Source organism: Apus apus, chromosome 3, assembly GCF_020740795.1.
Source record: "Apus apus isolate bApuApu2 chromosome 3, bApuApu2.pri.cur, whole genome shotgun sequence".
NCBI classification, from domain to species: Eukaryota; Metazoa; Chordata; class Aves; order Apodiformes; family Apodidae; genus Apus; species Apus apus.
This window is the reverse complement of record NC_067284.1, coordinates 91555216-91699394: the sequence shown is the minus strand read 5'-3', so window position 1 is coordinate 91699394 and position 144179 is coordinate 91555216. Positions and strand designations below refer to the sequence as shown.

The window sequence follows — 144179 nt, the reverse complement described above, 5'->3', positions numbered from 1 at the left end:
CTTGAGGGACATCCACCTAGCAGTGCAGGGAATGTGCCTAGGGTTTCTTTATATGCAGGGGAAGCTCATCCAGTATAATACACAATCTGTGACATCTTTTGGGTTGCTAAGTTGGATCTAGGGAGTGTAGATGTAATCCACTTGCTCCTGATTGCCATGTGGAACACCACTTACCCACAGGCGAGTGAGAAAGGAGGTTGTCATGAACTTCTTTCAACATGAAGACTTTTACAATTGTTTTCCGTGGTCTCTCAAAACAGTAGTCATCTTGTTCCCTCTTTTCTCAGAGACATAGGGACCACTGGACTCTGCCTCTTAATCATAAGTGTGGCATTTAATGGGATGCCTTGTCTTTTCATTGATGGAGAACCCATCAACCAAAGTGCCTATGGCACTAGATACACATAGCCTTGCCTAAGATGTGCTTGACAAGATGTTAATGTGGCACCAGCACCCACCTGATTTTCTTCAGTTTCTCTGCTACTGCAGGTCAAATTATCTGGCTTAAAGCCTTTACTGGTTCTTGGGCTCAGATCTATCCTGCAAATGTTAAATATGGTCTGATTAGTAAATTTTGCCCTGCTTCTGATTTAGTGTGCCTTTGTTAGGCAAACCTCCTGGTGACACTGAATGACTCCTTAAGTGAGGAAAAATGGATTTTAGAGGACAAATTTTTTGAAATGTTTATTGGGAAGCTAGTTTGAAAAGAATCATGAAGGGAAACCATATTGTGTGGAATACTTTAAATCCTGCTACATCCCTGTATATAGCAATTTTCCTTGAAGGCTTAATATATATTTATATATATGCTCTCTCTATATATATTCCTCTTGCAGGCAACACTTGAGAATTTCATGCTTTTGAAACAGTTTTCTCTGTCAGAGCACAAGTCCATAAGTTGTGATTTTTGGATCACTACTTCTCTCCTGAGCTAGTCTAACTGAGGAAGGTGGCAAAGGTTTTAAACCAGCAGAGGTATGCCTGAGGCAAGCTTCAGGCACATTGGCAGCACAGCTGCCTTGCTGCTTTGCCAACAAAAATGGTACCATACAGACTGATTGGAGAAACATGGATAAGGGAATGTGTAGAGGACTCCAGATAAAATAAACAAATTAAACCTTCAGGAAGAAGCAATTTTTTTTCCAGATGTTTGATTACTCTTTTTCCTCGAAAGGTTTTTTACTGCTGTATTTCAAGAGTTTGCCATCAAGTGGTAGGGTAGTTTAATCTGAAATCCTGAGTTAGCAAGTTTTAAGCAGGACTACTCCTGGTTTACTCTCATGTGAATGAGATGACTTGCACATGAAATCAAAGACCTTCCTTGTGGAAACCATGGTTTTATATCAGGTTCTTAATTACACAACAAGCCAGGTGGGAATGCATTTTGTACCTGGTTCTGGATGACACGTTGCAGCACAAGGCATTTGTGAAATTTATATCCAAATTATTATTTATAAAATTTTATGATCTTTCAGATGTCATACTCTTTGATTAGGATCTGCTAAACATTACACATTGACGTGCGGGGCTTCATATATGTGAACATACCTTTTACTTTTCGTTTTCCAGTAACCACTAGGAGGTTAACAACAAGATGGAGCTGAGTTCCTCACAGTGTTGCATACAGGGTGAATAAGGGAAAATAGCCATTAGATGAAATTAGAGGTTCAGATGGCCTATAGTCAAGCAATGGAGCAGGTTGTCTAGAAAGGCTATGCAGTCTCCATCCTTGAAGGTTTTCAAAACCCAGTTAGAGAAAGCCTTGAGCATCTTGGTCTGATCTCATAGTTGACCCTACTTTGAGCAGGAGGTTGGACCAGAGGCCTTCCAGGGTCCCTTCCAAGCTGAGTTATGCTAGGATTTTATGATTATTAGTTGGTGGTTTGTCCAGTCTAAATCCAAAACTTATTATGAGCAATGTCAAATGAAGATGGAAGTCTACAAGTATGGAAAAGCAGCTGAGATGCTGTCATTCCTTGGCTGAACTCCCTCTGCCACTGGTTGAAACGTGATTTCTACATATTTTTTAATCCGGCTCTTTGTTCAGCTTGGTCATGGCCCAGGAAGGATACTGGTGGTTCAGCTCCATTCCTCTTCATTTCCTGGTCTCACCAGGGCAGCAGTACAGAGATTAATCAATTAGGAACAGTTTAATTGTATTTACATGTTAGTAAAAGTGAGGACAAACCAGGTAAGCCAGGGTTTCCACTGAAGAACTCTCTGCTCTGTTACAGTTATTCCCCTGGGACTTTTACTTTGAAATTTTACAACTTTTTGAATAAACTTCTTGCCTGTTTTTGACTCCTTGCTGCCTGTGAAAAGGACATTCAAATCCCCTTCTCAAGGTTTTCTTTCCCATTTCATTTCTGCCAGTCGAGGTATGAATTCAACCTCTCTTAGCAGCCCCCTCCAGATCTTCTCCTCCTCCTTTCTCTGGCTCTGCAGGCAATGCTAATGAACCATTTGCTGGGAACAGGATTTGCCTGTCCCAGATGATATCTTCAGGGAGCTCTCTGGGAAACACACCACTTCACTTCTCCAGGTTTTCTTGTTTAATCAAAAATCCCTGTCCTGAATTCCCATCCAGGACCCTCGTGCTTATCATTTTATCCAAAGGGCAAGTTAATTCCAGCTCTTACCCCACAGATTTAAGTGGATTTACCGCTGGAACATGAATATTGTCTTTTACTTCTGAGTACCACTAGTACTAAGATAACTGCAGTTTTATGACCTCTGTGTTTAGAGACTGCCATTAAAAAGACAGTGCTTTAGTGCCCTCTGCTACTTGAGCTTTACTGTGGTATTTGTAGTATCTTCCATAGCTAGAACAAAAAGCACTGCAGTAAAGAAAAAAATTGAGGTGCTGTAAACAGTAAATTTATTTTAAACAACCTACTGCAGACTGAGAAGAAAGATATACTTAACACTTTAATCTATAAATATAAAAAAATTGATCCAAGACTATGTCCCAGAAAAGTGTGAGAGAAGTAGCATTTTTCTCTCAGAGAAGTTGCTTCTTGTGTGAATGAGTTTGGTTATTACATGATCAGTGACCATCGGTGGTGGCAGGATCACAGCTTTTTTCTACTGGCCCAGCCTGCTGCTAGGGAAAGAGCACCTTTGTGAGGATCTGACCCTGGCACATGAAGGGGAGTATACTCCTTTAAGCTATGATAGCTCCAAGTCTGATGGAAAAGTAAGTTGTCTGAGGCTTTCAATTCAAAGCTCTGAGCAACTGTAACTTCTGCTGATTTAATTCTGAAGTATAAATAGACTAGCTTCAGATGTTTAAAGCTGGCTACCAACAGAGAGAGTCTAGGGAAAATTCCCAAGGCTTTTGCAAATTGCAAGGAATTTTGCAAATGTTCTTCATTAGAGGATTTTTGCATTAACTTATTATTATTATTAAGACAAACCAGTTGGATTAATAATGAAAATTATATCCTATTTAGGAGGAAATTGCCTACTTACAGCCAAAGTCCTCCCTTTCTTGATGCAAGAGTATGGCTGCTTTGGTCACAAACACTAGAAGAGTTATGGGTTTTTTTTCTACCCATAGTGAATATGTGTGTAAGAAAGAAGGGAGCTGGTAGTCCTCTAGCCCTTCTTCCCTTTGTTGCCAGTGCCCTTGGGTGCCACAAATGCCACTGTACTCTGAAATGCAGCTGTGAGTGCAACTCTGCGTGTCCCCATTTAGATCCTTATCTTCTGCTTCAGCTTTGTATCTCATTGATAACCACCTGGACATGTTGGCTTCTGAAGATTCACGTACTGTCTTGTATCCACATCCTCAGCTCCAGTCCATGCCAAGATCAGCATCCAGAGAGCCAGAACAGTGTGTCAGCAGCTGGGCAAGTTTAGCAGTGTGTAGTGAACCCTGTTATACACGTCTGGGTTCCTCCTGTGGCCTAGGAGTTTATCACCTCTGTTTTTACCCTGTGCTAAAGCATTATGAGACAGGGTCTGCATGGAGGTGCAAAAATGCTGCTGCCGTGACTCACTGCTTCATGAATTGAGTCATGTCATTAGCAGTCCCCTGGTGCTAAGAGGTTCTCTGAAAAGCAAACTAAAATAGAATTTGTTTCTAGAGGAACATTTTATAAATGGAGCACTGATTTCCACTTAGCTGTATTTGTAGGAGGGGGGCCAAATAAAAAGATCTCTCATGGCCTGAGCTGGCAAGGTGGCTTATTTTGTGTTGGTTTTTAATCCAAGGTTATGATAAGTGACTAGAAAATGTTGGTGCTTCAATGAAAACATTTTAGAGATGTCTAATTTTCAGAACCAAGGTACAGAACATGTTTTGTAAACTGAACAGTTACAGACATCTCAGAGGATGCTTTGTGAATCTGCCAACTTTTCATAAAACACTAGACCATAAACCTTTGAGGATAGGTATCTGTTTTTCCTTTGTTTATGTGCAAAGCTGGTTGGTCTAATTGACCACACAATTTCTCTAGGATCCTTTTGTAAGGACTGGAGACACCATTTATTCCAAAATCAGTGCAAGTGAATGATGAAGAGCATACTTGGAGACTAGAGAGTGTAGCCAGCTGCCACAAATGGCTGAGATAGGTGGGTGGGCAATACAAACAGGTCTTTAGGTATGTGAATCTTTGATAGCAGCATTGTTGCTTTTTATAATTATTTGCATAGTTATATGTAAAACTATTTAAATATAATTATGTGCCCTAAAATTAGGAAACACAGTAAATGGAGATAATATCAGAATCGTCTACCAGTTCCTGCCTTTGAACGTTACAGTGTGCTTAGTCATCCTCAATAATTAAGGAACTTCTCTGTGGTTGTTGTGTTTGTGGGCATGTGTGCACATTTAGCCCTTTCCAGAACCCATCTGGTTGACTCTGTTGCTTCTTCAAAGAGTATAGTGTGTCTTTTAAATCTGTTATTCCACATTTATTTTATTTCCTTTTTAAAAAGGAAACATTCTTCTTTTAATCTTAAACCTGCCTAATTTTTAAAATTGCCTTTCCATAAAACTCAAGGTTCATTTGTCATGTTTAAAAAATCCAAAACAACTGCAGCAACAAAAGCAAACCCAGCAATTTTCTCCAAATTGGAATAGAGAGAAAAATCTTTCCATTGCAGGCATAAATCTCAGCTGTATCATGTTTCCAGCTCTGTTCTTTTCTTCTCCCATTGGATGCCAGAGGAAAGAAAGGTGCTTGCAACACGAAGGAGTTAAAAACTAGTCTAAGTTCATATCAAATAAATGTGAGAGGAGAAGCAGGGAGTGATTTCTGAAGTCTGAAATGCTTTACTGGAAAGGCCTATGACTTCTTTGTCACCAGCAAGTAGTAAACATTTTAGCCTGATACTTCTTCTGACCAAATGCTGCTGTATCAAGGCAATGGTTTGAACCTCTTTATATTTTAATGGAAGGAATTTATAGTTTGAGTACCAATTCCATCTGGCTATTCTGTCAAAGCCTTCCCACGTTCTTGTGTTTAGAGGCCAGAAAGGCCTATGGTGACCTCCTGAATAAAGCAAGTAATGGAATTCAATCCACTGCATGAATTCCATAGCTTCTATTTGAACATAGGCTTTAGTAGACATCCAGTTTTGTTTTAAACACATCAGATAATGAGAAATCTACTATATCCCACAGGAAGTCGTTCAAATAGTTATCTCTTCTCTCTCAAAAGAATAAATTTCATGTTATGTTTGAACATTTCTGATTTCAGCTCCCTGGTGCTTTGTATCTCATTATCCAAAGATTTTAACAAGCATTCAACATCAGACTTGGACAAGATTACTGGAGAAACTGTTACCTGAGATGCTCACCCACCCCCTTCCCAGAAGTTGCTGCCCACCAGAGCAAGGATGGCTAAGTGTCTTCTGCAATGACACAGTTTACAATGCTAAACTGATTGTGGGCAGCAGCTTGTAAGAAGTGAAGACCAGACTGGTTCTTGCTGCAGCCATACAGTTTTATCTGCTGCTGCATGCATATCAGTATTCTAATGTACTAGACTGATGTACCTCTTCTTTCCATGGATGCAGTTATGATCAAACATCTTCCTAACCTTCTCTTTGAATAGACTGACTTCTAACTGTTTAACTGTAAAATGTGCATTTGAGACCTCAAATGAATTTTGTAACTCTTTTCTGAGCTGTATTTCAACATGTGGACATGAGACTTTGATAACGATTCCTGGGCAATATTCAAGCTGTGATAATCTACATAGACCTCTCCTCAGTGAAAAAATGGTGAGCCCTTCACACAGAGGCTTCTTTACAAATAAAGTTTTCAGTCCTGAAAGTGTTACCTGATGCCAGACTCATCCAGGAAAATGTGGGTAATGAAGCTCTGATATTTTAACTCCTCGTTTAAATATCTCTGAGAAACAAAAAACGAATGGCAAAATTCGTGTAAGTTTAATTTATTTTTTTTCATTGTTTTCACTGCTGTGGTGGAAAAAGTTAACAATATAAGCCTTAGTATGAGAACATGTTTTATTTGATTTTTAAAGAGAAGTGCTTTCTTCTAACAAGAAGCCGGCAGTTTAAAGCAGGATATTAGAACTGTTCATTTCTATGCAGAAGTTCACTGAAGTAGCTGTGATACATTGTGTGACCAAATTAATATGTATGAGAACGTCCCATATGTGCATGCAAAACCTCATTGTTTTTATGGCAGCTTGTTATGCAGCAATTCAATGAAGTCACCAGTGTAGTCTGAATTCAAGCTACTTTGCAATGAATTGGAAATCAGGAGATGTATGAGCTACCTTGAAATGCTGGAGTAGGTGAAGTTCATTAATGTTCATTTTGGGAATGATTTAGTGATGAGCAGTTGATACATTGACAGCTCATAAAGTCAGCTCAATATCAACTCATTAACAGGAAGCTGAACTGTCTGCGTTGTTCTGAGACTCATACCTCAAACAACACTTAAGGGGGAATCATAATTTTATTAAAAGAAAAAAAGTCTTTGATGTAAGAAACATATTTTTTTTTTAAATAAGGTGAGAGTTTATAAAGTAATGTTGGACCTGCCTTGAAATTACTTTCCAGGAAAGCTCTCACCCTTGAAAAATACAACATGAATAACCAGATGTGTCAGTGTTTTTCTCATGCTAACACAAACCCACTATTCTTTGTAACTGCTAGAAGCTGCTTAGATAGAAAACCTGCTACCTTATATTTTTAGATTTAAGAAATCAACACTGACTTTAATTTAGACCCAGTACACAAAATCAAATCAGTAACACCGTATCGAAAGCACAGACTACATCTGGGCTTAATCAGTTTACATATAACATTCAGAGCACTTGAAAGCCCACCACCCACAGCAACATCTTTCAGTGTACTGAGAATTTCCAGCACTTCCTTCCTTGCTCTCTTTACCTCATTTAGAGTGTGTTCTTCAAAACCAGACAAATCAGCAGCCTTCATTTTCATGATACACATTTTCAGTAATCTTGGGTCTGAGGCAGCAGCTCCGCCTTTTTTTTAAGCTAGTTCAGCATTCCTTCATTTATTGTCCCAGGCAATGGGACAATATGATCCATAAATTCCATTGACTTGATGTGTACTTTGTGGTTCCTGAGACATTTAGACCCCACAGACTCACATCTCTTTCCAAATAGGCTGTTTGGGGATCCCAACTACCTGAGATTATCTTTTAACTGTTTGTTTAACCAAGGTAGTGATTTATTAACTCAATTGTTCTCACTTATGTGCTTAAACAAGCAAGAAATGCTAAAATATAACAACATTGTTGATTGGACTGCATGAGGTTTGAGGCAAACCACAGAGGCCACAACATCAGCATTAGGTTTGCAATCACAAGAAATAATCTCTGTGATCTCAATGAAGAGGAAAGCTGTTGATTCAAGGAAGATGTAGTAAAGCATAATTTGGTTTGGGTTATTCATCACAGTGACATATATGCAGTCAATGTCAGTAAATCAGCTGTCAGCTGACAGGAAAAAGCTTAGCTCCAACAAAATAATTGCAAACTACGGTCTGCCAGTTTAACGCCTGGTAGTTTAAAGATACTAATAAAAACAGAAAAGCCTGTGATAGGAAACTGATCTATGCAAAACCCACCAAACCGCTGTTTTTTGTAATGCACAGCTTTCCACCTCTTAGAAATGATCCCCAAGAAACAAAAAAACGTAGTCTGAAGGTCTCATTATTCTGTGGATGTTAAGATATCCATGCCCAGTTCTGGACTTTGGGGATGGACTCTGTTTTTCCCAGCCAAGTCAAAACAATGGATTCTTGAATATTTTTTGCCTCTTAGATGCCTAGCCAGCTCCTGTAGCTGAAGAAGAGAGAGCAGAAGCTGATAATGTTTTTGATGCAGAGGTGTTGCAATCTCACTTTGCAGGCAAATCAGAAGCCGTGGAAGAAATGGGAAGAGAGGAAAGAAGTGGAGACAGAAAGTCTCAAAGAGAGCACATGGGACATTCTTGCTGAATTTTTGGATGATAGTACTAATTTTGAGTTCCTTGTAAAAAGAAACTTTTTTTTTTTTTTTTATCCTGATGTATTTTATTTGTTCAAGTAGAGCCATTAAAAGCATGGGCACAGTAGTTTGTAAGGCAGATTGTGACCCATGCTGCTTTTTCTTGCCTTCTTCACCCTAGTTAAATTTTAAAAGCTTTCCACCTTATTTTCACATGTTTCTCACAGCTAAGAAGATAAATGCAGCAAATCATCTCCTGTTAACAGGTGAGTCACAGGTTCTCCCTACTGGAAGAACCAACAAATATTTTCTATACAAGGCAACAGTTTGTTTTCATTGAGCTTGGAATGGAAAACAGAAAATTGAAAACTCTGCAAGCTGAAACAGTTTTGAGAACAGAATAATGGTAAATTAGGAACTTAATATTTTGCTGTGTACCAAGAATGGCTATTATATTATGCCAGACACTTTAATGAACTTTATTGCTAATTTAGCAATAAACATTTAGGACTGTATCTTCAAGAGACTTGTAACCAACTTAGGTGTACAAAATATTTGCAGTGAAAGGTAAGCTAGTGAAGAAAAGATGTGTTTCAACCAGACCAGGAAAACTGTGTGGGGAAAGAGAGGCTATGTGTTTTTATCCTACAAGCCAGCTCTGTGCTGTGACTTGCAAATTTGCCCTCATTTGCATAGTTTCATCTAGGCACCTGGGTCTCTTTTAGGTGATAGAAACTACCTAATGATCAAGAACGTATATCAGAATAAGGAGATTTATCCTTACACCTGTCTCTTTTCCATGCCTAAAGTCTGTTATTTTTCTAGAAGTAACATAGGGTTGTGATGAAAAGTGTTACAGTTTGGTGTTGGTGTTAGATGCTGTGGATATAGAGCTGCTGGGGCAGCTATAAATACACGGTTGTGTGAGTTAGGGCTCCAGAAAGCCAGAGGCCATGGAACCTCCATTCCTGCCCTGCTGCCATCTTGTCTGCCAGCTGCAGAGCAATGCAGCCATGTTGCATCCTTTTGCCCCAAGGACAGCCAGATATTCTTCTTCTGCCCACTTTGTTTTCTTCCAGTGCTCATTGCTCTGTTTGTGCCTGATGCAGAGAGGCAGTTACTGCCCATTAGAAATCTGCAATAGCAGCAGACTTACTGCTCTGACACTGACTCACATATTTTTGTGATTCAAGGAAGACGTTAAACAGCTGAGGGAGGAGGGGGGATGACCATACCTATGAATGAAGCTGGTGCACTTTGGAAACCTTAGCTAATTACCCCTGGATGAAGAAATCGTCAATGTCCGCTGGCCGAGATGTTGGAGGTTGTTACCTGAGTAGTTCCATAGGCTCTGGGCAATAAGCCAATGCAGTTTCCAGCCTCTGCCAGCCCATTAGCTGCAAGCTACTAATAATATGACACATCCCTCATGACTTGTGTCCTCTAAAGCTGGCACTGGATTCAGTCCCAGATCTGAGCTCCTACATCATGCATTTTTTTCCAGAATTTCAGTTTTTTATTAGGAGCAAACCAAGAGACACAGAAGCCTAAGCATTCTTTGCTGCGTAAAACGCATGCACAGTTGACGCTGCAGTGCCTGCTTTGGTGTACAACAGTACTGATGAGAGATGTGAGCACACTGAGAACCTCTCTATGGTGCTGATGCTATGGCTCAAAGATCCATGAGAACCTTCCCAAATCACCTTGTGAGAAGTCTACATGAGAAAGACATGGCAGCCTCAGCCTTGCACTTTCAGGGAAATATCTCTACAGGCCTGAACAAGCATTGAAATAAGTGAAGAGAAAAAAAGTTTGCCTTGATGTTGCTTGGCTGAAATGGGAGCATAACTACTGGCACTAATGCTTACTTGGGGCAGCAGAAGGCAACAGTCTCAGCATAGCACTCCCGGGAAGTGTTGGCTGCCAGAGGAGTAGATCAACAATGGGTGCATTGGACTTCTCACTAATACACCTGGGTATGTTGTGCCTCCAGCTGTCACAGATAAACTGATTGCCTTCTGAGTAGGCAGCAGTGGCAGCAGGTGGCAATAGGTCTCACACCTGAGGTAACTCTGTGATTAGAGGTGGAAACAGCTGGGCCCACCTGTGGTCTTCCCATCCTTAGGCTCTTTGTTGCTGTTCCTCAGCAGGTGGCTGTCAAGCCTGTGGTTGAGCTGATGGAGGAGCCTGAGAAGGCCCCTCAGTGATCCTGTGTTTGGCCCTTGAGACATTTTTGTGGCTTTTCTGGGGTGAGTGAAGTTAACCTGGCTGGGATGGGAGGAGAATTACCCCTGTGGTCTATTTTGTCAGCTCTGTTGTGTCAGTTTGGACTTGCAGCAGGGGTACAATAACTGAAGGCAAGCATGCAAATAATGTTTTATCTTTGTACAACTGTTTCTGCAATAAATGACTATGAGCTAAGAAATAAAGGAATTTGATCCATACTTTATTTCAGCTTTTCTCTGAATACACCTATGTTTCTCTTTAACCTTGCTTTTGATTTTCTGGCAGATATAGTCCTTAAATATTTAGACATGTGGGTGTATACTCAGGAGCAAGCTCAGTGCATAGTTCTTTCTGTACCACCATGGTTTTTCAGGGCAAGGTAGCATACACTGGTACCAGTTTCAGTTGACTCTGACAGATTAGACTATAAGCTTGGACAGATTGGCAAAGGATATATGTACTCTTCAGCTGTTGCTCTTGTGTCATTGGTACCCCCTCGGGCAGAAGCAGGCTGGCACAGCTGGCAGCTAGTGCTGCCATTAAGGTCACTTACTCTCCCACAGCCCTGAGGTGCACCCACAGCTGGTAGCTGGCTTAAGGGTGTAGGAGATACAGTGCTTTAAAGACATACCCACTTCTGAACCCATTTGAGCCAGCAGGAGATCTTGGTGCTCCCAACTGCCCATCAGCCAGAAAAAGCATCCCTACAGCTTGCTTGGTGGAAGCTCCCTCTTGGCTCCAGCTAAACCAGAGATCTGAGCCCTTTGCTTGTGCTGTTTGAGGACACAGATAACCTCAAGTTGCAGAAGCTTGTGCAGTTGCTTGGTGATCACCAGGGCTGGAGGACAGCAGGGCTTGCTGTTCTGAGGGCTGGTCCCTTAGCCACATAATACATCACTGTAGTCCTGCAGGAAAGCAGCTTGTCCCCAACAAGGAGTAGCTATCTCTGCCCTTCTTTAAATGATTTCCAGGAAATAATATCAACCCATGAAAACGTAACTGTTCAGATTATGGCTGCAGCCTAGCAGGTGTTTTGGTGTTTAGATACCTAGGAAGAGAATGTTTGCATTTGCTACTGCATGCATATTTCTGACTATAGTTTTGGGCACCTCAATTCAAGAGAGATATTGAGGTGCTGGAGCGAGTACAGAGGAGGGCAACGAAGCTGGTGAAGGGCCTGGAGAATAAATCTGATGAAGAACACTTGCAGTAGCTTGGAATGTTTGGTCTGAGGAAGAGGAGGCTGAGGGGAGACCTCATTAGTCTCTACACCTACCTGAAAGGTCATTGTAGAGAGGTTGGTGCTGGTCTCTTCTCACAGGTAATTGGCGATAGAACAAGAGGGAATGGCTTAACCTGCAACAAGGGAGGTTTAGACTGGACATTAGGAAATTTTTTTTCACAGAAAGAGTGTTTAGACACTGGAATAGGCTGCCCAGGGAGGTGGTTGAGTTGACATCCCTGGATGTGGTGTTGGTGGATATGGTTTAGGAGAGAACTTTGTAGAGTAGGGATGATGGTTGGACTTAGTGATCCCAAGTGTCTTTTCCAACCTGAATGGTTCTGTTATTCTATAATGTTCCACTAATATTTTTCCAGCTGTGTGTACAATTAGATACAAGCTTCTTGTAATATTATGCAATTCTTCATAAGAGCACTCTTCTGTTTTGTGGTAGTTTTCACAATTTTTACAGTCACTGCTTTGTTTGGGTCAGGCTGTAACCTTTCTGAAGAAGCTCAATGTCTCAGAAAAGTTATGGGTCTATCAAAAAGCAGTAGTTTAATTTTATAGGCACACCTGTGAATTTAATTCTCTCTCTAAAACTTCTCTTAAGTCCTTAAAGGGTCATTCCAAATCCAAGGGGGGAAGCTTTGATTGTAAACTGCACGATATATAGACATACTGAACCTGACAAGTGAGTGTTCATTAATCCTGAAACCTAGGTAAGTCACTTGTAATTCCACAAGGCACTGAGTTTGAAATGAAAAGTTCCCCTTATGATAAAGACCCATTTATAAATATTTTTTTTTGTTTATTTTATTTCTTATTGCTGTTACCCATTAGTAACTACAAACAGCTGCTAGAAAGGTCATTGGTAGTTAAAAGTCTTTGTCACCTGAGGAAATGTTAGTGAACTATAAATTCTATGACATGGATATTATTCCCTCCTCCCTTCTTGAGCGGAAGCAATTTTTTTTATTTTTTTATTTTTTTTTTACAGAATACATCAAATAATCTCATAGAAAGAGTAATCTCTATCCTCCTGACGGCTATATCGAAGGAAGTGGGGCTTCTGAGCTGGAGCAAACCTGCCTTCTTAGTGCAGCCTCCCAGCTTGCTTGTACAGAAGATGCATTTGAGTCTATGGTTATTAAGCGTTACATATAACAATAGTATTTCTTCCTAGGGTTTCATAAAAAAACCCCAACCAAACCTGTTTTATTTCATGCAGTAAGGTGAGATAACACTTTGTGTTGAAAAATTTGAGGTAGCTGTAAAACATCTTTTAAAGATTGCTTTTAAAGTGATACTGAGTTTTTAAGTCCAGTTTTCTTAGTAGTGGAATAAGCCGAGTCATACTTCAAATTTATTCAAAAGTTTGCTAGAAGGGAGAAAAAAAAGAAAGCAGATAAAGAAAATGTATTTTTCAGCAAAAGCAACATCTACAATTCTGGGGAGGATGAACATGATGAGAGAGTTACTTGACCATTGTTTAATTGTTGAATAAACAATTATTTTTTTTTTACAGTAAAGTTAATGACTATATGTATCTTATTGTTTGATCCTTTTTGCCTAAAACAGAAGTACTTACAAGGTGTGGCCAAATCACTTTTTCAAGTACTGATAACTTAAGTAAACAGAAGAACAAAAGTACTTGAAATATCTGGAGTGTCTATTCTTGAGGATATTCACTGCAGTTTTGTAATTTCTGGCAATTTAGAGGAGGTAAAATTGCCACTCTGTTGAAGTCAATGTGACTGACATCTCTTTCGGTAGGGCCAGTATTTCTGAGAGAGTCCATTACCTGAGGCTCCCACCTTATGGATGGTGGGTAGCCCATGTGCTTATCAGAAGCTGTTGAGGTTTTTCTGTCACTAAACACTAAGCATATCTAGACTGCTTTTTTTGGTAGAGTCTCTTTTTTTTTTTTTTTTTTTTTTTTTTTTTGAGAAATACTGAAAAAGGCTGAAAAGCCAAAGGGAGAGAATTGCCATGATTAGATATGCACCTTGGGGAACCTCAAGTGCCAATCCACTCGAGTGTTTATCCTGGCTCAAGCTGAGGGGCTGCCAGAGACCCTCTGCAGGGCAATCTGTATGCTGTAGGCTAACCCTGTGCTTACAGAGCTTGGTTAGATAGAAGCTCTTTAAAGCTATTACCAGGCAGAACAATTTACTTTGTCTTCAGTGACAAGAGAGCAGCTTTTAACATAGGACAAGTTGTACCACAGCTGTTATACAACAAAAAGGCAGTGGATGCACCAAGACATTTTGGTTTTACTGGGAGGTAAATTAGCTGAGGTTGAATCATGAGGGTTTAGAATAGTGCTGACCTTGCCCAGCTGTTAGTAAAACCTGCAAGCACCTGTGGCCCCTTGCATTTTACAGCAAAATAACCACCCCAAGTTTATCTCAGTTTAAATAAAAAAGCAATCATCCTCTCTGCACCCAATACCTTTGTGACAGAAAAGACAGTACCCTCAGTCCTGAGAGACCTATTAGTTGTCTGGCATCAATAAGAAAAAAAAAAAAAATAAAAAATTTCTGTAATAGAAACTTGTTTCTGGAACAGGAAAAATGAGGGAAGAAAGACTATGTATGACTGGAAAAAAGAGAGGGGAAGTTCAAAGGGATGGAAGAGAAGAGAGCTACAGGAAACCTGATTAATATAAAATCACGCTGGAAACCCTGAAGTGTTCTGATATCTAATTTGTCTTATTTGTGTATCTTAACACTGTTTTCTGCTTATTCTTTAGCTCTAGAAAATCATAATTGCTTCATACTTTGCAAATACTAATGCCTTTAATAGATTAAATCTGTGCTAATGGCTATGCAACCTAATAAAGCTGGGTAGTTTGTGATGCAGTGCATTAAGATTTCTATTCTTACTGTGTTGGCAAGAGGGAATATGACAACAAGGGAAACAATTCTAAGAGCACACAAACAAAATCCAGGAAAGACTCTGACTCAGAGTAAAATGAATTCATAATGAAAGAGTCTTCACAAAGAGGAGCCTTTGATTCTTCTCTGAATGTTATTTTGTAGAGGTATTTGACAGTGTTGCTCATATCTTGGAATCTAGAGAACAAAGGGAAATGATTTTCATTTCTTTTCACTAGAACATTCCCTTGATGTTTGAATTCAGTTTTGGTGATACTCTAACAGGTTGCACTGATACACAGGCTCCATTTTAATACCTGGAGTATAATGTGTATACTAAACTAAACCTCACACACCCTTATACACTCTCATGGTGTTGGGCAGCAGTAATATCTTTGAATCACAGGAGTAGAGACTGAGGCATTGCATGTGATTTCCTTAGTGTTCCCCAATGTGTCTGAGGCAGAGCTGAGAGGACAGTTCAACAGAATTCATCCTGGCTATTTTTCCTCCATGTGAAGCTGGGTACCTCTTTCGTGTACTGCAAGCCCCTCTGCCTGTGTAGATTTTCTTCTTTCCCAGAGGAAGGACCTGGAACTGAAGAAACATGTTAGTGGAGAGTAGGAATGAAAAAGACTGATAAACTTGTCCATAGGTTGGCACTGAGTGTGAGTAAGGACAGAAAACGGCATGGAGATTAGAGTTTTCAAAGAGATATATGGATGGATCTTCCTATCGGGGTTTAGGGAAGTACTTGAGCTGGACATTCAGTCTGAACGAGCATGATGGCTCTTGTTGTCTATGGAGGCTATTGTACCTTGCTATCCTTCCTGTGCCTGCAAAGGTGGACTTACCCTTTCCTCAGCTGCTTCTGTGCAAGATGTGTGGAACAAAACCAAGAAAAGGATACTTTGGGAGCAGATGTGGCTCAGTGAGGGCATGTGGTCCTGTCAACAGACTCCTACGGAGGTGGCAACTTCTGCCAGAAAGTGTGGTTAGCTGGAAATAGTAGTGTTTTAATATGCTTTCTGTAGATATGTATAGCTTGCAGAATTGAAAAATAATGTGGGCTTTTTCCCTAAAAAAATCTTGTGCATGGTGTCTGTCTACTGGGCTTTTTTATTTATATAAAAGTAGAATTTTTACTTTTCCTTAGCAGGATTGTGAGGAAGAGATACTAATCAGCTTGTAGGTGTACTTGTTACCTACCATGTGTTTCCATGCTGTAGGCTGCTTTCACTTCTAATTAGAATCATTGTGATTGGTTTATGAAGCTGGTTTCCAAAAAATCTGGTACTGAGCTGGGGACAGAAACAAAAACTTCTGAAAACTTCACTTAGTTATATATGTCATACAGTGCATTTGAGGAAGCTTTCTGAATTGCTGCTTCCATGCCTGTAAATCTGCCCATCAAATCTCCTTTATATGTCCACTGCTAGGCACCAAATAAGTACTGTGTGTAACTGTTATGCTTCTTGCTTACTCTGCTGTATACCTATAAATGCCTACTGACTGTCCTTCTGAAAATACCAGAGATCTTTTTGTATAAGGTCCACTCAGGAAAGGAGTGGTAAAGCCACGTGGTCTCTCACACAGTTTCCATCTAACATAGCTAGCAGCAAGAATAATTTTGGTCTTTTGTGTGTAGATAAATATGACAGGATTAAAATATGAGTCTGTATTCACAATACTTCAAATGCATTTTCCTAGAATATTGCTTCAGATCTAAAAACATATAGGACTGGATGGACAAATACCTATCTGACCTTCTTCCATTAGCTTTATTCATAACGAAACCTAAAGGAGAGCTTTCCTTCCTCAAGCTTCCAGGGGGATTTTTTCCTGGTTTTACGTGCTGATGCTCTGCTACAGCTCAAGTGGGTCCCAGCACTTGATCTTGCCTGTGAGTTGAAGGACCAATGAAAAGAGCAAGAAATTGTTCATGCTGTGCTAGATCACATTAGGAGTTTTTCCTTGTCATGGTACTTGTAAACTCTTATGGGAATGGATCAGTTTCAGCAAGGAACAATTGTATGGGGGAAGCCAAAACAATGGTTTGTCTTTCGGTAAGTGATTACTGTTTCCATTTTACTTTTTCAAAATGATGTTGGTTTTATAGGAAACACAGAAGTGCTAATTTTAATGGTTAGTTTTTGGCTGTCTACTACGTCATCTCTCTTCATCTCTGTTTTTTTTGTGCCTACTGAGGAGCAATGGTGTGGCTGCTTTCAAGCTGAACCAGGGGGTTGTTGAGCTGGGGCTAATGAGTGATCCAGTGAAGGTGTAAAATAGCAGTGTTCATTTGATGAAAAATGTCTCTTGAAATATACAATTTCTGTGGGTATACCTGTGCTTCAGCTGACCTCTTGAAGTACTCTAACCCTCTTTCATTTGCTATACTTGGATTCTTACAAGTTTTGTATTAAATAAAATTCTGTTCAGTAGATTCCACAGTTTCTTTTCTACATCTGGTACAGTTTAGTTCTCCTATTAATGAGAGAGAAGTAATTTAACATTTTTAATTCCTTTGTCTTGTGACTCTTCGATTGATGGAATAATAAGAACCCATTGTGCTCTTTACAGTTATTCTGCGTAATAATAGTCCTAACAGTTATTTGTAAAATACTGTTTTTGTAAATCCTCACCTCTACCCACAGTTTTAAATAAATGGATGACATGGGAAGAAGTGAGTCACCATTGCCATGTTAATGCAATTTCTAATAATTTAACAAGGGCTTATGAACTTCTTAAGGTTTAATTACATTGTGGCAGGACACGCATACATATCCTATAACTAAAAGTTTTCTACTTTTGCTCTCCTGCTTTACACTTGTTGAAATCTCTCAGGCAGCTCAGCTCAGCTCAGCTGTTTGTGGGCTTAATACAAAACTGGGAGCTGCACATTACTAGATACACTACTTTCTTGTTTGTTTGCTTGTTGCTTGTTTATTTTTTTTTAAATAAAGGTTACAATATAGGTGGATATTAATGTGATTATTTTAGTCTGCATAACGTCAGATGGTGAGTATAGTAGAGCCAAAGGCTGAGACGGGGACTGCATGACTGTGGGCCTGGAATAGGGTCATACAAGTAACACAAGAGTTCCCACAGGAACAGAGCTAACTAGAAGAACAAGGGTGGGTGTGAGGCTACAGCCTGTTTTCTCCTCTCATTCAGTTCACATTTCAGTGTTCAGAATAATTCATAAGTTTTTAAAGGAAATGCTAGATAATATGCTAACATTTGTCTGGTTGTGGATGAGAAACTATGACCAGGCACCAAGTCAATACTACATGAGTCTGAACAAATATTCTGTCTTGGCCTTCAGATTCATCAGAAACTCTCATCTGAGATTATATACTATCTGGTCTGGCTTCTTTGAAAGCTTTGCAAGCATGTCCCATTTAATAATGGAAGTTGAAACAGCTGTTTTTCCTTGGCTTTAGGATTTTGCCTTAGCACTTTCACGGTGTAGGCATGTCTTTTGTTCTCATTTTTGTCCTGCCAGACAAGTCTAAAGTGTAAAGAAGATGAATGGCTTTTGGGGCTCTCCATGTAACTTTGGTTGATCTTTCCCTTGCAGTAAGCAAGCCAGAAAAGTCCTGGCATGGTTTCTCTTCCCGCTTCCTTCTTTGGTAGCAATACCTTATGGTAAGCAGTACATCAGGTTTACTTTCCCTTTCTAATCATGCCTACATGTTGTGATTAAATTTGTTCTACCTCTGCCTTTCTCCTCTTTTACATCCTTTTTCTGGGAAAAGCTACCAAGCAGCTGCCTTCGTTATGCTTGACCTCTTAGGAGTAGGGTTACAGTGCTCAGACAAGTCAGAACTCACTCATAAGAAAGGTGATTCTGCCTTCATGTTATATCCCTTTGCCAGTAGTCTTCTCTTGTCCAGCACTATCATGAAGATCCTAAGAGTGCTACTAATATGATGCAAGGTTTTGCTCTGGCAACAGTCCTCTAGAGCAAGCTGCTTAAGGATGACTTATGAAATAGTGCAAAATTAGTAAAACAAAAACTGCAATATGTTTAAAGCTGCACGTACCCATCCTTTGGGATATTTGGGAGAGCAAAAAATCTGTTCTAGATTGAAGCACACATTCTGAAGTATTTGTGGAAAGAAAAATCTAAAAAAACAATCTGAAAACTTGGAAACCGAATTTTAGCATAGCATCCAGATCCAAGGCTGGGGCTTGGTTCAGTCACGGTCTCTGAGCTGCCAGCTTTATCACAGGCAGGGCAGGAGTTCAAAGCTCCTGGGGCCCCCACCTCCCCACTAAAGACTACTGTCTTAGTTTGGGATCTCCGGGCTCTGCCTCAGGGAGCCTTGAAGACATCTCACCTTGCTTCAGAAGCATTCGGCCAAATGGTTTGCAGGGGTCCGGTGTTGGCGATTTGGCACTGAATAAGGCAAGTTCCTACTCTTCTGTTGGTAGGTGTCTGAAATTGCTGCATTCCTACAGATGTTTTGATTTACAGGGAATTGCTGTTTTTCAGCAACAACAAAATATTTCATTGAAGTAATGATTCCACAATTATGGTCTTGAACCACAGAAATGGAAGCCACACATCTATACTTCAGGTTGCATTTCAGGTAACAAAGGAAACTTCTACTAATTGCCTCATTGTTTTCTACTCTGTTTTCTTTTTACCACTATAATAAATACAGTCTACTTAAAGATGTCCTTTGCAGATTCTTCTGAAAGGAAAGGTAATTACTGAAAGCTAATTCTCTGCTATTTGCAAACCTTTAACACCATACAGATCTATAAGACCTCAACATATCTCTTTTCTCAGGTGAAAACTGAAATCTATTTGATGATTAACCTTCCTAGGAACAGAAGCTTCTCCAGAAGGACATCAGTTCTGTTGGTTCCCAGCTGCTGCTAGGTAAAAATCATTATCAAAACACACAAGGGAAAACTAGTTGCACTAGTTGCTCAGCTTGATGAACATGTTTGTTAGAAAAATCCTTAAAAAAAGTAGATGGTGCAAGGTCAGAAAGTCTCTCCCTTGGTAGGCAATCTTGTTGCTTCCTCACTTCCTGTACAAATGGAGAGAGCATGTTTTCAGTCTGCATAATGGATGAATTTCATTAATCATTTTAATTCTCTGTTAGTAGAGTAGCTGATGATTGGCTAGCCTCATGCTGCAGTCAGATTTTTGGGACTGAGGCAGAAGTAGCATGTGATGGTGCAAATCTCCTTAGATATATCTGGCTGAAATTGTGGGACCTTAGTTTAGTCCTTTAAACACTCCATTTAAAGGGCATACATTGCTTGCCATCACTAAACTGGGATGCGACTTTACAGCTTCTCCCAGCAGTAGACTGAGATGAGACTTCTCAGCCTTGACATCATGTCCCTTGCTCATGCTGCAAGTGAGTGCAGTGAGAAGATCTTGTTTTACTATTCTAGCCCAGTTGATCTGGCTGCTGGTAAAAGGCAGAAGGAGGCAGCAATAAGTCAAGGCTCTCCCTACCTGTAAAAGGAGAGAAGAATGCTTCCTCCTTCTCTCAGAAACAAATTTTGTGTGTGGGCAGCCTTTGGAATAAAAAGACTTCTTTTTCCCACCTTTCTTACCAAAAGAGGTCCTAATGGGTATGCCCAGTCTGTCTCAGCAACTTCAAAGCAATCCTCTGAAGAAAGGAGAGAATTATATTCTGTTATTAGTCTACGCCTATTTCCTGCTCTCTGCAAAACAGCAGAAGAGAAAAAGGTCTCTACACTTTTAAAAGAAAACTATTATAGTTAATGATATTTCTGAGACTACAGTAAAAACCAGTAGTTCAAGAATATTTGTAAGTAACTCTCACTTGTTCTCTCCTCATTAACATCCTCCACCCCCCAACACACAAACCTATACATGTAGCCCTCCTTCCCCAGCTCATACTAAATCTTGTCCTCTGGTGAAATGCAATATGAAGTAGGATACAGAGCATTAATCTTGTAAGACTGTACTCAGTAATCCAATTCTAAGTTGTTGGTTTCTTATCCTTTATTGCTCCATTTTGTCCTTATTGAAACTCCAGTATGTTGCCTATATTATTTTATATTCCCCAAGTTTGCTCTTTAATGGCTGGGTATGCCCAGCAGTTACTGCCTCTCAGTTCTGTTCCTTTCCTTCAGAATGGAAGGCACAGGTTTTTGGTAGGCTGTGAAAGTCATACCATTTATAGTCCTCCAACTTCTTCTTTGCTGTAATCAACTACTGAATGACTTTGCAATATCAGGACTTGCATGAAAACATCCCACAAGGACCAGGCAGAGCTGATTTCTTTAGATTCAAGTTGGTAAAAATCCCGTGGCTATTGCCTCTTATAGGAGAGTGAATGGGGAGGGTTGTCTTCTATTGGATAGTGAGTCCTTAAAATGAATTCTGTCTTTTGTGTAACTTTACATTTTGTACTTTTTTTTTTCTTTCTTTCTTCTAAGATATACAGTATTATTCAGTTTCAAAAGTACAGCATATGATGTTGGGAATTAAGTTATGACATTGCTGGCACACTGATAATGAGTTTTTGTAGATAAGTTTGGGGAGAAAACCTATTTTTAGTAAAAATCAATTATGAGAAAAGTGGAGTTTTCAATCACTAATTGTCCACAAAGTGACTGGAAATTTTGAAATTTTGGATTTTGAACAAGAGCTTTGTCCACTGGCATTCAATAGGCATGTCTTCATGAGTCACTTTGAGCTAAGATGTTCTAGTCTCTGAACTTACACTGTGTGAAATCAGTAAATGTTGTGGAAAAAGAGAAGAGCATAAATGTTGGAGGTGTGCCTTTATTGCAGAGCTGAGGTAGTGTATCTTTACAGTAAGTCAATACAGCTCAAGAGATTGAGGATGCATTGAAATAACACTCATGTGGCTGCATCTGTTTCAGTGCTGTGCTCCCTCATGTATGTATGAGTCTGAGACTTCTGGGACTCTTACTATCACCATTGTTAATGATCCAAGCTCTTTAGTGGTGGCGTCTCTCTCTGGTCCTGCTGGAGGGTTACAGGAGGAATCAGAGCTGGTGCCTTTGCAGTGGTGCTCATTTCTTTCCACTCTGAAATATGATTACACTAATGGGTCATTTGCACTGTTTGAGCTGGCCTGTCTAAGTTAAAAGTGCTCCAAAACACATGCTGAGGAAGTATTTTCTTCTTTAGTAGCAGCTGAGTCCTCATGAGCATGTTGTTCAGCAGAGCTTGCTTAGAAAGACACAGGCTGAGGCTGTCTTCATGCTGGGCAGGAGCATCAGCAGTGATACCTGAAACTCATCTTCAAACAAGATTCAGTTTGACTCAGTCTTGTGTTTGGATGAGCAAGTACACTCTGCATAATCATGTTTTTTTAATTAAAAAAAACCCTTTATTTCAGACCTGTGAGTTTTGATTTTGCTGCCTCAGGAGAAATTTTGTAGTCATCGTCTGTGACCAATTACAGTTCCCCTGCAGTCACTGGCATAGACAAATTTTTCTTACATTTTGGGCATGTATCTCACATTGTAGTAACCAAGGCCTCTTGGGTTGCCAACCTCAGCTGTGCCCTCAGAATACATGCTGGGCTGAGAAGCCATGACTTCTTTCAGGGTTTTGTTTTTTTCTTCTGTCCTTCCTGGTTTGATGTGTATTCGTTTCATGTTTTCAGCTCTTCTCCCTGAGAGCTGGAAACATTCTGGAAAAGAAACAATCACACAGAAGATACTTGTGTGAGTCCTCAGCAGCATCTGTGATTAGATCAATCGTTTAATGATACAAGTAAGAGCTGGCCATGCCACAGAAGTACCACTGCATCTATTCAAGAGGCCTAGTCGGGGAATTAGAACAAAGTGTGAGGAATGGTACCAGCAAGAACGTTGCACATCGTTAATGTTAATAAATAATTACTCTGAAGCTGTCTGTGTGGGTTAACAGCTCACATTATGAAGAGAGAGCTCAAGACTCTGAGATGTCTGTCCAAGGATTTGAAGTCCACTCTGGGATCTATGTGCTCATCTCCTGCATAGTGCAGCTCATGGAAACATGTTGGAAACAATCTCAATTTCAGCAGGTGGCTTTTAGAGTGATGAAGTTTTGGAGAGGGATAGTGGGACTCCTGGAGGGAGGAGGCAGTGAAATATCACGGGGCAAGAAGATCTCCAGAGTTTCAAGAGCTATGAGAAGCAATGGCTGCAGCTCTTCTCCCACACCCCACCTCTCTTGAGACTGACTTGTTGTTTTCTTCTTCCTGAAAGTACTGGCCCCCACTGTCTCTCTTTCCTGGTGCAGTTTCCTACTGTAAGTCAGGAGGAGCCATGTCGTCCATCCCCCTAACCCTACTCCCACTGGTGCAGCCAGCAGGTTGGAGAGAGGCTGGATCAGAGGACTGGGTCCTGCAGTGAGAAGGAGCAGAGCTGGGATGCCAGCATTAATCAGAGACCCTCAATTGTGCTGCTTGTGGCAGAGCTACCCACACACACATGAAAACCTTTATTTTGGCAGTGAGGACCCTGAAGACGTGGTGGCTATTCAGGCTGGCATGAGTATTTCTTACCTCCTCAGTTAAAAATAGGCAGATTACTGCTCATTGCAGAGTGCTGACTGGTGCAGCTAACTGTTGTGCCAGTGGCTTGCTCAATGCTAATTTGTTGTTGTTGTTTCCAATATATTAATATTAATGTTATTTACTAAGGAAAAATAAAGGTGGCAAAAAACACGTCACCAAGTCTAGTCTTCCCTGACTGCAGGCAACCAGAGAAGAGATTTTGGTATGGTGAGTGTCTGCTTCTCCTGCTTCACAAACACCCTGTCACAAGCAGCACAGGTTTTGGTAATGAGGGTCAAGATTAATTTCTGTCCAGAGTGCAACAGTTCATAAGGATTTCACAATACAGATAGTCTATTCATTTAAATGTTAATAAGATTCCTGTTTTGTTTTGAAATGTAGAGAGGATCTTGTTTCTTTACCCGTTATTTCCTTTTCTCATTTACATTCCTGCTTTAGTAGCTCAATCCTTTTTTGCAGATAAGAAACAGTCTTGCTTTGGCCAAGGTGAAAGTCTCTTCCATGTACACTTTTCAGAGCAGCACGTGCTGGATGTGAGCAGTTCAAGCAGGGGCAGCAGAGCTCCTCTCCACCTCTCTGGACTTGCTCCATCCAGGACACCAGCTTTTGTTTTTATTTCAGAGCTCCAGTCTTGAGAACAAAGGCCTGTTTTACAGAGGCAGGCTCTTACAAAGACAGAAAATGCACCTTTAAGGCAACCACAAGTGGCCACTGGAGACTTGCTCGGAGAGGGTGAATCCAAGATAACAGCATAGTTTCTGTGGTAGCCTGACTCCACTTAGGAAATGACAGCGCTTTCCCCATGATGTCAAGTTGATACCAGAAATAGAAGCAGGCTGCCTCTGTGTACCACGTGATTTTAATGACTTCATAACAATTACATGAGTAACCCTGTGAGTATGCTGTAACGGTGACAAGGGGCTGGAGACAGCAGTGTACATGGTTTTCTCATTATGTGTTCTAGATACAGAAGATTACAGAACATGAGTCCAAAATATATTATTTAAATGAGACCAAATTTATTCTACATAATTCTGGCTTCTCTCTTGGGAATATGCATTAGAATTAGTAATGATGAAATTGTAAAGATCCTGCTAATATTATTAGTTATATTTTTAATAATTGATCTGATTCAGAGGTCCCAATTTATCTTGGCCCAGTCTGTGACCATGCGCACAATCACACACTAAAAAAAGTTCCTGTTATCAGAGCCTCAGATTATAGCATGACTCAATGATAGCTTTATTTTGAGTTTAGGGATAACTTTGGTCCTCTTCTTCAAACAGCAGAAGTGGTTAAACCCACTGGGGCATTGTGATGCTCTTCAGGCGATGGTCTATATGCATGTTACTGTCAAGGTCAGAGGAACATCTTGAACCCTTTGGGTATCCCCAGCACAGAAGAACCATTGAGCCTCAGAAATTAGAGTGGAGAAAGGCACAAAGGAAAACTTTGAGCACAGCTACATTTCGTAACCCTGAAAAAACACCAAAAGAGAGATTGTGTTTAGATTGTGTGCTGATAGAAAGATGCAAATGAATAAGTGATCTCCTGTCATGTGGCACCCAGTAAACTTGGTGTTCCTTGTCAGAGAGCAAGGTTTCTATAACAGATACCAGGCTCCACTGCCAAATGCTTCCTCCTGATAGAACATTTTGCAAGATTCCAAATTTTTGGGAACTATTGAGTTCAGAGAGAGTAGCAACACAGCTGAAAGTGTTATGTAAGCAACATATGTTAGATGTCTGATGCGTGGAACTGGTTTGCTGTACACAGAGCACTAAAATCTGCATAGAACATAGGAGCCCAATCTCCCATCTTAACAGTGTGAGAGAGCACTAAAAAGCAGAAAAGGTGAATCTCTATTTAATTTTATAGTAAGATTATAGTTTTTTCTTGTCCTCTGTTGGATGTTTGCATAAGGGAAATGAGTATGTGAGTTGGAGTTCAATGAAAGGGCCCAGTCAGAACACAGGCTCAAAAAATTAGGCTTGAATTCCTCTAAAATGACTTTTGCCATCTAAAATGTAGTAATCAGGACTAAGTCAGCTGCCCAGGCACCCTCCATAGCTAAAAGAGGAATAACTCGTTAGGGCCACTCAGCCCTTTTTAGAAGGATTTCTAAACTAGGCAAGGATGATTGGTCATCCAAATCTGGTTTTCTCTTTCTTCATTACAAGGAAAGCTTTAGATGACTTGTTTATTCTTCAGTGTTTGCCATTTATATAGCTGGAGTTACCTGAGAAGAATCTTGTCCTGAAGTGTCCAAGAAGTTTGTATTTGAGAGGGTGCCTGGGCAGGACTAATTAGAGATCAGTGCTGGCCATGTTGCTGCTTGTTGAGTTGCTATCTGAAAGCCCAGACTTGTCAGGCCTGCAGCAGCCTGGGCAGAGTCCTTTGCTTTCATCCAACAACAAATTATTGCATCAGCAATAAAAAGCACTCTGCAAACTTGACTTGCATGTCCTCAATCAATTGCAGTTTATGCTTTGTCTCCAGATTCATATTCAAGTGCTGTCATATTTGCTGGTTTTCCTATTAATTGGTCTCCTGGTTCTCTCACAGCTGAGTGCTGCCTTGGTGGTGGCATTACTGTAGGACATTTGTGCTGTGCCTGCAATGACAGGGCCTGACATTCAAAGCTTGGCTTCATCCAGTTGCTTGAGGGGGGTCCAGAGCAAATTCTTGCCTACAGGTGAGAGCCTTGATGCCAGATCTTTTAAGGAAGCCTGCATCTCAGAGGTGAGAGCTCCCCTTCTTCCTGCTCGTTAGGTGGTAGGATCTGCTACAGGGATTTGACTTTTATAATGCCACAGGCAAGAGTTGCTGCTTTTTGCATTTTTACCTGAATTACTGGCATTCTGCCTCTCAGCATTTGAGACTCAGATTAGGTATCAGATTCAAGAAAAGACTGTAAGACACAGAAGCTTGCTGACTGCTTTATAAATCAACCCTGATTAGAGCTGAGGGATTAATTTCTCTTCTATGTAATATATATTTATGAAAGCATTGTTTCTCCCAGTAAACATTAGTATTTTTACCAGCTTACTATACATCAGTCAAAATATATAATTATTTGTGTTTGTGTGTGTATGTGTATGTTGTTAAACCTGCCTGCATTTTTTTGGAATTTGGAATGTTTATTTTCTGTGGTTTGATTATTTATTTTTTAAATTTTTTTTTCTGACCAGATACAATTGATCTCAGTGCCTGGTTTCCGATACCTGGCACTTGTGCTGCAAAGGAGAGAGACAGAAATAGAACATCAGATCCCTGCCTAGTTGGGAAGGCATTTGTTCCTTTGCAGTGACGAAGAGGGTGACAGCTACTCAAATGGTGGTGAGGGAGCGAGCAGACGTGTGAGGGAAAACCTAAGCTTGCTGTCATTGCAACACTGTGATGGTAGAAACTTTATGAACCATAGCAATATAAAAGACTAGAAAATGGGTAAAAAAATTCATGCATTCCCTCCACCCAATTAAAAATCACATATAAACATGTGGATCTGAATGAAAGCATGGGCTGACCTCAGACTCCTTGTGACTCTGGGTCTCTTCAGTGAGCCAGCTTGCTGCCTTCCTTTCTCCATTTCCTGCTTCCTCCTTCTTCCTTGCTCTCCTAGGGAAGGAAAAAGAATTTGCTTCCTTTCAAGTTTCCCACGCTTTACTTCCATTCACCAGTGAAGTCTTTAATAATTCCCCATTTCTGCTTGCCTAATGGTCCCATTTAGTAACCCATAGAGGTATGGATTCCCTCCACTTTTTAACTCTGAGACCCAACCTAATTTTAGACCGTAAGTAATACTTTCATACAACTTTTCACAACTGTACTCTTGATTGCTTCGTTACCTTCTTTCTCATGGTCTTTCTCCATAGCCCTGTATGGTACATGCTCAAAGGCAAAATGAGATGTTTCTGAGTACCTCCCTGTCCTTTAGTGTTAGCTTTCTGAGCATATTAGTATATTTTGAGTCTGCAAATTGTCTCACAGCTTAGGGATGTCTTTCAAATATCCACAAATAGAAGGATGTTCTGCAGCTCATGTCTTTGAGCTGCAGAAGTTGTGCTGGATGAATTCAGGGTTTGTGCTGTGTGAGGTGATCTGTGATGGGATCTGTCCTAAGTCTGAGTTTGTAGGACTTCAGTTAAACCATGCACAGCTCCACTCACCACTCAGTGTACCCTGTGCTACTTCTGCCCAGCCCTGGAACAAAGCAAAAAGATGAAAATCACCTCCAAGGGTAAGAAATGCCCAGAGTGGTTTTACTGGAGCAAGAGCAATGGGAGGCAGAGGTGGTCAGGCACTACCTCACATTGGAGATCTTGGATGGAAGCACCCTACAGCAGGAGTGAAAGGCAAATGGATTTGTGGAAGGTAACACTCCACCACACTTGAAGCTGTGTTGCAGGTACTGGCTGTGGCAGTATTTCAGGGCTGTACCATCCCTGTGGCTGGTGCTGTTGAGCAGGATTTGGCAGTAGAACTCCACAAGAACTCAAGAAAATGTTGTGAACTCCTCTAGCTGTTGCTGTGTATTATCATCAGGGCCCTTGTGGCAGGTGTCTTCCACAATTTTCCATCCTCCTGCCAATGACTTGGTAATTTAGAGCGCTGTTCATATCATGTTGTCAGGACCATGGTCTTCAGCAGGTCTTCCTCCCTACCGTGTGACAATGTCTGGAAACAGCTAAAAAGGCGTAAGTTAAAATGCAATTAGGAAATACAGTGGGAATTTTGAGATGTCTGGAAAAGGTGTCAGAGAAGAATTAAATCAAGTTCTCAAATCATACTGGCACCTTTGGGTGTCCAACCAGAGACTGCTGAGATTGGGACAGAGTTTACTTGTGTTACTTGTATTACAGTAATGCCCAGAGGTCCCAGTCTGGAAACAGTGCATCACTGTGCAAGCTGGCATCAGCACTACCATATCACCTCTACACACAGCAAGGAATGGGCCCTGTCCTGGTTTAATCCATGTAAAAGGATTTTTCTAAGAATTTCCCCTACTGTAATTACATAAGGCTAACTAAAGCATTCATACAGCTCTGTCTGAAATAGTTTGAGGTCCTCACAGGCCAGGTCCCAAAGGAGGCACTGTTGTTCGTGCCTATTGAACATCAGCAGACTGTTTTCCTGAAGGGACAAAATGGCTGCTGCCAAAGGGCTTCCCTACCTGAATTTGCTCAGGCTTGCGTCATGAAGGAAAGCTGGGCACAATGGCCTGTGTCAGCCTTTGTTGGGGGGGAATCTGATTCATGGGTACAGCATACAAGCAAGGAGTCACAGAAAAAAATCAAGATAATCCAATATTTGCTGAGCGGTGCTTGCTTGGCTTTTGTTGGGTGGTGTGTGTGTTTAAAAGGCTTGTGGCCCCAGCAGCATTTCAGAGTAGTCCCGTGCTATCAGGGAGGCCACTGGTATCTTGCCTGAGAAGCAGAATTTCTGTGTTGTGTTTATCTTCTCCTTGTTGATAAGCAAACATAGATATTGGAAACTCCTGTGTCCCTGAGGTTTTCTCATGGCTGTGGTCTTGCATAAAGAGAAAAAGGTCCATCAGACTATTTGTCCCACTGTCAGATAACCAGGGAGGGCTGGATTTACACAAGGAGATGAGGTTGGGGACAGTTTGAACTGAAATTTTTACTTCTTCAGTCCCTGAATTAGGACAAACCGAAACGACTTCAAGTTTTCAAGTTTTCTCAGCTGCAAAACAGGAAGATGTGTCTGTACTTACAAAACTCGGTGCTAAGTGCTGTTAGAAAGTATCTTGTCATGGTAGTATTTTTTTCTCTCTTGGTACTAAACAAGTTTTTCTTATTTCTGTTTCTAAAAGCGATTTCATGCCTTGATAAAATATAGTCATTTTTCTGTGTTGTATGTAGTAGAATAGCCATTCCTGAGCAGACCAAATATATTTTGTTCCCTCCCTGTCCTCACTGCAATACAAAATAGCAAAAGTAATTAGTCCACAGTATGGTTGAATTTATTAGATTTCCAGCTTGGGGAGCAGCCACATTTTAAAAGGGGAGTCTCTGGAGTGGTGTCTCCTTCCCTGGTACAGAAGTTGACTGGAACTCAAAACAGCACAATATTCATCCTTATTTTTTTATTTTGGTGTGTGACTTTAATTTACCGTGCAATTTAACCGAGACATTTAAACTCGCTGGCCTTGATTTATCATGCACTCTGTTCCACTTGGGCAAAATAGAGTTGTGCAAAGCAGAGGTTCAGCATACAGTGAATATGTAGCAACTCTTCTTGATGGAGGGAGTGCTCTGAGTTGGGCTAGGGTGGCAGGAGGGGCAGCTAGTCTTTGGGACCCCCATGGTGCCAATTCTGCAATCCTTGCTGTCTGCCTGAGGTGGCTGCTGAGGCAGCTGGATATTGCAGAGCAATGTTTAAGGGAGGCCCAGGCCAGTTCCTCCCTGCTCCTGCTCTGGGGTGAACACAAGGGGAACAAACCCCCCAGCTCAACTCTCCACCTTCTGTGATGCCTCAGTACTTAAAGACCTTTGGATAAAAGGTGCAATTGAGTCCTGGCATTATTCTATAATGTAAAAAATTGTTGAAACTCTGCTTAAACCCAAATTTAATTAAGTTTGTTTTAAACAAAGATTGTTATAAAACCTTTATTTGGGTGAAGTTTTATCTACCAAGTTTCACTGCAGGCTGTGCATTTGCATGGCAGAGTTTTATACACTCCTAAAATCTATGGTTTGCATTGGAAAAAACAGCAGATTTCTTTATATCAGTATTAACAGACATTCAGGATAACTGAAAATACTGCCCTTTGCAAAAAATTGAATCATAAGACTTTAATAGATTTATTTTTTTTTTCTTCAGGTCCTTTCATGTTAGCAACAAAGATTGCTCCTTAATTTATACCTGGGCCATACATGGCTATGACTTCCCTCTCCCGTACCTTCCACTCATGAGCTTGAAGTGAGAACACAGCACTCCTGTTTAAGAGTTGCAATACTTCTGCCCAGTTTCCCCACACAGTCATGGGTATGTGATCAATGGCTGAGGACATTTTAGAACATCCTGTTTCTCAGGTCAAGCAGTATGACGCCCTTTGAAAATCCCTATGTCAGGGAAGAAAGGCAGAGGGGAGTTAGGAGGGATACTCATGTTTCACAAAGTCCACAAACTGCAGCCAGACTCAAAAGTGCTTAAGCCTTGCTTGACTGCAAAAGGAATTCAATATTCCATTCTCCAGAGTGAATGACACTGATCAAAGAAGCTTCTTTTGAAAAGACAAATTCTCTCTCCTGTCCCCTTCTCTTCTAGGCTTGAAGGAAATAGTATGAAAGATCACTGTGCTACAGGAACCACCAAACCCCATTCCCTGGGGAAATTTTTTTTTTTTAATGCCAAACTCTCTTTTTTTATATCTGTTTTCAGAGACTGGAGAGGCAGACTTTGCTTTGACAGAGGACAGATGTGTTGCCTTACCCTGATAAGTAGAGAAAAATATGCTGTACCTTGCTTCAAGGAAGAGATAGGTCCACCTTGTCATGGTCCTTCTCATGTCATCTGTTCCCCCAAGGACTCAACTTGCACAGCTTTCAGGAGCTGATTAAGTTGTTAGTGCTGAGGACCTTCCCTAGGAGCATCCTCTCCTCCCTGCAGAGCAGCTTCTGCCCAGAGATGCAGTTTGTGGCAGTGGCCACCTCTGTGGATGCTCGAATTGAGTGCTTTCAAAATCCCTGTCCGTGTGCGAGAGAACAGAGGATTGAAAACATTTTTGTGCAGGGAGCCAGATGTAATCCTCCAGGCCTCAGAAGGACTCTCAGAGAGGTTTACATTCAAAACACCAATGTTGAAAATATAAAAGTATCAAATTGCATCAGATCAAATACTCATAATTATAGCAAGCATTTGAGACAAAACCCCTTGTCATTTATCTCTCTGGGAACACGTCATTTCTTGTTTCAGCCCTATTATAGGTGAAGTGTGAGTTCTAAAATTATAATAATTAAAATGATGATTATAAAGTGTCAGAAATTGTAATTTTTTAATTTTTTATTATTATTTTTTTTTATAGCTGGGTACAGTCTGTTCATTATTAAAGATCTGACTTTAAATTCGCAGCAGTTTAAAAGACAGTGAGAGGAGGAGTGTGTTGATGTGAATGCAGTGAGCATGCCTGAGTGCTGAGGCCCTTTCTTCTGATGCATATTGGATCACCTTTCAGCTCTGTCACGCATGGAGAAGAAGTGAACTGTAGTGTGGGACAATCCTGGATGATGGGCTGAAAATGCCACGAAGATGATCTGAGGGCTGGAGCACCTCTCCTATGACCACAGGCTGAGAGTTGGGGTTGTTCAGCCTGGAGAAGACAAGGCTCCAGGGAGACCTTATAACAGCCTTCCAGTATCTGCAGAGGTTACAGAAAAGCTGGGGAGGGACTTTTTACTGTATCTTCTAGTGAGAAGACAAGGGATAATGGATGAAAACTTGAAGAAGGGAGGTTTGGATTAGACATCAGGAGGAAATTCTTTACCATGAGAGTGGTGCGACACTGGAACAGGTTGTCCAGGGAAGTTGTGGATGCCTCCTCCCTGGAAGTGTTCAAGGCCAAGTTGGATGGAGCTTTGAGCAACCTGGTCTAGTGGGAGGTGTCCCTGCCAATGCAGGGGGGTTATAGAATCATAGATTCTTTTAGATCATTTAAGGTTGGAAGGGATCTTAAAGATCATAAAGTTACAACCTCTCTGCCATGAGCAGGGAACCCTACCACTAAACCAGGTTACACAAAGCCTCGTCTAACCTGGCCTTAAAAACCTCCAGAGATGGGGCATCAACAACCTCCCTAGGCAACCTATTCCAGTTTCTCACCACCCTTATAGTGAAGAATTTCTTCCTAAAATCTAACCTAAATCGCTCCTCTCTCAGTTTAAAACCATTACCCCTTGTTGTATCACTATCTTCTCTGATGAAAAACCCCTCCCCAGGTTTCCTGAAGGCCCCCTAGATGGTTGGATCTAGATGATCTTTTAGGTACCTTCCAACCCAAACTATTCTATGATTCTTTGAAATGTGCCACTGCTTGACCTTGCGGGACTCTGCTGGTGACTTCTGCTGCTTTGTAAACACCAACTGGATGGCTGCTGCAGCCCACTCCTGGGATGTGGAAAAAGGCAATATCTTGTTCCAATTCTCTGAAAGGAGAATCTGTAGATGAAAAATTGAAGAAAACCACTAGAGGCATCAGCAAGTGGACCACTGGAGCCCCTTAATGTCAAATGCACCTTCAGTTCATCCCTTTGTGTTGTGTGTTTTATGCTGGAGCTGCTCTGCTTTGTCAAGTCCTGGCTCTGTCACAGGGCAGGAGATGGGCCCCCTCGGCCAGGGCAGCAGCCTCTGCCAAACATAGTGTGTATCTCAAGGACTCGGCTTTGAAGTTTGTAGGTTACCAGGGCTAGACTGGGTAGCTCAAATCAGAGAATGTCTTGAATGCCTGGGATTCACAATACTTTCAGATCAACTCAAATTTTGGGATGAAGTGCCCCCAAAATGTCAGCTATGTCTGTTGTGTGTCAGAAATAAATGAAAGCTGAGATGAATCTTAGCTTCAGGCACCCATCCAAAGCTGTGGGAGAGAGGAGGAAATCTATACCATAGATATCAAAGAGCCCATATGTCTGATATAGGACTCGCTGTGTGTCCTTTGCTGGATTAGGCCCGCCTCTGTGAAGAAGAAGCTGGGTAGGAGTTGGGGGATGGAGAGGAAGAGGAGGAGAAAGGAAAGGGAATCAGAGAAACATTGATAAATTCTATTAGTGAATAACACAATGCATGTAGCAGCACAACAGCCTTTTCTGCAGGCAGATTACCCCGGCAAGAGTCTTTGCTATATTAAAAAGAGGGGGAAAATAGAGCACCAAAGAAAAGGAAAGGCGGGCTGTACAGCAGCAATCAATGCTGCCCTTTGTGCTACCTGACATTTGAGGGACTAGTTATCAATGATTGCTGGCTGCTTTATCTAAATGTATCTCCCCAGCTGCCAGGCACAGCGCTGATAGGCAGTGGGACGTGCCGATGGCCCCAGCTGATACCGTGGCCGCACAATCCACCCGCCTGCCTGGCTGTCAGGGCCGGGTGGCTTCTGTCAGCCCGCTGCTGGCGTGCCTGTGCCTAGCCCCTCACGGGGAGAGCCACCACTCCCCATCAGCCACTCAGTCTCTTTGAAGGAGAAGGAAGTAAAAAAAAGACCAAAAAGAACCAAATTAAAAACAAACAAACAAACAAATAAAACCAAGACACTTGAGATGAAGGAGGGATGTGTTGAGGAAAGAAAATAATACATTTTTTTCATTTATCTTGCAACAGCTGTGGCAGAATTTGCCTTATGTGTGCTTGCCTTCTCTCTCCTGCTTTACTGCAAAAGAGTGATAAGAATAATCTACTGCTTGGCTGGTAGGTTGTATCTTAGTGTGGAAAATGTCTCTCTCTAATATTTCCTGTTTGTTTATACAACATGTATACTTGTGTCTATGTAATGCAGGGATCTGTATGCACAAGTTTGCATGCAATCGTTATTAATTTTTATGACTAGAAGATGATGAATGGACATAAAATGAAAGTTAGCTTGTAGCATCTCCTGCATCCTGAAGGGTGTGTGTTTAAAAAAGAAGAAAAAACAGAAATGTCTTGCACTCCATGTCCAGCCAGAAAGCAGCTGTTCTTAGATGTGCACACTGCTTAAAGGCAGTTTAATTCTTGCTAAGAAGGAGCCGTTTATTGATAGAGTTTCAAGTACAAAAGCTCTGGATTGGTGTGGTCTCTTATTTCAAGAGACAGCTTAAATTATTACCTTTGCTGCTAAAAAGGTTTTGAGGTCTGCATGGAAATGTCAGCTCATAGGCTTGCATGTATATTTACTTCTTGCTTTGTGCTAATGAAGCCATTAAAAATGCAATATGGCACAGCTGAAAGATTTCCCTACAAATGAGAATTTTCTGCTGTCTGCGACTTCTTCTAAAGAACCATTTGGGGGAAAAAAAAAAATAATGCATAAGCACAGTAATACAGAGGCCACTGTATTAACTGATCTGCTTTTAATGATTCTTCACCAAAATCTGAAAGTAATTAGAGCTCTCAAAAAACAGATGATTCCAGGAGAATAGAATAAATTCTTATCTGTCTCATGTTCAGCTGTCTTAGGATAATTTGTATATTTAGCATACATTTATCAGTTCCAGACCTGATTTTAAATTGTGTGAAAATTGCTACCTTGACCATAATTGAAAACATCACATGCATGTAGTGAAAATTAATCTTGGCAGTATATTTTGAGGTAATTCAGGCCTATTTGAAGTATCACTTTTTTTTTTATTCTTTGCTGTCTGAGGGATGGCACCTTTCAGGTACAAATATATACCTGTTTAACAGAATAATAACCAGATATTAATAAAATATGAGATTTGCATTTTGTCAATGAGACAACACATTAGCATTTCAAGTGTCCAAGCTGAGTATGGATGATGGTGAGGGGTCTTTGCTAAAGGTCTGGCTCAGAAAGCAGCATGTTAAGAGTCAAGCTCTGACCTGTGACCTGGATACCTTCACTCCCTTCTGCACCTCCCAGTTTTGGTGGGGTCACAGAATTCTTTGTGGAGCCAATTCCGCTCTCCTGTATGAGAAACAGGAACAGCTTCACTACAGAGTGTGGAGTGACGCTACACAGAGGATGGGTCTGTCTAGCTTTGCAGGTAATCCAAAATACGACAGAAGCGCTTTAAATTAACAAATGCTTGCTAGTGCTGAGTCCGCTTGCCTTGCTGCCTGACCACACTGAACAAAGGGAGAACATCCCACACCTCTTGTTACTCCTCAGCCTGGCGCAGGCAGCACAGCACAAGCTCAGACTTGTTCATAGTATAACCTTCTCAAGCATTTCTCTTTCTCTGGCATTAGGAAGCCAATTCCTCCCAAGAGCATGTTTATATCAATCTAAAATTCATTTTGGCTGAAATATTTATGATTTTGGAAGGGGAGGCAGGAGGTCTGGGCATTGAGTGTGGTCAGATCAAGTTAGCTTCAACTGGCAAGGCTGACAAAAGTAGTAATTTCTCTGTCCCTCCTCTCATACAGAAATGAGCATTTATTCCAAACCCTTCCTTAATGCTGTAACATAATTCATTAGGACAGCCTTAATGAGCTGGTAATTAGTCTGGTGGGAGGGGGTGAGGAGGGGAAATAGAAATGCTAGACAGAGGGAAAGTCGAGCAGGCTGGGGGACCTTAAAGAGCCCTGAGAGAGCCTTTTTGTCAACAAAATGGATCGGGCTTGCAGGCAGTAAAACTTTCAAATGACCTTTGTGTCAAAATATTAGGCTGCTATTTTTCGCTAGATGGTAGTTTCATAAACATAAAAAGCACACATATCATTCAGAGTGCTGTAAAATTTGTCTCAAAGATGTGGTGGTTTCTTCTCTCTCCTTTTTTTTCTTTTTTTTTTTCTTGCAAGATGAATATCACCTCTAGACAGTATGAGGGGGGGATGGGGCAAAGGGAATGGCACCTAATATCACAAACTTCTGCTTAGTCTGAAAATAATATTAATAGAAGCTTTTTTTTGTTCTGATGGTTTTGAGTGTTTGCTCTTTTTTTTTTCTTTCTCATTTTCTGGAGGGAAAAACAAGTAAAATACATGAGTATATATGCTAGAAGCAGATATTAGGAAATGGTGACATTTTCACTTGTAAAATTCAGGAAAATTACTTAGATGTTCATAATTTATGGGAAAAGCTAGATGTTAATACTACTCTATGATTTAGAAGACAGATGTGCTATAATGAGTATATCAAAAACAAAGCTCATTTCTGGAGAAGTGAAGCATCAAAACAGGTATTTAAGTGCTTTTCCTTCTGTAAAATCTTGATTTCCAAGGTTAACCTCTGACGTGGTTTTGGAGAGTAGAGGGGCGACTGTTTTCCACAAGGCAAAGAAGTGACTACTTAAAGCAGCCACTCATTTTGCTTTATACTTGTCTTTAGGCTCCTTCTCTTTCTGCCCTTATCTGAAAAGCCTCAGAGAGATGGGACTTGTGTAACTTGAATAAGTAGTAGAAGGCTGATAAAACACTGCTTGCTTTGAACCATAAGAACACACAAGCAGCAATAACAGGGGTAAGGAGCCAACTTAATACATTTTAAAAACTAAGAACAAAGCAAAAAGAACAGAAAACTGATTGGTTGCATGGTTATCTATTTCTTCCCCCAGAAGTGGCCACAACTGGTAATCACAAAACTTGGGTAAGGGAAAGCCAGGGCTAGGCTTAATAGATGTCTGGCCCAGCTGTCCGGCCACTAGTTTCTGACTTGGTGTAATTGCACAGTATGTAAACACACATAATATGAAATATTTCTGATGTGAAAGTACCAGAACCTGACCCAGTCTGAGGAATTTCCTACCATCATGGTGTGCCTAACAGACTTGCCTATGGCCAGTTTGTGGCTGAGGCTGGGAAATGGTTGGGCCTTAGCCATGCAGGGCTGGCTGCCTCGGGGATCATTGATTTGATGGGATTTTCCTTTAGATCTCAAGGCCATCTTTCCCACATAAAGCATCAAAATAAAAGACAAACTTAGACAGGGATGAGATAATGTCTGACTTATCATGGGCCCAAGCAAATCAGGAAATTTCTCTTGCACTTGTGAAAACTTTAAACCTGGAGTTTCACCTTGGTTTTATTATCCATCGTGTGGAAAAGAAAACAACTTGGACATTTTTCCACCATTATAATTAATGTCAAATACTTTGCCCCTGTTGCACTAGTGCTCTGTCAGAAGAGCTGAATATGGATCACAGTGGCCTCTGGAGAACGAGTTGTTGAGTTAATAACTGAGAGTTGTTTTTTCTTTTTGCTTGTTTTTTAAGTTAACAGGAAAGATAAAGTGGACCTTACAGCATCTGCAGCGTACAGATCCATTCAAAAAGGCTCGAAGCCTGATCAGTTCAGCATGAGGCAAAACATGGTATTGCCCTCCAGTGACATTGAATCCTGCTGGCTGGCAACGTCAAAGTTCCTGATAAAACCCTAGGTTGGTTGGTCTTCTTTTGTTTGGTGGTTTTTGGCGTTTTTTTAAACATATTTCTTTCATTTTTTTCTTTTCCCAACCACTTTCTAGAAGAGGGAGTAATTCCTTTCTAATATGTTATACTCAGGATGCTCTAGGCCCACACTGCAGTAGTAAAGTACCAAAGTTCAGTAAAGAGATTTCTGACACTTAAGATACCTATGATATGTCCCCCCAAAAATATGTCTTCCAAAATCTGATTTGTACAGCACAGTGGAGACTTGGAAGGTTCCATCACATAAATAACTGGTGAGGTTGAAAGCTCTGCCTAGCTCTTTTTATTAAAAGGATTTTTCTTTATAGATTTTTTCTTTTTTTTATATATATTTTTGTACCCCAAACCTTGATGTGGGTTGAAATTTTCTTGTTGAGTGTCTGCTGCAGAATGAAGTTCATAATTCTGACAAAAAGCAAATTTAACAGGGTTAAATTAAAAGTATGTGCCAAATTCTGGTGACTTTTCCTTGCAAAGTGTCAGAACTATAAGACAGTTCTTTGACTTGGGGGCTTGCATTTTTTTAGAGGGCTGTCTTCTCCATCTCTCTGATGATTTGACAGATTTAGCCAAATTCTTAAGTTTTTGAAAATCTGCAGCACATATAAACTCAGTAACCATTTATCAGGTGACAAAGATGTCCTAAAGAGAGAAGAAATAAAGCTGGAGGGGGCAAAGAGGCTGAAAGAAGAGCTTAGACAAAGGAGCTGAAATGCTGCTGGGAAGGGGGCTGGAGCAGCATGTGTGAGATTGGGCAGGTTTTGAAGAATATAGAGAGGATGGAGCTAAGGACCTGGCTTCCTAGGCAGGAATTAATTGCCTGTGTTTAAGTGCCTGAGGAATGGACGAAGGAAGCACCTTGATGAAGAGAGGTACTGAAGGTAGAGACTGCACAGATTAGAGATGGAGTGAGCAAGAATGTCATGTGTTGAGTCAGTAAACAGAGCTGTCTGTGTTCCCCTGCACCAGAGTACCTCAAATAGCATCTCAGGTCCTTCAGTTTCAGGATTTGTCTGCTACCAGCAAATAGCCACCGCATCGATTCGCAAAGCCTTCCACCCCTCTGAAAAATTAAATTGAGTCCCAAATTAGTGGTTGCTTTTGCCTTAATATCCCTGTGACCTGCCTCTATGTACCATGGAAGTAAATTAACTGTGAATTAGTGCCAGAGCCGTAAGAAACTCACACAGAAGTTAATAGTTCTGTCTTCATAGCAGGGACTGAATAATGTGCAGCAGAGTAAGAGCTATTTGAGTACATAGAAGAATACAAACAAAATATTGAAGAAATCCAGAGTCTACTGAGGTAAGGATTTCCAAGGCAAAAGGTATGATTATGTAATTAAGAGTGGTATCCTAATTAGGAAGTGGTGAGTAAAGGCTCTGCAGGCATCCTTCATTCCAGTGTGTCCTAGCTCTCCTTTGCCATCTGAATAATTAACTTACACATTTTGTGAGATATATTTATCACTGCACTTTTCACCTACCTCCTGCACAGTGTTGAGTGTCAGCAATTCACTGTACACCATCCCTCAGTAGCAATGTTATTTTTCTTGCTTGGGAAATGCCAAAGCTAAAGTTGTCCACATAACCACAACTCTGTTCCCCTGTGTTAAACACATTACAAGACAGTCTTTAATTACATGAGCTTATATATATATATATATATATATATATATTTTTTTTTTTTTTTTTTTTTCCCTTCTGCATGATGCTCAGAGACATCTGGCCGTATCATTCAATGTGTGGCCCAGGCCTTATTTACCTCACATCATCCAAACAGTGTACTGAATATAAAATTACTGATTTTCTCTTGGGTGTTTCAGCTGTGTGCTCAGCAGAGCATTTGGGTACTTTATTGACACGTGGATTTGAATTCACAGCACCCCTGTGAGACAAGAGGGTGATAGTATTCCCATTTTACAGATGGGGAGCTGAGTCATGAGCAGATTAAGGTCAAGGGACCCACTGATTTTGGGGTCCCAGTTTGATGTTTCTGAGTACTTAGTGTTTTTATAGCTCAATATATGTTCAAAGCAGAGCTCCCAGAGACTTCAGTTACAGCTTCCAGCACTCAGCACTTTGCAAATCAGCCCCCAGGGTTTCAAGTCAGGCATCCAGAAAATAAGGAACACACAGTTAGTGACCACCTGTGGTTTATAACTTGGCCAAATGTGTGTGGATTTTCATGATAATAGCGAAAGGCACCTCTCTTGTTCCTGGGTGATGCTTTTCCCTCCCTGTCAAGCCAGCCAGTCCCTGCAGTAAAACAGAGCGCTCTTAAGGTCTCTCAGTGGAGCAGTCCAACACCTTCTGGAGAAGGGATGCAAGAGGAAGGGACCATTGTCATTACTAGCAAAACAATGCTGTTTTCTTTTATGTCTTTTGTGGCAACAGCTGAAATCACCTCTGCAAAAATTTTAACAGGGCTTTTCAGGTTCTAAGATGCAGCAGCTCACCTCCAAACTATTAAGCCTCAACAGTAAAATTGGGCAAAGTTATGGGAGACCAAAAGGATGATCTTAGGCTAGGAGGTAGTGGGCACTGTTGCAGAGGCTGCTGTCTGCTCTATGGCTAATGTTCTTTAGCAGTATACTGAAGGTGAATGGGTGATAAGCTGAGGCAAATACTCTCCTTCTGCATTGGTATGGGAAAAGAGGTGCCTTTTAGCTGTGTTCAGCCTGGGGCAAATTTTTATAGCAGAGTGATGACACCTCAACATTTTTAATGAAGGCCTCCCTGGCAGACCATAATCATAGGTATGCAAGTGGTTTTCATAAAAACGTCTAAAATTTGAGCAACGTGGAGCTAGAATGGCCACACATAGGTAGACCTTCAACAGAAGAAATGGCTGCTTCTCATTTGCTGGGTTTTGTGTTTACTGTGAGTTCATGGTGCTGATGGTATCTGTTCCTAAGCAGCGGCAGATTTTGCTTACTGTTTTTTCCACTGTTCCACATGAAAACCAAAAGGGATTGCTGTTGGACAGAGTTAGATCACATGGCAGCAGCTCGTCCTGCATGGACAATAATTAAAGTTTTGCTCATATATTCACACTTGCCATTACCATTGAAGGCCTTTCAGGGTGAATGGACAGTCCAGAATCATGTCTTATGAGAAGGAAGCCTCAGAACAAGAGTGGATAGATCTCTCCCTAATGTTTCCAAACAATTCCCCTTGTTGTCTCTAGGTTGAAAGGTGTATCCTGAAAAACAACATTTGAGACCATGCCTTAAAAATTTGGAAAAAAAAAAAGAGAGAAAAAATACCTTCAAGGAATGGAACTAGGAAGAATGCATCTTCCTTACCTGAGTTTGGTGGAATCTTGCTCACCTGTTTTGAGCTGCTACCTTGTATCAATGAAAATATTTGCACCAGGCAGGTGAGCAGGATTTGTTCCCTGGCAACCTTCAGGGTGCTTGGAGAAGAAGCAGCCTATACCTGAAGGAAATGAAAACAAACACAAAAGAAACTTCCCAGTTTCTTTTATCAGCAGTTCTTTACAGGTCACCTTTAAAAGGTTTGCACTTATGCATCAGTATTTGAACCGCTTTTCTGTACGAACTGTGTGTGTAGGCTGAAGCAAGACTATGAGTGTCTGAAAAATGTAGAGGCTAATTACAGCAGTGTGAAAGTAAAATAATGAGAGCTCAAGAATGTGACTGATAAGCAGTTAGATAATGGACTAACAAGCAGGATGTCTGTAGTCCATCAAAGGGCTAATGAAGGTCTCTATGTCCTCTGCTATTGCCTGAGGAGGATGTACAGATGGGAAATATCCCAGAAATGGTATTTAAGGATATACACCGTGTACTGACTATGTAATGATATAATGATTGGATTCAGGGAGTGCTTAACCTATGGATAAAGTAATTACTAAATTAAAAAGTGTGCACACTAGATGCTGATAACCAAATGGGACATGATTAAAACAAATGTTTACAAAGGGGGCAGTACTTGGTTTCTTTGCACTGAGGCTACTGCATGCAGTTTGGCCACCTGCCTTCTGAGCTGGGCTTGCAGCCTGTGGTGGTGCTACTTTGGTTTCAGTCCCTCAGCAAAACTGAGGGTGGCTGCTGCCTGGGACTGGCAGGCCTGGGGACAAGCAGCGGGGCTGCTGATCTTAGAGTTAAAGGGTACATCTGACTCACATGGTCATGTGCATCCCTGCACAAGTCACAGAAATGCAAGAGGACCTCTGCTGCTAACAGCTGGGTGCACATTAATGTCCCTGCTGTATTTTCAACCTCTGTTAGCTGACTGACTTTTCTTGGTAAACACGCGAATTCCACCCCTTTGGGGTGAGCTGTTCCAGACAGAGAAACTGGGGAGCTGAACACTCTGGCAGGCTCAGAAAATGGTAAGAAAACAAAAGAACAAACAAGCAAATCCATGACCAGGAAAGATTAATAAAAAAAGACATTTTGGCCATTTGGTCATAAATAGTACTGTTCAATAGCACAAGAAATCATGCAGACTGTGCAGGGAGACATAAAACCCCTGAATTATGTATTAGTAAGTCATATAAAAGGAAAAAGTACTAAAGAAATACAGTAGGAAAAATAAATAAAATCACCATTAAAAGTGAACATGTCCCATTCGGTCAGTTATGCCAAACATAAAACAACAGAAAACACTGTTTGGAAGTTAACACTTTTAATTTTACTACTGATTTTTCCATTATAAGCCATACAAAAGTGTGGTTATACCATAGGCTCAGGAATTGATTTTATGTCTGTGCTCGTCTAAATTGGTGTGCTTTTAATATATATATCTAGATCAGTACCTCTCATACCTCTGAAGGACAAGAGGAAGAAGCTGTGTGAGATGGCTGATGTTAAATTGGAGCTGATACCCTCTCAAAGGGGCTGTTTGGGTGAAAGGAGGTGGAGCTGAAACCTGCTGGTGGTGGCTGGGATGCTGGTGCTTTCCAGCCCTCGGCTCTGGGGAGGTGGGATGTGTGCACAGGTGGAGAAGCGATGTCCTGCTCATAGCAGCCCAGGCTGTCCTGCACAGAGGCAGCACCATTCAACACTGCCCATGGGGGATGGCTCAGCCCCGCTCAGGTTGCAACTTTGATTTCACTCCATCCCTCAAATGTCCCCAGCTTTAAGGTGAGGGGACAGGTGCCACAGCAGGCTGGCCTTGCAGAGCTGGCCCTGGAGGACTGGCAGGATGCAGGGAAGGTGCTGCCCATATGTGCACAGCTGGGCCTGCTCTGTCAGAGCGCCAGGATCACCGGTTCACACACCGGGCTGGCTGGTGCAAGGCTGAGCAGGCTCTAGCTGCCCCCTTTCATGCAGGGGAGCAGCTGGGAGAGGCTGAGAAGTGTATCCCTCAAGCCTGGGCTGCTGTGATCTGGCTGCTGTGATCTGGATGCTGCTTCAGTATTGTCAGCTCTTGTGAGTCTCTCCTTTCTGTGAGAGGACAGGGTGCAAAGCACAGCCCAACAGCCAGCCAATGAGCCCCGGCTCAGCTGTGAGTGCCACGGTCTTCTCTCTTATGCAGAAATCTCTGAAGGGATTAAAATGGAAAAAAAAAAAAAAAAAAAAAAAAAAAAAAGTAGGGGAAAGGTTTTGCTAGCAAAAAAACCCAAGTGACATGGAAATTGCTGTGCCACTGCTTCATTAAATACATTAGCCTGTTAGAGCTGCACTGCAGATATCGTCTTGGTGTATTTTGAACTGCAAAGCTCCCTTTGGTCAACTCTGCTGTGACTTGGTGACTTGCCTGCTTTTCTCAATCCACTCATGGGGTTCCGGTGACATCTTTTTTGGGAGGGGAGAGGCCATGAGCTGCGGTGGTGACAGCTAGAGCTGGGCCAGGTGCTTGGGCACCTGCACTGGGGCTGCTTCCATCTGCCGCCACTTGTTCCCGCTCGCCAGCTGTAGCCTGAAGGGCTGGGCTGTCTGCACTGGTTAGAGGCCATGGGCCAACACCAACCAGCGCAGCAAGACCTACCAAAGCTTGTCTTCCCTTGTGGGGTAGATGGGGATGCCTGTACAATGTGCTGCAGTGGATTGGTCCCCTCTGCAGAGGGAAAAAGGACCTGGCTGGGCTTTGGCATGCAAATTCATGGAGCTGGGTCTTGAAGGATCCTTTTTGGCAGAGTCCATCTACAGCACTGAGAAAACTCTGCCTTTTGATGTTGTTTGGCTTTAATTTTAGAAGCATAGGATGGTGTTATAGGACATGAGAGGGGAGAAAAAGAAAGAATAGGAGGCAAGTATTTAAATAATCACAATTAATCTGAAGGTCTAATGGCCTGCCTCGCTTCCCACTGCAATTTACCATATGCTCTAGCACTTGTCTGAGACTCCCCGGCTCACGTGTTGTTAGTTTATACAAGTGTGCACAGACCTTTGGCAAATTTTTATTTTTATTATGTAGAAGCTAACGTTTAGCTTTCTTGTTGTGGGTCTGTTGTAGCATATGTTAGTGTTTATGTTGCAGGGAAAACGAATCTCTTGACTAGAAAATATCTTCTTCTAATATTCCAGGGATTTGTTATTTTGACCTTTCTTGTGATGATGTTTTGTCAATAGCAGAGGCAAAGATGACTGGGACAGGCCAGGTAAAGACTAGTCATTTGTGTGTGACACCCATGGTATATGATTTCTGCTGGGTCTTGAGGGGATAATCACATCCAGGTATGATTCAGAAGGTCAACTTAAATTAGAGGGAAATGATTTCTCAGAAGAGGCTACAAAATGGGAAGCATAGTTTTTTGTTTGTTCTTTTATATTTTTTTCTTTTCTTCCCCCCCCACCCAGTTTCAGCTGGAAAAACCTATGTACAGGAGGGATGCTACACCTTTATTCTTGGTTTTCTGTGTATATGTATTTCCCCTCACAAATTTTTCTTCAAGGCAATTTTATTTTTAACTTTGTCATGGCAAAATCTTCATCAATGTTTTCAGTGGAAAACATGTTTACATCACTGATATCTGTTTTCTTCAAGGCCTGCAAATAGGAGTCCAAAATATGTTATTACTGGACCAAGGCCAATAGATAGCATGCTGTGATTTTCCACAATTAATGAGAAAAAAACTTAGTTCTAGCAGCAGTTTGAAGTGTTTAAAAATTTGTGGCCTAGTTTTCTTCCAAAAGCCTGTGGGGGAAATGTAAAAACTTCTCTGAGTTCCAGGGTACCTGGATTGGGCATAAGGAAGGTCTGAGCCAGCCCTCATTGTTGGCACTGCAGCCAGACTAAGAAGGAGTTCCCTGGAGTGGGCTCCTCTTGTCCCCCCAGACAGAAGCCTGTCCTCTGTGGTCCCCAGGCTGGAGGGAAAAGGCATAACTCAGAGTAGCTCTCTCAGGCTGCTCCCATGTCTGTCTGGAAAAGCCATCTGCATGTTAAAGGGAGAGTGGGAGTGGTCTTTTTCTTTGGTTCCCATTGATTCAGTTTTACATCATTCTCATGTGCTCTGGGCCTGACCTTTGGTTTGTTTTTTGGAAATACCTGCTGTCCATATTCACAGACAAGTCTGATTTGATTATGTGCAGTCCTATGACTTTGTATGCTGGTTTCAGGTCAGATTCAGTAATTATTGTCTATAAGTTAATAGCTGCGTGTTTTTATGACCTCATGTGATGTCTCAGGAAATGCATTTGAATTTGCAATGAACAGTTACAAATGGTGCTTTTGCCTTCTGAATATTAAGTTACTTACTTGCAGCACTGTGAGCATTGCTGCTTGTGAGTTCCATGCAAACCAGACCAGGAACATGTGGGGAAATCTTTTAAGATTTATTTTCAGGAATCTCTTTAAGATTTTTAAGAATCTTTTTAAGATTTAATAGACATGACAGGCTGTATGGAAAATGTTCCGTTTATTTCATACAAACTCGCTTTGACTGCAACATGAACAGATCTAAAACTATGCTTTCTGTGTTGAAAATAATGGGACATACTATGGTTGAAGTCCAAAATAATTACTACTATGAGGATTAGAAAATGTATTATTGTTGAAATATGCTTTTAACCTTGATGTGACAGTATTTACAGAATTGTTTCCTGAATCTCTGCAAGCAGTATGTTCCAGGGCTGCTGGACATAATACAAAAAGACTGACACTTAATGATTTATAGCACTACAGTGTTTCTGTATAAGCTGCAGCCCAATATCTACTGAGTACAGTACATGACCTGGGCAACAGGGAACCAAAACCTCATTTAGTTATTTTGAAGCCTAAATTGAGCAGTGCTTTAAAAATCAACGGGATCTTAAAATGAGTCTTGTAACCTGCTCAGCAGCAACTGAAACATTTTGGAAATGAGAGAGTATTTTAGACCAGCTTTAGACTGCACTGAAGCTGGGACAGCTGGATTCTGTGCAGCTTCCACTCCAGGAAAGCCCATGAGAAAAGACATCCATAATCTGGTAGCTGTCCCTGTTTCCTTTTTTACCTGTCTTGTCTCTTTGGGTGCTACATCAGAAACAGTGTTTTGTTTCTTTCTAACCAGTTTCACTGCAGTCACCGCTTCAGTGTGTTTGAATGTGATACTAGCAAGCAGAAATCTTGCTTCCAAACGATTTGCCAAAAATGGCAATAAAACAGAAAATCTGAGGTTCTCTGGCATAAAGCCGTCCATATGCATTCTCATTAGATAAGGTTTGCTGAGTTTTGGTTTTGTTTCCCTTTAAATGAAAAGATGGTTGAGCCACTGAAAATAAAATGTCACTAACCGCCCTGAATGACATATAATGGAAATGTTGAAATGACCTCTCAGTGTTAGATGGGCAAAAAACATGTATGAGGGAAAATATCTTCACAGCCATGACAATTTTCTGTATGATGCCTGGTTAGCATTCATTCACATTGCAAAATCATGAGAAAGTAAACAAAAGGTTTGCATTTTTTGTTCTCAGAGTTTTCCAACAGTATTTATTTTTCTTACTTGGATGCTTTTTGACATGCACTATGAAGACAGCAGGGTGTTTACCTAGGAAAGGCTAGATAATTTTGTGAGTAAAATACCAAGGAAAAGTACCAGATATTTACTGTGGAAACTCTCTGCACTCTTCAGTCTTCAGTGTCTTCAAAGCACTCACCAGGTAAGTTGCAAGGCAACAGCTATCAATAACACTCTGCCATAGCCTGTTCAGCCTCTCCCTCTTGGATATGCATCAGCCCAGTCTGGTTGTATCCCACAAATTGAACCCATGTATCTTCAAGTTGTCCTGGTCTGGGCAGAGTCCAGGGATTGTATCCCATCTGGGTTTCTAGGAACAGTTTTATGTCACAGAGTCTTTCTAGGACTACTTTCCCAGATGAGGTCCCAGAAACATGGAGTTGTTATTTTCCTAATGTCTGCAGCCCAGCGTTTCCCATGATAAGCTCTATTAGCTTTCCTGCAGGAAAAAGGATGCTATGCAGTACATACAAATGTCATCTGTCTCCCTCTCTTGCCTGAGATTTATCTTATCTTCTGCTTTCCCTCACCCTTCTCTCTTCTTCAAAGTCCTTGGAGAAAAATGTTTCTTCATAGTTTTGTTCCTTCTAGTCAAGATTGATGGTGGTGCTGATAGTCCTGACTGACCAATCTATTCTGAGACACAGATGTATCCACCACTCAAAAATAATACAGGGCAAGGGCTTATAGCAAATATTCATGAGGGTTTCAGTGTAGAAAATCAGTGATCTCAAAGAGAATTCACAAGCCACATATCAGTTCCTTGATCCATGGCACAGAGACACTTACCCCATGTCTGCATCACAGTAGCTGTGTTTCTCAGAAAGCTGTGTTTGCAGACAGATTTTTCAGTGCTTTCCAAGTACATCTGGAAGATTTCTTCTTTTCTTTTCTTTTCTTTTCTTTTCTTTTCTTTTCTTTTCTTTTCTTTTCTTTTCTTTTCTTTTCTTTTCTTTTCTTTTCTTTTCTTTTCTTTTCTTTTCTTTTCTTTTCTTTTCTTTTCTTTTCTTTTCTTTTCTTACTTTACTTTACTTTACTTTACTTTACTTTACTTTACTTTACTTTTCTTTTCTTCTGAATAACCGGCAACATCAACAAACCGAACTGTTATACATGTCTCTCCTTCCATGGAAATACAGTACATGCTGGGAAGTCTAACCTACTAGGCACTGTTCAATGCTGTTAAAACATTCCCATGTAGGATTCCTTCTGGGCAAAATCCAGCTTTCTATGGAACACAATGCATTTGGATTGGAACAGATTGTTCCTCCTCAGTCTATCAGTAAAACCATTTCACTGGCCTGACACAGCTGGAAACAGCTCTCTCTAACATCTTTAAGCCAGAAAGGTCTGAAGTTGACAAAGTGTTTGTGGCATCTCTTGTTTATTGCTATTTTTCTCAATAACTAGGCTCTAGGGAAAAGTCTTTAAATCTTTGAACAAGCTGAAGAAAATCACTCCCTCTGATCTGCGCTCCTTAGTGGAAACTCTTCGCTGCTTGCTCTGCACTTGTCAATCGACAAGGCACACATGGGACATCAATGGCTGTTCCACCTGCAAAAAGGGCACTCACTGTGGAAAAGGGCCCAGTGATTGCACTGTCTGGGAGGAGGGATTTTTGTCTTCTTGTTAAAGCTCCATTGGCTTGAGGAAAAGAAAATGCACATTTCCAGAAAAGCCTGGAAGGATGCCTTGTCTGAAAATATGAATGAGTCTTCCAGGTTCTTGTTTCTTCCCTTTCTGAGAGAAAAATTGTGGGATCCATATAGTTGATACTTGGCCCTTTACACAGCAGTGTCAGATGCTAGCCATTGTTTGCTCTCCAAGTATGAGATTAACAGCTACAGTTTGATACAATATAGGTAAACGTTCCTACTTTTGCTTTTTACACTCTATCTAAACTTTTATAACAAATCTGCTACCATGAACTCTGAATATAAGTTTGGTTATGGACCAGTCAAATACAGCATTATGTGCCATTAGAACAAATGAATCACAGTTAAATTTTGCATCATGGTTGCACCTGACAACTGAAGATCTTGAAGCACTTACAAAGTAACTAGATTTACTCTATTTTGCCAGGTATCTGTTTTTTCCAGTTTGCACAGGATCTTAGTGAATAATTCCTTTTACACATTTGAGCTTTTTCTTTATTGCTGAGCAATTCCAGATCTTTATATTGATCATGCTGATCAGAGGCATAAGTAACTCAATATGACTAGGGGCCTGATTTCAAAAGTCACTGGTCACTAATATTTACCTTACATTTTTATGTTTCAATTTGTGTTAGTTATAAATTAATATTAATTATAAAATACTAATAAAGAATATTTTAAATTTACTCTTATGGGAATACCTAAAATTTAGGATATTCCATGAGAAGAGAAGACAGAAAGTGTGCACATTTTTGAAATTTTTGAGGTATTTGCGTAACAAGTTACGAAACCTGTGCTGAGAAACCTGAAGCCCAAGCATGGCACTCTTTTGCTTTTCCTTTTATCATTTAATGACATAAAGCGTTTTTGTTACTGAGTAAAGCTGGAACAGCCTTCAAACTCAAACTTTTGTCACTGGACAGTAACTCCTCATCTGGAAGAGCTGAAAGGAGAAGAGATGCATACAGAAAATGTACAAGGAAAGGTTTCCAAATTTTCCTGTGCACATCCAGCCTAAGCAACATGTTAGCAGCTCTGGAGGTATTCTGCAGGCAATGCTCCTGTTGCACCCGCTGATCCTCTAGCTTTCACTGCTGAAGGAGTTCTTCCATGTTATTTCTCCTCTTTTTAATCTATGGGGGAGAACAGTCAAAGCACATCATTAAAAACTCTGAAGTACTTGAACATTTCTGCAATGGAAAAGACGCCAGTTAGTAACAATACCTTGCAGCAAACAACCATATAGGTATGTGTGACCTTGACATGCATCAGAAACCTCAGAGAGCTGTTCATAGTAGCGTTTCTCATTTTTCCTGGAGGCAGCAAACATACTGTCAGTTCAGCTTTTAGGAATTGCATTAAGTTGGGAAGAGTCAATGGACAAAGCTGCATTGTGCTGCAAGTGGATAAAGCTCCTTTGATAGAAGAACTCACTCTCCTCAGTGATTTTGTTCCTGCAGCAGGGAATTTGTTCCACTGTCCCTAGCTCATAAGACCACCTGCTCTTTTTCTAGTCTCTCTCTTTCTTTTCCCTTTATGTCTTAATTCACGGCTGTCATGATTTATACTAGCAATACAATGAGCAAGACATGAAAATCTAAACATCTATCATGCCCCCATCTGGACACCAGGACATGACATTTCAAAATTATTTTTTCCCTATATATTTATCTTTTTTTTTTTTTTTTTTTTTTTTTTTTTTCCAAAAGGAGACACTGTCTTTGGATTGAAGCAGGCTGAAGATGGTCCAGCATGTCTACTATCCTATTTGATGTACTCCATGTGGTTCATGGAGTAGAGGAAAGGGCAGGAGCACTGCTCTGCTGTGGTTCTCTGCCTGTTTCTTTGACTAATACTATGAAGCTAAATATTTTATGACTCTTGTAGAGACTAAGGTACATACACTTAGCATGTTATCCATTGGTGGCAATTTGAGGTTTAGTGTAAAAGTAAATGGTCCTTTAGGGAAGAGTAAGGATCTGTGATGGCTTGTTCCTGCAGCTGGCTGATCCTTATCAGCCTTGTGACAGTCCCAGAGGGACAACTGGTTGTAATTAGCTCATTTATTATTGATTCAATCTTTGGATGATTAATCAGCATTAATCAAGGTTCAGTGATGTTTTAGAGGTCTGAAAATATGTACGGAAGGGCTAGGCATGCCTGAGCGTGCTGAAGAAAGTATGAGGTGACCACCATCACAGAAAACAAATGCAATTCTGTCTCCTTCAAGGTTTCGAAAACAGGAAGCAAATTTTTGAATTCTTGCTGCTTCTTCTCCCTCATCTTCACTTCCCTTTACAACAGAACTCTGGGAGAGGCGGAGCATAAATGACAAAACACAGCAAAAGAAGCAGTTCTTAAAAGATTTCCAGCCCAATCTTAGATTTTCCTTCCCTGGTCAACCTCTCTGCAGGCAAAGTCCTGCCTCCCCAAAGCTGTAAGGCACTGGAGCCTGAAATTAGCTGCGATCTTATTACTGCAGCCCTTGTGCTTCTTTCCATACATCCACATATTGGTAGTTACTTTTGTTCTTTATAATTTAATTTTAGATGTAACATAATCTTGTTGTTGTAAAGGCTTGTGTCACTTTGTTTTTTTGTTTGTTTGTTTATTTGTTTGTTTGTTTTTCCTAAAACCCCATGACGTATAGTATCTAGATGCCAGGCAGGAAAATTGGCATAGTGTTGTAACATGTTTATATGTTGTAAAATCCTTTAACAATTTTAACTTCTGTTAAAAATGGACCAAAATTTTTACTGGAAAACAGGAGTTGTTGACATAACTGGTATCTGGCTAGGAATAGTTTTTCACATAAAGATGTAAGGTTTTCCTATGAGGAGCTTCTGAACACAATGGAGATTTGTATTTTATTTCCTCTGATGCCTATATATTTTAGATGTGAAACCCTTTTTTTTTTTTTTAAGTATAAATAGTTTTTTGAGTTAGCAAAATAAGTCACCATCAGTCTTCATTTCGTTTCTTGCAAAAGATATTAATGTACACTTTTCATGAACGAAATTGCCTCCTCTTTTTCCCACTCCCAACTATTTTTATTACCTTACATTTGGATTGGAAATATCCTGAAAAAATAATTTGTGACTTTGCAGGCAGTGTGATAGATGAAAGCAAAACAACAGACAACTGACTAATGTTATAAAAGTAAGATATTGCTAAATGCTGAGTATCTCTGGGATATGCATTAATTCCATTTATATTAGATCTAAGCTAAGTACTAATTGTATTAGCAGCATTAAGTCTAAAATTCAGAAATATAGTAATGGGCAGCAAGTTGATGTCTGTTATTGGAATAAGAGTACTTAGTGGAGTAATTAATTGAACCATGCTTGAGGGTTTTTTTCAGTGAATGTATTAAAACTGAATATGTTGTTCTTTATCTCATCATAATGAATTGTTCACAGTGTGTTCATCTAACATTCTTCCACTGACATAGATTCTACCTCATGTCATTAATACAGCCCTTGACATCCACAGTTAAATAGTTTTGGCACAATACACCATCCAAGTCAACAAGCAGAACTGGGTATCATTTGAAGATTCAATGCATTCTCCTGTGTGTTTGAAGGTGGAGATGCCTGGGTGAAGAGGCTAAAGTTTTGTTGAATTTCTCAAATTTTTGAGTTAAAGAACCCTGGTGTGCAATTAAGACTGAGGCATTGGTGTGTTATAAAATTATTGCCTATGACATATAGTATTTGATATTAATTTAGCCTAAGTCTTGGTATCTGAAATATTTGAAAGTAACATTTTAAGTTGCATGTGCATAGTGATTGTATCACTCAGCTGGAGCTGTCATACACAGAAAGTTGCTACAGCTTCATTGCAGCATGTTACAGGTCAGTCTGGGGCTTTCTACTGCCCTGCCTCAGTGGCATTCTGTGTGCTCTCAAAGGAACAAAAATAATCCTAGTGATAGTTGTCAGTGTTGTGTAGTTCATCATTTTCTATGAAGTATCTGCTGGGGAAAGTCTCTGGCTATGCTAATTCACAAGGTAAGGCCAGCTGGAGCAGCTGGGGAAGTCTTTCTGTGGTCTGTGCTAAGCTGATGTCCTGTGCTCCCATTTTCATCTCTTTGGATAATATGGTTTATGATCCAACTTGCAGAGGAATGGCTGACAAGTTTGACCTCGCAGACCCTTTGCTGAGTGATACCTTAGCTTGAAGCTTGAAGGAAGGGAGGAAGGAAGGAAAGGAAGGGAAGGGGAAAGGGAAGGGGACAGGGACAGGGACAGGGAAAGGGAAAGGGAAAGGGAAAGGGAAAGGGAAAGGGAAAGGGAAAGCTACATCTCCCCCAGGAGATCTTTTAATAGAAGATCAGGGAATGCTACAGGCATTGGAAGGTGTGGGATAGCATTTTCCTTCTCTGTAGGTATGCACAGTTTTTGTAGTTGGTTGACTTTTTTATGAGATGGCAGTCATTGTGAAGGGGAATGTGCTTTTCCAGTGCAATAGTCTTCCGCTTTTCCTTTTAGCTTTTAGGAAGGTAAGAGCAGAGCAGACTCTGTGGCTCTGTGGCTCCACCCAAACTTGTCCTCTGCATTCTGCCTTGCACAAAAAGGCAGAACTCTCTGGCTCTGTGGATCAGTCAATGCCTCAGCAATGCCCTGTCCTATTATTCTACTACTACTCCCACTCAGCAAGATGTGAGCCAATTTCAGGAAGGCACCAAATTTGATCTGATGACAGCAGCATTCCCTAGTGCACCGCAAGGCGCTGGGCAGGCAGAACACATGGTCTTGCCTGGAGGGCTATAATGTAGCCTTGTAGTAGGATCTAGTAAGGATGTATTATTATAAATCCTTATCATGTTTATTTCATTTTTCATTCACATTCCTTCCAGTCTTTTGATATTTAGCCTTGAGGCAGATTCAGCTATATATCCAAAGATGCAACTTTGCATTGAATTATTGTGTATCTCTTTGCCAGTTAAGAAGTTAACAAAAAAGGAGTAGGTGTCACTATTTTGCTTATGGTGGGAATTTGACGACACACTGAACCAAGCACAACACACTTCCAGAATCTTAACTAGTTTGATTGCACCATTGACACTGTTATTTCGACAGCCCCACTCTCTGGCATCTGGCATAATTGGAAGCAGCAGCCAGCAGGTATCAGATGTCAGTATGAATTGTCTCCTGCTGCGTGGGCACTGACTATGAAATTGATTTGCTGTCTTTTTTATGCAGTTTTGTAATGAAAGTAACGTAAAGTCCCAAACAGACAAATTCTAGATTCGTGTACATATAGTTAAAATAGGCATATGTATAAAAGTTAAAGAGGAGCAAATGCATCAACAAGAAAGCAGCATAGTACCATCAGACCCTCCTCACAGTCGGTTGTGGTGGGAGTTCCTTCTGTGTTTCTGAAGAAGCTGAGCCAAACCAATAGCTGGAAACCAATTTCTTTGGGTACTTGTATGGATCAAAAGCATAAAACATGAGAAAGAACAACCCTTCAGTGAGTGAATTTATGTCTTTGCTTTACTCACTGCAGATAAGGCAAGAGAGAGACACTGTGGAAAACAAGTCTCCGACCTGGAACAAATTTTCCCCTGATTTGTCATCAGGATAATCAAAACCTCCAGGAACTAAAAGCTGACCTGAGCGAAGTCAATGGCAAGTTTCTGTTCATTTACTATAGCCAGGGCATTGCCTTAGGACACATCAGAAATAATCGACTGTTTCTCAGTGCCTTCAAGATGCTGTTGTACAGGACAAATTCACACATATAAAGGTAACACCTGTGGGACTGGGTTCTTGACCACTGATTTCAGGAACTATAAGGGGGGATTATGCCAGGTATGAAGGTGGTGCATCATCCTGAACCTTGAGAAGAGCCTTTAAGCACTCCTTAGTGGTTGCTGTCATCTAGGTGACGGCAGTAGGAGCACTGGAGACCAGACTGTGCTGGCAAGGACTGGCATCTCTTCTCAGGCAGGATTACAACTGGCTATGAAACAATTATGTTTATGGGCCTCTTCCTCAGATTGAGGCAATACTTGGCTTGAATACAAGAAGGCGTAATCAGCTCCTACTGTAATCAAATTATTTAAGATTTTTCAAAGAGAAATTGCAACAATCTCCCTTCCTAAGAAGTCAAAGCCAAAAACCTTTTTAGCATAATCAGCTTGAGCATTGATTACTGAGCATGGCCACTTTTCAGACAAGTGCAATGGAGAAAAACATTCCCAACATCTGGTTCAGAGGGGCCTAAGTCCAGTGTTTAATTGTGGTTTTGCTCTGACACCCAGTTGCATAGCAATAAGGGGGGAGCATATGATATAATGATCTATATATAGGATAGTTGGGGCCAAACCTTTGACTGGAGGCCAGCTAGTCTGGTATTTCAATCTCAGTGCTGACATGAAGGCAGCCAGTAACCTTCGGCGGGTCACTTGAAATTCTTCCTAAATTTCAGAACCTCTGTTGATGAAGGACTGGTCTGTAACTGTCTTAAGGTTGACAGTTGTCATAACAAGATCCAACAGGCCATTTCATACAAAGCCAGATCACAAGTACCCAGAAAAACTTTTCTCCCATCCTGGATAAGCACAAAATAATTTACAGGGAGCTGGCTGTTCTGCTCAGAGGGCAATTTCCCCACAGAAGAAGCACTATAGTGCAGTTTTCTTCCCTGCAGAAACAACCAACCTGGCTTGAATCTGACCTCAGGTGGAGATGTAGGGCAGTCATTTTGTCAGCTGGTTCCCTTCTTTTTCCTCACACAAAGCACAAGCAACAGTGCTTTGGCTCCTCATGATGCCTGGACTGCTTCCTTTTGTCAGCCACCTCCTGCCCCAGGTAACACCTCACTTTCCCTATTTCTGAGTCTGGGTCTGATTCCAACAGCAAGACTATAATCAGATGCTTACCCTATCTGACAGACTTTGGCTCTTTCCCAGAGAACCAGTGTTTCTGTCAGCTTTTAACCCTATACTTTGATGAGTTCTAATTCCACCTGCAAGACAATGCTATTATAGGGATGCTCTCCACAGTTCACTCCCCAGAGGAAAGTGGTAGAAAGAAATCCTCCCACTTCTGTGTGGGATTGCTCAAACACAGGCTGCTGCTGACTCAGACCACCCAATTTGCCATTATGTTCTTTCCCTCATTTTCTTGGGAAGCTTCCCTAAGGTGCACAGGCCTCCAATGGTGAGGAGAAGGAGGAAGAGGACTCTACTCTTCTTCCTGCAATTGCAAAAAAATTATTTCTTGTGCTAAGAAAGCTGTTGCCTACTACTCTGGCTGTCATTGAAATCAGAAGAGGAATAGGGACATCACTCAACACCATTTCCTCCCCTGTGTAAAGGAAAAAAAGTCCCATCGTTTATTTAACGGGTGCTGTTACTAGAGTCAACACAATTTTTCATATTGATGCATTGACTGGTGGAGGAAAGAGGATTCCTGCAAGAATGAAGCACAAATCTGGATAAATTAAACAGGTCTAACAGCAGTGCATTTTATAATGCATTTAACAGGTTCTTCCAAGCTGTGTCCTTCCAGTCAGTTTCCTTCCCTTCATTGTTGTGCTGTGGAGGTGAGTGAAAAGTAACACTGGGCATAATGTTTTCTGAGAGCCTGCTCCCACTCGTCCTCATGACATATTGATGTCATTTTACAGTGCCATTTCTTGCTTTTCAAATTCACCACACCCCTTTTGGAAGTTCAATAACCCAATTTTTCAATAGCAGTTGAATAGTAAAATCCAGTAAGGCAGGTACAGCCTCTTCCAGAAGTGGCCCAGGAGGATCCTAATGTGCTTTCCCTCACTTCTCTCAGGTGACACTTCAACTTTTGCTGCTCTCTTCCCCAGCTTTATTTCTCTTAAAGGCATAGGCCAGTTCAGCCCTCCACTCCTGGATTTTTTGAGAGAGGTATTTCAGGGGGATTAGTGTAAGCAGCATGGTTAAATTCCTGTCTGCTTCTTGCTGAAAACTTACCCTTCAGCTATTGTTATAGTAGCAGTAAAACTTTAGCAACTGTATGACTTTTTTTTTGAATGTTTTACTGTTCCTTTTATAGCAAAATGTTTCAGCATGCACATTTGATGTCAAGTTCCTCTCATGAGCATTTGATTTTTAGTGACATGGATAAGACACAGATGGACATGAGAACCCAGCTGTTGACTCAGACTCTCAGTGCCCTTTTGTTTATGTCTGTGACCTGGTCACATAGTACAAAGAGTTTCCTGCTGAACTACATGCAGCTGCCTGGCTGAAAACCATGTGAGAGCTTTATTTGCCCTGCCTGCAGCCCCACATCTTCTTGGAACAGGCTCCCGGATCCTTTCTGGCATGGAGGTGGATGATATCACTGCTCAGCCTTCCCAAGGATCCTGGCCTGAATGGAATCTGCTGTCAGGGATCTGTGGGGAATTACAGCCTGCTTTTTGGTGTACTGCTCCAAATAAACTGCCCCAGTAAGGCTCTGGGCTCCTTGTAGCTTCAGAGCAGCAACACCCATTATTGTTAAGGAGAACAAATTTTAAGTGACAGGTGGGGAACAGAAACTGAGGCTTGACTGGTTTTTCTAAATTTATTTAGAAAAAAAAATTCTTTTTCTAAATTTATTTTAACAGTTTTGCATGCCCCAAACTCCCCTTCTCCCAGACCCATTTGGAATCCCTTAAGCTGACAGGAAAGCTGCTCGGATCTCTTTTCTCACTTTATGCTCACATGAAGGATGCAAAGATCTGTCTTGATCCATATGTTTCTTGAGCTGGCTGCAGTGTGTTGCATCCCACACACAGCACACTAGGCACACAGCCTGTGGTCAGTAGTCAGACATGTTTGGGTCACGCAGTGGTCTGCAGGTTTGGAGCACTGGCAAGTGGGTGAAGAGTTTTGCCTACAAGCAAAATACAGCTTGCTCTGCAGCTGCTCAGCACAATCTCCGGTGTCCAAATGGCAAAACAGTGTGTTGTTCACATGGCATGGATGTTTATTCACCAGGCTGTCAAGAATTGTATATCCTGAAGTTACATCCTTACCACGGGGTGTCTGGCAGTACACTCTGGAGCTCAGGCCTCACCATGTTAGGTGAGCAGAGTTACACTCCTTGGTACAATGTGTGTAGTCCCAGGATAAAATGAGGTTACAGATATAGACAGAAGAAAATGTAAAAACCCACCAAATCGTAAAAACAATCTACACACTTCTCAACAGCCTTAACTGAAATGATATAATTTCCCAGTACAGGCAATTGTTTTACATTTCTATTTTCTTTCTAAAGTGGGAGTTTGGTTTTGCAGCTTACATTCCCCGAAGTGATCCATGCCTCCCTTTACTGTCTCCCAATATGTGAAGCACCACTATTCCACCTCTCTCATCTTCGGCTTTCTTACATCCCCATTTCAACACTAGCTAGTGATCACATGAGAATGCAATATTAGGAAACCACTTGGTATATTTTTAGTGGTGCTTGGGCAGAAGTAGCAATGGGAAGGGAAGAGTGCCAGCCACATGTGACCAACCAGCTGTCTGTGGCCCACATTTTGGAAATCACTGATTCAAGTAACTGGCAATAGGTTATGGAAAGTTTCCCTTTTAGATTGCTATGTCAAATTCACCCCAAACTAAACAAGATGGGAAGGTCATTGGCTGTAAACAACTTTACGGTGTGAGAGGAGTCTTCATCCAGTATTTTTGCCTTTTAATGGAAGAGAAATAATTTAGTTGGTAGTGAGTCTCTTTTGTGTCACTTCAGCTACAGGAGTAGCCAAAACATTGCTATGGCTGGGATGGGGAGGCTGTGTGGCTGTTGTGTGCTTCTTGCCCACTCTTGGGCACGTGGTCACACTGTGGTAAGTGCTGAGGTCTTGTCCCCTCATGTGGAGAGAGAGGAAACCATCAAGCAGGTCTAGCTCCATAAATCTTAATGTAACAAAAAACACCCCACATTAAACATATGAATCTTCTTCCTTCTCCAATCTGCTGTCATGTAGAGCTGTTAATTATGACTTCTACATCACCTCCTTTCCTGTCTTCTTAATCCGTGAGTATTTTAGGAGCCAATAACTCCTTGTCAGCTGGCACCTATTGCTATATCTGCATCAAAGGCAGCCGCCTGCTAGAGTTCTGCATGCTTCTGGGGTTATTCAACTGCACATATGAGTAGATCTTACATTCCTTGTATGTCACCCATCTGTGAAATCCCCTGCACCAGTTTCAGCCAGGCTTGCTTTATCACATTCCCTCCCTGCCAGCCTAGCAACCCACTCCAATCTGTTCCCTGTCCCACTGGTGATGGGGGGACTCTGTCTTTAATGTGTGTTGCCTGGCTTCTTATGGTTTTCAGCTTAATTTCCCTTGCTGTTCCTCAGATCATCTCTGAGCACAGCAGAAAGTGGCATCAGGACCCTTCCAGGCCCTGGCACATGCACAGAGTAAGGTCAAAACTGACTCTTATGTGCTAGCCACCCCCAAATTCTGAGACTGATAATGAGTCAGGTCTGCTTATGGGGACAAGACCTTAGCCTCCAGCTGACATGGGGAAGCAACCAGAGCAACCCAGTGGGCACCCTGCTATAGTCGCTCCACCCCAGTGTGAGATTCAGTTCTCCTTGTGGAGCTGAAGCTTTTGCCAATCTCCCTGCTCCACATTGCCTGCTGAGGAGGTGATAGGCACCATGCACCAGCTGTGATGGGCATTGTGGGACTGAGTTTCTATGTATTTTGACTGGAGCCAGCTTCATTCCAAAGAAATGCTCCCAGCAACAGTCTTTCAACCTCCACGGAGACTATTCATCTTAGTTTTTTAGGAATGCATTTTGTAAATCACTCAGGTGATGGCAAGTTTATGTATTTGGATGGCAAATTTATGTTGGGCTATTAGTTTCAAGAATACCCAGTTGAATGTGAGAATTTTGGACTCTAGACCTTTAAGCAGAATGAGTTTCTTTAAAAGTGTGAAGTAACCTGTTCATCTTTATGAGGTGTACTCTGCTGAATGAAACTGCCCTCTGCAGAGACTCAAATGTGAGGGATGTGAACTTCTGCATTCATGTCAATCAATGATGCTTTCTCCTCCCAATGGATTTCTTGGCACGTGGTGCTAAGCACTGACCCGGCGCATTTTCAGTCTCACACTGTGTTTTGCAGATGCTCCTGGGAAGGGGTTGCATTACTGCTGGTTACCATGAGGAATCACAAAATCACCACTCTCATTAGATGTGACTCAGGGCAAGGATTGCCCAGGACCTGCTGAGGACAGAGAAGAGGCAAGGAGGAGGGGGTTGCATTCATTTTCTTGCCTTGGACCTCAGTAGGGCTGGGAGCATGACTGTGCCACTTGGAGTCCTGTTCTTCTTCTCCTCCCCTGCCAGCCCTCTGCTGTTTCTCCAGACCTCCCCTGCCTCCCTGCACAGCTCTGAACTTCTTCCCCCTGCTCAGCACACATGGTATTTATTTATCTTTATATGAGCTTTCTGCTCTGCTGGTTTGATTTCTCTCAAACTACAAACTCCTTTGACAGAGGCAGACCATGACAACATGCCTCAGCCTCTTTAGTTTTTCCCCCCATTTTCTGCCAACAGTTAAGTTTGAACTGACGTTGGCTGGTTGTAGGTCAGGTTCAAAGACATCAAGCACTGTCTGAACATCCCCTTGAGGTATCAGCTCATGTGAAAATGAGTAGTCTAAAAAACCTCTGTGACTGTACAAAGTAATCCGCTTTATGAGTGAGCTCCTATGGTTGTCAAGACTACTCATTTAATATGGAGTTTCCCATATTTTAGCCTGAAATCCTGCATCCTGTGGTAAAGGACAGGCTTACCAACTTCCCTGATATGTTTTCAATAAATCATGTAGATTTCTAGTCTGAAATATGGAAAATAGTCCCACCTTACCCCTTTCTTCACAGCTTCCTTGATTGTCTTGCTACCTTGCCCTTCAATCAGAGGTGGTTGTAAGGAGGCAGCGCGAAAGACTGGGTACACAAATGATAAACGGGGAGCTGTACAGGGAAGTAGTGCTGTGGCAGTGGGGGCAGGAACATCCCATATTTAAAAAATGCTTATTTTAGGGATACTGCTTCCCATTTTAATTCTAAAAAAATAATGGATGCCACTTCACCCACCCTTCACACCCATTAGGAGTCGCTTGCATAAATGTCCTCATATCTAGTGTACAGAACCTATACCGATCCCCACAAAATTCATAAGCAATCTTTGTGAACATGTGGATTTTAAATTCTGGAAAAAGTGAATGTTTAAACAAAGCTGAGGTTCTCTGCTGTATTTGTGGGGGAGAGACTGTTCTGATCGAGTCAGGTCACACACCTTTAACCTGTTTAATTCAGTATCAGCTTGAATGAGACTCTGCTAATTGACAGGTGCTGAGGATCTGGCCTTTTCTTAAGGAACCTGAGGTAAAGGGAAACAATGGGCAGTGGTTTAGAATTTGCAATACCCAGCTTCTGTGTGTTTTCAGTATGCAGCATTCATAAGCTATCGCTTGATGAATATGGCCTGAAGTGATGCAGGCAACTTATTGTAATTTTTTTGCTGTGCTCTGTTCGGATTTATTTCCTAGTCAGTCAGGTGGGACACCCTGTAGATTAAGACTTAGCACACACATTTTGAATCTGTAGAGTAGTACTTGAGGTGAAATAGGAATTGCTTTGTGTTTCAGAGCGGTAATGGCCTGAATTGCCAGAAATAACCATAATAACAAACTGATTGTTTCCTGACTCAGGCACATACCGCAAAGAGCTGTAGTCTTGGTGCACCAATGCTCCCCCTGTTTTTTAATTAAAATAACGGGGGTGAGAAACAGTCCAAGAAGACTTTGTTCCCTTGGCCTGCCTGATATTCTTTTCAAAACTGTCTGCTGCTATGAAGAAATATAATTACAGAACCATTTAAATGTGTGGGTCTTCTAAGGAGATGAGTGGATGAGTTGTATGCAAACATGGGGCTCTACACAGCACACAGGCAAACCAAAAAGCATGCAGATACTGAAATTTCAGTTTTCTGGGAAGTCCTTGGGTGACTCTAATTTTATTAGAGCTGTCAGATAGAATCAGACTTTCCAGCTGACGTTCCTTGTGTGTTTCGCTCAGACATCCTCCTCTCCTGTAAGCTGGTTTATTTTGCCACTTGCTTCATAAGGACTTTGCAGGATGCTGTGTTCGGATCAGCAGCCTGGATGGATTTGAAGAAGCCTGCCAGCCTTCTGAAGAAGAGTTCACATCAGAGGATTTTGTTGCATTCCTATTCAAAGTCATTACCTTATGAGAAAGTCCTCTCTGACTTTGTGGCTTTCCTTTCTTCCTAGAAGTTTCTGAATTCTCGGCTCGTATCGTATGTTGGCTGTGAGACTTCCTTCTTTGAACCACTAAAAGGTCTATAGTGGCCTGCTTAAAAAGCAGGAGGCTCATGAACCTGCTAGTAAAGCACAGGCATGACCACCCCGGCCTGCATCTTTGCTGGCAAATGCAGGGCCCAAAAATGTAACAGCAGCAGTGGAGACGATAATACAGATGTGTGATGTCCAATGCTTTTGTCACCATGGTGTAATGACCATGTGTCAAAACACCACGCACATTCCCTAACCAGCTGAATACTTGCTCCAGGTGCACTTTGGGATGTGGAGATTTTCTCTGGTTTCTGGCAGCTTAAGCCAGAAAGTTCTTCTTGCCTTATGGTGGACTGTGCCAAAAGATAGGTCTGATTCCCTGTGAATGTGATTTCATGCCATGCAAACAAGTACCACAGGCACTCATGACAGAAGTGGCAGCTCATGTCGACTGAAACAGAGGGAGGGAGGAACCTGAGGAATGAGCCCTCTCTTCAGGAGCCCTGTCAGTCATGATCAGTCAGCTGTTGCTTATGATGAATCTGGTCTTTGGGGGATTTCATCCTGCATGGCTGGCCAGCTGGTATGTGTTTCTGTCTGGGCTCTGCAGCCCTAGCCCTAGTTTGAGGAGGCAGGCCTTTTGTTCTGTATCAGGCTTCAAATAGTTTGGCATCTGTTGATTTGTGTTGTCTGATTGACCATTTGTTGTGTTAGCAAGCTTCCTTCTAATCACAGCTTCTAAGCAGTGTGCTCCCCTGTGACAGTTTCTGATTTAAACAGTAGAGGTAGATGTGTGCTGGCTGTGAACTCCCAGACCTGCTCTGGTGGGAGAGGTGAAGATATTTGCACACAGGAAAGAGAAATGAGCTACTAAGGTTTGCTTATGATTAACTGTTTGGTCACACTACAGTTTTCTACCATTAGGGCATGTTTGTGGCGAAAAATACACTGCTTCACAAATGACAGAGCTGAGGGGTCAGAGAAAGGTGGTAGTGATTAGATCCACAGCAGTGATTCACAGGCCAGGATTATCATTTCTGCAATTTGCTTGAGTTTGTAAAACCCAAATATCAGATATCATTATGATTTACATTTTCCATGGAATGTTGTCTCAAGAACATATTGATTTGTGCTGCATCAGATTACTCGGGGGTTGGAGAAAGCCAAAGGGAGAATTTTACTTTTTTCTTGCTGACATTTGAAAAACAGGATTATACAACTTCACATCTAGCCCTGCATAAACATCAAAGACCAGCCTCAGAAAGTTGCTTAGGAATTACTATTTTCTGAGCTTTCTTTAAACAGTTAGGAACTCTCTTCAAATCCCCTGAAGGCATACATTAGTCCATTCCTGCCACCTTAGCCAGAAGGAAGATGCAAGGTGAGGCAGGGGGAAAAGAATGTAGAAGATCACTGCAATTCACCCTTTGGGTTCAACATCACCCTCTTGCTACTTCAGATGGATCCACAGCCCAGTGGATGTTTGCTCTTTAGCATCCCAGGGCTTCTGGATGCCCAGCCCTGACTTGAAAAACTGCCATCTTTCTTATCAGTGATCTCTCTAGAGAAGGTAGAGTTCTGCTCAGAAAGGCTTTCTGAGAGCCAAATGGGATCTAGCACTAGTGCTGCCCATTATAGCCCATGTCTGTGTCACATTGGACAGGGGTCCTGCCACTACACAACCTGTAGTTCACCCCTCTGTACTGCAGTGTGGAATACTAGTCCCCCACCTTCCCCCCTTGGTACTGAGCAGGGTTAATACTACAGAAACTGGACATGTCATGTCTGATTTTTTAAAATTTTTAATTCAGTATTCATTTGTTTATACTCTCAAATTAAAATGTTTCCAGAAGAACAAATTAAGAGATTGAGCAGTCAAAAAACCTCATGTCAAGGCACTCACTCAAATGTACCTAATTTTTAAAGGAACTGAGCCTCTCTGCTCCCCAGGAAACACAATTTTGAAGCAGTAAAGTACCTGGGCAATGCAAGTGCTCAGTACCTCCCAAAATGAGGTCACTCTTAGTTATATGTTTACTTTAGTCATTGGATTTGGCCTCAGATCTAACGTGTGTGTGGAAATGAGTGGAGAGGGGGAAGCTGAGATTCATTTTTTTTTAACTTCTCAGCTGCTTTGCTTAGAAGCCACAGACTGCTCTTTGTAAGCATGCAGCTGTGGCTAGTCTGTCACACAGTATTATATGTTAAGATGAGACAAGCACTGAGTCAACGTAGCTCCTATTGTTACTTGTCTGTCACCCTATGTTAGCAGGACTCAATGCAGGCAGTGTTTGCAAAGGAGATATGGCATTAGATCCGCATATGTAGATGAAGGCTCTCCAGATGTGTTGTACTGAAAAGTTCAGAGCCTGGAGCATGCAGTGGTTACTTTTTCTCCTGTTGGAATCTGTATAATTAGATGAGGCACCACAGCCTCAGTAGTCTCAAAGGAAGTAATAGCCTTTGCCACAGAGGGTCACTCTTTGATGCAATGGGAGGAGACATCTTTGCAGTACTGTGCCCGGAGTTATGCAATCTAAAATGTCAACTTGAAACATGTCCAAGCAGTACTCAAGAAATAGCTGTAGCACTACATGCTTAGGTGCTGTAGGTGCTTGAGCATTTGGACAGTATGGCTGCTCAGCAAAATTACTTTTGATGTGCTTGAGAAAACAATGGAACTTGCAGGAATTGAGCTATTGAGAGATTCAATTTTTAGGGAAGGAGAAGGAAATTACCTAATTGTTTCAATGCACGAGAAGAGGAATATATTTCTTGTTAGGGAGAACTCTTCTTGATGCAATGGTGCTGGATGCAATGGATCCCAAGTGTCTCTTTAAGAAGGACAGGTGACAATGGGTCTGTCTGGGATCACTGAACTTTCCACTTCCTTCCTGATATTCCTGTGGAGTACATTTGCCTTCTTTTGCAAAGGACAGTGGTGTGTGGGCTCTTGTAACAGTTAGTTTCTTTCCTTTATTCTGAGTTATCTTCCTCTGCAGACACCAGTGCAAGGACAAACCATGGGGATCCTGCATGAAGAATGAGTTTGGGGTAAGGTGAAGGCTACAGTTAGCCCAGATTTGATGCTGTCATAATATAGGTCTCAATTTTTTTTTTTTTTTTTTTTTTTTGTATAGGCATTTTCCTGACTTCAAAGGTAACAAAACTGCTCCATGGGGAAAAAAGGTTTCTGTGATATTTGCTTCTCTATACCAAATATTACAGCAACATCTCTCACTAGAGTAACTATATCCAAGTACTTCATCTCAGGCATTTGAGTCACCCTTCAACAGTTCTTTTGCAGGGTTCACAAGAAGTATAGATAACACTGAACTGCTAAAGAGTATGAAGAAAAGTCACAATAAGGTCAGCAAAAGCCAAGGCTTAAAGAAAAAGCCCTAAACTAAGCTGGATAGGGCTGGCTCAGGCTACCAAAAGAAAACCTTGGAAAGCCTGGACTACAGCTCCAGATGCCAATCGAAGGGGTGAAATGGTTATCCAAAAAATATTGGCATCGCCTGTGGCTGCTATTCCACACACCACCTACTCGGTAGTAGTAGTAACAGAAAGTCCTATTTTCCTTGGCTTATACACAGGAAAAGAAGGGGAAGGGGCCATGGCCTAGTCCCAGCAGTCTTGTGGCCCAAAGAATCACCTATCTTTGGAGAAAGTCTGTGTAGACCTCACTCTTACATTCAACAGCTCCTTTCCCAAGCATATTTCAGAGATAAAGGAAACTCAAGTAGTCACTAAACCAACTAAACAGGCTTTTTGGGGACAGTGGAGGAGGGGGATCACCAAAGTCAGTTCACACTGTTCACAAATAAATGTGTGAAACAATCTCAGGTGCTACACAGTTCAGGACAGGCAGAGAAAGGTCTCCCAAAGTCCTTCCAAAACTCTGGCACAGGAACCTGGATAATTAAACACCCCAGAACAGAGCTGGGTTGTATTCTGAGCAGATAGGATCTTGCCAACAAATGACTTGGGAAGGGTGTGAGGCAAAAAGAGGTTTAAAACTCACTAATCCATAGATGTGACATGCCTCTTCTCCTTTGATGAGTTATGAAGGAATGCACTGCTTGGGGACTGGACTGCAGGTAATGGGCTAAGTGGCAAGGGACTGTGGCAATTGTATGGAAAGAAGACGTAAAAAGACATGAAGAGACATTTAATTCCTCAATTTTTTTTATTCCTTATTTTTATCCTGAGAGTTTCAGAACTCTGCTAAATTTTATTTATTTGTTTGTTTGTTTGTTTATTTTTTATGTCATGTGATTGGCAACTCAGCATAGCTAAACATTTTGACTGATCAGTTTGTAAACTCATTGTCTAAAATTTGTTTTCACACACACTCCCTGAGGCAATTAGGAACACAGGAATAAATTCAAAGTGAGAATCAACTGTTTGTGAATAATCTTTAAATATAAAAACAGTGTTGATTTGAAGAGAAAATAACTATTGTGTAGTAAATTATTTGCTCATACCTTTTTGTGAGATGTTTCTCATCTGCTCCCATAGTTTTCTAAGCCTTTATGCATGAGTCACTAGTGATATGATGCAACAAGGGTATTGCATTAGAAAAAAAGTCCTCCATCTTTTAAAAACACATTTCACCACTTCTCCTGTGCTTCCAGTTTTTCTCTCTACACCAAATCAGGATAGGAAAAAATGTATAGAGACTATATACCTAATGATATCCCATGCAGTTGTTTGTCTCCACAAAACATTCATATTATTCATACTGTTGTTTTTGAAGCTGTTACTGATTGAGAGATTTTTAAACTAGTTTTCATCTGCAACATTTACAATGTCTTAGGGATTTGCTTTGGAGAGCTTGCTTTCTATGCTAAGGCTTATCCACAGTGGATCTTTTTTAAAAAAAAAAAGTGTGATTTTTATTCTTTGCCAAAGCATCTTTTTTTTTTTTTTTTTTTTTTTTTTCCCCACAGAATATTGACAATAACTCAGCTGGCAGTTGTCTGTTTATATAGCTTCTAGCTGCACTTCTTTTGTAATTATGTGCTATGTATGCCATGCATAGATCCAAAAATACAACAATACAATAAATTAGAGAAAGATGATGATTGATTTAAGAGACCTATTATTTTTACCACAGTCTGCTACTGGCATACCGGAACTGCAGTTTTAACCAAGCATTCCACTACTAACAGTGTATTTTAGATAAGCTTTAAATAACCACTGGAAAAGCACTCTGGACAGCTTTATGAAGATAATAACAACAACTAAATAGTGAATCTTTGGGGAGAAACCCTTAGCAAACCACCAATGAAAATTTCTCAAGTGAGGTGTCCTGAGTAGGGTGTACGGAGGCAGAAAAACCCATTGCATGGGCAGGAGTAGAATCAGAATCATTAAGGTTGGAAGGGACCTTAAAGATCATCAAGTTCCAACCCCCCTGCCATGAGCAGGGAACCCTACCACTAGATCAGGTTGCACAAAACCTCATCCAACCTGGCCTTAAAAACCTCCAGGGATGAGGCATCAACAACCTCCCTGGGCAACCCATTCTAGTTCCTCACCACCCTTATAGTGAAGAATTTCTTCCTCATATCTAACCTAAATCTCCCCTCTCTCAGTTTAAAACTATTACCCTTTGTCCTATCACTACCCTCTCTGGTGAAAAGACCCTCCCCAGCTTTCCTGTAGGCCCCTTTCAAGTACCAGAAGGTCTCCGCGAAGCCTTCTCTTCTCTAGGCTGAATAGCCCCAACTCTCTCAGCCTGTTCTTATAGCTGAAGTACTCTAGGCCTTTGAACATCTTGGTGACCCTTCTCTGGACCCTCTCCAACAGGTCCATATCTTTTCTGTGCTGAGGGCACCAGAACTGTTCACAGTATTCCAGGTGGGGTCTGACCAGAGCAGAGTAGAGGGGCAGAATCACCTCCCTGGCCCTGCTGACCACACTTCTTTTCATGCAGCCCAGGATGCAGTTGCTCTCTGGGCTCCAGCACACACTGGTGGCTCATGTTGAGCTTCTCATCTACTACCACCCCAAGTCCTTCTCCTCAGGACTGCTCTCTAGCCATTCTCCCCCTAGCTTGTATTTATGGCTGGGGTTGTGCTGACTCAGGTGCAGGACCTTGCACTTGGCCTTGTTGAACTTAATGAGATTGGCACTGGCCCACCTCTCCAACCTGTCAAGGTCCCTCTGGATGGCTTCCCTTCCTTCTTGGGTGTCAAGCACACCACACAGCTTGGTATCATCAGCAAATTTGCTGAGTATACACTCAATCCCACTGTCCATGTCTCCAACAAAGATGTTAAACAGCACTGGTCCCAACACTGATCCCTGAGGGACACCACTCATCACCTGCCTCCATTTGGACATTGAGTCATTGACCACAACTCTCTGCATGCAGCCATCCAGCAAATCTCTTATCCACCAAGTGGTCTATCTGTCAAATCCATGCCTTGTCAGTTTGGAGACCAGGATGTTGTGTGGGACAGTGTCAAATGCCTTGCACAAATCCAGGTAGATGCCATCAGTTGCTCTGCCACCATCCGCCATCTCTGTAGCCAGATTGGTCAGGCATGACTTGGCCTTATTGAAGCCATATTGGCTGTCACCAATCACCTCTTAATTTTACATGTGCCTTAGCAGACTTTCCAGGGGGATCTGCTCTATGACCTTACCAGGCACAGAGATGAGACTGACCGGCTTGTAGTTCCCTGGGTCTTCCTTTTTCCCCTTTTTAAAATAGGGGCTATGTTCCCTTTTTTCCAATCAGCGGGAACCTCACCAGACTGCCATGACCTCTCAAATATGATGGACAGAGGCTTAGCAACTTCATCCACCAGCTCCTTCAGGACCCGTGGGTGAATCCCATCAGATCCCATAGATTTATGCACCTTCATGTTCTTTAGATGGTCACAAACGTGCTCTACACCTACGGTGGGAGGTAATTCATTCTCCCAGTCCCTGCTTTCACCTTCTGTGGCCTTTGTGCTGAGGTTGGAGCACTTGCCAGAGAAGACTGAAGCAAAGAAGTAATTGAGGACCTCAGCCTTCTCAATATCCTCTGTTGCTACCTCACTCATTTCTTTTAGGAGAGGGTCTACACTGTCATTGGATGTCCTTTTCTCCCCAGCATACCTAAAGATGCTTTTCTTATTGTTCTTAATATCCCTGGCAAGATTTAATTCTAGCAGGGATTTGGCTCTCCTTACCTGATCCCTAGCTGCTCAGACAACCTCTCTGTAATCTTCCCAGGTTACCTGTCCTAGCTTCCACCCCCTGTATGCTTCCTTCTTAAGTTTGAGCTTTTCTAGGAGCTGCTTACTCATCCATGCTGGCCTCTTGGAGTTTCTACTTGACTTCCTTTTAGTTGGAATGCAACGCTCTTGGGCCTGGAGAAGGTGATCCTTAAATATCAGCCTGCTTTCATGGGCCCTCTACCCTCCAGGATGCTGTCCCAGGACACTCTCTTGGGCAGATCCCTGAAAAGGCTGAGTAACAGGGCCATTGTGGGGCTACAGCTGGCATCATGCCCCAGCATGTGGGCAGGATTTGCCCCCATGCCCCATTTGCCCCCTTAGCCCCCATGCTCCTCACCCCACCCTTCTGGCAGCTGGAGAGGGCTGCACCACTGCTCTCCCCGCAGCTCCCCTCCCTGAGCCGTGCCCAGCAGCTGTGTGCGAGGGCTGTGAGGAGCTATGCTTCCTCCATGCACAGAGATCCCTGTTTATGGGAAAGGCAGAGAGCAGCAGTCCAGGGATGGGTGATAACCATGTGCTGGGGTGCTTCTGGGCTGTGAAGGGGGAGAGCCCCTGGCTCTCCAGTAGGACAAACAGCCAAGCCCTCCCAGGCAAAGCACACCCTGCCTCATTGATTGAGAGGGCATGGATGTATTTACTGATTTTCAAAGTTTCTTTCAAGGATGGATTTAGTGTGTCAAACAGCTGGTAACATCTCACTGCAATGGTCCAACACCTGTTTTCTGGTGGGTTATGCAGGACTTTAAAGCATGAGGGGCTCTGGTTTACAGGCACAGGCATTCTACACTGGGACCCACAATTTTGCAGGAGGCTTCTTCTGCACAAAGCATAAGGCTGGGGATTGACATTTACGTGTGGTGGGGTCAGAGACCTTATTTTTTCCTCTTCTGCAGTCTTTGGAGGGTTGCCCCTACTGAGGGCTAACAGCAGCAAATGTGCAGTGGTTCCTCACTGGTGGAGGACATTGCCCTGCATGGCACTACAGAAGGCTGTGCTGGCACTGACTGGAACCTTGGATTGCCAGCTGTGGAGGAGACAATGTCTCCTTGCCCTGCCCACACAATTCCAGTAGCTTTCTCTAGGAAGAAGACTGCTGTGGCCAGCAGGGACTGCATGCCTCCTAAAGCACCCCCTGCACAGAGAGAGGTGAAGAATGGTGGGGTCCTGTCTCTGCCCAGGACTGACAACCTGAGGGCTTTACCTATGGTAAAATACTTAGCACTGTTGCTCAAGGGATGGATGAGCCCTATTGTTTACTCTTCACTCTTTCTACCACAGCAGTGAAATTGGGGATCACAATATGGATAGCCCCTGGGTTTCTTTGTCTGTATGTCCAGTGCTGCCTGCTGCAGCCACAGAGTGAGACCAAAGTCCAATTCACATTTCTGTGTGGGGATATTCAAACATGTCCTGCAGGCAAAATCCTATGGCCCATTGGTAAGGGATGCCCCAGGCAGGAGCAGGTTGCCCCTTAGTCATGACATCCTGCTGTCCCCCACCAATTTGCGAGAGGCTACCTATCCCAGCCAGCAGCCCACCTGCCAGGGCTGCAGACCACTTTCTCACAGCTGCCAGTTAGTAGCTAATGGGTGGCTGGAGCTTGCACAGAAAGCAAGTAACAGCAGTGGGAATAGATTTCTGCCTTTTCCTGCTCTGGACAATATAGCCCCACAGAAATGGGAAAAACAATGACAAGCTACAATCTTGTTTGAGGCCTCATGTGAACACTGAGATGCAGAGACGTGGAAAGGCAGTTTGTGAACTAGAGAAGCTCTAGTACAGAAAGAGGAGAGAACATCAAGGGTGGGAATATTAAAAAAGCATGAATAGTTGTTCCTGGTGGGTACAATTACCTAAGTCATTGCTTCATTTATATTCCTCCCATACCTAGCTGAGTGCTCACTGACTTCATGATGGCCTTCCAAATGTCTTGAGATTTGTCCCCTTGCTAGCTTGCTCTGGGAATAAATAAAACCAGGCGTGTTAACTTGGAGTTGTGGCTATCTGAGGACTGCTACTTTTGTTAGAAAAACTTGGCATTATACATGTGGACAGTGAGCCAGTAGTGAAGCCAAAGTGAGGAATAATGGTGCCTTTAGAGCTTCTTTTCCAAATGTCTGCCATTAGGGTTTTAAGTTCTAAAAGGAGCTTATTGCTTTCAGGCGGGACTGTTTTACCACAAGAAAATTGGAAAGAAGAGGAAGAAAGAAGAGGGGAAAGAAAAAAAGGAGTCCTGCATTGTATAAAAACAATTGGGACTTAGTGGAAAGTGGAATTGGTTGCTAATGATCTGTGGCTAGGAAAGCATTAAACACATTCAGATTCCAGCTTCTGTGATGATAATACTCAGTGGGTGAGAGGAGGGTGAGAAGGCAACATGAATGTAAACTAAGCAGGAATGGGCTCTAGTCCTGCCCCAGCGCAGTGTGACTGCTGCCCTGATTTCACCACTCAGCCGGAGCCTGACTGCCTGATGCCCACTGGGTACCAGCAATGCAGTCCTACCCTAGTGATTAGCAACTGCTTTCCTGGCTGGTCCTCTTGGAAAACCAAACAGATAAATTTTTGTCTTAATATCTGTCTGTTTCCCCCAGAGTCCTGTTGAGACTTCACTTGAAATGGGGTTGTGAGGAGCCTCCCCTGCAGTGAGGAAGAGTAGGTGTTACCACTGCAGGAATAGCTGGATAAAATCCTATGGCTTGTGTTGCACAGGTCAGGCTACATGATTATTGTAGCAGTTCTTGCTGGCCTTAAAATCTTCATAATTCTCTGCTTCAGCAGGGCTGACTTACAGCCTAGAGGCTGTAACACACGTGTTTGTTTTTTTTGTGTGAAATGGTGACGTTCAACTCTTCCTGCTGCCTAGTACCTGTGACTAATTTATGCTATTCAGAAGAGTTAATTTTATGCACTGGGTTCATACAAACTGCTTTATTTCTCTCTCTTTTTTTTTTTTTTTTTTAATATTTGTAATGTCAGGTACTGCTGTTGTGGCCAAAGCCACTGTGGGCAGAACCTGATATGGTTCTTTGCACCCCATGTCTGTGGGACAGTTTCTCCCTTACCCTGGATAGCCCTTCTGAGAAGAGGGTCCTGAGGGCATCTCTGCCCCACCCTGGCATCCCTAAACCCCTTCCCCTTTCTCAGGTAACAGGGCACTGGGGAGAGCAACCTTTCTGGGGTCATTATATTCCCTGCCTGCACATGTGTCAGGCAGCAGTGAGTCAGGTGAAGGTGAAGCTGTGGGTCACCTCTCTCACTTGTGCAGAAGGACATGGCTGGATGGACAGCACTGGACAGGCTTAAACACAAGATGTGGCTTCTGGATGTGTGTCAGCCCCTGCACCCTCAAGTTAGGGAAAAGCTCATGAGCAGGTCCTGATATCATTTAACAGTTCACACAGAGGTGTGTTGCCAGATAGACAGGTTTTGTGTCAAAGCCTCAATCCAGTCCCAAGAACTGAAGACTTCTGGAGCAACTGCTGTCTTCCTGTGTGTGGCCAGGGCTGAGCACTGTGAGGCAGTGAGGCTGGCTGTATATCATTAAGCGAAAAGGAGAATAATACAGGGGTTAGGAAACTGGACTCCATTTGGAGCCTCTCTTTTTATTCCATTGCTAGAATATTTTCTAGTTTGATTAATTCAGTCACAGGCTTCTTTGTTTATTTGTTCTGCTGCTAAACTGTGATTTCTAAAATCACTCCCTGTTGGCCCTTTTATAGTTCTCAGCTTCCCTAATAAACTTAATTCTCTGTTCCAATTTTCTTCTTCAGTGTTAACACCTGCTATTTTATTTTTATTCGTAAACAGGAAACTCTTATGATGGAGCTTTCTTTAGCAGAGTCTCTATGGTGAGCTGATGTAGTCTAATAAAGTTGTGTGACTACATGCAGCTCAAATACTAAGAAAATTTGAAAAGGTGTAAAATAGCTTTATATTAAAACAATGAAAAAAATAATTTGTCTTAGCTAATATTGTAAAATTCATTAAATTCAACAAGACCAAGTGCAGGGTCCTGTAGGGTCCTGCACTCTGGCCACGATAACCACGTATGGTGCTACAGACTGGGGAAAGAGTGGCTGGAGAGCAGCCCAGCAGAGAGGGACCTGGGAGTACTGGTTGACAGCTGGTTAAACATGAGCCAGCAGCGTGCCCAGGTGGCCCTGAAGGCCAATGGCATCTCGGCTTGTATCAGGAATAGTGTGGCCAGCAGGAGTAGGGATGTAATTCTCCCCCTGTACTCAGCACTGATGAGGCCTCACCTCGAGTATTGTGTCCACTTCTGGGCCCTTCACTTCAAGAAGGATATTGAGGTGCTGGAGTGGGTCCAGAGGAGAGCGACAAGGCTCTAGAGCGAAAGGACTAGAGGGAAAGTCTTATAGGGATAGGCTGAGGGAGCTGGGGTTGTTCAGCCTCCCATCATCAGGGGAGGTTTAGGTTGGATATTAGGAAGCACTTCTTCATGGAGAGCGATTAGACATTGGAATGGACTTCTGTCATGGTCTGAACCCGGTTTTGGGTCAAAGCCGCCTCATCTCAGGGCACAATCGCCGTGTTTGTTTATTAGGATTTTCCGACACTAACTATATATAATCAGGATAGCCTTTGAATTATTTGAGTGGGTCCGTCCCTGTCTGGGAGCCTGTTTGCTTCCATCGGATATGTAACCCATTGATAAGCTCCTCTGGGAAGCACGCACACACACACACAGATTATGTGTTTAAACTACCACTTTACTTTAAAAGTTTTCAAAGTGTGTGCATGGGGAAAAACTGGATATGTAAATGTACCCGGTCGGTAAAGACAGAAAAAGAAAAAAAGGCTGTTATAGTTTGGGGTAGAGAGAGCCTGAAGCCTTTCCCCTATAGGGTCGACGAGGTGCGTGTAAGGGGCCAGTTACACACCCAGGGGGAGAAGGCGTTAGAGGTGAAAGGTTTGGATGGTGATGTTGTGCTCACGCCCTCCTGGAGCCGGGGGGTGAGGCGAGTTGCGGCAGCGGTGGCAGATCCAGCGCAGGTGGCACCAGAGGCAGGGACAGCAGGGGCTGCAGCAGCTGCTGCCTTCGTCCTTCTGGTACCTCTGGCAGCTGAGCTGCCGTGTGCCTGGGCACACAGGGGACGGCTCTTTTGGAGTCTCGGCACGGCACGGGTGGCAGGGCCACTTACCACTATTGCCCTGAAGAGCTTTCTTCCGATGCTCTCAGGAGCGCTGGAGAGGTGAGGAGCCTGACACTGTTTTCCTCACTGGACCCGGGTCTGGTGGCAAAGTCACGGCCTGTGGTGATCTCAGCCAGGGCTGCTTTCAGCTCGGCTCCTTTTTATTTGGTTTTCCTTCTCCTTTGTCTTTTATCGTCTTCTCTCTCCTATGTACCAGCAGCAGCGGCAATGGGCGCAGTAAAGACCCACAAACCATCATCTTTATGGGCTTTATTCATTGCTTTGCAGTCCTAGGCCGCCCCTCCCAGGCCTATGTGCAGCTTGTGATGAGGTCCCGGCCACGGCCTCTGCCCCGCAGTGTTGCCACCACTTCTCCTTTATTTTTACTTTATTTTTTCTGTTACGTTTCTCTATTACAGTCAATTTCAGTGAGAGACATACTTTTTTGGAGGCCAGTTCTCCACAACTTCGCAGGGAGGTGGTGGAGGCACTGTCCCCAGATGTGTTCAGGGGAAGACCAGATGTGGCACTTAGTGCCGTGGTCTAGCTGATGTGGTGGTGTTGATCATAGGCTGGACTTGTTGATCTTAAGGGTCTTTTCCAGCCTTGGTGGTTCTGTGATTCTGTATAGGAAATTCAACAGAAACAAACAGTATAGTCCTTTCAGTCAGGCTACAGCTTTTGATCTTGCTTGTATACCTGAATTCTTAGGAAAAGAAAGGAAGAATCTAATACATTTCTTAATGAAATTAATGTAACTATTACATAATCGTAAATGTGTTGAAGAATGCAATTCTGTGAAAGAGTAAACTTGTTTTTTACTCATTAGGAAAGCACTGGGGAAATCTCTTCTTTATGCTGTCTCTGATATACAGAGCCTGGTTGTGCTTCTTCTTGCCATCATACCAGAACTGCAAGAGAAAAATTAATTTTTCTTTCACAGAAATGTACTATTTTATGTTGCAGGGAAAACCAGCTTCTTCTTATGAATCTCACTAGGTTTCTGCCTGGAGTTGTCACCTAATCTTGGTCTCATTTGCTTCTGTGCAATTTTAGTGAAAACTATCTGACAGTCCCAGTACCTCACTGTTTACAGTGAGGGTGCACAAGTCAGAACTGGCTCCCAAGACTGAATGCTGTATCAGTGTAAACCTTGGCATGATATCAGTGGCATGACTCTGGATCTGCATTCATGGATGTGCAAGGATATTTTCCGTCTGCTTTTGAGGGCTGTCCCAGTCTTCAGCACAAGTGTGGTCCCAGGGAAGGTGATTCTCCCCATCTACTCTGTTCTGGTGAGGCCACATCTGGAGTACTGCGTACAACTCTGGAGCCCTCAGCACAGGAAAGACATGGAGCTGTTGGAAAGGGTCCAGAGAAGGGCCATGAAGATGATCAAAGGGCTGCTGGAGCACCTCTGCTATAAGAACAGGCTGAGACAGTTGGGACTATTCAGCTTGGAGAAGAGAAGGCACTGGGGAGACCTTATAGCAGCCTTCCAATACCTGAAGAGAGCCTACAGAAAAGCTGGGGAGGGTCTTTTCACCCGAGAGGGTAGTGACAGGACAAGGGGTAATAGTTTTAAACTGAAAAGGGGTAGATTTAGATTAGACATCAGAAAGAAATTCTTCACCATGAGAGTTGTAAGGTGCTAGAATAGGTTGGCCATGGAGGTTGTGGAAGCCCCTTCTTTGGATGTGTTTAAGGCCAGGTTGGATAAGGATTTGTTCAACCTGGTCTAGTGGCAGGTGTCCGTGCTCATAGCCGGGAGGTTGGAACATGTTGATATTTAAGATCCCTTCCAACCTCAACCATTCTATGATTCTATGGGACACTTAGTAATGTTTAACTTCCTCTCTTGTTAGCTCTGAGTCAGGAAAAGTCAGTTATCTTCTATAGGCAGGGATTGTATCTGGAGTGGATTCCTTTTTCCACTTGTGTTGGACCACACCTGGTAGAGGAAGATACTTCTTATCTTAACTTCCATAGTAAAAAGATGATACAAGAAACTGGAGTGCAGAAGATACTACAAAAACAAGACACAGTGCAAGTAGTCTCTGGACAGGATGAAAACGGAAGGCTTGCTCCAAGCAAGTACCTTGGAAATGGCTACCTTAAGCAATGTATGGATACTCATACGATACATGCCTATTTTTCATGTTCACAGGTCAGTCACTGATGTGTGTGCATTGCTTGAAATGCAAGGTTTTATAGACTGTCTTCTTAGCTTTTTTTTCTACCCTTGGCAACTCCTGGTCTAAACTGAAATAGCTTCCTGAATACCAATAGTGTTACTTGATTTTGAATTCATGCAAAGAGAGAACTGGAAGGCATGAATTGTTCAGGCTCTTTGCTAAAATGAAGTTTCCTATTATCAACTGACCCCTAAGTCTGTAATCAACATATTTATGAGGTAAGCTGAATATATATGATTACAGATTTGTACTAATAGCTCCAAAAAGTCTAATTCAGACTCTGGATCTGAAAAGGTAGCTACAGAACAACATTAAGTCCTTGCTCTGGAAAACAGATAGTTTGGATATTGAATAGGGTGTGCCAAGAAGTACAGATGTCTCTTCTGTGAGGGCCATCTTTTTTTGTTTGCTTAAGTGTAGCTCTTCTGAGTTCATTTGACACTCTCTGGTTCTTGCACTGGATAGACAGTGAAGAGTCCTTTCCTATCCACTCACTGCATATCGTTCTTGAGTTTTCAGAAATCTATAAACCATTCCATAGTTGATAATAGTTGATCTGAGTTTTTTCAGCTTTAAATGTGTCCTTTTTAGAGTTGAGGGGACCCTAACTGAAAAAAAATTTCAAGCTGCAGATGAACAGTCATAATGTTGCTTTTTATTCCTTGGATTTGACTTTTTTTTTTTGACTGCTGCTGAGCACTAAGCATCAGCTTCCATGGAGCTGTCTATTGTAACCTCAAGCTCTCACTCCCGAATGGTAATTGTCAGCTCAGAGCCTGTCATTTTGTTTCACTGTGAAAAGTATTTGTTCTGTTGCAAGGACAGACTTTCTGTTTCAAGTCTTTTGGCCAATTATCTATTCTTATCAAGTCCTTCCCTCTTATTCCATGGCTGCTAAATTTCTTTAGAACTCATTCATGGCCATAATGTACTCAGATCCACTATCCTCTCTCAGCAAAGGTTAAAAATCCAGCACAGTTGTGCTAAACTTTGAGCAATGGAAGTATATGAAAAGGAAGAAAGTTGTTAAAAAAGAAGGTAAAAGAGGTAGCTAAGAGAATTAAACCCTTATGGACAGCACAGGGACACCAAAAAAAACATATTATTGAAAGAAGAGCTTCAGTGCCTACTGTCTGTTAAAAAAACTTGAGAAATAATAAAAAGAACCAGGCTTGGTTCTTGGTGAAGCAGTGAGCTAAAGATTTGGGAAGTTAAAGACTTTATTAGAATTGAGAAAGCATCATTCAAAAAGCAGAAGCTGTATCCAAATGAAAAAAATAAAAAGGATAATAAACTCTGCCAGATTAAATGCAAAAATATAATCAGGCAAGCCAAAAAAAAAAAAAAAGAAAAAAGAAAAAAGAAAAAAAAAAAAAAAGGAGTTTAAGGAACAGTTGGCTGGAGCAATCCAAAAGAATACTAAATTTGTATTCCAGCACACCAGAGCAAAAAGTCTGGCAGGCAGGCAGTCTGGCAGGCAGGTTGAGAACTCAGATAGTCCAAGGCTGATGCAGAAAAGCAGAATGAATACTTGCATCACTGCTCACTGTAGAAGAAACTGAGGATATTTCCTCGCTAGAAGGCAATTTCCTTTTTGGAAGGCAATGCTACAGAGAATCCATCTGAAACATAAGTGACTGTGAAAACTCTATTGTAAAATTAGAATGCAAGGGCTAATGAATTGTTTGAACTGAATGGTATTTAGCCAAGAGTCTGAGAAAAGCCAAGGAGGTAATAGCTGAATCACTAATAGGGGTATGTGGCCTCTTCAATTTTTTTGCAAGATAGTTTTTTTTAAAAGTTAACTTTGTTAACCTTTTGGGCACTATGAATGTTGAAGGCTAGTGAATATGATATCTGGGAGGATCAAAAAAGCTACAAGCCTGAAAGCTAATAAGTCTAGTGCATACATTTGTAAAAGCTACAAAAAGGACAACTTAACCTAGGATGTATAAGTACCATCTACGTGGAAGAACCAATCCTTATAAAATGCTAACTTGAATAATATGTGATAGAAATTAAGGATTAGAAATTGTGAGTAGGGCTGATGGCCTTGATAATATACCAGAGTGTTGTAACGCTATGAGGTTACTTGTGCAATACAGCCCAGAAGATCCACCAGTAAAAAGAAAACTAACAGAAAATCCTCAGGTCAAAAATGGCAGCAGAAGGCTAATCCTTCAATTAATTAAATCGTTGCAGATGAACCTTCTTTATGCAAAGGGAGCAGGTAATTTTGCATTACTGTTTTACACATATGGGCTTTATTCACTGAGAAAATGTAATCATCAGTCCAGGCAGTGCTTTTCTCCTTGACTCCCAGCACCTGGCTTAGAAATGAATGTGTGCAGAATGCATGTGTGTGGTAGTAGCTATATTCTTTTCCCTTGATTTATTTGGTCCCATACACGTTGAATACATCAGGCATTTGTTTAAGTGTGCCTTTCTGGGTAACTGTGGACTGGAGGAGTATTGAACTTGGTATAATATGAATCTCTCAATAAATAAAAAATCTCCTACTAAATCTCCCTTTATAAAGGCTGAGAAGAGAGATCTGTAGCATTCCACCTGTGTATGAATCGATTTCAATCAGCCGTTAAGAGCTTTCAGGCTGCGATAGCTGTAGGATAGCATAATGTAGCAGCAAAACTGCCCTCACCTCCCTTATTGACAGTTTTGTTATGAACCATGGAATATTTAGATTGAGGAGACTCCTCCCAGCACTGCAGACACCCAGCCCTGTTTTCTTCACTTCAAGTCTATTGCAATGCTATCCACAAGCACACCAGCTTCCCCATCATGTACAACAGGGCACCAACTTCTCTGGACAAACCTTTTGTGGAAACTAATTAGCTCATTAAAGGGAAAAAAAAGGGGAACGTATGTTGTGGTTACTTATTTTTAGAGCAATTTCTGTGTTTAGGAAAATGGGCCAACTTTCTCATTTAAGAATTGTCTGATTCAGATACAGACAAGGTGAGAGGTTAGAGGCCTTATTGTTAATGAGAGAGGCAGCCTCTGATTTTTACACTAATTGAAGCATTTACATTTTTCAGCAGAACTAAAATGCAAAAATAACACATTCCTTGGAGATTTATAACCCCACAATGGATTCGCCTATCCTCTCTCCCTTAATTATCGCAAATTATCTGAACTCTCATGAAGAAGAAAGAAATTAATATTAATATTCCATTTAGAATATACTTTAAAATGCAGTAGAAAATGGAGGCAATAATAATGATAAAGAGGGTAGCTGAGATGATTTGGAATATATAATCTTTCTTCTCTTCATTGCAGCTTCCTTACATCAGAGTAAGCCAGGAAAACTCTGTCTTGCATTCATTTAGCAGAGCAATTTTTGTGCTGCATCGACTTTCAGTATGTAAGTAAAAGCTTGGTAAAATATTGCTCTGTCTGTTAAATGTAATATTTTGGCTTTGTGCCTTGATCAGAAAAAAAATTAAAGATAAAAGAAACTGGGTGACTTTTTCTGAAGAATGTTTGTACGTGGGGGGCAAATAAGGCAGGTAAGACTCATCACTGGAGAGTAGACAGAAAAATAGCAAGAAGCAGCTACAAACTGGACATGAAATGAAGAAGAAATTATGGTTTATGTTGAAAGAAAAGAGGGAATTAGAGTAATCTGAAGAACAAACAGTGGGGTCAAATTAATCATAAACTGCAAATGTTGAATCCATATATATGGGCTGAAGGCCAGAGGAGAGGATCTGCTTGCATGAGAAACAGGCAGAGAGGTGCCACAGAGAGGGAGGGTGGGAGAGGAAAAGGAAGAATGTCTGTTCCTTTGGATGATGAGACAAAAGTACCTGGTAAATCTCCGGTTAGACACTGACTGCCTACTGATGGTGGGCTACAGGTTTGTGATCGGATCTCTGCTGCTGCCCCAAATTCCTCACTCCTAACTGTGACACTGAGTGTCCCAGTGCCCTGGAAGTTGGTCGTTGTAAGACATGAGTGAAGGAGAGGCTTAGTTTTGGTTCAGAAAAGCCCTAAGATGGAAAATAGCCTCAAGAATGGTCCTCAGTGGTGGATACCATTCACACTTAATGCAAATCTAAGCCCAAGTTCAGCTTTAAAACTGAAGGTAGTTATATTTATATAAATTATAAATCTGAGCCCCATAACTGCTTCTTCTGTTTCTACTTACATTTGTTCCTTTTCCATTAACAGACACTCACTAAGAGGAGCTAGAGACTTTAAAAAGACCCATCACCTGTGAGCATCTTGGCTTACAAGTGCCTTGGTGTTAACGCTGTCAGCTATATTTGGAACCATGTTATCCCATGAGAGTAATGTTTGATTTCTCTAACAGTATTTTGTGTCAAAAATATAATTTTAAATGGTACAAAGGATATACACTAACCCCCTGCTCTCCTATTCTTATAAAATTTTTCTTTCTCACTCTTTCAGTACAACGTTGACAGGTTGGGTGGAAGGCATCAACCAAAGGGAAAGTCATCTGCAAAGCTGTTGCAACACATAATGGGCTTGAGGACGGATTGTGGGAGAAAAGACTGTCATACTAGAGAAACCACAACAACAACAATAGAGAATGACATTAAAAATAGTGAACAGACTCAAAATCAACTGTGAACTAAAAAAGCCATTTTCCTGTTGTTTTTTAGCTTGAAAATAGCCTTTACTTTTTTTGTAACACTTTGCCTGCTTTGCTTTGTTTGCTCAGATTTCAGAGGCTGAAGACATGTTTGTAAGAAATACTGAGACAGGGAGCTAAGTATAGCAATACATAGAAGCTATTCATGGTCAACACCCAATGCTGTGGGGTCTATGATACATGGGACCAGGTACACTTACCATTGCAGGTGGCCTTACCTCAATGCTACCTCAAGGCAATAATACACAGAAACTTGAGGGAGGACCTCATGGACTTGCTGGGGACAGGTGCCACAGCACCACATGTTGTGAAGATGTGTGTGCAGTGGAGCTAGCCCCTGGATTGTGTGTGGTAGAGGATCCACAAGATGTGTGCAGGATTGCTCCCAGGGAAGTGCTGCACAGGACTGTGCACTGCTGGTACCCCTGCCTCACTCTGCGTGGTGACTCTGGGTTATTGTAAGCTGGTACATTTGAGGTGCAGGTAGGGGGTGTTGTGGGGTGGATGGTTTGGGTTCATTTTGAGTCTGGAGCATCTGGGAAAGTAGCTTGTCTTTCTCAGACTTCAACAGGCAAAAATATTTGGGAAGGAACACTAGGTCCTAATGCAGTGTTTTGTTTTTCTGTTCAACATAGTGACATTCAGTATCAGGTGAAGCAATTTTGTGATTTTGCCTCCTTGGCTTTAAAGTGAGCATGAAAACCAAACAAAAAGATGTTAGTAGTAGCTACAGGGTTTTGGTGTGAATGTGTTTTTTGAATAGTTACTTGTAGATAGGTGACCTTTAAACATAATGGAATGGGGAAGCTAGGTTTTATTTCATTTAGCCTTATTTAACAATTTCAATGTTATGCATTGCAGGAATATTTGCAATCCACCATTGAGAAACAGTAATGTGATGGATAAAGCATTGGACTGGGATTTTGTTCTAGGCATAGCTGTAGACTTTCTACATCAATTTGTCCAAGAAAAGTAAGTGCGCCCTTAGCTAGGGCTTTCTTATCTGTGAAATGAGAATGATAATCTCACAATACCAGTCGTTGACAAACACATTAATACTTGTATTTACTAAGCAGTTTCAGATTAAATGTTTCTCTTGTCCAGCTATTTCAGTAAACAGCTACCAAGAAAACCTGAATAAAGAAATGAAAGCTGTTACATTATGTATCTAATGTGAATTGGCTGACACATGCTAGACTGTTGAATCATAGAGTCATAGAGTGGCTAAGGTTGGAAAAGACCTTAAAGATAATCAGATTCCAGCTTTCCTGCTATGAGAAGGGACACTTCACACTAGATCAGGCTGCACAAGGCTACCCTCTATATACTTTTTAAGTTTGAGCTTTTTTGGGAATGTCCTAGGATGATAAAATAATTTGTTTAAATTATTGAACCACTGATTGCTAAAAGTATCATGTGACCAAAGACACCTCTTACTGACTTCATAATCACTGAAAATTTCTGCAGCAGTCATACAAATTATGCATCTTAGCTACAATCCTTATTAATTTTGTTCATTAAGTAAGAGAGGAGAGGCTAAAATGAGACAATTTTATTATTAAAACTACAGTTTTATTTCCAAATAACTTTTTTATTTGTCTGCAGCAAATATTTTATGGATTGCTTTTTTTTTCATCACTTAATTAACAGCAAACTATTCTGAAAACTGTCACAGAAGAAAATGATTAGGATGAAGAAAGAAGTAAAGCAGCACATGCTATAAACTGAACAAAATAAATGCAAGGTATCTATGTATACCTTTTATCGCATGTCTTTTTCTATATACCTCTGGGTGAAAACAAGTATTCTGTGTTCCTCCATGTGAATCAGGATAAGACACAGATTCCAGAAGCTGCTTGGTACTTTTTCTTAATGTGGAAAAACAATGTCTTTTTTTGTGTGTTCTTGTTTTCATTTCCTCACAGCTATCTCCTGTGCATCAAATATAGTCTGTAGTGGTGCTCATTTGCAAGAACGGTGCCACATGTGTGTGTGTGTGATGGTCTGATTGTGAAAGATTTGCCTTTTTCCCCTTTCTGAAAATCCCAAAGGCCACATTTGTCATATAGTTACTTTGCTATGAGTGTGTAATTAAATGTAAAGCACTTTTGGATGTTCAGCTGAATAAAGTATTGCTATTGAGATGCAAGTTGTTTTTCTGTAGCCAAACACAAAAGCAAAAAAACCAAACAGCAACAAAAACAAACAAATGAAAAGGTTTCTAGGGATAAAAATGTGAACACTGTTAGATAAATAAAACATTAGAAAGAAAGGAAAATACTTCCGGAAAACAAATCAATAAGATAAAAAAAAAAGATTTATTTGAGAAAGTTGACAGGCTTGCAGAAATTTCTAGCTTACAAGCCATTTACAGAGAGAAAATACAATGAATCAAGACACAATCATCAAAGTAAAAACCCTAGGTATTAAAATTTTGACTCTAACTTGTAGACAGTCCAAATCTTTTCCTCTGTGACATGAATTTGCACAGACAGTAGGAGCTTCCAATTACAGAGTTTCTTCTGTATTTTACATCTTTGAAGATAATGTTTGTCCTTTTGTAAAATGAATGTGAGATTCTGTCCTTCCCAATTTATGACTGCTCCATGACATATTAGGAATGGAAATTATTTATAAAAACTGAAAAAAATGAAGGCTTAACAAGCTTGCTGGTATATAGTTCTATTTTTTCACTGCAACAATATTGCCATAATGAAACAGTGGCAGGATTTACCCGGAGTTATGGTTTGGCCATGGACTAGACCCCAGGTATGCAACCTTTAAGGTAAATATCCTGAACACAAAGTTGTGGAAGTATAGGAGTAATAACATATTTTTTCTCTCCATTGGTTCTGGTGGTTCATGTCCAATACAACAGAAGACAGAGCTGCATGGAGGTCTTTGAGTCTATTTTTCCAGGGGAGCAGCCCATCCATCATACTGTTAAGCAGAAAGTCAAAGAACAAATATCGCCACATCCTCCTCCACCTTGCTGTTTTTGGAAGGAGACCCTGTGTTTGAAACCAGGGAGATTGACCCCTTCTTTCTCCCATCCTGGTTGTTTTTGGAGGTTACTTCTCCACCTCCTTTTAACCCTCCTCTGTATCAGGGAGGTGGGTGGAAACTTTTTGAAGCGGGGCTGAGGCACACATTGTCTTCTGACTCCAGCTGTGCTGAGTGCCTCTCTTTTTAATTGGAACTGGAAAGGAAGTGAAACTCTCACCAAAACAGTTTTGGTTAGCTGTTTTGGCATTAAATACAGTGGGACACAATGTATTTTGTACACATATTTCCCAGATAACTTCATAACCAAAAGAGTTAATTGTCAGTAAAGGCTATCTAGGAGACTCCTGGCTTTGTTTCAGGCTTCAGTGATGATTTCTCACCAAGATTCTTGTTCTAAAATCCTGGGCTGCTTCAGCTTTGGTGGCTTTCTCATACTGGATCATATTAACTCCTGCTCTCTCAGTGGGTCCATGCTGAACTGAAACTAATGGAGGCTCTCTGCAAAATGTTCATGCTTATCAGTTTTGGCTTGTTATGTGTTGGAGGCCAAAGAATAACAGAAGTGGAAACGGCTTTTCAATTTTCTTGTTATCCTCTGTACTTTTGGTTACTTCTGATAAAATGCCTTTAATCTGTCAATTCACCTAGTCTTAGAGTTATGTTTTTGTGAAACCTAAGTCTTCTCTCTGGTTTACAGAACACATAGCAACAAACATTTCCATGCCAGGAGGACTTCAGAGCAAGAAGTTGGTCTATCCCTCCATGTTTGGCTTAAACTTGCTCAGTTTGGGCTAAAGTGTCTGTCCAGGAATTTTATAGTTAGCTTGAGAAATGCTGTGCACTCTCACTTATTATCAGGTGTCTGAAATGGTTTCTGATAGACCTGGCAAATTCCAAATGCTAGCTTTGCCATTTTCCCTTTGTTTAGAGAAATAATTCAGTGTATTTTTTTTTTCCTGAAACACATAACTGAGTGACTTATCAAGAAAACATGTCTTGCTTGTTGTTTTCTTCTCCCCAACACTGAAATGCAGTGAGAAGATGGGAAAAGGCCTCAGCTGAGTTGAAATTAGAGAGACAGAAAGAAACACATTTGCACCATTGAAACCTGGATCCAGAGAAGGTAGTTTTTAGCCTAGTTTTATTTTTTTGTGTGTTTCTAATAAACTTCTCATTTCATCGTATTTTGAGTAAGGGGAGATGATGTACTGCCATGAATGTCAGTGCGTAGTCTAAGCTCCAGCTTTCGTTACTTCCATTATCACAATGGATCTTCATTGGCCTGAATTGCTAACATTCTTATAGGAATGATAAGACTAAAATGGCTCTACCTATAATCCACTGATGTGTGAATTGACAGTCAAATGACTGATCAATTTTTCTGTGCTTCAATAGCTTCTTTCAAGCCGCACATCCCAAGTAACTGTATAAAACGCTGCAGTTCCAGCTAAGTTTTCTAATGGATAGGTAAAGTAAATTAGGCAATTAGACCTAAAAATTGAAAATCCATCAGCATCTCTGTCTTGCAAAGAAAATGCATATCAAAATCCGAACAGAAAAAGCACTCTTACGAAAGAAAATTCCTGTAGTCCGGACAGTCTGCCTGTGAATGGCTTTCATGAATTTCTGTTACATTTTCTTTTGTTCATTTTTTTCAAAGAACTTTGGACCCTATAAGCTTTTAAGAAGGAGGAGATTTGAAAGTGGAGCAATAGAAAGTGCTAAATATTTTATGAGTGATTTATGAAAACATGCTTTTGCTTTATTCCTTTAATAGAAAAAAAAATTGCGACAGTTAGTAAAATGATGAGGATTAATGTATGAAAATGCATTGCATGGCACCCTCTGAGTAATGGATTTATAAACAGTTTCTTTTTTAAAAAAACTATGTCAAAATGGATTACAAGATGACTGGCAAATTATTGTAGTCAGATCATACAAAATACACAGTCCAGGATTTTTTCTGTAATGTTTGCTGCATCCTGACTGAGATCACCAGGTCATCTAGTTCCCTCTCCATCAGGAATGTCATGCTACTTTTGCTCATGTTCTTAGTTTAAAGCAAAAAGTAAAGCAGGTGAACCTCTAAAGAGTTTAATGTAGGAAAAATGCTTTTTGATTTAAGTTAAGCTTAAGGTAAAGGCTATTTTTGAGTTTACTTAGTCCTTTTGCAGTTGCTGGTAAACCTGTTCCCTTCATGGTGTATAAGTAGTGATTCACTTTTAAACACTAGTATGAACAGACCCACATGATCTACATGATCTGCCAAAACAGAAAAATGACAAAGAGTTGCAGAATGGGCAAAAGTGAGAAATCTTCAAAATAGAAAAGTTGAAGGAGACAAAGTTTGAGTAACCTAAGATTCTGTGATTCTGTAAGATTCTGTGATTCTGTGAACCATTTTGACAAGCTGACTGGAAGCCACTGTGCTTTATGCTATGAGAGCTTCATCCAAGTTTCACTGGTGGCAGTAGAAAGGCTCCAGCGGGCTTTGATGCAAACCTAATTCAGCTAAGTTATTGAATGATTTCTTCATTTTTGTGACACCAGTCTTGTTGCTGAGCAGGGATCAGGAGGAAAGGGACAAGAGGAGGCCAAGGGAAAGTTGACCACACAAATGTAATGTTGGAGGCATTAGACTGCATGGGGTTGTTCAACCTCCACAAAGAACTAAACTTATTCCCATGGAAACCAATGTTCAAAGATGAATGAGTAGTCTGGCTCTCAGCAGCTCCCTTTCCTTTTTCTCTTTTCTTCTTTCTTGGGATGTTTTGTTGTTGTTTTTGGTAAAGGGAAAGAAAGAGGCTCTTCACCTCCAAGCAGCTTGAGAAAAGACTGGCAACACTCATTCCACTAATAAGCTGGCAATTAATACAAAGAGGAATGTCCTGGATTTCTCAAAGAGGAGTATTTTTCAACAGGACCTAGACAAGATGTTGATGAGGTTTTGTTTCTCTGTCTCTGTTTTTTGTTTTGGTTTTCATTATTGATGTTGTTAATTTGTTTTGTTTTGTTTTTTTTTAGTTGGGTTTTTATTTTGTGTGTGTGTTTTTGGAGGGGTAGGTGGGTTGTTTTGTTTGTGGGTTTTTTTGTGGTTTTGTTTTGTTTTTGTTTGTTGGGTTTTTTTGGTTAATGAGATGTACGTTTTCTGGAAAAGGGGGTTGCTCAACTGGTGTTGTAAGTCTGCCCTCACGTGTTGGCTTTTAACTCTTCAGGAGAGAAAGCGTAAATGAGCTCAGTGAAATCCACCAGATTTATTATGACCTCACCAGAGTGAGGTCTGGTCTGCTCGGCTTTTGAATGTTGAGTTTTAGGTGCTGATGTACGGTTGCAACAGGTTACAGACAGAGGGAATACACCATCCATTTGATGTAGCAGGTATGGGTCATTATCATCCGCTAAGTAGGTAATGAATTCAAAGGGACTGTTACAAAGGGTGTTGCTGATGGTATCAGTGATATAATGTGTTGCAAGTATTGACTAACATAAAAAGAGACAGTAGGCTGAGAAACAATAGACTTATCAACTAACTTTCAGTAAGTAAGGAAGATACTTTCAGTCTCAGTAGATTGAAAGAAGTGCATTTGGCTTCTCGTGAGGAGAGTTTTTGAGAATAGGAAATGTAGGGAACAGCTTCACATGAGAAATTTCCTGTGCCAGTCAGCATGAAACTGTGCTTAGATGGGGCACGGGTGGTTCTGCAAGCTTTAAAACTAAGGAAGCAGGCTTGCATCTGGGGCTGACTGATTTTGGTGTCTCTGAAAGTGTCAGTGCCCACTGAAATTTTGGTGCAGCAACCACCTATAGAAGACCTCTTCTGTCCAAAGAAAGACCTCTTCCGTGTGTATCCTCTGATACCTAAATGGTGATCTGATGCTGCAGCCTTTCGTTTAACATGGAATATATTTTGGTTTCTATCCCTTTCCCTCTCCAGACAAAACTTGTAGGCTCATAATTATCTCTGAGAGCTCTGTCCCTCTTGTTCCACTTGGCTGACATCAGTCAGTAGGCTCAAAATTATTAGGGAAATCAGCCAGACAAAATTATTGCCTAAGCCTCATTTCCTTAGGAAAGTAGGCTAAAAAGTTATTATTAGCAATAATTCCTGAACTGGAGCTACCACTGGGGGAATGCAGCATGGTACCAAGGCTGTGTGCGCCAAAGTGCAGTCTGATGTGTCACCCCCATTGTGCTTTTGCTGTGAAATTTCTCCTGGGCCCTGTTAGCAAACAAACCTTCCTCTAGCTACCGTGTGGGTGAATGGTCACAGCAGTGTTCTCAGCAGGGGGGAGTCACAGCCTTTTCACTCCTTGGTCTTCCCACTGGTGGTTTTGGGATGTGGAATTCTGCGCATCAGAAAGTGATGGAGACCAAAAGTCCATTGAATCCAGACATCCCCTGGCCTTCTTAATATTTTGGACTTTGTGCTTAAATCAGAAGTTTGCAATGGGTTTCATTTCCTGTTACGGAGTAATTAATTTATATGGCAATTTAAAAAAACTCTTTAAAAAAACCTTCATGTTATTTTCTACCTGAGTATATGAATGACAATTCATAGAATCAGAATCATAGAATGCATTGAGTTGGAAGGTCAACCTTTAAAGGTCAGCTAGTCCAGTCCCCCCCTGCAGTGCACAGGGAACTCTTTAACTAAATCAGGTTGCTCAGACCCCATCAATCCTAACCTAGAATGTCTTCGTGAACGGAGCCTCAGCCACCTCTCTGGGCAATATGTTCCAGTGTTTCACCACCCTCATAGTAAAGAACTTCTTCCTAATGTCTCCTCTAAATCTACCCTGCTCTAGTTTCAGACCATTGATCCTCATCCTATTGCTACACACCCTTGTGAACAGTTCCTCCATAGCTTTCTTGTAGGTTCCCTTCAGATACTGGAAAGCTACTAAAAGTTCTCTGTTGGATCTTTCTCTTCTCCAGGCTGAACAATCCCAGCTCCGTCAGCCTGTCATTGCAGGAAAGGTGCTTCAGCCCTCTGTATTTTTGTGGCCATTCTCTGGACCTGCTTCAACAAGTCCTTCTTGTGTTGAGGACTCCAGGTTTAGCCTGTTTATCTGCTGTCCTTAAATTGTTTTTTAATTTACTTTTTTTAAGTTTTATGTTTGCTTTCTATATAAAAATTTACAGATGTGTAGTGTGAGAAATGTATTTTCTGCTGCAATGGGTGGAAACCTGGGTTTCCGTCACCACCTAGGGTTTTTATTTTTATCTGCACTGTGTTGTACGTGATTTGTATCCTCCCTTTTCTCCTTCCTCTTTCTCAGAACACTGCTTAAGAAACTGCATTTTTCTTTGCAGAAAACAGAAATGCTCATCTCTGTTTCAAGAAAAAAACAAACAATCAAAAAGACTGGAAAAAGCATATTCCACCACAGACTCTTCCTTCTTCATTCTGTATAGTCAGGTGTATCCACCTTGCTGAGATCCATTCAACTCCTAGTGGGTTTGAAGCAGTTCTTTATGTACTAAGAAAGGTGAATGGCCAAAGCTGCTTGTGCTGAGATTTTTACTGTGTGAATATGTAGCAGGGCAATGGCATTGTAACTGCTTTCCAATGTGAGCTTATGTGCAGTATTTTGTTTTATCCTGAGACGCTGACCTTCTATTATCAGCATCTCTGAAAAGAAGAGTACAACCATGTCTCATCTGTATCATCTTGTTTATGGTTTATATGTAGCTCAAAGTTCTGCCAGAAACTTAGTGTCATTTTACTGCCTGGTTTTACATTCGGCCTGTGATGTACTAATTATCAGGGTGTGACAGACCACTTCTTTCCTATCATGAACCAGGGTTGTTATCCAGGAATGAAATTTTGTCTGATTCATGAAAGGATGTAACAATGTGAAATATTCTCTGAGGGTCATATTCTGATCCTGTTGACATTGATGGGAATGTTATTTTTGTCTTCACATAATAAATGTCATGATAATGCCTTTTTAAAAAAAAAAACCCAAACATTTCCCCACTGTACTGTGAGCACTGGACAGTTGTGTACCTTGTATGAGTACCTGGTTCAGCACTGGCAAAGGATATTTAGTATGCTAGACAGCCACAGTCTTTGTGGATGTAAATCACTGTAGTTCCTTTCCCATCAGGGGCAGCATGCTGTCTTTGTCATGGGGAAATCTTGCTCTTCTCTTCAAGCTGCCATTTCCTTCCCCTTTTAGAACAGAAAAAAGCAAAGAGACTGCACTTTTAATCCATTAATAGCAAGGGGAGGATGGGAGGAAAGGAATAAACCAATTTGGAGACTGTGTAGTATCTTCCTAGCTCCCTACTAGTAGCACAGAGTTAATGCACGTGGCTTAATGGGAATACATTTGCACTCAGCCACACTTGCCTACGGCAGAAGAGATAATGAAGTATTTCTGCTTATACCATCACAAGCCCTCACTTGAACAGCAGAAGCACAAGTGGAAACCAGATTGAGACCAGGACCTAGGGTGAACAGCCTTGAGGGCGAACAGCAAGGGTGAGAGCAGCCTCCAGCCTGGCCAGGACTGCTCAACACCACTCTTGGAGACACTGGGTGTTGCTGGAAAATGGCGCATCATGTTAAAGCCTCACGTTGCTGTCAGCATCAATGTTTTGCATATTCACAGGCTGATGGCTATTTCTTCCCCCTCCATGGAAGGGATGATAAAATTTAGGGACAAGTAAGAAAGTCGATTGTTTAGCCAAATTCTAGCAGACTAGAAAGCCCACAGTGTTCAGAACATGTGTGATATTATATTACAGACATTTCTGGTTGTAAGAACAGAATTTGACTCTGAACTAATTTCCAGGATAAAAATGAAGCCAGAATGTCCCACCATACTTTTATAGCACTGGAATGCAAATTTTGATTTACAGTTCCAACCTACTTCCTTTTTTTACTGATATTCCCCCCTCCCTTTGCCCTCTTCCTGAAAAAAAAAAAGACATTTTTCTGCTTCTGTCTTAAGCATGTCTTTCTCATCCACAGACTGGACCTTGACAATTTTGTAAGGAAAGAGATGTTCTACATGTTCCATAATTTATCGGGTTCTTGCACCTGTCAAATACCACATTTCCTCCCTCTAGGACCATGCCCCTGGTCGTGTCACCCTCCTCCCCCTGTAACTAGAGAGAGATATAAAGTTACAGGTGTCAGTAAAGCCACGACTGTTTATTTGATCTTTCCTAGTTTGTTGGGGTTTTTATATATATTTGCATTTATATATATATATATAATTTATTTTTATTGGAATGTTTCTTCCTAAGTGTTTTTCCTGTGTAAGTTTACTTTCAAATAGAGCAGCATTTGTTTTGTTTTCAGTAAGCCTGGAGCCCCAGTTCTGCTTGTGCACCAGTGAAAAGTGGAAGTGATTCGCCTGATCTCAGCAGATCATGCTGGGTTAAACCTCATCCACACAAAGAGTTCTGGTCTCTGTGTTGTCTTGTTCAGAAATGAGCTCCCTATTTGTGAATAACCTTCAATGTTTGCTTCAAATCCACCTCTTATTTGAGATAGCACTCAAATACCTGCCTGAATCAGGAATACAGAAAATGCTCGGTTTTTTTAACAGGGAAATTTAATGATAAAATAATTAGGTATATTAAAGTAAAAACAGATCTCAAGTTATTCTCTGTGAAAGTGAGATATCCTTTGTCAGGACTGGATTTCTTTCTAACTGATGTTCTGTAACTGAGACAAAAGAGAAAAATGTGGAGCACACATTACTGGGGAAGCCATTTCTTAGTGTTGTTTGAGGTCGGACATGGTCACTGATAGCTCGTTCTGCATCACTGAAATGCAAACATTTGGGCTCATCTCTCTGCCTGCTAGACCAGATATTCAGACATTTTAGTAGTAATAAATCCTAGAAGACACATTTTTAAAACTAATGCTATTAACCAAGGAAGGCATTTTGCACAGCTTGAGCTGCACATCTAACCTGCCCACTTTCCTTCAGGATTCTGATTCTTACTCCCTCCCGCTGGTTCCCCTGTCTGTGCACCAAGGTGCCACCGCCTGTGTGGAAGGGCAGGAGGCTGGCTGTGTTTCTAAAATAAATCACGACTTGTGAGGTTTTCAAAACCTCTGAAAACATTTCGGCATACACTCTTTTTTCTTCTTGGCAAGGCTTTCCCTTTCTTTCCTAGTTGAAGAATTTACCTCCGGGCAAAGCCCAGATCGCGTGTTTCGGGCTTTCTTTTGCAGCAGCTGGAGGTGCCTTTTACCCCCTTCCCTGCTGAAAATGCCCCCGAACAGTACTGCAGGACGGCACAAGCCCCCCGGGCTCTCTCAGCCGTCGTTTCCCTCCCCTTCCCATCCGCCAGCTTGTGTCCAGCTGACAGGGCGGAGGCGACCAGCAGCCAGGGACACCTGCTGGTGGCACCGGGGGGAAATGGCACCTGTTGGTGGCACCGCTGGGCAATGGAACCTACTGGTGGCACCAGGACACATCGTTCCAGCCCGTGCTCTGCCAGCCACGGGGGGGAGGCCCACACAATGCCTCCTGCCTCTTGCCTAAGCAGCTTCCTAAGGTATGGATACACATATCCCTGTATGTATGTGCATATATATACACATATATATATATGTGCACATATGTATATTTTAACCCTCTGTGAAATTAATTTCCATCTCCTTTCATCATGATGTGACAGAATTTAGAAAATTCCAAACTTGTTTGTTCAGCTGTATTTCCCCACACTTTTACACCCCTACATCAGGCAAGGCAGCTGGGCAACAGAAGCCAGAGATTCTTAGTAGCAAGTGTTTTCTCATCTCAGCCTATTGAACTGTTGTCTTTAACTTATTTCTTGTAATATATCTTTGGAAGTACATGTTTTAAAAATGTAAGGAGGATCTGTGAGCCTTCTGCTGTGTTTATTCAATCCTCAACCCTCCAAACACTTGAGATTTTGAATTATTCAGCTAGGCTTAATGAGGCTGATGCAGAATAAAGTTATGTGCATAAAAGTTAAGGATAGGAGGCCTTGATGTTACACATTTTTAGGTGGTTTTCAATATTAATGTTTATTACTGAATGGTTTAAAGGAGAACTTGGGCTATACTTTTTCAGCAATGCTTGCTCGTCCTTATCTTTGCTGCAAAGGAGCTCTTTTTGGGGGTCTCGGATGTGGAAGTCAGTTTTGTGGAAGCACTGTGATCTGTCAGTGCGAATCCGAGGGCTGTGTCCGTCACTCCAACCCTGCTAACAGCTACAGCTCCTGTGTAGGTTCATGCTGCTCGCCACTAACGTCAGTCACTTGCCCTTTGCCTCCATTTTCCAGTCAATAGAATTGGGAAAACCATTTTGGATGTCTAAAATGACTAGCATGAAGCATCACCATGAGCTGTACTGTGGTCTCTTAACACAAACGTAAAAAAATGGGTAAGAAAATTCGATTAGACTAAGAGCCTACCCATTTCCAATTAATCTCACAAGTTTCTCTGGGGCTTTATCCTTTCCATTCACACATACAGTAAGAAAGGTTCCTGTTGTGTCGCCCTTAGGAAATGTTCAGCAGAAAACTCTTTTTTTAAATTTTCTTCCTGGATGTGCTTTTTTGCAGTCCTAAAGCGGCTGCTGGAGAAAGGCAGGTGCCCTTGTAGCCGTGCTGTGTGGAGGATTTTGCTGACACAGGTGGAGAGTGAGAGTCTCTTCAGGTTTGCCACAGCTGTACAAGGGTGCAACCAACTTAATTTCATTTACACGGCATGAGAAAGGCCTTTAGCATCTCCACTATGAGAGCAGAGGAACAGGTACCTTTTATTTTTCTAGTGATTTTTATTCTGATTTTGTTCAGGCCTTCAGATGCATTTTTGCCTGTCTGTCTTTATACCTTTGAGCTGGTAAAAGGCTTTGGTCTGGAAATGCTGACTGCAGGAAATGGAAAATTTTTGCAAAAAAATCTCATTTTAATGAAGAACATATTATGTTATACTCCGATCACTGCCATGAAATTGAGTATTTGTCCTCCACAGCGTGGTTTTGGGTTTTACACTGCGTTGCAATATTCATATTCTAATTATAAAAAATGAATAAATATAGAATTGCTTTTGGAATTATTATTTTTTTTCACAGAGATTATTAAGTTATGAAATTATTAACTTTTTATCTCCATTCTAGTTGAAGGAAAACAGAAGAATCTGAGAATTTCTCAAAAAATAGAAATTACAAATTTTAATTGGCTTCAATGAAATTATCATCTTCCCCACCTTACAGTGTAGGATTTTAAAAAGGAAGTCCCACCTGTTTCTTAACCGCATATTGGAGAAGAATGGGAAGTAGGACAGGAGAGGGAAGTGTGTCTGCTGATGATCTGAAACATAAGCAGGGCCCTCCATTCCAGTTTTTTCTATAAAACTGTTTCTGGTGTGAGATGGCTGCTGCCTATGAGGCCTTCTACGTATCTCTTGAAATCCTAAGGATCCTTCTTTTTTTTTTTAAACCTGTACTGTATCCCCATTGCCCTTGAGATTCTATATTACAGCTGCTGTCCTCAGAAGGATTTGATAAGGATATCTCTTTTGGACTATGTCAGTGCTAAAGAACTGCTGTCAAGCATCAAGAGATGCTCTTTCTCTTCCCTGGGGCTTTAAAGATGCTATTCTAAAATTAAAGTGTTTGGTATAGATAAGATGCTTAGGGTTATAATGAGGTTAAGAGTTGCTGGCAGTTTCCAACTTAGATATTTTTTATAAGTTGATCAAATCTCTTGCTGTGTTATTTTCCTTTTTAGACAGATAAATATAGACAGGCCAGGTAGACAAACAGTCAGGAACAGGCAGCTTTTGAAAAATATTTGGAAATTATTCTGATTGCATTGTCTAAGTTGCCCCATTTGATTATGCTGGCATCCTCTGCAATGCAATGTGACATGGAATATGTGATGTAACTAGATATGCCTGCCAAAACACAATGTGCTTTGTTTTAGTCAGAAAGTATTAATCCACTTACTGAATAATTGACCCAAAGAGATTCTGTCAAACAGCATTAAATTATTCACTGGATTTCCATACCAGCAGACAGTGTCCTTTAAATATTTAAGAATAATGTCAAATAATTTTCCACACCAAAAATATTCTTTTTTTGGGGGTGTTTTTTGAGATTCTTTGGCTCTTCCCTGCTGTTTACAGAAGCAGGAGAATTAAACAAAAGCCAGTATGCCCTTCAGAGATGCCATGTGAGTGGGAGGGCAGAGGCTCTTCCACCTGCCAACACCCCAAGAAGGATAATCAAATGATCACCCAGTTCGCTCGTCAGACCTGGCCAGATGCTGTACCACTAGCACATTTTCACTGCCTTGCCCGTGCGTTTTAAAGCAAAACCCAAACTGTCCACAAACAAATGCATATATTTTACCATGTAGTGTGTGCCTCAGCAGTGAGTCCCCCCGGAGAGGATGCAGCACTGTAGGCAGCACAGCCGCGGCTGTGAGGTGCCCTGCTATTCTCTACCCTTGGGCCTCACAGTACCTCTCTAGGTGTGCATTATGAGATAACAACCTTGCAGGATCGATTTTGGTGTGGAAAATAGGTTTCCTTTAAAAAGGGACACCAGTATAGCAGCATTCAAGTTCTACCAATTACAGTGTCTGACACTTTTCCCCTTGAAGGTTGCATGCTGAACAAGTACAGGGTATATTTCTGGCTCGTTTAAAAAGGATGAGGACAGGCATCTGATAGTGTACCCTAATTATTCCATTTCCTCCTCCCTATATACATTTCCAAAATCTAATTATAGAGCTTGTGGCCCCTGCTATCAGCCAGTACCCAGAGATTAATATAAAGCAATGGAAAGGACAACAACCTCTCTTCACGCTTTCCACAACCCTGCAAATATATTCCAGTAGTCTTTTGATACTAATATTTTGATACATTCATCATTGTGTTAGCATCGGCAGTGAGCAATATTTACAGTTTATAAGCTCTTCCAGGACCAACTGTTCATATTACTCCTATTAAGTCCATTCAATTTTCCACCTGAAATACCACATTTGTCTAGTCGGAGTTTGACATCTATTTTAAGGGGGGATTTGCTTTTAGTAGCGACTTTTATTTAATTGTATGTTCTGCTTCTCCCAAAGAGTACACTAGGCAATCTGTTATGTATTGTCAATCAACTAAGATGCACTTGGCTGCATTCTCACATTTATTATCTCGGTCCTGATAAGGGGACATTTTTGTGTGTATGCATCTGTGTGTGTTGAGGTGCAATAGCTTATCTATTCTTCTGTGGCTTTATTTAGACTGGAATTTGCCACAGCATTCTCTTGAGTGCAGGAATGCTGTCCAGGGGTGTGCTCTGTGTGCAGTTGGTGGGCAGTGGGCAACCCTCCTTGATATGTTTGCTATTCCAAGCCACATGTATTGTCACACTCTATACTATTTTGTAGACAACCAGACTCCAAAGCTATTAAATATTCTTTGTTTGTGGAAGTAAATTTATATAGTAATGGTTCTCTTGCATCTGCCTTCCCTTAAAGGCATTTAGATCTAGTTTTAGGAAACAGCAAACCCTGTGACTCTGCTCAGCCACAGTTTAAAAAGAGGTAGCAAAGCCCAAACAGAACAAAAACGTATTGTAAATTCTTCTTATTCTTCTTCTCCTTAGTATTATTGTTGTTAATAATAATGGAGGAGGGCAAATTATACCAGCATTGAAAATAAAATTTGCAACTCCTGCAAGGACTAAAACTCAAGACTTAGGTAGATACCTAACACTTAATACTAGAATTGTCACAGACATGATACAATGAAATGTTTTGACAGTTTGGAAGAGCAAAAGCACACCTAGACTTGGCCTAAGAATGCACTGGTTTGCCTGCAATTGCCATCCTGTGGTCTCCCCTGCCAGAGTCCCTACACCCTACACAGGGACATTGACTCCCTGTGTGGAGAGAAGGTATGGATTACGCCTGGTTGCAGTGTGCAAAGAGTAGGTCTAAGACCCTTGTTAACAGTCACTGCATGCAGCAGACAAAGCTGATTGGGAAATAAGTTGTTTTGTGAGAAACTCTAGAGTTGAAGAGGATTTTTCTGAATCCTCAGAAAGCAGGAATGAACAAACAAACAAACAAACAAGCTGCAGTAATTTCCAGGGGGGAAAAAAAAAACACAAAACCCCCCAAACAAAGAAACCCCCCCCACAACAACAATAAAACCAAACAAAAAAAACAACAAGGAAAGGAAATCCGGTTCATATCAAAGGCTTCTGCTTAACATAATACGAATCTAATTTCAGCCTTTAAAAATTATGTATAATGAACGTTGTCTATAAAGGAACGAAAAGACACAATATTGAAAGAGAAAATCTAAAACTTCTCTTTCAGAAATGATATGCTAGAGCACTCAGATCTTCCTTGGATGGTTAATTTTTCTGTGCTTAAGGTTTTACTTCTTGCAGTTTTTTTTCCTTGCTGCTCTACTGACATCCCAGGTGGTTCAAGACAGGGTTCTCCCTCAGCATGCTCTTCATTCTGTACATGTTGGATTAGGAGGCACAAAGGTATGCCAATGACTCTGCTCCTTCGGAGGGACTCCTTGAGCAACCTCCACCACTGTGAAAGATCAAGCAGATAGTAGAGGAAGGGACAGCAGTGTCCCAGGGACCTGCCCTCAAGGGTACACCTTCCTGTGTGAGCATGCTGGTGTGGGTGGAGGCTCTCCTCCAGCCCCAACATAAAGCAGAAAAGGAAGTGCAGGACCGGTGGAGGTCAGAATATGGATCTGCTTACTGTTCCCTTGAGCGGAGGATCACAGGGGCCGTGCAGGCCCTCTGCTCTTCCAATGGATCAGAAGGAGAATTTCTCCCCTTCAGCACTAGGGGAAAGCCCTGGTCTGATGACATCTCCCACAACCCTGCCGTGACTGGGTTGTTCGAAGTGTGATCCTCCGTGTCTGAATACAAAGTGGTGTGAAATTATTTTCCTCAATTTCTGAGTCACACAGCTAGTGGCCATTAGGGTCGGGGCAAAAGCCTTGTCCTTCAATTTCCAGTCCGAAGCAGCAAAACTTATGCTCTTCCTAGGACAGGCCTTGAGGCAGTGTCTGTGATGTGGTATATGGTGTTCCACAGGTGTAAGTGCTCGTTGCCCTTACAGACACATCCTGTATACCCTGCATAAAACCAATGAAATGAGTTTACAGGCCTCACCTTGCCTTGTCTGCCATGCTAGCAGGATAAGGAAATGTCTCTGGCTGAGGGGTAGTCCTGCAAACCAGGCTGTTCAGGATAAAGGCTGCTGAGGCTTTACAGAAAAGCCCCTGCCACCTCAGGAGCGGCAGCACTGGTGCGCAGGGCGGAGAGACGCTGGGGTGCACACGGTGTGTGCTTGCGCCTGTGGGCTGGCACCAGGGTGAAGCAAATGTCTTGTCAATGACTAGGTGCCAGAGGGGACATGCACAGCATCCCGAGGCAGCCTCAGCGAGACATCTGACTGATTAGATATTGAGGTCAGGCGCTGAGATACCAAGGTCATACCACGTCCTACTTTCCTCATCCAGCTGGGTCCTGATAAAATAGCAGCTGGTAAGACCACCAATCAGATAAGGTGGCAATTTTCGACAGTCTCAAATTATTGTTGCAGCAAGGGAGGTCCAGATAAGATCAACCAGACACAGGGAAGATTTAGCCATTCCTGTTTTGTTTTGTTTTCCTTTTTTTATCCTGTCTTGTTTCTGAAGACAAAGCCTGTCTTGTGAATGCAAACACAGGGAGCACTTGCAGAGTCCCACACGGTCCTCAGAACAAAACACAAGGGTTGATTTATGGGCTGGATTACTGGAAAACGGTAATTCTTTGCTCTTTATGATGTTTTGTTGGAAGGTGCAGTACCCTCCAGTCAGAGCAGCAGGATTGCAATGAGGTTCTAGCAAACAGGGGGAGGGAAGAGGGGTGGTGGTGAATACAGCAGCTCTTCTAACACAGCAGTTAATAAGATACCAGCACATTAATCATGTGATGGGTATTGAGTCTAACAGGGCAAGGCAATAGTTTTTAAAAACAGCCAGTTAAGTTACTACCTGGTAGAAAAAGGCTGAATGCCACAGGTTTTCTGCCACTATTTGCAATTAAAGTTATTTTTTATCTCTTTTTATTTTCTTCTTTTTTTCTTTTTTCTTTTTCCTGTTTGAAAGTTTTTAAATTCCTTTTTGGACATGTAAGAAAATGAGAAAAAAACACACAGGACTGTAAGAGAGGGCTGCACAGTCTTGTCTTTTGGCGCACCATACTCTGAGCTGTACCTTAGGCATTTGCACAGGATCTCACTATGGTCCCTCTCCTGCACTGTGACCCTGATGCCAGGCACAGCTGAAGGATTCCTGAGGAGCACAGCACAGAAGAGAGACTCCAATGCTCTGATACAGCCAGGATATATTCCTGATCAAAGGAGACCTTATTCTCAGCTGCAGCCTAGATTTGTGACTCCCCTCTTTCATGTGACTCTCCAGGCAGCTTTATCATATCAGGCCGTATACACCTCAGCCTCTTTCATCACCACCTGACCAATTAGAAGTGGTGAAGTCAAACAGGAGGAAGAATTGGGGTAATCCTGATGCCCAGCTGCAGGTGAAACCTTACCTCCTTGGTGTCCTTTATTTAAAGGCTCTCCAGTCAGTTTAACTCTGTGGTTTCTGATGTTGTAGTGCAACTTACTTTTCATTGCTAAAACCTGTTATTTATCAGAAAGACTATAAAACAAAGGAAGACAATATTACTAACTGAACCATTCCCGTTATTTTGTAGGTTTTCTGCACATGCACATGCCCTTTACCTGAGCTGCTTGCCATGACAAGTTTCGAGCATTGGGCAAGGCCAAAGCAGGCAGAGTAGTCACATATGACTAGGTAAAGTTTTGTCTTGCTTCCCATATTTCCAGGACCATGTCTCCTTTTGGTCACTACTGTATGATGAAACAGGCTCTTGAAGTAGGATGCAAACAGTTGCCACCACTGAAAATGAGTCATAAGAATTGCCTTCATGGAGGACATCAAAAGTCCATCTTGCTCATTGATCAGTACTTGACAGTGATCAAAGCCTGATGTTTCAAGGGAAACTAAAAAAGTAATCGTAATCAACAGAGACAAAATTGTACCTTGCTCTGATCTAGTGCTATAGGGAAAAGAATTGTCTTGACTCTGGTCTAATCAACAGCAAATAACAAATGTCTGTGCAGTAGATTATATAGATAAGACACCTGACTTGCCTGACAATCACCAGTTTCAGGAGGGCTCGTGGTCTGATCTTAGGAGCTTTCTGTATTCCAGTGAATATGACTGGTACAACTCAATACAGTTTTTTCTGAGCTAAAGTATGTGAGCATTGCTTCACTGGAGGCAAGAAAACCATAGTGATTCTCAGCAGCTGAAGACCTGAACCACAGCTTTCAGATGTTTTTTAGTTTTGTTTTGCCTTTTGAAGGTTGCAGATTGTATCTGGAGATCTCTGTGTTTGGTTTTATGGACTCAGGAAGATATTTGACAGTAGCAATGCTACTATGGCTGCATGGATTTCCTTGTATTAATCAGATTGATAGATTGATTGATTGATTTTTATTTATTTATTTTCTTTAACCTATGTTTTGTGCTGAAGAGTTGAGCTGAGGCTAGGAAAGATGTGCTTAGGAAATAATTTCTCTAGCAAGTTCTGATATATTTTTCTGAAAAATAGTTTTGAATTTATTTTATGTTCTCCCAGCTGTTTCCTCTCTGCAATTTCTCTTCAAATCGTAGCATCAGAATATACTGCAGGTTTCAAGGTAACTGAAGGAGATGCCAGCACTAGTTTTAACCGAGTGCTAGTTTGAAACAACACTGCTGCAGATATATTTCTTCTGGTATCTAGGACGGTTTAAAGCAGTTGGCTATCTCTGCTTCATACTGCTGTCTGGGATGTAGATATACATTTCCAACCTTTAGTCCATTAATAGAGAATACTGACAAACACTCTCACACTTTAATATTTGTTTCTCAGTGAAAAATCCTTCTCTACCTACATTTTGGTGTAATTTCACTTCTAGATGAGTAAATACAAATATAACTCATGCAGTCATCTTTGCCACCCACCTCTGTCTCTGCAGACCTCTGTGGGCAAACCCAGGGACATTCCAGTTTATAAAAACAGCATGGTCGGCTGAAGCTGCTGCTGCTGGCCTGGTCACCTGCTCCTAGCCAAAGGAAAATCTTGGCCCCATTGAACTCACAAAACTCCTGTTGATTATTTATGGGACCAAAATATGTGTTGAAGCAAGCACTCAGAATACACAAGGAATGAGACTGCCTATGTTCTCTCCCAGAAGCAACTGGACTTGGCAGCCAGAGCTGCCATTGAGCATTGGTGCTAAACAAATCATCACTCTTTCCCTCATATCTCTTTTTTCACTGTGTTTTTCTGAGCATATTGATACAATTATCAATATTAAGAAAGGTTTTGTTTCTTTTTTCTACATTTGGCATTCAGATTATATTTGCTTTGGGGTGTTTTTTTTCCAACACAAGATAGAAACACAGGGAAGCATGATAATTTGCAGAGCACAGATAACTTGTAAAGAGTCTAGGTCCACCTAACTCCAGCCCAGACTGGCTCCCCCTCACCTCAAAGCTCTGTCTGCAGTCTAGCCCACTGACTGCCCAGGAGACTTTCCCTGCAGATAATTGCAGGTGTTACATAATTTCTTAATTAGCATGAGTGTACTCTGAGGCCTCCATTTTAGTTGCTTATCCATGCTTGGAAGCAGCTGCTCTGGAGCAACAGGCACTTTTCTCCAAACCAGAGCTGTGGTGCAGTGGAAGCAGAGACAGCCAGACAGCTTACCTCCACCTCCTTCCCAGCAGTATCTGCAAAGTTTCCTGAGGGACTGTGCTGAGGCACCGTGCAGGAAGGCAGAGCACCACAGCTTCAGGGCTGAACCCAAGGGCAGAAGGCATACAACAGCTCCTCCTCCTTCAGTCTGTTGTCTGTGGCAGAGCAGTATTTGTGCCATAAACCTCAGGAATACCTGCAGCCCTGTATGGTCAATGGAGACAGAAGGCATGATTAGTTTATATGGATATATGGTTATGTGTGGACCTGCAAACATACCTACACATTTGCATTTGCTACTAAAGGTAGGAATTGTCCAGCATCAGAAATATAAAATTTTCTTAGGCAACACCTAAATAGGACACTCAAAGTAGATAGTCTGTGTTTTACTCTTGGTTAGTTGGCTAGCAAATGGCCTATAAAGAAACAAAAAAGTTGAAAAAAAAGGTAAAAAAAAAAAAAGGAGAAAATGAAATCTTTCAGCAACAAAAGCCACTTACTCTTTTGGCATTCTCAGCTCTTTGAAAATGCCTCAAACTTTCATTTGGTAATTGCTATGCAAACGTTTTTGATGTCTGTGCAAAAAACATCTGGAAGCTTACAGTAGCATCTGGACATAAATATTAAAAGATCAACAAAAACCTGATGTGAATTAGCCATGTGGATAGCCATAAAACCACAACCACAAGGGCCTGCTCCAAGTCTTTGGCTGCAAAAGTGGTTGCCTCCTCACTTATTTTTTAATGTGTTTATGAACTGACATTCAAAAAATGAGCAGTCATGACTAAGGGTTGGGTTTTTCATTTTGACCACTCTTAATCAGACTAGAAATTCCTTGACCTGATTGAAGGGGTAGGAAATGTTCCTCACTCCCTCTCTAAGCACTCTGCCACATTTTTGGCATTCTATGTGAAAGCTTTTATTCTGGCTGTGGAATTTATGCTTGCAAGGCTCCTTCTCCTGCTGGACACAAGCTGGACTCCCACTGAATTCATACTGTGGGAATGCAGTGCCATGGGCAGAGCTGCCTGACAGTAATTGCCATGGACACTCACTGACCTGTGTCATAAGAATGGTTGTTTTGGTGTGCTCAGGTCTCATTCTATCATTCCCACTGCAGAGATATGCTGTGAGGAGAGAAATGTGACTCTAAGGTCCATTTCATATAGGGCAACTGAAGGAAAACAACAATCCCTCCACCTCCCCCAGCTCTCACAATGTCAAAAAGCAAGCTAAAATGGTAATCCCATTAATATTTTTCAGTTTATGGTGTCTAGTCTCATGGCTTCTGAACCCTCAGGTTGGCAGCATTGAGTCACTTTTTCAAAAGTGGCAAGGACAGGAAGGCACCTGAATCTCTTTGCTTTTTAATGAGTCTGGGGTGCAGATAATCAAAGGTTTTAGAAGCTGAGAGGAGTCAAGCATGTAAATGGGTTTGATAACCTAGGTCTTATTACCTTAATTTTCTCTTGATAAAACCAGAAATAATAGCTTTTCCCCTCCAGAAGTGAATACATTAAGGACTGAACAGTGGTAGTGTAATAGAGATCCTTTACATTTTCCAAAGAGAACAGAAAATGCACAGTTCAGTGGATCTGAATTAACTAAGCAATGCTGGATCTTCTAGGCGCCATCACTTGTTCTCACCTCCTCTTTTTCTCAATCTTACTGTTTTCTTCCTGGACTTCTCATTTTATTTGCTCTTTCTCTGCAGGCATCTATGATACCTTGTTTTCAGGAGTGGTCAACAGCAAGTCAGAGATGTCCCACCGTAAGCTGGACTGCTTATGGAGTGGACTTGTTTTTATAAAGGTATTTCTGTTTCTTTATTTTCTGAGGATATACATAGTGTATCTTCTGTTTCCGTTTCACTGGCTATTGCCCTCTGCAGTTGCCAACCCACTGGGATATTCTGGATAGGACCAACTGCAAGGTGAACAAATTGCTCTAAAAGTCTGTCAAGAATGGAAACACACAGATGTTTGTATTTGATTTCTGCCCTAATATTTGGATTGGACTATAATTTAAATAAAAGGGCTAATTTTCCCCCAATTTAATGCATTTTTAACAGTGTGGGTGTTATAAACATTATAATAATTTTACTAGTTTCATATTTAAAAATATGGCCTCTAAGCATTTACATTCAAGATTTGTTTTTCTTCAGATGTGTAAATAACGCATAGTAATTTGCATCTCATGCATAAATCTTTCTCTTGTTGAATGCAAATGAAAAAAAAAAAAAAATCCAGCCCCCAACCACTTTCATTTACCTTTTTTTCCCCACCTCCTCATATTTATGGCAAGTTAGTCAGCTAATTCTTCCAGGGAAAATTTTGGGGATTTATGTGTGTTTAAAAAATTATCTGACTGAAGTTTCTTCCACTGAGTACTAAGAAGCCTAGAGCTGATTAACAGTGTTTGCTTTTCCAGTTCTAATGAATGTTTTTCAGGTTTTATGCATCCCAGATGAACCAATTTTAAATTGTGTGTGTGTATGTGTGCATGAGTGTAGCTCTTCTTGGGATTCATCCAAAGTGAATTTAGTTTTTCAGTACCTTGTAGGACAATATCGATGCTGGCTTAATCAATTTCATTTTGCTGTTAAAAGAGAAACGAACCGTTTATCAGGATGAGCCAGGAAGGGCTGAATGGACTTTTCATGTTGCTGAGGGCTCTGTGAAATTTGCTCCAGGGTGTTCCTGGAGCTCTGAATTTACAAGCCCTTCTCTGACTTTTACACTCAACACCTTGTCTGGTTACACCTTCAGGGTGGTTTTACTTTACAGGTTTCCTGCAGTGGCAGTCTCTGTACCGACACATCAGTATCGTGGGGCTCTGCGCACTAAAAAGACCTTCTCTGGAGAGTCTTGCTGCCTTCGTAAAGAGGCGACCAAAATATCTCGTTGACTCATCTTCCTCAGCTCAGGTCGGCTCTGCTATTCGTGTCTGTAGAGCCGCTTCTGCCTCGCCGGCTGCTTGTCTCGGAGAGCCGGAGCCAGCCCAGGCAGCCGGGCGGCCGCGCCAGCAGCGGCGGGGGATGCGAATCTCCTGCCAGCCCGGCCCGCTGCGAGCCCCGGCCTGGGGTCTGGGCAAACTCCCCAGCTCCTGGAGGCGGGTGGTGTGTCAGTGATTTGCTCTCAATACCATGGCAAGTGGTGGGTGAGTATTTCCTCTCCTGCCGCCTGATCACAGCGATGCTAATTTTAAAGTGGTGAGAAAGAGCAGGGAGGTGACGGCAGGATGGTCCCAGCTGTTCAGCCCAGGGAGGCAAGCGGCACTTCCATTCAGAGAGGGGAGGCAGGAACTCTCATTTCATTGCATAGGCTGGGGGAGTGGGGTGAGGATTCCTGCTTCGTTTCAGAAAAGTGTTTTCAAAGACTCATCTTCTCTTGCCCTCCTGCAGGTTGTATTTAGTTTTAAGCTCTCTTGTCTGCTGCACTGATAGCTCCTTAGCATTCCCACTGTAATTAATCAGAGCTGGGTTGATTATGCCTTTGTCTCTGGTTGTGTAAATCAGGATCCTTCTGTTTAAAAAGAGGAGACCTTTCCTGCCTGGGAATCTTGCTGCCTGGTCCCGTAACTGACAACACGATCCCATCCCTGCAGCCTGGCCAGGCAAACAGGCAATGGCCACATTCACGTGGGTGCTGGTCTGTCCTTTGCTGAAATTATGCCAGGAAGGGCTGAGGCAAAAGACATGGCAAACATTGTGGCTTCAGTGTTGAGGAGCTGTGAGACGGGTGAAGCCAGCATTTTAGGGAGTCTGTTACCTGCTGTGCTGCAGTATGAGGGGTTGATGTGAGTGCCTGGAGGGCTCTGCCCTGCCTGCTCCGCAGCAGGGCCAGTCTCATTATGTCCAGCATGCTTCTTCAAAAGCTACTTGAATACGGTATAGCGTTGCACTCCTGCAATATGAACTGAGAAGAATGACTAGTTTTAGATAGAAAAAAATATTCACAGTAAAGAAGTGAAAGTCCTAAGGAGCTCCAGGTCCCAGCAGTCACTTCAAACAGCCCACTGACTGCTTTTGTCCCCATTCCACAAAGAATGGCAATCGTGGGAGCTTGTGGAGGAGTCGTAAGGGCTCTGGCCTTTGCTGTGGGCCTGTCTGGGTCACTCTGAGGCAGCCAGACTCTCACTGAGATCAGTGATCATTTTGGGAGAGCATGAGCACAGGAACAGCTGTGAGGATGCATGACACCTTCTGTGTATCTGGAGAGGCTAATTGAAAGAATAAACTGTAATTGCAGGAGTCCCCACCATGGCCAGGTTATAGATATTAGCTTTGCTGGCTTTTCAGCATTTTCTCTTTTCCTTGATACTTCACAGCCTGTGAATCTGGCTAGACAGTATCTGCCATTTTAGAGTAAGGTGTGCCTGTGAATCTCAAAGCTCTTTAAAAATACGTATTTAAACTCAGCAGTCATGTGGGAGTCACTCCTTCACTGATTTGTAGTCTGAAGTGTAGAGGGGTTAAAGTTATTTGCCCAAAGACTTAAGATGCAGAGATGAGCAGGCAGCAGGGCTGGGGAGTTGCAGTTCTTAAAATGCCACTCCAAGCACTTGTCATAATCCCTCCTTTAAAGTTAGTAGCAAATGATAACTTATAACATTGCCTCTTGGAAAAACAAGTGCAGTATTGCTCTCCAAAGTGACCCACATCAGAAATCTTCTAGTTAAAGAAGCTAAAAATGGAGAAAATATTTCTGAAGAACAGACACACGATGCATCTTTTTCTTCCACCTGCCTAACCCCTGGGCTGTGCAATACTGTTCTGGTTTTAGACAGTACCGATGAGTTGCAACTCCAGTTCAGCTTGCAGGGTGTAAAATTTGATTTTGCTGTATCTTTGGTTGGCAGATCACATCCTTAATACACCCTTAGTTGTCAAGCAGCAGCTCTGCAGGCAGAGATGAAAGTAGCCAGAGAGAACACATTTCCTCTACTCGTATAGAAGTTGACAGGTAACATGATCTTGACCTCTCAAAGTCAGGGACAGCTCTGGGGGTGGGTGACTTGATCCAGGACTTCTCCTGATCATATAACAACAACACATGCTGGTGCCATAACATAGACATGGATTAACTCTTTGGAGGGAGACATGTTTTCCCAGTTGGCCCTAAATTGCAAGGTGTCCTAATCCTTGTCCAACTAGAATTAACTGAAAAAGGGTATCCCATATTTTTTGTAATTTTAACAATATTTTTTAAAGTAGAAAACGAAGCAGTAACTCTTAGTAGGTTGTGTTGTGTTGCTAAATTTTTGGATGGATAAAAGGCAGTTCCTTCAGTGAATTACAACTTTAGGTGATGTCACAAGGATCATTATTTCAGGGGATTTTTGCTCCCTAAATGATGTACTGTCTGCCCTTTCCCAGGAATCTAGTTTTATACTATCAACAAACAGCAGGGGAGTAAAAAATATTATCTCCAGAACATGGTAAACTCACACAAGTATATGTGGCCATAAAGTAAAAGTCAGCTAGTACATTTGCAGATGCTCTTTCTAATCCAGATGCAGATACTGTACCTTACAGGTGTTACACCTTGCACCTTACTGTACCTTACAGGTCACAGCTCAGAGGCTGTTTTGCCATGTTGCATGGAGAATAAATGAAGTCACATGATGCTGTTTCTTCCATCTTTTTTTCCTCAGCTGCTAAATTACATTATCACGCAATAAATAGACACTCAATATTTTCCTTATATAAATGTGTCATGTAGCAATTACTGCAGTTAAATTCAGTGTGGGTATGTGATTGTAAATGGGAGGTGGCAATCAGTGTAATTAGAAAAGGAAAAGATGTGTCTGCAAAACAACCTCTGCATTACAATATTGCCCACACTATAAACACCCTACCACGTGGTGTGTCTCTTCTCAGTTACAAAGTGTAAGTCCTGTGTAGATTCAGGCTTGAATTACACAGTAAATCTTGTTTGTGAATTTATAGACTGTCCATTTGAAGGCAGAATTATGCCAGCCTATTTATTTAGAGTCCTTTTTTTCACTGTAGCAGAATGCTTCTGAAATGTAATAGCTTATGCTCAAAATCCCTGAGTGGCAGCAGCTCTGCAAGCTCATGATACTTACAATACATTACATCTTATCAATAAAATGTTGCAAGACATGTCATAGATCTTATTAGCATAACCTTAAATTATGGTTACAAGTGTGACCTGTCTGTTGATGGATTAAAAACAAAGCTTGGGTTGTTAAACAGAAGTAAAAGGCTCAGGGCATCATTAAACAAATTATTTCAAGTAAAATGTCTGTTTTTCACCATAAAAAGTCAAAGCATACCCAGAAAGTTAGCTGTCCCCGAGGCAACTTACAAAGTTTAAAGAAAACCAGAAATAGCTTTCAGGTTTTGTTTTTTTTTTTAATTATACTTGCCATTGCCTTGACATTAATATCCAAATTGCTCGCAGACACCTTGACTGCCCCAAAACAGTTTGCTGTGTGGCTCCCTCCCCATCCGCAGAAGCAAATCCAGGAAAATGATCACTGAATTGCCAGGAGATCTAGAGAGCAACCAAACCTTTTGCACTGGGGATGCATAGATGCCCTGCCTGTTGTATCCCATTGTTGAAATTCATTATGTTAAGACTAGAGAGTGCAGTGACAAGGAGGGTCCAAAGAGAGATTTAGAAGTGACTCCTCAGACATGCCACAGCTGCAGAATTTGGACATTAGGTCACAAACAATCTTTTATGGATTTTCTGATAAATTTCAAGGATGTTTGTGCATGCTTGATTAATTTTAATTATGGAGTAGGTTTTGCCTTTTAAATTGTGTATCCTTTGCCACATGTATTTGTTGTTCTTAGTTTGGCAACAGGGAAAAAACTAAGGCAAGTGATGTGCCTGAAATTGTGTAGAAGTGGAAGAATAAGGATAGGCCCAAGAGGAACTCCCAGATGTCCTGTTTTCTAGCTCTCCACTTTATCCTAGAAATACTCCTTTTCTTCCAAGTGTAATTAGGAGTGGTCTTTGATGGGAAGATAAATAAGGCTGTTTACCCACATGCTTTAACTGTTTAAAACATTGAATGTTGTTTTTAGAACATGAACTTCTGGTCTGGAGTGGTGGTGGAGTTTCCTTAGTCTAGTGAAGATGGGAGCTGGAAGCCATGAAGCCCAAAAATTACTGCCTTTTTTCATTATTTCTATAACATAATTTCTGGATCAAGTACACAGCTATGACTGAGATAGATCTCTTCTTTGGAAGGGAAACAAGAGAGACTTTTAAAAGAAATGTGTCCAACTGGTGAATAAGCTGGCATGCACCACTGAGTTGTTAGTAATGTTTATTCTATTAGAGTGGACAGTCTTTAGCTTTTGATGAAAAAGCTAACTCAGTCCATTACACATTAAATTAAGGGAACACACACATGCACTGTAATCACAACTCTCTCTCTCCCTGAGCACTGATCAGTAATAATTACCTTTTGGGTAGGGGGTGGAAGGAGGTAACCTAAATATTTTTAGGTTAATTATTACTCTTCTGGTTCAGAAGAATCCTAGCATTTTAACAATAGCAACCTTTCTGTGCCTGAGGTCCTTTAAGACCTGAATTTGGCAACAACAGGACATATATCTATGGACAACAGCACTATAGATCATTCTGCTGCTTTGTGGTGGGTTTTTGTTGTTGTTGTTTTTGTGGGGTTTTTTGTGGTTGTGTTTTGTTGTTGTTTGGTTTTGTGATTTTTTTTTTATTTTTTTTAAATCTCTCCCAAAGTTTAACGATGTTAGTTTTCACTCCTATAGGCTCATATAAATAAAGGTACAAATAAGAGCAGCTTGAGCCCTGCACTGGACTTCCCAGTCTCTTTAAAGTTCACTGTGCTGAAAACTAATAGTGTCTAGTTGTCAAGAAGCCAGAATAATGACATTTTGTGCCATTATTCTAACGTGTTTTGCACTGTGCATTTTCTTTAATTATTTGCATGAGTAATATCATTATGCATTCATGCCAATACATTTCTGATAATTAATTTATGTGATGGCAATTTCTTAATGATTTTGATGTCAAAGTTAATAGCAACATCTGATTGTTGATCTGTTGGTGCTGACATAAATTTAACTTTTAATGTAGTAATGCCAAAACCAGGATCAAATTACATTGGAGAAAAATAAACATCCACTGGGTAAAAACGTCAGTAGAAATGTCTTGATCCTTACCCAAGGTTTAGAGTTTAAAAATAAAACCGAGGCCCACAGACATGATACATGTCAGATTTTTACTTTCATTTGCTTTATTAATGTATTTATTTTTATTGGTAATATTATTGATGTCTGATATTTAAGAGATAAAATTATTTTGTATTGTATGAAAGATTATGTTCCCTTCCTTCCAAATTGGTGAATATATTCCATATTTTAAAATTTAAAAATGTGTTAATTAAGCTTTTATCTTTCTGGTTCTTTAAGCATGAATTCTAAAATGCTCTGCAGTGGGGCAACTTAGGACTGATGTCTGAACCCAAATTTGTATCTTGGTCTGTGATTTCAGTTTTCACTATGAGGTAATAATATCAACAAAATGGACTTCATTTGGGAGCAAATATTGTTAATATCAATAAAACAAGAATCAGAGCAGTGTGTAATAAGGCTTGAGATCAGTATTTCTAGTACATTTTTACTATATGGAAGTGATGCTTAGATAAAGACATAATTGCATGCATGACTGTATATAGGTACATGTAATCTGTAAGACATATAATATTACAAGTCAATTAACAAAGAATAAACACATTCTTCAGCCTTTGTCCAGCTGCTGTGAAGTTCTCTTTAGAATAGTATAGGCATTTTTTTTTACCTGTTAAATATTTTAGTACAACTTAGTATTGAAAAAATGTAAATGAAATGAATTATAATAACCATAAAATGGTGATGGTTGTTTTCCCTTTATTTTTTACTCAAAAGCAAAGTGTCATTCCATGACACAGTTGCTAACATTATATTTGTTTCCTTATGCTTCAGCCAGTTAAGTGTATAGATGAAATGTTAAAAACCATTACAAATAAAATTGATCCTGCCATGTATTTCATCCTTTTCTCCAATTGGTTTTTCATCATTGATATCCACGAGGGAATGCACATTTCATTTTAAAGGATGAGGAGATACAGCCTCAATTAGACCTTACACTGCTGGACTATAAAGAGTTGCTAGTGCAAACACAGATAATCTTCTTCTAAATTCTTCTTCAGTGTCCACAAGCAGGTTGTCTGTCCCTATCTGCTGAGCAAGAAGCCTGTATTTCTGACTGCTTTTAGCCTGTCTTATCCTCACTCTCAAAGACATCAGGACACATACACGCTTGAAGCCAGCCCCAAAACTTGGAGCCATTAGTGGGGACCTGTTGCCATGCCCATCCTGTGGAGATGAACATTGCTCCATCCAGAGACAGCTTTTGTTGAACAATTTTAGGAGTCCCACTGGTGACGGTGAAGGTGCAAATAGATGGCAAAATGAGGCCAAGGTAGGTGGATTGCTTTTTAAACAGCTGCCTGAAAGAGTTTTCCATGCAAGGCTAACTTTGACCGTAGTGCACATCTGCCCTGAGGCATGCAAAGCTGCAGGGAAAACTTTGACAGGAGCATGGGTCATCTTTGTGAGCTAGTGGCAGCACAGCTGCTGCTCCCTCCTTCCTGCACCCCTTGCTGCCTGCCACTGCCCAGCCAGCATCTGAAAGGCAATGGCTGGCTCTTGGCACAGAGAAGGACATGATGGCAGGGGATTAGGTCCTGAGGTGGTGGAAAGGGGAAGGGATAGGAGAGGCAGGAAGCAGGAGTAGGTGTGGGAGCAGGAAGTGCCTTTGTTGGGAAGAAATTGTCCTAAGAGGCCTTCCAGTAATGAAAGCAGATGGTCCGTTGGGAGAGTGACATGAGCAAATCCAAGGGGCTATGGGTGGTGCTTGCGTATTTGCAAGTGTACAGGAGATCTCTGCTCATGCACGTGCCATTTGTGGATGCACCCATGGGCCCTGTGCTGAGTCCTCCCTTCCTCCTCCTCTGCTCTTCACTTTTGGAGAGTGTGCTGGGAGGTAATGGTCTGGTGCTTAACTCCTTACATGTATTTCTAGGAATTGGTACTTCGTAAGAAGCTTTCAGGATGAGAGAAACATTACTGAGAGTTTTAAGCTGTCCTATGCAACGTACCATTGATGTAGGTGTGCAGCAACACAGCTGCAAACTCCTGTCAATGCCGTGTTCTGGTGGAGTACAGAAGACACCTCTGGACAAGAGGAGATACCCAAGAACCCTTGGACTACAGTCACCCTTTGCCAGGACACACACATCAAGCACAGGCAGATGTTCAGATATAAGCTGGGTCTACATTAACTTTTTGTTCTTAAAACAGCATTGAGCTGAAGCAGGTACTAACATAAAAGTAAGAATAGTGAAAGTTGGAAGAGTCTGACATATAGAATGGAGATTTTTTTTGTTATGCAGATTTCATAAAAGGCGTTTCCTGCTGACACATCTGTGTGCAGTGAAGATGTGGATAAGCTTTCCATTACCAGAACAATTAAATTTCAGTCCCTTTTGTTTGGGGAGGAGAAAAGAAAAGGGAGCTTTCTTTCTGTGTAAAATTACCCTGTATTATTAAAGAATATTTTAATATATTTTTTTAAATAATAGAGTTTCACATTATGAGACTTCAAGAAACTGGTGGAATACTAATTGACTGGCCTTTTTCTTTGGTCTGTAGAAGGCAAGGTTTTTAGCTGCTCGAGTTTCCTTTAGAAAGAGTTTAGTCAGGAACACATCTTGGTTTTAAGAATAGCTGTTCAACAAGGAACAGCAGTGTAAATGTTATCTGTATTGCAGGTGAGTAGAAAATCTCATAAAAATGTTTTTCTGAGGAGTGCTAACTTTGTGGGTTGATTGTTGGAAGGTGAAATTGTGGTTTGCACACTGATTGGCTCTCCCCCACAACCCAAATCACTTTCTTGCATGTGACATTTCAGAAAACCCTTTTTTTTTTCCCTCTGAGCATGTGGAATGCCTGTGCAGAAAATATTTTTTTGGTGCAGGGCTTGTCATGAATTGGACACAACATGTCTGAAATGTAGTGTAGGAGTTTGAAAGGGAGATTTTAAAAATTCAGAGCTGTCTGATCACTGGCAACATTACTAATGAAAATATGTTTGAGTTGAATATTGAAACTAAACATCCCATAGAAGAGAATTACATTAATTTCTTCCCTCCCCAAAACTCATACTGAAGTTTCTGTAGCCTTAAATCTGGCTCAGATAACTTAGCCTCTGAGTCAAAAACTTCTCCCTATGCCTCACATAAACACCCACACCCAGACATCTCATATTATCTTCCATTTCTTCAGTCTGCCAATTATTTGCTACACCCAGTCATTGTGAGCTATCTTAAATTAGTTCCCCAGTGACTCAAACATTAACTGCTTAGGTGCCAGGAATTTGGCATGTGCATGAAGTTCTGGGTCCTGGGATGTTGCAATGGAAGTTGTTTAGGACATTGGTGGTGGTCGTTCTACACCTTTCAGTGTGGCAGGCAGCAGAGGAACCACCTGGGGAGAGGGGTATGGCTGGAACATCCCTGCCACCCCAAGGTCTCTGGCTGCTTGGACTGTGGGGCTGTTAACAGCTGCACTAATGGAGGCCTGACACCCATGTGATTTGAGGAGAATGAGTACCACTGAAGGCAGCAGATCCCTTGGCCATCTCATCTTGGTCATGCCGGACAGCGGTGCCTCCCTGTCCTGATTTGGGTCAGGATGAAGCAAATTTTCCTTTTACTGATTTTTTTTTTTAAATTCAGTAAGCTCTCTTTTAACTAGCAGCAAGTAGTGTTGTCACTGTTTGACTCAGGACTGGCAATTAAACCAGAGACACTCCCAGAGAAGGAAGGTCCTCCACCTGTTCCCTCCACCACCGAGACGTGGAGTGCTCCACAGGAGGTGGGATGTATTTTGTTAGCAGTGTCCCTTTGAGTCATGAAGACTGGGGGAGGTGGCAGCAACAGTCCAATACTCACTTTCTTTAACCAGTTGCGAGCTCAGAGGTGTGACTGTGGATATGATCTAGCTGTTTCAGTCTTTAGTGCAGAAGCTGATTTCTGCAAAGGCAGTAATTAGTCAACAGGCAGCCTAGCTACTAAGTACAATGCTCATTGTTTCTCTCCTTGACAGCTATCTCAGGCTGGTTATTAACATAGAAAAAAGCTTTCACTTTGAAAGTATTTTTGTTCCTTCCATCCTCCACTACTAGATTTCCCTTGGAGAAACTGTGCTAATCCTCTTAACTCTGCAACTTGGGTTGTGGAGCCTTTTTAAGATGCCATTTGATGGACTGGCCCAGAACACTCAGACTGGACCAGAAGCACAAGAAGCAATGGGTGTGTTTTGGTGGAGGCGGCCTCTCAGTTCCCATTGCATGCACAACTGTACATTGAGCTGGGAAAAAGTTTTGCAGGGGAAGCTCCACATCATGTCATGTGGCAGCTTTCTAACAACAACAAAATATTTCCTCTGCTACTTGTTGTTGAACTGGGATTGATAACGCTGACTCAGTCTTGTAGCCATTTGGATGTCTTAAGTCTGCAGATGCCACTATAACTGGACAGTCACTAATGTCCATTTGTTCCACTGTCTTTGTCACCCAAAGCTTTCAGTCATACAGTTTACTGACTGTACTAAGCAATGTGTTTGTAACACAATGTGTATTTACAGTTTGTAATATTGAGATACAAAAAGCCTTAAAAATATGCTATGGTTGAGTCCTAAATCATATGATTTTACAAGGGGTTGTGTATATTTTTGCATCCACTTTACACTTACATGCAGTATTTCCAATTGTTTACATATGTTAGAATCTCTTGCATTTAAATAGCTCATTATGCAAATATTCATGAAATACATGGATATTTATTTTTACTGTACCCTCTATTCAATCACTGAGCTGAGATTTAATGTCTAAACATTGTCTGCAGAGTCTCAAGTGCAGTAATGAATTATGAATAATTATGTACTATATACAATTATACAACAAAAATTACAGATACAAAAAAAAAAAAATACTAACCTTACAAAGCCAAGCACTTAGATTTATGGAGCATCAGAGGTAAGGTGCAATCCTAATTCAATCCTCAATTACGCATGTGTGCCTTATACTATGGTCATTATTAGCAAAACTTGGGTTGTCTCCCCACAGCCTTCAGCTGTGATGGGTGCGTGACCATGTTGCGGGCCAAGGCTCCAGACTCCAGCCAAGCCTTGGGATCAGACCAAGGTCAAATTTGCAATGTTTCCCAGACAAGAACTTTTCCCTGGATTTGATCACCTAAGCAACTGACCTGGCTCAGTGAACATGTTTCTGATTTTCCCACCCCAACAGCAAGAGCTAGCAGCAAGAGAACACCCTGCACTAATTCACTTTTCAGTCTAGAGCCGTACACTGAGTAGGACTAATTTTGCATTTGAGACATTTGAAAGAGCACTGTGTTCTCACATAATCAAAGGCTGAGCCTGAAGTACATTTTGTTGAAAGGTTTTTTTGACCAGAATATCTTCCACCAGGAAATGGAGCTTTGTCAGAATTGAAATGTCTCATAGGAACATTTTGTTTGTGATGATATTTTTGACAGCAAAAAGATGTCAGCCATTCAAAATCTGAAGAAGGTTTTTCTCACTGCCAGTTGTGCCACTGCAGGCCTAATTTTTTTCTTTTGGTTTCAGAATATATATTATGTGTATTTACAATTCAATGTTAAATGTTATCAAATCACCTGCCCAATGACCTTGAAATGTTTCAACCCTGTTGACATTGAGCAGTTTGACTACTATTATTATTATTATTCAATAAGTATGTTTTTAATGGTCTTTTTGCATACATGCTTTCCTGTATTTTAAGAAAGCAAGCACGTCCCAGGAGCTTTCAGCAGAATTAATAACTGCTGTGAGGATGACACCCAATCTAAAAAAAAAATAATAAAATAGTTCAAGTGAATAAATTTTGCTCAAATTATAAGTAGACAAAATAATTTTACAGATTAAGTTGAGTGATCTCAATAATAGATGGTATCCTTAGTTCTTCCACTGTAAGACCCCACCTGGAGTACTGTGTCCAGCTCTGGAGCCCTCAACACAAGAGGGACATGGACCTGCTGGAACAAGTCCAGAGAAGGGCCACAAAAATGATCAGAGAGCTGAAGCACCTGTCCTACAAAGACAGGCTGAGAGAGCTGGGGTTGTTCAGCCTGGAGAGAAGGTTCTGGGTTCTAGGGAGACCTTATAATGGCCTTCCAGTACCTGAAGGGGGCCTACAGGAAAGCTGGGAAGGGACTATTTACAAGAGTGTATATTGATAGGACAAGAGGCAATGGTCTTAAACTAGAACAGGGTAGATTTAGATTAGACATTAGGAAGAAGTTCTTTACAATGAGGATGGTGAATCACTGGAACAGGTTGCCCAGAGAGGCCCTATTCCTTGAAGTGTTCAAGGTCAGGCTTGACAAAGCTCTGAGCAACTTGATCTAGTTAAAGACATCCCTGAGCGCTGCAGGGGGCTTGACTAGATGACATTTAAAGGTCCCTTCCAATCCCATACATTCTATGTTTCTATGATTCTTCCATCTATTACATTGCAAACAATTTGTCTTTGGAATTTTTTTTTTCTCTGGAAAGAGGAACTGTATTTAATTTCTAAAATAAAATAATTTATAGAGATTTTGTAACATTAAAAGGTGAAGCCTGTTTTTTAGTGTTGATGATTAATATGAAGTATACACTTTCTAAAGGCAAAAATTAATTCTTTAGCTAATTTACAGCCATACATATCCTGGCTTTTAATAAAAGCCAGAATAAAGAGAAATGCTCTTAAACTGGGGGTAGGTTGGACTACCATTTTGATAAGGATTTCTCAGGATACTAAAGTTAATCTGATCCCAAATATTTTATTTCCAGTTCACATAACTTCCCAGAGTGCTTAACATTAATTGCCTTGTAACTCAGCATATTCTGTCCCTGAAAATATGCAAAGGAAAACAGTGATGAAGAAGACCCTCATGTAGGCAACCTCCAGGAAATATTAGCAACCTTATCAAAAAGCAATGCTTTCATAATGTTTTCTACTGAATAAATAGTGTTTGGCTATTGTCTGACATAACAGATAGGGATGCTTCCATTCCTTGGGACCCAGGTGCTGTCTCTGGAGTCATTTGAAAACAGGAGTGCTCACAGCAGGCATGTTCAAAGTGTACCCTGGGTAATAAGAAATCCACCTCCATGCATGACACTGCAAAAAGGACTTGCATGGCTGTAGGCTTGACTATTTTTTTCTGTGAAATATTAATTTACTGGATAAAAGGTATCACCCTGGTTTTCCACAGACCCTTAGCCTGAGGTGGCTACAACCCTTTCCAAGCATTTTTATACTCACTTTTCTACTAGCTGCTTGTTGTGGATCTGAATAGAGAAATCTTCTGATATTCCAAGGACTGAGGCTCCTGAAAAACTTTACTACGGAAATAGTGAGGGGGAAGAAAGCCGAAAGGGATTATGAAGTGAATCTCCTTTGCTTGCCCAAGCAGACTTGTCCTCAAAAGGACTAATGTCTTTTCAAAAGCTTTAGTTTCTTTTAGTAGGCCAGCAAAAGGTACCTGAGATGTGAGTTCTTGATGCTAAGATGCAGGCCCAAAGGTCAGACATATCAGCCTTCACTCAAACATCATTGCAGTCCTGTTCCTTCTGCTGGCTTCTTGTCCTAGTTCTACCTCAGTCTCACAGTGTGGTCTTGGTAGAGCAGAGCCATGTACATGTTACACTTTCTTATCTAAAACAATGGGCAAATGTTTGAGCCAGGATAAAGCCAATCTTCTTTTTACCGTGTTTGTTTGTTTGTTTGGTGTGGGTTTTTTTTTTTTTTTGTTTTTTTGTTTGTTTTTTTTTTTTTTGTTTGTTTTTTTTTGTTTTTTTTCAGTGAACTCTTTTTTAAGTAGCCCACTTACTGAAACTACCAGCAGGTTTTCTGGCCAGTGGACTTACAATGCCCAAATGTTTATAGATACTGCCAAGAGACCAAGGGCACTTTACCATGACAGCAAAGAAATCCATAAATCACTGTTATGAAGGTAGTGATGGGAAGTTGTTCTAACATACTTAAATGAAGTGTGGTGCATGTGCAAATAATTATTCTAGTAGTCCTCAACACAGAGTCCAGTTCTTGGAAGGCATCAACCCAAACACTTCTACAGCCTCAGCTTGCTCTGCTCTAAACCTAAGACTGTCATTCTCCTCCCTTGGTCCCCTCTCTCACCAGTGGGAGATGTGATCATACAAGCTCTGTTTTAGATGGGAAGCAGAACGCCTTTAAAAGAAAGAAAAAAAGAAAGGTACATGAACAGACAAATCTGTGCATTGCCTTTCACATGATTTCCAGCAACACCCTGCCATATAGCTACAAATATGTTGCATATACACATATATATATATACACATATATAAATAAATACACTGTTTTATCACTGCAACATGTAAATAGGAAATGAAGTCACAATCCTTGAAATTATAATGGAAGGCACACAAAGACACAGTTGCTGGCATGGAATTCAATTAACAGATAGCAATCACCCTTGGGTGACTGTGTGAGGTGGAAATATACAGGCATGCTAATAAGTAATATCTTAAAGCCAAGGCGTTTATCAGCCAGCAGCCAGACATGGGCATAAGTGTGGGCAGACAGCAGTGCTCTGGGATATTTAATAAATCCTGCTCTCTTCATTTAAGGATTTGTGTTTAATCATTTGGTAACATTTTAGAAACATCCAGGCTGGGAAGTTTCTCAAATGGAACTGCTTAGGTCAGAAAACGTAGAGAATTATTTACTGATACTAAAATAGTCAGATGAAGAGAGTGGATTCTAGGTAATATTAACAAAATTCCTTGTTGCCATATTTTTGACCTTTTGAGTTTCTGGGGTATGCCTGCTATGTGAAACACAGCCTTATCTGGGGAAACATGCAGAAGGCGTTTGTTAATACTGCGAAAGCAAATGATTGAAATGCCTTTTAAAGTGAAATTTTTAACTCTTTTTTTCTTGATTGAAAGCCTGAAGCTAAAATAGTTTTCTTCTAGGCTTCTTGAACTTCAATTTGCATTGCATTTTGGGCTTTCAAAGGCTTCAGGCAGGCCAAGATTTGTTATCCACTGAAAGATGTTCAATTTAAACTTTCTCATCAGGGCTCTCTTTGTGGCCCAGCAGTCTGGTGAATTCACAGGACTACTTTGCATGACTAAATACCACTGCATGGAGGAAAAGCAAATCCAGAAGCAAAGTTGTGGGTTTCTTTAAAGAAAGGCAGTTCAATTTAGTAAGATATTTTTAGAAGCTTCATGCAGAAGAAGCGTAAGATTGGTGTAAATAGATTCTTGGGTAATTCTTTAGGGTTAAAGCATTCATCAAATGAAAGCAATTTGGAACAGGACAAATGGGGGCCAGCCAGCCTAGTCATGGGACAGGCAGGAAGCAATGCATGGCAGCCATTATCAAAAAGGCTTTTGGCCAGGAAGCAGGTGGTGTTGCCTGTAGATGCTCTCACTGCCTTTGGTTTCACCTCTGCTCTGAAAAAGCAGTCAAGCCTTTAGAGGTCATCAGATCTGCCCCTGCAATGTGTTGGTAGCAGTGGGAAGGCCACAGCGCTTTCAATCCTGCCCAGAGAGTAGTATCTGCCCTTTGCTTTGGCTTGAACATTTCTGATGTCCATGCAGGCTCCAATGGTCACCAATAGTTACACATCTATGAAAGTGGTGGGATGATCGTCCTCTTTGCACAGACTTAGTGGTTTTACTTTGTCAAAGGAAATGTTAAACTTGTAAGTGGGCTGAAACAAATGTTAAAGATGGGCTGCAGTCATACTGTGAGCACCCTCGAGCAGGCTGCTTGAGGGTGCTTGGAGCATGTCCGTAGGTACTCTCAGTACCTGCTCCTTTTCTTTTACGGATTCATGTGATACACAAATCAGTAGCCAGGGCCTCCCCTGCCAGCCATTTCCCATACTGCTGGCACGCAGCCCAGCCTGGTCTGTGCTCAGGAAGCTGTAAAGTGGCTCTGAATAGCTGCTGTGAAGCCGTCCCTGCTCTGCTCCTGTAACAAAGAGTTTTCAGTGCTCGCCTCACTAATGGATGGGTTTCTGCTGCACAGAGTGCCGAACAATGCGGTGATACATTCAGGTTTTATTAGTGTGAGTTTAGCCTGGCCACATTATTCATAATGGCAACACCACAAGAGAACAGCGCAGTTCATCCCAAACGGGAGACCATAAATCCTGTAAGCCACACAGCACCATCGAATGGTGTGTTTTTACCACTTATTTTGCAGGAAAGCTATTTGTATTCCCTCTGTATGTAAACTCAAGCTGTCTTAATATTGCAAGCCCAAACTGTGTTGGAGGAGATAATAACAACACAAAATTTACATTTTAGGAAATTCAGTCATAACTCCATGATACCGAGGTGCTCGGTACCCGCTGCCAAGAAAGAGGGGAGTGAGTGCTGTGGCAGGGTGACATGCCAGCTCTTGCATGCTGCTGGAGGGGCTTGACCTTGCTCACCTGTGAGTTATGGCAGTGGAGCCCTGCAGGTCCTTCAGGACTGAACATTGGTCTCCTTTGCTGTGATGTCTGCATGTGCAGATGTGCCTGTGTAAGTGACAAGGAGAGACTTTGTGTTTCTGCTTGCTTGCTTGCCTTTTGGAGACAGCAGCTGCAATAGTAGAGTGTGTGGAGTATGCTCAGTAGAGATATGTTGGTGGTCAGAGTGTAGGTAAGTTGGTCAAAAGTTCAAGACAATTGTAGTTTACTGTGAGGAGGACACATCACCTGCCTGACATAAATCAGGCCTTGCAGGCACGAGGAAGCAGTTCAAGCTATATGACGATTTGCTGCCATGCTTGCCTATGTAGAATGTCACTGCAGCAAGCAGCTGCTCTGGAGGAGCTGGGCTGGAGCAACAGCCTCACGTAAGCATCAGGTGACTGCTAGAGAGAAGAAGCTGACTTTTGTGTGCTTCTGCACTCAACCTAGTGCAAAGGTTCTCAACCTAGAAACAAAGGGCTACACAAGCTATTACCAGTCTTCTCAGCTACCACCTCTTGCAAAACTCCTGTCCCTGCTCCTACTGCCTTCTCAGAGCCTGGAAGCCAGGCAGCAGCCACTACCTGAGTACTTTTCCTGTGTTATCACACAGAACTCATTAATGGAAATGCTCATTAGAAGTACTGTGTATGTTCTAGATGCTGAGTGTTATTAGTTGCCTCAGACCCAAAAGCTCAGGGGAATTACAGAATAGCCTTTTGTAACTTTTGCAGGAAATATTTTCAGAATTTGCAGAGAATCACCCCCCTCCCCCCCACCCCTTCTCTCCTGCACTCATGCCCTTTTGGGTATGGTGATTAAAGTAATTAACCCTAGGCAAGAGAGCAACCTCTGATTTCCCAAGTCTTTCATCTGAAGCAAACATCCCTGCACTCCTCCAGTGACTTTGTTCGTTGTTGGTATTGAAACTGTAAATGCTGACAGCAGCTACTAAAGGTTAAGCACACTTGTAGAAAATCAATAGCGTGATGCCCCCTTCTCCCTCTCCCCTCAGCTTCTGAGGGGTGAAATGGCCCTTAGGTCCATGAAGAATATGTCAATATAAGTTTATCTCCAACTCAGAACTCATGCATTTATGCAAGAGATTTAAAGGATAGCTTTTATGATCCTAGTACAGTGACACTCCTCTATTTTCAGTACTTGGAAGAGCGACTGAGGCTTCTGCAACATTGGTTATTATGCAGAGCATGTGTTTTAAAACGTTAAGTACCTTGATTGTCTCTCACATAGCTAGTGCTGTCAGCAGTTTGCACAGTGCTTTTATGTGTCTTTTTCCTCCCTGAGATACCTGTGTTCAGTTCAGAACTGATTCTGCTTCTGAAGCAATTCATTAAACATCTTCAGTGCACCACTCCTGTGAAGAGGTCAATTTGTTCCTTCTGCCTAGTGATGCAAAACCCTAGGCTTCAGTGGGTAAATACAAGTATTAGGTGTATTTCTCACTCCTTAACTGATGCTTTCCTTCAATCAGTCCTCTGTTGTGATCCCCTCCTTTAATATAGCCATTTAATTTTCATGAAATGTGGAGACTGATGCTACTGTATCAGCCTGGGGCAGGTGCAGTTGGGTAATCTGGCATGTGCACACTCCTCTGCTCACTGTCTTCTGGAGGAGACATTTTTCAAAGGAAAGAAAACAGCTGCTTCTTTTTTCTTTTCTTTGTCTTTCTTGCAAGGTGTCAACGTGGTGGTGGGTTGGTACACACTCACTTGGTAAGATTCCTGGAGTACAATCAGTTTGAAGGTGGTTCCCAAAGCAGCTCATGCACAGGCTGCTGGATACCTGTGGGATGTCTGGCTTTCAGTCCTCTCTGAGGTGGCCTCTCTGCTGGCTTCTTACTGATGGAAGAGTGGATTAATCCGTAAATCTTCAGGGAGGCATTAGATATAAATCCCCACCTTCCTATCTTCCCAGGTCCAAATGGCCCTCTGTATGCAATACAATAGTTGTTAATGGCCTGGTGTTTTTGTTGTTGTTGTTTTGTTTTCTTTTGGCTTTTTTTTTTGTTTAGAATCTGAATATTTCTAATATGTAAATTGATTTCGATCACATCTCCACATACTAGACATAATAGGATTATTATTTAAAAAAAGCTTTTAGGCTGGATGGAAGTGGATGGAAAGTAAACTTTGCTTTGATCCTGTGATGGTCCTAGATAAATGTGTTTTGTTTGTTTGTTTGTTTTTTCCTTTTTCTTGTAATTCTTACCATTGTTCTGGGGTCAATTTTATTTTGCCGTTGCCAGCTTGGAATATAACTCACAGTGTTTGGCTAGCCCATCAGTTCTGGAGGGAGCACATTTGCTGAAATAAAAATTGATAAGTCTTCATAAACTTATCCAGAGGACCTTCATGAACATTTGATGAGTAGGCCTAGGGCAGCAGATCCTGAAGTAAATGGGACCATTTGTATTGGAATATCAAAGACATTAATTAAACAGTCATCCAAACAGAAGTACAGACATACAAAGCTGATATTTTCTCTGAACAGTGATTTACTTGGTAAAATTCTGGGCTTGTTTATTGCAGTATTTACAGCTTTTTATTTAATTTAAGTGATTGAATATAATTATCTGGGCTGTGTTTTACATATGATATAATTTCTGTTCAGAAAATGGTGGGTTTTGTTGTTGTTTGGTTTTGTTTTGATTTTTCCTTTTTATTTTTATTTTTTTTTTAGACAAAGTCAGACTGCAGATTAAAGAAGCAAAACTGATTCCAAAAAGTACCTGGAGAGCATAAATCAGTGGCAGTTTCAGAAGTAACAGAGTCTCAGAGCTAACAGCTTATATTCCTCCTGATATAATAGCATTTTCTTTCTTGCTTTTAGCATAGAATGGGTCTGTAGAAGTATGTACTTGAATCACTAAAAATGTCCAGTTCTTAAGGATGCTGACCAACTCATTATTCTTTGTTTTGATTAGGGTGAAATATTTTCAGCCTGTGGTTCACTTTTGAACAAACTAAACCAAAAATAACCAAACAGTAAGTGATGCTTTACATTTCCTGTTGGAAAAGATTTCAAAAGCTCATAAAATGTCTCCAGCCCATACAATATATCACATCATATTAATTTATGGTAGTCAATGTGCAGTCGGAAATGGTGGAGGAGAGCGATGGAGAGCCTATAATATTCTGCTTTATTCAGAACTGTATATGTGAGGGCTTTTTTTTTTTTTTTTCCTTTACACACACCTCAGGCACAGTATCTGCTCTTCCTTTCTTCAGGAAAAAAAAAAAAACAAAAGAAAAAAAAAAGAAGGAAAGAAAGAAAAAACTCGCATATTTGTATTGTATTTCATTCTCCCAAGTAACAAATCCCTTCTGCCAACTATCTGTGGGTGTGCAGCCCTTCCTCGGGAACATGCTGTATCTTCTGAGTTCCTGTGTTTGTGATATCACAGTGCTTTTGCTCTGCAAAGCCATGAATGGGGCCATTATGAGGGGCTGCTAGATAATTAAAATTCTGAAAGTGGTAGGCTGCTAAAAGCGTGTTTAGTGAGGAAATTACAAGGCCAATAAAAAAAAAGTCTTTGCAAGTTCCGATTGTATTCTTTTCTTGTGTAGGTCTAATTTTTCAAGGTCTGGCTGGATCATGTTGAGGTTTTCTTTCATCCCTTTTTTTCTCTCCATGACAGGAGCTGAGGCTGGAATCTAAATCCAAGTCAATGAAGCTGCCTCAAAGTTGAGGAGGGAGAGAATAAACCACAGCTCTGAGGCATAGACCACTAGAGATTCCTCTTTCAAACTCTGGCTCTGCCACTCACTGGCGTTATTTGATTTGGGAACAAGATAAGAATTCACAACATCTGATTTGCAGAAATAACCTGGAGGAAGGAAAAACAGTCAGAAATACTAATTTCAGATATAATTTTCATCTCTCAGTTTCCTAATAGTCTTTCCCAGCTCTAATAGCATTAACCAAATATAAAGTCCAGACTTTGGGGAAGCTGTGCACTGACTGACAAATGCATATCCAAATAGCCCACAGTTCAGCACTTCTAATTCTGTCAATATGCTGTGACCAGGGAGGGTTTGCAGCATAATTCTTTCCCTGTTTCTAATCTTCTCCCCCTATTTTTTTTTTATTTTTTTTTTTTTTTTTTTTTTTCCCTGGTAAGGAATACACTTGGCAATTCACTGCAGATTTCCCAGAAGTGTTATTCATGCCAGTTTATTTATGTATTTATTATTCAAGTGCAAACTATTGAAGTTCCTTGTGGTAAGCTGCAAATCAAACTGATACAGGCAGAGGGCTGGTTGTCACACCAACTGCTGTAGAGTCAAACACAGGCATCGTGGCTGCTGGTGCACCTAAGCGTGGGGGTGTGGGAACAATTCAGCCTGCCTGATGCTCAGGACCACCCATGTCTTGGCTAGAGTTGGGAGAGAGAATTAGTCAACATCATTAAATTAAGCAAAACTGTTACAAATGCCTAACCATGCAAGCAGAGCAGCTTCCACTGTTAACATAGAATGGTTTGGGTTGGGAGAGACCTTAAAAATTACCTAGTTCCAACCCCCTGCCATGGGGGGGAACAACCTAGACCAGGTTGCTCAAAGTCCCATCCAACCTCTCCTTGAACAGTCCAAGGATGGGGCATCTACAACTTCCCTGGGCAGCCTGTTCCAGTGTCTCACCAAACTCACCGGAAAGAATTTCTTCCTAATATCTAGTCAAATCTACCTCTTTCAGTTTGAAAATGTTCCCCCTCATTCTACCACTATGTGTCCTTGTAAATAGCCCCTCCAGCTTTCCTGTAGGCCCCCTCCAGATACTGGAAAACCACTACAAGGTCTCCCTGGAGCCTTCTCTTCTCTGGGCTGAACAACACCAACTCTGTCAGCCTGTATTATTGACTGCACAAGTGTCTTCTTTCCTCAGTGTTGGCAATGTATTATTGGCAGACAACAGGAGAAAACTTATGGCTAACCTCCTGCACATGATCAAAATTTGGACTTCAGATATGTATAGATTAAAGTCAGGGTGGCACATGGAAGGGCAGGGCCACCGTGCCATTTCTCCATGGCTTCCCCCCAGGGGCAAGTGGTGCAGCCACCATCCCTTGACGGTGACAGCCTATGAGGCTGGGGGGGACCAGGAGGCAGCGTCTCTCAGCGCCGGAAAACCCAAGGAAGGTTTATGGGGTGGGTATGTATCCTGTGGATAATGACATGGGTGGAGATTTTCTCCTTAAGCTAGACATATGATGAGTATTGGCAAAGTGTCCGTAGTCACACTCTTTCTCTGAAACAAAAGACACCGTTCCCCCTTCAAAGGTTCAGATGCACGTGCTGCATGTTGCCACACCCTAAAAATTTGGCTTCAACTTTTGTCTTGATTAAAGTTATTTATTAGGAGTGTGGTTTAATAATTTTCTCTGGAATCTTGTTCTGCATGCCTTCACAAGTATTTAATTGTCGACAATGGGTCGTTTAATACAACTATATTTTGGCATGTTACTGTAATAATATATTGTGTTAAAAGTGTCAGAACTGCAACTAGAAGAAATCTATACTATGGCTTATAATAAAAGGACAAATTCAACTTGGAATGTGCTCAGTTGCAAAATAAAAAGCCTCTCTAATATAGGACTTGTTTCTAATCTCCCTTCTTACTATTCTTGACTTTTTCACCAGTATTTCTGCTAATTTATACACATCCATGTTACATGGTCCTTTGTTCCTGTGTGAAAAACCTACACAAATGAGGTTCATTGATTACATAGAGGAAGAAGTGAAATTCCTGTCAAATGCTTATAGAAATCGAATCACAAGAGTTGTCATTTTTCTTTATTGACTGAGTATTGTTCCCTTTCATAACAAAGGACAAAAATGTGATTTTGAAATAGTGTTTCCTTGCATGGTATATTGTTTCGATATGGTAGGAATCTCAGTGGGAATGTGATGAGTTACACTAGCAGAAGTCCTAGTTGCTTATTTGAATGCCATCTTGCTATGTTATCTTGGTAGAGACATAATGTTCCTGTGCTTTTTGTGTAACCTTGTCTCATCTGCAAAGCTCAAATGTCATTGCCACTCTGGGAAAGGTTACTGGTGAGAAATTTTTGAGCTTTAAATGGATTCTCAATTTTGAATAGAATCCATTTTTTTAAGTGCTGAAAATCAGGCTTAGGTCCAAGCACCTCTGAAACTTGAGAAGATTCAAACTTGGAAATAGACTATATTGTGCAACAGAAACCTATTTTTGATATATAGATAATACAGTGTGCAAAGATTGTATGTGCACATGCACATGCATGTATGTACACACATAAACACAACACAAATAGAGATACATACCCACACAAATATATGTATCTTACTTCAGGGTTGTACCTGGAAATTTATTTATTGCCCATAAACTAGATTTTATCCATATCTAAATTACTTCTACATAACTAAGGTATTTCTAAATGTTCATTAGCTCCTTATCATTGTTCTGTACTGATGTCAATACCACATTTTGATTTGAGAAGGACCCGAATAAAAAGGAGGACCCTTTTTCTGTGGCTAATGTAAAGAATGAAAATGTTAAAAGTGTGAAGCAGTGATTGACAGGAGGAGGGAAAGGATGTTGTGTGGGCTGGATGGCAAAGCAGGAAATCAAAATGTGGAAATGAAGCAGATGTAGAAACATTCTGGTTGTTTTGGAGAAAATCACTGTCTGATTTTTTGGTTTTGCAGAAACAAAGGCAGGGTGGCCTGGATTTGAATCCTGTTTTACCAGCAAATCCAGTGTTTAGGATCGTTTGCATAACCAATTCCAGCTTTGGCTCATGTCTCTTCTGAATAAGCAGTAAAGCAGTTTGGGTATTTTTCAGTTCCCTGCGGGCTGGCAGAGAAAAGTTATGCAGCACAGAGGACTGAAGGAGGTAATTTGTTTAACTTCTGCTAGCCTGTATGGATGCATCTCCCTGAAGGTTGCAATGTTCAGCCACCCTCATTCCCAGTCCTGTGTGCCAGGTAGAAAGTGCTTCTCTTGCAGAGGGAAGACGTTCAGCTCTCAGTGCTTTGAACACCTATTTAAAAAGGTTTTATATAAATAACTTAGTAACAGATTAGAGCTGTCTCCATAAGCTGGGAGAGCTCTGAACCTGGTGTGGGCTCCAGCTTGGTGAAGGAACCCGCAGCTGACACAGAAGAAACAGGGAAAGCAGCCAGGCGTTATACGCCTCCCCAAACCCTCATCTATGAACTGGAGCTGAATCTCTGCTGTATCTGCACATTCTCCCTATGGCAGTACCCAAATTTATAGTTAGCACCCAAAATCACAGGAGCTAGTGTAACTGACCTTCATCAGATTTATGGCCATAGAGGTGTGGGTTTCTTGTTTGTTTGTTTGGGGTTTTTTTGTTTTTCCCCGTCTGGATGCAATTTTAGACTAGGACACAAGCCTTTAAAATGGAGAAAAGCTACCCTCAGATTAATTTTCTCTCTCACCCATGAACACAACCAAGCTTAAAAAAGGACTGTGCAGTTGAGGAAATGCAAGGAATAGTGATCATTGTTTTTAAAAGGCAGATATTTGGTAAATATCAGCACCCCAAATACTGAGGCAAAACTGCATTCCCCTGGTACATAGTGCCCTGAAACACAAGGTATAAGATAGCTCCTCTTCCCAGGAATTTGCTTTTGCCTTTCATAACCTGGGCAGAGGAAGGCTATTATGCTCGAGGTAATGCAAGGGGCTAACTGGAAAGCTGAGATCAGAATGCAGATCTCTGGCCCTGGCCCCATGCCTTGCATGATAAGCTTCACTGTGGGTTGCTCACTGTCTTCCCACAGCAGCACTCTGCTCCAGTAATTGGGATTATTTCCCCATTGCACTTAATGCTTCCTTAGCACAGAGAAGGAAGCAAATCTAGTCATGAAAGCCTCAACAGTTGTAGCTGCTTAATTGATGGGGTTATTTTGAATCCAGTCAAATTGCTGCAGACATCCTCTATTATAGCCTAGGCAATTTTATTTCAAGTTAGCTTTAATCAATTAGGAATTGATTTTAGCTAAGTCAGTATAAGAACATTTGATCTGGTTTAACAAAATTGGTTTTAGAGAAGTGAAATGGGTGCAGATTCAGCATGGGCCCAAGGAAGGCTTTCTCTTTTTGCCTTCTAGTGATCAGGCAGATGTCCTGCTAACACCCTAGATCCTGCGCAGCCCCAGCAGATCCTGTCTAAATTATAAGTCCTGGTAAAATAAAATGTACAGAAAGAGAGATAAGAGGGGTTACCTGAATGAAGGACTGTCTTCCCAGCAACTTTTGCTCATACCCACAAGCACATGCTTGGTCTGACTGCACTGGTCAGTGGAAGAGGTTTGGGAGTGGCAAGTGAGGTGTAAGCTAAAAGCTTCCTAACTGCCCTGCCCAGGCCACTGAGGCAGCAAAACATCTTCATCTTGCTCCATGTGTTTTAATGCGCTTGTTTTCTGCCAGCTTAGAGTTTTAAGAGGTTTGCAAAGACTGCTGAGCTGGAAGTATGGCAAGGAAAATGGTTGCAGTGTTTGGCTGGGAGTAGGTGGAGGCAGGAGGTGGAAGCAGGAGCTCCACTTCTTGGCAGAGGTGAGGCACTATACTATGAAAACAGAAATACCATGAGAATTGAGAAATGCCAGTGGAGAATTTGGAGATGTGACCCATTTCTAATGCTGTCTTTCCTTCAGGACTATGAAACATTTGCAAAGTTATATTATTCTTTTGATGCTATTTCCTCCTAAAGATTATGCTGGTATTTTAACCATGCTGTAAAATTGGTACTAAGTTTAAAAAGCCCATTCTGGTATCTTCATTTGCTGCTGTTGTTTTTTTCCTCGTTAGGAATTCTCACTGAACTCTTTATCACAGAATGTTGGAATCTTTCATTTCTGTTCTCATAAATGAAGAAAGCTACCACAACTAAGGACTCGCTACTTCTGCTACTATCAAAAGAAAAATGCAGGATTTCTACTTAGCACTTGTTTACTTTATGACAGAGCTGTTCCCAAGCTTGATTTCTTCTGTAGGTACAATTAGTGTTAATGAGGTGTTAATATGTATGTGAGCAATTTAGTAATAGATTTGCCTTTGATCAGAAGGTGTTATTTCCCCCTCCCCCCCCCCTTTTTTTTTTTAACTTCAGAAACCTGCTTGCACCATGAAAGCCTGTTGACTTAACTGAAATTTCTCCAGGAGCTGAGAGAACTTGAAAACAATGCACAGTGAAACTCCCACTGACTGAAGTGGGGTCAGTATTGTTCCTTTGATTACAATTGTTTGAAGAGGAAAAACATATTCCCCAGGGTTTGCCTCCATGTAGTTTTTGTACTGCTTTAAATATAGGCTTGAAACTAGAATACTGAAAGCAGTATACAGACTCTAATACAATGCAGTTGTGTTATTATCAGGATGTTTATGCCAATCTTGCCTGATCCCACAAATGCAGAGGAGCTCATATTGCCTCCTTATATGCATCAATACCATAACTTCACTGCTGTGGTTTTTTTTAAAATGCACCCATAAGGAGCTAACATGGCACAAAGACTGGGTGTATTAGGCTTGAGTTTCTTGGCTTATAATTAACATACATGAAAAAATGAAAGCAAGTGGGAAAGCTCCAGAGAGCAGAAAAACTATGCTTTCATCTTACTGATGTGGGCTTCCTTATCCTGTTGCCTTTGTTACTGCTCTTACTCACTCTTGCTCACATAAAGCAGCATTGCCTCATGTTTATCTGAGTCTCATGAAAAAACAAACACTCAGGGGGTGTGTGGGACCTTCATAAAATGAAAACATACAAAGTGAAATTGAAAAGGTGTTCAATTCAATGCTCATCTCTCCTTCCCTGGTGCTGCACAACTATGACAGCAGCCAGGTCCTGCCCTCTGCACCGTGCAGTGTAAGTGGCCTAGCCTTCATGTGGCAGCAGGGAGATATGGAATGCAGAGTGGGAAGCAACAGTGCTGATGTGGAGGACCAGACGTGGGAGGTTTCCTGAGGAGAAGTGAAGCGAAAATGAAAAAGGAGTGAAAGCACAGTAAGAAAGAGAAGCTGGGAAAGATGGGTGCTCAGAAGAAAATTGTGCAGGAGGCTGGAGGAAGCAGCCCATCAGCACAAATTGACAACCCAGTAAAAACTCTATAAAAAGCTCCAGGAGCAGCTGGAGGCTCCCAGTGCTTATGGCTTTGTAGCTTTCCCTCCTGGCTGGGGTCTCATTCTTGCTGCAGTTTTCCCCCACAGGCCACATGGCCAGAGAATAATCAGGCTTGAATCACAGAGAAGTTATTCAAATCAGCTAAGTTGGACTTCTGTTTCAAATCCTACTCTAGATGATGCCTATTTCTCCCTTGCAGTTATAGAAAGACTGTAGCTATAGAAAGCCCTGCATAGATTATCTTTGCCAACCTTAACCTTTGAAAATAGTCCTCTTCCTCCTCTCTCCTAATTTACCCAAGAATGAGGTGAGAGGGATGGAGAAATGACTCATGGCATAAAGTTATTTCCAAGGGTTGTGGCGATGTAAAACAGCTGGGAGACTGAGTCCCAGTGTACCCAACCCCCTGGGTCCAGAGCTTTCTGCCTTTTTGACCTCTCACTCCTCCAGTTCCTTCCTTCCTTCCTTCCTTCCTTCCTTCCTTCCTTCCTTCCTTCCTTCCTTCCTTCCTTCCTTCCTTCCTTCCTTCCCTTTCTTTCTCTTTGCTTGGAAGAATACACCAACCCCTAAAATAGGAGAGGGAAAATTTAAACATTCAAAGAAGAGACACACCATACTGTTCATCTCTGTCTATAACTCTTGCTTATAAGCCTGATGAGAGGGGTGTCTGCCTTTGCTAACTGAGCCTGAGCAAGCCTGCTGCAGCAGAGGCAGACGTCTCGCAGGATGCCCTGGAAGCATTTGCTGTTTGCTATGAGCAGCTCCGGCAACAGCTGCTATAAATTTCCTCATCTTCTATTTCTTCCTCCCCCGCCCAGGGTTTATGTTTTGTTGTTCCAGTCGGGGTTTAATGTGCTTTCCAGTTTCCTCTATTTTTCTTTTTGAGAGTGTTTTGATTTTTTCATAGTGAAGTAGCTGCTGAGAAAAGGTGCCAGCCTATTGAACAGCTGCCTGGAGAGAAGTGCTCAGTGGCTGCAGACAGCAGGCGCAGCATGGGTGGCAGCAGCAGAAGCCAGGCCAGACATCACTTGGGCAGCTAGTGCCATGTCCCCTCGGCCTCCGTGTTCATTTGCCCTTTCAGCTGGGCTGCTAAGAGAGCGTCACAGATGATGCTGATCTTTGGAATGGGGACTTAGTGCTTTGGATGTGAAAGCATGCTGTATGTTTTCACACCTGAAAGCTTTTCAAGAAGAGATCTGAGATCTTTCCTTTTACACATATATGTTGAACTTTCTTTGCCTGGCTTCAGGCTTTTTTTTTTTTTTTAGCATATATTGTGATTTCTTCCAGTGTGTGCTTACAGAAGCTGGAGACATTTGCATTCCTAGTTTAGGAGAAGATGAGTACTTGACAGATATTTGATTTGAGTCGGCTTGTTATTTCTAGGTCTGGCTTATTGCAACCACAGTGTCTACTGCTGTATCTCTGTTGATTGCAGATAGACATCCTGAGGAAGAACTGTCTTCCCTTTCATTTAAAAAGGTAAAAAAGACATGTCTCCAGCCCTGATACTTGTGAAGACAGACACAAATATGTAATGCAGACTGTTTGGTGAGATTGGAAGTGTGTCACTGAAAGCTCTAAAAAGCCATCATTTATTTACCCTGTCTTCTCTGTCCTTCTCTAAGGTGCCCTTGGCAACCCACAGAACCAGTGATCAGAGTTGTGCTGGGAAGGCTGAGAAAAACAAGTGCTTGCCATTGATTGGGTTAAACTAGTGAGAAAATGCTGAAGTGAAGCCATGAATGATAACCCATCTGCATTCAAAGCCTTACCAGTTCCCAAACTGTGCCTGACACCTCTAACTTCCACCCCCTCATTTTTGTCCAGCCAGGAAAATTCCACCTGAGCCCTATATTCAGCAGGTTTGGGATAGTTTCCTTGATGCTTGTCCAGCAAGAAAATGGCTGGCGTACATTTGCATCTCTAGAGCACCCGAGTCCCTGAGAATTTCTCTAGCAGCCAAATGTTCCCAGCAGGGAAAGGCTCTGACCATGTCACATTGTCCCCATAGTTCAGGGGGAAAAGACAAACATGAGTACCTTCTGGCACTGAGGAGCTTGCCCCTGTCATTACAGAAACTGAATCAAAGACTCTACTCCAGTTTCTCAGTGTTATTTTCTCTTGGGTTATATACTTGGGCTGCTGCTCTTACTTTCCTTTATGGCACTGCTGCGTTTGACTGTCCTGAAAATGACAGAAGCTTGTACAGGTAAAACCAGCCTAGATTAAAATCCTCTAGTACAGGTACCAGAGGCAGTGTAACACTGTAGCGGGACACTCAGCACAGGTTAGTAGAACAGGAGTTTACCTCTGGCCTCTCTCTTGCAGATTGCTCAAGCCTCTCTGGGGTCTCTGCTAGCAGTACCTGTGCCTCCTCATTTAAAGCCAATATGGCCAAGTTTCACTGGGGATTCCCACATATGCAGGTCTCTGCTTCATAGGGTGAGAAGACAACTGCTCTTTAGCTTTTGTACCTCATGCCTGCAGCTCCTAGAAGTGAAAATGAGACTAGGAGTAATGACAAATGTTGTGTTTCAAGCGGTTGCCACGGTACGAGTCTCTTTGAAGCAACAAACTTATGATGTTTCATTTAGTGAACTGATCTGGTGGCTTAACTTTCTGTGAAGCTCCTGCCTTGCTTTTTCATTGAGTCTTCCTCCCTTCCTCCAAGCTCCAAAACACAGACCTTTCTAAGCAAACCACCTCATCTGTTGGAAGGAGACCACTGCTCATTCCTGCCAAATGAGAGAAAATTAAAATCCTTGCAGAGCAGCAATAAATGAGCAATGTAGCTGCATGGAATTGCTTCAGAAGCTCCTTGCTTTTTAGTCCTTGTAACTGCTACAGCAATGAAACAAGTAGCTAAGCCTGTCCAGAAGCCTACAGATTCTTTCTTGCATTAAGTTAATTAGTGAGAAATGAAACAAGCAGCTAATATGTGAAATAAAAGGATTAGGTATCTTATATCTTAGTAGCTCAGTGGAATTGCAAGAAAAAGGGATCCTACTTGTTCCTGATAAGAAATGTGTTTTATCCGTGCTTCAATTTTGAACAAAATTTATGGTGTTTTACCTGCTTATGGATGGAGTACATTCAGCTGCTGAGGTCCATGTGATAGCAACTACAACCAGAGAAACTTGTGTGACCAGTTAGTGCTTGCACATAGTCCTGTTTCAATGACTTGTTTCTGGCTGAGAAGCACCACCTCCCAGTTCCTGTCTGCACTCACTCCAATAGGAGACTACAGGGAGCAGGAAACTCACAAATGAACACAATCCTCCCCAGCACTTAGCAGCACCAAGAAAATAAGGCAAACAGATGGGAGCTAATGTATCATCCAAACGAGATTCCACCCTTTGTGAAAATGTGCCAGCTGAAGAGATGGGTTTCTTATTGGTGTCCTTTGCCATAGATTAAAAACATGACTTTTTTGGCTCAAAGGTAGCTAGCAAGTGCTTTGCTTTTTTCCTCCTTTGAGTGCTTGTCATCCTGACTTGGTGGTGTCTGAAGCTTGAGATATACAGAAATACGAGACTTTCCAGAGAAAGTTCCAGATGCCCTTGGCAAACTTTTGTTTCCCCTAAATCCTGCTTTGCCTGCTATGTCTGTGTCTGGGGCTGAATTTCACCCAGAAAGACTAGCAGTTACTTAACAGGCTCTTGAGCTGTATTTTACATGGACATGATGCATTTCCATCTGGAGTTGCGGCAGCAGGTTTTCCTTGCCTTGCTGACAGGTTTCACATTGTCATGAACAAAATTTGCTTTCAATGGGTATTGGGATCCCTCTCCCCTTCATATGTTTCAGTCATGACATTTGGAAATATTACTCAGGAAATATCTCACCATCTGGGCCTCCAGCAGCCTCAACACCTGCACTGCTGACGCTCCCTTGCCTCTCTCAACAGCAAACCCATCTCTTTCCCTGCACCTCCTGCTTTCAGACTCTTTTCCTTGGCCTGACAGCAGCTTCTCTGACAGCAACCAACCTGTGGATCCTGGCCAGCCCTTTTTCCCACCATGTAAACATGATGAGAGCTTTCTTTACTTGCAGTCAATGTTGAGCTGTTATCCCTTGCTATGAAATGAAGACCACTCCTTCAGCATTTCAGGAGGTACAGATTTACCTGGACATCTCCCTAGCCTGCTTCTTGGTAACAAGCCACCACTTATCTGCAAAACTTGCAAGCCAAGTTCTTCTTCAGCCTGAATTTTGATGGGACAGTTTAGGGCTGCCTATTTCCCTCCTCTGCTATGCTAGAAGCTCACTGTGCCATGCAAAATGCTCTTAGTCTCAGCTTCAGCATCACCTCTGCTTTGCTGTGTGTCTCCATCAGCAGTAAGCAGACTGTTGAATAGCTTTCTTCTTTTACTTCATCTGCCATGGGGTTAGGAGCAAGTAAGGGTGACTAGGAGGAGGTTTACTTGTTTACTTGCCAGGTCTGAAAGTGCAAGGTTGATCTCTGGCTGATGGTGGAGCTGGGGCCATCCCACCATGTGCATGTGGACACTCACACACTACTGCTAGCCTCTGCAGCCTGCTAGGACTTTCACTCATTGTGGTAGCTCCCTGGTCTAGCTAAATTCTTGGCCTTGTTTTCCACTGTTATATAAAGCTGGGGGTTGTCTGGCAGCCTTTATATCCTGGCCTCCTGAGATGTGCACCTAAGGCCCCAGGCAGAGCAAGCTAATAGACTAAAGATGGGTAAGTGGGTATGTGCAATTTTAACTTTTATACATATTTATATTTATATATACAACACTTGAAGTATATGTATCTATAGTTACTGAGCAGAACTGTGAGTAGATCACTCCAAAACCATTCAGTTGATAACAGCACTGTAGAAAGCTGGATCAGCTCTACTGAAGCCAATGGAAAAAGGAATCAGATCGGGTAAAGAAGGATCATTAGAATAATAGAATTGTAGAACGGTTAAGGTTGGAAGGGACCTTAAAGGTCACAAGCTCCCAACCTCCCTGCTATGAGCAGGGACAGCTTTCACTAGACCAGGTTGCATCCAGCCTGGCCTTAAACACCTCCAGGGAAGGGAGGGTGCTTCCACAACATCCCTAGACAACCGATTCCAGTACCTTACTACCCTCATGGTGAATAAAGTATAGCATTTCAAAATGGTCAAAGTTTCTTTTAAGTCTGTGAAATATTGCTGTTTAAATACATGAGATACAAAATTTCCTTTTCTAGATGATAAGGAACCATGGTAAGACATTCTGCTAGTATGGGTGGTCTTTTCCAAATTCATTTTATAGCTTAACTAGAGTAAGCACTGTATTGCCAGAAGACAGGGAGAATATGAAATAAACATTGAATTCTTCTCTCTAAGTTTCACAGTTAAGTATCATACACTGAAAGGGTGGACAAACTGGGAGTCCTAAATACCGCTAGCGATTCCATCTAGCTAGTCAGTTTATGTAAAATCATTGACCTTGATCTGAGGATAGACCTCTTTAACACAATCAATACAGGTGCAATCAGATAAGAACATTCTACTGTTTTATTAAAGTGCATCTAATTCAAAACTCAATAACTCTCACAAATCCTTAATCAGAGAAGACATCCTGGGAGGTATTTAGGTGAGCGATCTTAAAACTCTTGCTCTTTCCTTGTTAGGATGGCATTTTAGAAATAGACATGTCTGTTTCCTCCTTATCCTCCCTGCCATAATTCTTTTACTGTACATTTGTGCTGATTATCATGCACTTATCAAGCCTCTTTTCCCTTCATGTAGTTTGAGAGCTCAAGTCAAATGACAGCTTCAGTTTAACCCCTCCCCCAGCATCTCTGTGGCTAAGCATATAAATGCAAATGTGGCTCCCTTGCTGGCACACTAGGTCCTACGTTCTAGTCCATGGCTTAGATGTGTTACACTATAGGAGGTGCACTGTTAATGCATGCTATCTAACTCAGGGTGGCCTGGAATAATGAAAGAAAACAGTTCATGTGCAGCATAATGTGATAGTTTAAGTAGAATGAAAGCCAAAGGCAATGACTGTATTTTTAGAAATTATTTTAAATCAAAATGATACATACGGAATAAGACAAAATAAGCACATGGTAGAGAGCTCTGAGAGAACTGCTTACAGTGAGGTAGTTATTAATCTTTCCAGGTGATCCTCAGCATGTGCCTTCATAATGCAAAATAAATACTAATTTGGAGCAGTTGAGCTACGGGCTGATTTACTTTTTTTTAGTCATTTAAGTTCATATATGGCACACTGAGGGCATTAGGTCTTTAGTGTAAGTGTGAATGGCTGCACATGCTTAGCTAGACCCTTGATTCTCAGCATTACACAAAACAGCACTTAGCCAGTCTACATAATAAAAAAGAAACAATTCAAAGAGGCTTGTAGCAATATACGGTACAGAGAGGCTCAAGTGGCTGCAGTACTGAAACGGCTGCCTTAACATATGTCTCCAGTGACAAGAGAAAAGGTCTGGACAGTGGCTCCTTGCGGACAGGAATCTCCAAATTGTGATTCTTCTCCTTTTGCTCCCTCAGAATTGAACCTAGTTATTTGGAAGCTTCATAATGTTTAAATTCTGAAAAACTATTGTGCAAGTATTTTGAGTCTTCCTCAGCCATTTTGTTGCCCTGTTTCAATCAAGGTAGTGCCCAGAAAGGACATGATCTATCATGTTCCAACTCACACACACACAAAATCACCAACACCTGAGGTAACTTCTCAAATGACTTCATAAGAGTTTTCCAGGAGCAGAATTCTAGCTCTCCCATACAAAGTGGGCCTAACTCCTGGACAGAGTAATATCTCACCCGGTAGAAACCGGACCCCATGTTTTTTGTGAAGAGTGGTGAGCTGTGATCAGCTAAAGCAGTCTCCATGTCTCAGTTCTATGTGTCCTGAGCTCCACCCAGGACTCTGGACTGGGAGTTGTGCTTGGCACCTAGGCTGTTTTTTCACTTGTGCTCCCAAGCCTGTAGCAAGCACTTTGAGTCAAGACGGATGTGTTCAGATAAGGCCGTGCTGCACTATCCACCACACAGCACATTTCTTAATCCATCTAGCGTTTAAAGCATCTGATTGAGTTTCAGACACAGACTTACTTAGGGCTGTGAGCACAACCTGCATGCAGGAAACACAAGGTGGATCAGAGGAAAAGAAGCATCTGGGCTATGCTGAAGTGAAAAGATGAGCATGTGGTCAAAACCTGACTGAAGAAATAATTACTTCTTAGACTGTGAAAGGTGCCATTAGGCAACTTTTAAAAATGGGTTCATTTTCAAGAAAAAAGAAGCTTCAAGGAAAAAAAAAAAAAAGTGAATGCAATTTTATAATTTAACAGTGAGAATGAATAATAACCACCAGGCCAAATACGAAGGAGGATGAATGGCTTTGTCATCCAGATCAGCCATGGATATATCTGTCTGAAGGGGAAACAAATATGTGATCCTTTAGTCAAAAAGAGACTGTTGACAAAGTGGCTTGGAAGGTAATGGACTTGGGTAGCTGGTTGTGGTGTGTTGCTTAAGGTTTCCTGTCTGGGAAAACTTCAGCTGCCAGCTTCCTCTAACAGGGAGCGTGGCCTGGGCTAGATTTTTCTGTTCTAAGGAGACAGCTTGAGGGTAACAGTGGGGAAGGACAGAGATCCAAGAAGCCCTCCTGAAACCATTTTGGTGATGCTGCTAACTTCCACATGAGATTGGAATCAAAGGACTTACAAAACTGTTATTTTTTTGTTTGGGGGTTGTTTTTTTAAGAGCATAGTTTATTTATTTTTTGTTTCTTTGTTTTTAAATTACTGAGCAGAATTAAACTCAAATATCTCTTCAAAACACAATTTCAAAAGATGATGATATGAATAGTGGAATGGCTAAATGTAAAGGCATGCTAAGTACTTTGCCCTTTGCCACAAAAGGCATTGCTGATTCAAGCCATCACATAAAAGCAAGGACTTTCACTGCTTCTGTAGCACTGCAATCTCTTGGTAGTTATTATATCTGGCCTTAATACTGCTCTTCTGCAAGGCAAAATAATACCTTATTTTCATTTTGTAATCAGAAGTTATATCCTATAGTCTCTGAAAGGTGTTTCTTGTATGCTTCTGCTTTGATAAATGCAGCCTCCATCATCAGTGGAACAGAAATAAAATTATCTCTGCAGGTTTCTGTGTGCTGGGCCTGCAGCTTAAAAGCAACCTCGTATGGGGGAGCTGGGCAGAGGGAGAAGCTGGTGTACAGACATACACAGCACTTTAGATTAAGAGTTAAAAAGGAAAATAAAGTTTCTTAATGCTAATGGGAGAAAGAGCAGCAGAAGAGAGAGAAAAACAGTCCAGATGCTGCATTATGTCCACAATGATATGTAACAATTCCGTATTAATCAAATAAAGCCATGGGCTGTGAGAAAGTTTTGTGCTTTTGCCAGATGGGTTTGGCTCTGAAGGATTCCCACACCCGGTGGAAAAAAAGGATACAAGAGATCTAATTAAAAACGGGAGCTTGAGATGCACAACAAGACTTTAAACTCTTCTCGTATTTAATGAAATTTGCTGTGGTGCTAAAATAGTATTCCCCCCTGTCATTCTGACATGAAAAACATTAGTGAATATTTGATTTTACTGTGGAACAAATTATGGTAATAATGAGTCTTTGAGAGAAAAAAAAAATGCTTAAACTCATACAGTCTCATTTAAAATGTGCATGTTAAAAATAGAGCAGATACATGAAATGTTGCCTGCTACTTCAACAACAGACTTATTTTACAAGATGCATGCCCTTTCAGCATTATGCTTGACACTTAACATTTGCCTGTCTCAGCCCCACTCTTACTGCAAACTCTACTCTTCACTCTATGATTTGACATTGGCAATGGATGAACAGTCAGATTTCAGCTCCTACTCAGCAATTCAAAACTTCAAGGTCAGATGTCAGTGGGCAGAAAATCCTCCCTATCTTTGAAACTGGTTTTCAGAATTAGACTTCATGGCGTGAATGACTGATCACATCCAGCCAAGCAATGTGAATAGTCAAGCAACCATTTGTGCTGGATTTGTTAAACTTATGTATTTATTTTAATTTGCACTTAATTTCATTATGCTGGTTGAACTCCAAGCAAGAAAGCAAGGAAAACTCACAGATAGATGGACCTAGAAGGATTTTTATTGTATTTCTTTTAATAATAATGTTAGCAATAGGCTCCTTGCTGAAGTGGGTCTTGTTGCAATACAGATGCCTCCTGCCTACCTTTTGCTTTTTATGTTGCACTGTTTTTAGAAAAGTTGATGAGAAAACAGATTCAGCTTGCTACTTCAGGATGAGATGAAGAGTCACTAGCTTCTGAAATCCACCTCTGTCAAGGAAATCCTCCATGACCTTGAACAAGGTCCTTCAACTTTATTTTTACTTCCTTCTTGGCAAAATGAAAATAACACTGGGCTTGCAAGATTTATTAACAGGGATGTTTCAATGAAGATAGGAGGCCTTTTGTTGCACACTGAGATAAATAGAAAGATTTTCAGTCAATACAGTATGTCTTGTTACATTGTTAGTGTGGGAAGATGTAAAATTAATTTCCTTGTCCAAACAAGCCCAGTGGATTCCTTGGGAGATTCTCTGGGAAGGCACAGAGTTGATTGTCCTGTCGTGTCTTCTAAGCAGCAATGGCTTTGCAGCTTTCATGGGAAGAGGCAGTAGGAGAAATGTGCTGAAGTGATGTTCTCTATGCACTGTTCCTGCCTTGGTGCTCTCTCCAGCAGACATTGCCCGTGTTCTAGAACGTCTCTGCCCTTTTACATGTTTGTAATTATGACTTGAGGGAGGTGTGTGAAACAGTGGCACGGTAGAGCTACTTTTTGCCTTCATAAATTCTTCTTCATCATAAATTCCCACTATGATAGCCTTTATCAGAGCAAACCTTCAGAAAAATCCAGGGTGAACCAGGCCTAGCCTTTTGCCTTTTTCTCATTATGAATCAAGTTTCCCTAAAGGTAATAGCTCAAAAAAACCCCAAAAAACCCAAACAAAACAAACAAAACCCAACAACAACAACAAAAAACCCACCAAAACCAGAATCACTGAGCTTTTAATTAGAAAGACAGGATGATTTTATTTTTCCATCTTAAAAAATCAGAAGTAGGTGTGTGTGATCTACAGCTTGGGTTACGCTGTTGAACAGGAATGTAGATATAACAGCAGGGATACAACTTTCCTGCAGATGTTATTAAGGTGAATTTACTCTATTTTGTGAGCCAGTGATTGTTCTCAGTATCAATGAGTTAATGACAAATGAATGTGAATGATGAATATCAAATGAAAGATATTTTTGTAATAGCCAGGTTGGCTTAGTTTTATAAAAGCATCTGAAAATAAAAATCAAGCTGGGTATAAGTATGCATTCCTTTCCTAGGGATGCATCATATAAGCCCTTTGCACTCTATTGAATGATTAAATGAAAAGGGTTGGGCAGAAAAGATATGAAATGGATTTTTGTCACTGAGCAAGCCTATTAAAATCACTCTGTTTCACACAGCCAGCAGTGTGATGCTTAAATAGAGTTTGTTTGGGAGTATGGGTCACTGTGGGACAGGCTTAGCCACATATGCAGCACAGAAACGTAGGCTAAAGAAAACAATAAATGTGAACTGTCAGGAGATCTTATTAAGAGTTTGTACAAGATCTTACTCTTAAATAGGAAAGAGAAAGGAATTATCTCAAAATCAAAGGTTCCACTATCTTCATGGTTAGCTGCTGTAGGACACATTTAATATAATCTTACTGTATAATGTAATCAGACTGTCTGAGGGATATCTTATGCTACTCTGAGAGGCAACAATCTAGTATGGTCAAGGACAGTCAAATTGTTTTATTGCACATAACTTGGCAAAGGCTAAGGGAAAACGTGTATGAATTTAATGGCTCAAAGCTTTTATTACTTACCCAATAGGTGATTTAAAAAATGTACTTCCTTGCCTTCATGTCAAATGCAAAGTGAAATGGATGGCTTTAAAAATCATTAGTAGGAGTGAGGAATAGAAAGAACAGCGTTCCTCTCATGTCAGCCTGCAAGTTGGTCTCAAGAGGACCTGAATGCCAGCAGAGAAAGTCCTAGAAGACTCAGGAGAGCTGTAAAGGGTGACACTACAGGACACATCTCAATTCATGTCCAACAGCTGTGAGATTAGAGGAAAGGCTCATGGATGGATTAGTAACCACAGAACTGGAGATCAGGCACCTGCCCTACAATTCTGTGTGCTGTTTAACAGGGCATCAAGATTAAACCTGCTTAAATAACCATGCTGTAGAGAGACTCTAGATATCCTCTTCACCTCATTTAATCTTCATTTATAGAGAGAAATCCACAGGAATGACTCAGGAAAACAAGGTATATGTGTGATTCATGTATGTGAATGAGAAAAAACATTTGATTAGGTAGGCAAATAACAGGTTTGGGGAAATGCATTTCCATTCTATGGAATGGAAGTTTTTTTCCAAAGTCATCATCAGAATATCAAAAAGGATACAAGAAGCAGGTAAAAAATATTTTTTTCCCTTTAACTACAAAGCCTAGGATACAATGTTAGTACAGTGAAACTTTGACAAGTTGTTTAACCTTTATTACAATTCTGCTAGCACAATAGAAATAGAAAAATATTGAAATGAAATAAAATGTAGAAATAATTAGATATTGACCAATATTCTGCACTTTCAAAACATTTATAAATCTTCTACTTCATATCTGTCAGGTAGCCATGTTAGAAGTGGCCAGAAAAATTATTTTGACAACCCACAGCAGTGTCTACAGGTTAGAGATTATTTTGTTCATTTGAGATGTTGAGAAATGTGAATGGCCAGAGTACATGCACGCAAACTATGATTTAAACAGGAGGTCAGAGCTGTTATAATAAAACTCATGCACTAGTGCCACACAGTTTCTGTCAACTGTGAACAACAAAACTTGATTTTAATTTTTGTTGCAAAGTCACAGAGCTGGTGCCAAGCCTCAGACAAGATTTGCCATTGACTAAGTGTTAGTTGAGTAGGCAGAGCTCCACCAGCTGGAAGACAACCTTAAGAAACAACCTGGCTTTTCCAAAGACAGTCTGGTCTAACACTGAGTCCAGTGCTGTGCATCTAGTAAAACTTGACATGATCATGTTGAAGAGCAGAAAGGCTTTCAATGCAGGATTTTATGGAAGTGACCACAGACTTCAGAATTTAAACAGGTAAACAATGTAGGTTGGCTGACTTCTGTCAGGAGATATACCTTGGAGGCATGCTGGAGATATTTATTTGGCTGGGAAAAGACAGCAATATTGAAGAGTAATTTGTACTCCTTATATATATATATATATATGTATATACACACATACATATATAATGTATTTATTTATTTATTTATTTATTTTTCTGGATTATCCTCCCCATTGCAGCTTGTTATTGTCAAAGAGGTTGCAGAAAGTGAAGGACATCCCTCTGTGTCCTGCAGCCTTTGGAGAACATATCATAAAAATAACATGTATCATACAGAGAGCCCAGAACCCAGGAAAGAGGTTCACATTTAGAAGATTTTAGAGTAACTAAATGGAGTTGGACACAGAAAGAGGATTTAAGATTCACTTTCTGCTAGGAGAAGTGACAGAAAATGTCCCATTGTAGCTAGAGCTAGCAAAGCCTGCTATAATCTCAGAAGGCTAGATGAAATGAAATCAGGACCTGGAAGGAGATTTATATCTTCTGTGGAAAGAACACAACTTGTAGTAAACAGGATATTGTTACAGGCAAAAAGAGCCTCTATAACGAGTCATTGCTGGAGAAGCCTCAGTTGTCCTCCACTCACCAGTCATTTCTAATAGAGGGACAGCAGAAAGGCAGGGGGTTCGGGGAGCATGCAGATGCCTTTTTTTCCTCCATGTAATTACAAAAGGCTGGGACTGGTGTTTCACCTAGGGAATATTACTTTTTTTATGTCTGTAGAAGAACTCTGTGAAATAGCCCTTACCTTTCCCAGTATTTCCTTTGCTTGAAACCTTTTGCAGAGTCTTCAGGTTGAGAAAGCCCCTGTGCTTCTGCGTGCTCAACACATTGTGATAAGTTCATTTTTGTGGTGGGTTAGCCTTGGCAAACAGCCAAACTCCCTCCCAGCTGCTCAGTCCCAGCCCTGTTCCGCAGGGTAGGGGGAGAAGATAGGATGAGAAAGCTTGTGGGTCAAGATAAAGAGAGGAAGATTGCTTACCAGTGACTGATACAAGTAAAACAGATGTGACTGGGAGAAAGTTAAATTAATTTATTGCCAGTTAAAAGGGAATCTGGCAGTAAAGCACAAAGATGTATAACACCTCTCCTCTCCTGTCCTCTCTCCCAAGCCCAGCTTCATTCCTTCACTCCAGACTCCTGTACCAGTTCTTCAAACAGGGCAGGGAAGCAGTTACAGTCAGAACATAGAGGTTTAGTGATTTCTCTTTTCTGCTTCTTCCCTCTCACTCTTTTTCCATGCTTTGATGTCAGCTCTCCTCACAGGCTGCAGTCTTTCAGGAAATATCTGCTCCTTTGTGGGGTCTCTATGGGCTGCACTTCCTTCAGGAATATCTGCCCCACCCTGGAGCTCCTCCTCTGACCTTGGTGTTCCCTCTGCTGTTTCTCATTCCTTTTTGTTCCTTTCTACTCTCTCTCTGGTGCTCTCAGTCTCTGTGATACGTTATTACAGAGGTACCACCTGATGGACTTACCTGGCTCCTGCAGTGGGTCTGTTGGAGCCAGCTGGTGTTGGCTGTGTCTGGCATGGGGCAGCTCCTGATTTCTTCTTACAGAATCCACTCCTTAGCCCTGCTGCTGCCAACTTATTGTAGACACCCATTACAGCTTTGATATTAGTAAAGTGAGGCAAATGTTTGTGTTTTGACCAGCAAGCTTTGGAAAACCAGACATTTTTGGTCACTGCGCTGTGACTATTAAAGCTTTCTTTATGATAAATTGGAGAGCTTTTTGGTACTATTAACTAGGTTTCCTTTTTTTTTTACTGTTCTTGTCAATCTGAAGCATGCAGTGACTCCCTCAATCTGTGCCCTGGATTCAGCTGTGTTCTAGAAGAGCTCTTGTTTGTCCTGGAGACATGGGGATTTGAGCAGAAGCACTCCCTGCTTTTACTTATAAAAAAAAA

At 41.4% G+C, this 144179-nt stretch overlaps 1 long non-coding RNA gene across 2 annotated transcripts; it reads right to left on the bottom strand.

The window, feature by feature from the left end:
* Positions 1 to 48936: 48936 nt before the first annotated feature.
* Positions 48937 to 114432, bottom strand: LOC127382999 (uncharacterized). Of its 2 annotated transcripts, none has more exons than XR_007889083.1 (3): positions 114350 to 114432; positions 101301 to 101492; positions 48937 to 49083 (listed from the first exon to the last, which is right to left on the bottom strand). It is a non-coding gene; the product is annotated as an uncharacterized LOC127382999 (long non-coding RNA). The 2 variants fall into 2 exon arrangements; XR_007889084.1 differs by lacking the exon at positions 48937 to 49083 and adding an exon at positions 89578 to 89671.
* Between the last annotated feature and the right edge of the window lie 29747 nt (positions 114433 to 144179).